Here is a 144,179-nt window from a genome sequence, read left to right as displayed (position 1 = left end):
GTACCACAGGCCCACTGGCCTCCACAACCCTGAGCCAAAGATTTGACTTTTCTAGTGGTCAGAGCTGGCCAGAGTAGTGTTTCTGCAAGTGGAATGGACTGGTTTAAGCTCACTTCATCCTTCATGCACAAGTTAAGAGAAAACAGATAGAATCGAGATGTTACAAGGAACTACCCTGCCAGGGTTTGGTGGGGTGTCCCTCTTTAAATGGTGAGCTGTGTCCAGTCAGACTCCACAGATGCTGCCCAAATCTACAGGAAGAGGACACAACCTGCCCTTATCGACCTTTTCAGTTGGTCTTACAAGCACTTCTGTGAAGAATCAGAGAGGGCAGCTCACCAGGTTGCTCATGGGTGGTTTCCCCCGCTCCTTGGAAAGCCACCCTAGCACAAGACACCAAAATGACACTATGCATATGTCCCTCATGCAGCCATTCAAACTGTGCCTGCCAAGTCCTTTTTCTGAACAGAAAGTGTATCACCCTCTCCATCAGCATGTGTGTTAAACTGATTGTTTCCCTAAGATATAGAGACACATTTGGGATTTTTTGGAAGCTTTTTATCCACTTTTGTTTCTATTCCTCCCCCTTACTCCTATAAAACAAGCCTGCTGGCCTACATTTGCAATGCTGAAGAAGGTGTTACGACATTTCCAATGTTCAATATTTTTGTTGAAACCATCTTGACAAAATAATTTTTAATTAAACACATTTACTATTTCTCATCTCTGTGTGATCCGCCTGATTTCCTAACTCCTCAAAATGACAAAAAACATTTGTCTGTTCCGAGATGCTGGCCCAAAGCCCATCACACCCACAGGCTGTAGTTTTATGATATGAAATGTTTGCCTAATTCTACATACCATGGAATTATAACCTTAGTTTAAGGAAGAAAAAAAAAATTGTTACATAAGCAATCCCACCAGAACATAGAATTAAAGGACAAATTCCAATCTAGGCAACTCAGAGGAGTGGACATGTATTTACTCTCTGAGATTACTTCTTAGCAAGTGCTAAGATACCATAGTGAGAGGTGCTGTTATAAAAAGAAAACACAGATTGCTGGAGCTAGAGCTCAACCTCTCCTGAGAACACCAGAAAATACCTCTGCCTCTGCTTTCTAGTACTTGCTCTTAGCAGGTACCCTGCATAGTATGGGAGCAAAAAAAAAAAAAAAACCAACCCAAAGCTTCACAGTACCTTATTTTGCAAGATGCAAAACATTTCAAGTAGATGTTAAATGACCCCAGCTCTTGATTTCAGTGAAAGCTAAAAGTGCTTTGCTATGCCACCAGGCAAGGCAGGAGAAGGAGGAGGATGTGCTCAGTACTTTCATCAAGAAGCTCTACACATGCCAGCTTTCTTCTCCTACGGATGGGATGAGACACACACAGTATTTCTTGGTGAGTTGTGCGTATTTCTGCAAATCACTTTCATCACGTTGCAGCAATTCCAACAGATAACATGACACTTTTCTCCCCTTTTGCATGACACCTTTCTCCCCTTTCTTTTATAAATCACTCATTTGTGTCTTGTAGGTTTAGGAATATAATCATCGCCCAGTCACGTGGCTCAGTACAACATTATGTTTCTTACATCTAATCTCTAATGCTCAAACACTTCTTGGTATCACTGTATCTACTTTGTATTTCCTGATACCACAAACTGCTCACAAACAATAAATGAACTGTTTCTGTAGCTTTCCTTTCCCCCAAAACTGACATAGCAACTTCATTTTGAATACATCAGTTTTTCCCAAACTTGCATTTTTCAGGGTTGCCACGGTCTGCTTCTCAGCATGCCCTGACATGCTCCTGCCTTGATGATGCTGAGCAGCGCAAGGGCCGGTCTCTTATCACACATCCCCCTCCCCTGGGGAGTCATGGGCCAGGTGCTCCTCTGCCTGATCCACCAGCAGAGCCTGATCCAAGGGCAACACCAAACTCCTGCCCAGGAATGTGCTATGAGAGCTGAATGTCTGCAACTGCTGTTCTCCATGAAGGCACAGGGCCCCATTTATGCTGTTCCCCTTTGCATGGGATAAATAAATGTTTACTGAGGGCGAGAAAGAGCACAGGACTGAACTTGCCTCTGCACAGCCACGGTTACAGCCAGTGAGCTTGTGCACGGGGAGGTGAGAACTGAGATGTGCTCAAGAGGAAGGGCATGGAGCTCAGCCCATCCCCTCTCCCCAAGGGAATGCTGTGACCAAACTGGTCCTGGGCTACTGTGATCTCTTTCCAGCTGGTGCTTATCAATGCCATGAAAAGATGGACAGGCACGCCAGGAGTGCCCCAAGTTCCATATCTCCATGTGTTACAGTCTGTGGAGGTGAGAGACATTGGCCTAAGTTGTCTTGAGCCTGGAGCAGCCTTTTGTCACCTGTATGGTGAGCTGGCTATTGACATATAACACCAAAATACTTCAAAAATACCAAAGGGGGGAAAACACAAGAAGTTTAAGCATCAATCTCCAGGTGACAGTAAAGACTTGCACATTTTTAAGAGAGAAGTAGCTCCTGGTGCTCTGCCCTGAGATGGACATGCTTAAGGGACAACCTATCCTCCATGTTTTCTTTGGGCTGCTTGCAAGCTTCTGTGTTGGCTTCCTGACTCCTCTGACACCCTGAAGCTCCAGCACAGGTCACGAAGTCAACCTGGGCACTACCCTGCCTGGAGCTTGGGCCTTCTTAAATGTGAATGAGCACAGCTGCCACTCAGAGAGGATCCTAAAGTAGAGAAGAGCAGCTGACCACTCAGTGACAAGCACTGTCATGGATCCTGAGTCCATGGGGGTGGCAGCCAACACAGACAGGATGCTTTGGCTTGGGCCCACGTGCTGCCTGTTTTCCAGCCTGTGGTGAGCACAGCTGTGAGTGGGTGGCCCTGCCAGCAGCACCAGCAAGGCGTTACACAGGAAGAGTCCATGAGCCATGCAATAGGATGTACCCTGCTGAAGGAGGAAACATCACTGTCTCAGGGCTTTTCACCTTAGCCAGCCAGTCAGTGGTGGCTGCTTGGCCAGCAAGAAGCCAGGAAAGTGCTGCTTTCCTGATGTTTTCTTTTTATAACAGCACCTCTCGCTGTGGTATCTTAGCACTTGCTGAGAGGTAATCTCAGAGAGTAAATACATGTCCACTCCTCTGTGTTGCCTAGATTTAATTCCATGTTCTGGGGGGATTGCTTACGTAACAATTTTTTTTTTCTTCCTTAAACTAAGGTTATAATTCCATGGTATGTAGAATTAGGCAAACATTTCATATCATAAAACTACAGCCTGTGATGTGATGGAGAAGGGGAAGCCTAAGCATGCAGCCAGCCTGGGGTGAAGACCTGCCCTTGGCAAAGGTGTGCAGGCTAAAGAGAAGCAGATCCAATTTTGCAGGTCTGGTGTCTGCCACTGAGAATGCACTGCAAGAGCAGGCACCTGCATTCTGCCTTATGCAGCAGCTGGCCTGAGGGCTCCTCTCTCTGCTGAGCTACTCCTGGTGCTCCTCTTTGCTCGTGCATAGCTTCCTTCACAAAACTTACCAAGAATACACACAACTTATGCAGCAGGTGACCAACTAATTCCTGAGGACATGTGAATCAGCTCTTAGAAATGGCAGCAACTTCTTTCATTTGTTTCTTTTATCTGCTTGAGTAGCTGAAACAAATTAGCTATGCTGCTGTGTTAAGTCACTGATTAACTGCAAGAGAGTCCATATTTTTGTCATCTGAGGTTTGCAGTCAAAAGTGGTATTGCTAGTTTGATCAACCAGTACAATTTGAAAAGTAGCCAAAGTTTGGGACATATGGTTTCTTTTTTAGGTCTGGAGTGGAAGGAGCAGAACTAATACATTTCTTTCCAATACAAATGAATCAAAGCAGCTTCATCTCTTGTTTTAATCATTATTTTTTGTACCTGATTTTCACATCAAATAAATATCAGAAAAAATCCAACCTACAATGCTTTCAGTTTTCATTAGAAATGGAATAAACATAGTCAAAAGAAACATACACAACCACAGCTCATTTTGCAATGAAGATTATGTACTTGTGACAAAAAAATTCATGTTTCACACTGGAATCTGTTAATGAAAACTCCTTGTTCAAAGAACATGCACTCATAGCCATATTAAAGCCTATTGAACTACCAAAATCTATTGGACTATTGAAATCAGAAGTGATATGTCAATAAGATCCAAATGACCTTTGAACGGCTTCCTTTTAAAAACAAAAGAAAACTTGGGGCTGTTACAGTGAAGTTCCCCCTTTCCTAAACTGATTAACAATAATGATTGCAAACACTCCTTTACAGGCTCTTCTTCATTGCCTTTTGCAAGGAGCAAAGCAAAAGTGGCTGAGAATACTAACTCTACATTCTAAAAGCTCAAGAGATGTGTTACCAGGTAAGCCAGGTTGAACTGTAAGGGCTCCAAGCAGCTCTGGAAGAGGGATCAGAAATGCAATTGATTCTCACCCACTGCTGTAAATTCATTGTTTCTTTCCTGTCAGTCACTGTCAGAGGTAGTGTAGGAGAATGACTGAGAAGCAGATGGCTCCATCTAATAAATTTTGCAGGCTCATTTTTAAACAAGTAAGGCAGTCAGCACTGACAGTGCTTCACAAAAACCCTCCTGCCTGTCCCAATGTCAGCAGCAGCACTGAAAATGGGCTGCATGTCCCCGCTGGTTAGTAGGCTGGTCCTGCCGGGACTGGCAGTAGCCTGTTTCTCAGTTCCCACAGCAGTGGCACAAGTTTCTCTCTCGCTTGCAGACATCTCCTGGGGGTGGGGAGCTGAGTAGAAACCTGGTGGAGGGAAAGAAGTAAGAATATATTCTTATATAAGGAAGACGTTTTTTACAATGATGGTGGTGAAACACTGGAACAGGGTGCCCAGAGAGGTGGTAGGTAGCCCATCCCTGGAAACACTTAAGGCCAGGTTGTACCAGGCTCTGAGCAACCTGATTTGAAATTGTCCTTGCTCATTGAAGGGGGGTTGGACTAGATGACTTTTAGAAGTCTCTTCCAGCCCGAACTATTCTCTCATTCTATGATGCTACGATTCTATGACGCTTCAAAGCATCAGCTTTCACCAATTTTGATGCTCACTGATACAATGGTGTGTAGGATTGTCAAGTCCTCTTTAGTCTGCATAAGCAAGGAGGACTAATTGGTAGATGGTGCTGGTGGTGGTTTTACTATTCTCGGTGGGACTCTTTCACTTCCTCACATCTCCAGCAGCTATTCTCAGCACTGGGTCAGCTTGGCCCAAGCTAAATGCTGAATATGCCTCCAGTAGCTTTTCCAAGCAATGGCACTTTAGCATATATATGCACTCATGTATGCATTATCTGTGTAGGCAAGAATATTAGGCAGGCCCTCTTTGCAGCTGTGCCAAGCACCTTTTCTCTGAGGAGAGTGCAGCAAATCAATTCCCATTGTCGATAGAATCCGGGGTGGGGGGGGGGAAATCGGTCTTCATGGATTCCTGTAAGTGAAATATTTAACATATTCTGAAGCCATAAGTTAGTTTTCTCACATTTCTCCCATTTTGTGAAGAAAGTAGTAGTGCATGCATATTCATGAGTATATGAAATTGATGGGGAATAATTATGCTATTCCGGGTAGTAGTAAAAATGGCTACATTTTAGTCACTTTTAGCCTGAGAACCTCTGTGGAAATAGTTGCTCAAATGTTTAGAAAATAGATTCCTAAAGAATAGAGGATTCCTGAAGTTTCTGTGTGTCACAACAGTCTCCCCTTTACAAAGGTCAGCAGAAAGAGAATTCAATTTTCTAGATATGTTTTATCTTATATTGAATCTAGAATTTACTGTCAATATTATAGATAGTATGCTTAATTATATAATACATCTTACATAAATATAATAGTTTGTATTTTTCTGATAAAACTTGCAGTGAAGCAGGTAAATGATTGTTACATTTCTTTTGCCTCAGGTCAGAAAGTCCCAAGCAGTTCTTTGTTTTGGGCTACTGCAGATGTGTTGCAGTACTCTTGCCAGTATAACAAGGCAGCTGACTTGCAGGACTTCACAGTTACTCATGGGAAAAAGGAAACATTTCAAAGACTTGCTAACTGAGAAAAGTGCTGCAGAGAAAAATCACTTCAAGTATACTTCTTCAGTTCACATTGCAATTATATGAAAATTTTGATTTATATTTAAGCAGTGGCTTCCTGACTAAATCTAAAATTTTCTTGGTTTGGTCTCTGTGTATATTCTGGTATAAAAGCAAACCATTTGGCTGAACATCCTTAAAAAGCTATTTTTGGTATGTATAACTAACCACAACTTGCAAATCTTACTTATCAAAATGCACCTCAGCATTTCAAACATCATTTGAATACCATCAACATATAATCATTTCCAGGTTGCAGAATGCTCTCATGCAATGCTAAAGGCTTTAAACAGAGAAATTTTGCTGTGAAAAACATGGCTATTGGACACCTGATCAAAAAGTTCTCTGATCAAAGACAGAGAGTCCAATTCACTGGCAGACAAAGCAATACTCTTGATACAAATATAGCATCTCATTTGCTTTGTGAAGCCTAGACTAGTGTCATATGTAATGGCTATAGACATAATTAAGGCGAATTATGCACTGCTGTCCAAAGACAGATTTCTAGACCACGTGTTCATTGTTGACCTCTGCTTCTTCAAGCTGCACTTATTTGGGGAAACATCAAGTATCCATTAAAAATGTCCTTTATACCATGCCATTTGTTTCTGAGTTTTCCTGTTAAAGATCAAAGGCAGATGATACCTCCTACCTTCAAATAGGTATGAAATAGATGGCAATTTAGGGACATGGAAAGGGAAGAGACAGAAATTACCTTTCTCAGACTTCATTTTTTGGAACCACTATTATAGTGTCACAGAGGTTGTTTTGTGATAGATACCTCTGTTGATAACTGACTCCCCATGCACTCTTTCCTCACACTGAGGAAGAGAATCTATAACTTCAATGACCAAAAGTGCCTAATATATCCTACATGCCCCAGCACTCTGGAGTTACAGGTATAAGCACTTTCTTACATAAGTCTTCTTTCCTAACTAAAAATATTTCACCACAGATATGAAAATAATATATAATGCAAATCATAATTTTAATAAAATAGCAGTGGGGTTCAAACCCTTCTGTGTTCACATATAACATGTAAAATATGCCTTCGTTTTTGTGGAGAGACAAATAAGATATGCCACTGTATAATCTGCTTTCTTTCAATATACATCTTATGGGCTAAGAGTGCACTTCATTACTGGGTATGGAACAAACCCCAAGGAATTGGAACATTTCTAGCCTTGCCCCAAGCAGAAGGTTCAGAGGTTTTCCTGTTTCTTTTGTGTATTTTTCCTACAGCAGGTACTTGGTCTATGAAAATAGGGCAGAGCATGAAAGCAGGCATGTGGGACTTCTTCCAGATTCAAGAAATTGGGTCTATTGTGATTTCAGCACATGCACAATATTCAGTTATGCTCACAAAAATGTAGATACTCAATCCTGGCTCCAGGAGAAATATGCTTCAAGGTCCTGATCCAGTTTATGGATGTGGGCAATTTTATCCTTGCAGGTGATTCTATTGAAATAAGGGAAACTCCTTTTCTGATGCAGTTTCTAGCAGCTGGAGATGTGCTTTTTGGATTTGGGCCCTCAAATATTATTTGAAACATGTTGTGATGCATTTACTTGTGGTGGGTAACACATTACTCTGCGTGAACTCCCACTGACTTCAAGGAGTCTACCCACAGTGCCGGGACCCACTCAGAAGTCAAAACCCGGCCTCAGGCACAACATATATTAACTCAGCAAAATTCATTTTGAGCTCTGCTTGGGGAAAGCCCTGTGCACGTCTGTGGGTGACGGCCATCAGTGTGCTTGCTGCTGCTTCCTAGCTATTCTTGATGCAGGAGAGAGAGAATTCATTAACTCTTCCTCTGAGGCTACACAAATCACCAAGAGCTCTGGCACAGCATTTCTCACAAGCTGCTATGTGCACTGCTCCCACCTCTCAGGGTTGCAGACTTTGGGGTTCCTATCAGTGTGTCACCCTGCCCCTTTTATGAGCTTTAGTGAAGTTATTTCTGTGCTTTCAGTGTATTTTGGGCTCTGAAATGAGGTGCCAGGGGCAGCACAAATAAGATCCTCACAGCTAAATTTAGGGGAAACTCCACAATACTCTTGATTTTTTTTCTTCTCAGTACTTAATAAAATATCACTTCACTCTAGATGTGTAACAAAATTATAGGATTGCATGTCCCATTTACCAGGATGTCATTCCTAAACATCAAAGGCCTGCAGGACACGGGCTCCCCTTGACTGTTGGGGTCCCTTCCCCCTGCCATGGAGCCCTGGGAGATGGGCCCTGGGGGACAGACACGGGGTTTCCCTGTTCCTGGTCAGCCTTGTTCCCCATGGGTTGTTTTGTGTTCCCCGGTGTGGCCAAGGACCCTCGGGTCCCGTGACTGGAACAGTTCCTCGGCAGAGCCCCGGCCATGCGGCTGGAGAAATAAACATCTCTGAAACATCTATCAAGAATCAGTCCATAGATATTTCCTTTCCTCGGGACTCCTGGTTTGATATATGCCTGTTACAGTAATCCTCGCTGTAACAAACTGGTGGGGGAATGCGGGCACGACACCGATCCCTGAGGAAAATTCTTGAGTAAAAACCTCTCTAGACCTCTCTCTTCTCATCTTGGTTTGGATATTCTCTCTGGACTATGGAAGAATCGTGGGAAATGGGGCTCTCTGAGCCACAGAAAGAAATGTATCTAGAAGTAAAAGGAAATATATATGGACAGATTTGTGGTAGATGTTTCAGAGATGTTTATTTCTCCAGCCGCATGGCCGGGGCTCTGCTCAGGAACTGTCACAGTCACGGGACCCAAGGGTCCTTGGCCACACCAGGGAGCACAAAACAACCAATGGGGAACGAGGCTGAGCAGGAGCAGGGAAACCCTGTGTCTGTCCCCAAGGCCCATCTCCCAGGGCTCCATGGCAGGGGGGGAGCCTCCAACACTTGCCCATTTTGTCCAAAGAGGGTATATGCACAAAAACAGGTAAGAATATCTGTATTAAATTTCAGTGAAATACTAGTGGTTATATAGCTGGTTCACTGCAGAACTTTGAACACTAAACAACAATGTTGTGTTTACAAATGCAGGGACTTCATCCTACTACTTATTTGTCTACTTATGTCAAAGTATAGTCAGGTATTTTTCACATCAGACACTTTCATGATGAAATCACATGATTGTTCAAAACAAGGATAGCAGAAAACAGTCAAAATCTTTCTTTTGGCGAGGCAGGGGAGAAAAGAAAGCATGAGAATAAGACGCTCTTATTGTGTCTTACTCATCTTGGTGAGAAGTAAAAGAGTGCAGTCACTTGCCTAAGATTGAGTTATAAATAATTGTCTCTTTTGGCCTCAAGTAAAACAGACCATATGTCTACACTGCAGCCACCGCAGGTCGCATGAGCAAACCCGAGTTAGGCTTGAGCCCTCTCCCAGGCCTGCCTTGGCAGCAGGGACATCAGTGCAAATTCACCTCTCCACTCAGCCAGCTCCTTTGGCAGCGTCACTGTGGCACCTGTGGTCTAAGCCGTGCCTAAGCCAGCTCATGGCTTTGTCTCCCTGATCTCCAACAAGCTGAAGAAACAGTGAAAACACGAAAAAAAAGGAGGGGGGTGGGAGAAAGGAACAATTAAAGTTACAAAAGTTATGTATTCTCCAGAACAAGTCATGACAGCTGCTCTGCATTAGCCATTGAGCCACAGTTCAGTACGACTCCCTTTGCTTCTCAGGGATCTCAGTCCATTGGTCCAGTCAGCCTTTCCTGCTTCATTTCTCCCTCCAAGCACGGCAGAGCTGGCTGCCCCGCGTGCTCTCCTCCTGCTGATGCAGTGCAGGTCAGATGAAACTTGAGAGGTTTCAGATAGCGACAGCAACAAGGAACTCACAAGGGAGGAGTAAACAGAGCAAGGTTCTGGATGACTCACAGTGGGGTTTCAGCGCTCACCAGGAAACGTGGCCACTGATTACTACGCTTTCATCTGCAGTCTGAGGTGTAGGAGGCACGGACCTCAATATGCATGAGCAAATGGTAGCGTCTGAAGGCTGAACCACTGTAGCTTTAGCATAGTATCCCTCTGTGTTTCATTCCATGGGAAAGGTCCTTTCATTAACTTCCCCCCCTGAAGATACCAGTGGCAGAATAGCCTGGCATCACTTTTGGCACAACTCTGTATCAATTATACCCAGCTCCTCTCTCTTGTCCATCAGTTTCTGGGAGACTCCATGCTACATTTCTGTTGTTTGCCAGACAAAGGAATATATCCATGGAGTAAGTAGGTCTGTCTGTCAGGTGGGTGCAATAACTGCTGCACACCGAACAAAGTAAACACAGTAAAGTATTTCACAGCTATGCCATGCACAGTTACAAGCAGAACCAGATAAATGTTAGGGTTACTCCAACACAGGATTAAGGTGTGGTTTGTCAGAACAAAGCCAAATGAGATTCGTGTTAGCTCCCTCATTCGCATGGCACACACAGTTCCTGACTTCGGTGTATGTATAATTACTGAGAAGTGATTCAGGTGAAGGTTAGATCCTGCACTAAGCGTTTTTCTCCCCCTTCCCCCTAAGTCAGGGAAGTAAATACAGAAATAACTTCACAAGAAAATTTGAGTATTAGGTTTCTATAAAAGAATTTCAAGAAAGTAACAGGTGACTAATATTACTGATGTAACATGAATATAATAGGTGAATTTCAGCAGTAAATCACAATCACCTTACATATGCCTTAGGGTATTAGGACGTGATGCAGAGTTGAGAGCTTAAAAGACCTCTGATCTGTGTTCCAATACAGGGACATGAAAGTAGTGTCTCATAAAAACAAGGGAGGAAAATGAAATAATGCTGGAGTTTTTAAAAAGTTGCTGCATTCTGTCACAAAAAAAAAGAAGAAATGTTCTTATTATATTTCTGATGTAATTATGAGCCTTCAGCTTGAGATCTTGACAGAGTGCTACGGTGCTAAAATCCACACTAAAAAGTTTCCATGGTCATTATTAATAATAATAATAATAATAATAATTTTTATTTTTTTAAAGCAGAGCTTTAAACAAAGGAAAAAAAATCTGGAAGTAGTCACAGGTGAAACAACACACTACTTTCTAGGACACCAGTCCAACTGGTTCCAACTGGATATAAGGAAAAACAAATCATCATGAGGAAAATTAGGCATTAGAGCAGGTTGCCCAGGGTTGTTGTGCAATCTCCATCCTTGGAGACTTTCAAGACACAACTGGATAAAACACTGAGCACCTTGGTCTGATTTCAGAGCTGTCCCTGCTTTGAGCAGGAAGTGGGACTAGAGACATTTTGACCCAAATGTTTTATGTTCAGCTGAGTAGCAGGTGATGATTCTGCTTTGTGGTGAAGTATTTTTTTAACATGTGGAACGAGGTTTTCCTTTCTTATTAAGAAAAATAAAGCCTTCTGAATATTTACATGACAATGGAAGGTGTACGAGTGTTAGCCGCACACATCTGAGCCTTCTGGCTAGGGTGGTGGCTCAAAAGGTGGGAGACCCAACTTCACATCTCTGCTGCATGACTCAGAGCAGAAGTTTGCCCCCTGCACCACTCCAGATGGGTTGCAAATGTCACACCGTTTGAATCCATGTTTGCTTCAGCTTGCTTGTAGACATCCTTGGGATGTTTGTGGTCACCATTAGGTTTTTGGCTCAGCAAGGCAGCATGGTTTGGGGATTAAGTCCTGAGCCCTCTGGAATCCAGCAGTGGTCAAAGGTGGTACAGTGCCTGCTGTGGCTTGGCCCAGCCTCAGACTGCTCTGAATTGTTTGTGCCCCCTCTTTGTTCACAGAGCAGCTCTCTGAGACTGCACAATAGCCCAAGAAAGGTCATATTGCTGATTTTCTCCTTCTCCTTAGCACATGCCTCTCACAGCCTAGTTCTGCAAGGTAGGTACGGGATAACAGGAGATGTCAGCACGCAGATCCCAGACCAGTCTCCTTTGTCACTTTACAGACAGTACACAGATTGCAAAGGAGCCCTAGGGGGACAGAAGTGTTTTCAGCATCTCTGAGAGCCATTGGAGGCTGCCTATGCTGCACAGAACCAAGAGTTCCCAATGGCTAATCCTGCCCCTAAAACTGTCTCCTTCTGTGCCCTCAAGCACAGCATTTCACCTCTCTGTTGCAATTTTTTCATCTGTAAAATTGGGATAATGACATTTTGTTAACTCACAGGACTGCTGTGAACTTTAATTAAGGTAGGTTTTGTAAAATGCTTTAATGAGGGAAAGCACTAAGAACAAGTAGATTATTTAGTTAAGCTGGCTGATGTGGTGCTGCCAGACTTGCCAGAATAACTCAGGATCTGTATGTACACACCGGAGATTGCTATTCTGTACACCTTCAAAACAAGCATTGCAGGGCTTGAGTCTTAGGCAGGCAGGATTCATTTTGGGAGTGCCTCTTCCTAAGCAGACTGGTGTGCAGCACTTACAGAGTGACAGAATGGGTCAGGTTGAAGGGACCACAGTAGGTCATCTGGTCCAACCTCTCTACTCAAGCAGGGTCATCCTGGAGCACATGGCACAGGATTGTGTCCAGATGGCTTTGAGTATCTCCGGTGAGGGAGACTCCACAGCCTCTCTGGACAATCTGTTTCAGTGCTTGGTCACCCACACAGGAAAGAGGTTCTTCCTCATGTTCAGGTGGAACTTGCTCCCAGTTTCTGCCTGTTACCTCTTCTCCTATTGCTCAGCAGCATTGAGAAGAGCCTGGATCCATCCCCATTACACCCTCCCTTCAGATAATTAGAGATATTGATGAAATCCCCTCTTACATTCACTTCCCACCTTCTTTTTATTTTTCAGACAGCAAACATATTTGATTTACCAAGATCCACCTTAAAATGGAGTACAAATCCAGATGGTAGGATAGTCTGCGATACCAAGGCACAGTATCCCTTCTAATCCCCTCTTTCTTTGGATAGAGAAAGCCACAGGTATATACAGATTACAGGTAGGAAACCAAAGAATTTCTGTACTGCAATGGCAGGTATTATAAGGTGACAGAATTGCCTCCAAATGCCTTTTCCTTAGTTTGTGAACAAAAGTTTTGTGATGGAGCTGCTCTGTTTTGCTGCCACCACACAGCCACTCCTCTGCCATGGGCTATAACTTGCATGAGGTGGCTGAGGCAGAGTTTCTTGCAGGGAAGCAAGCAGTGTCTCCACAGTATGCTGCAGGGGGATGGAAGAGATTGCCCTGCCTGCTGTATCCAGCTCTTCACATGCACTCAGACTTCATGTCACTATTTTCTCTATGCTGAATAGCCACACAGCAAGGCTTTGGGCATCTGGCAGCACTCAGAAGAGGGGTGACTATCAGATAAATCCATGCAAACGCAGTGTCTCACAGGTATTTGTCCATCTGGACATTGTCTTTCATTTTGCACCTTACAGCACGCAGCATGTGATGACCCTCATCCTCACATCTTTCTTTCAGTTCCTTTGCTACTTCCTGGGCCAGGAAAGAATTAACTGCTGTGAGCTACACTGAACAATTGAGCAAGTGGACGGACAAAGGCAGCACCATGACAGGCAGGACTGGGACCCAAGCTGTGCTTCTGGTCCCTCAGAGAGCAGGAGTCAGGCACTCAGAGGGACAGTGAGGGGACATCGTGCCTCTCTGTGGGGATCTTTCATTGTCCTTCTACACCTGCAGAGGTAGGTGTCACCACAGCCTTGCCCAAGGAACGTGGCCCTACTCTTCTCCCTCCCTGCTCACATGCTGCCTGGTTGCATCCCTCTCATGAGAAAAGACCAGTCCCTCCAGTCTACTCATCTGGAGCAGTGGTGAGGTCTGGGACTCCGTATTCTTCTCTGAGGAAGATTTAATCTGTCTGGCTCTTAGCACCACCCTGTTGCTCTTTGATCAAAGATTATTTAAGTTATTATTGAAATATTGTGCTCAGACTTCTATTATGGCTGGTATTCACAGAAACAATGCTCCTCACTAGCTGAGCAAATAATGTTGAGCTGTTTGTTTTCGACAGAATTCCACATATTCACTTTATGTTACTTTCACACTGCTGGTCACGAACAATGACACTTGTCCAGGGCTACGAATAATTACTGGGAATCATATTTCAGTGACATTTCCAGCAAGCTTCTATAGTGAAAATTCATTTGCAGCTCTTCCAGCTCCTAGGCCTTTCTTTAGGAATCAGACATATGATTGGCTTTGGGGTTTTGTATTCTGATGAGTGCCGGACTTCCTCACTGTGTTCCCATTCTTTACATTTTAACCATGTTTGCAAAATGTCAAACACATAAATCAGTTTGTCTTTTGTCAGATATGGAAGATTATTGTCTGGAAAGATAAGCAGCCACTAACCTAGTTGAATCCATGCTGTTTGTTTGCTAATTCTACTGTGGACACCTTGGCTCCCAGGTATTCTCAAGTTTAAGCATTAGCAAAATATCTTTTTAATTACAAGATTGTTTAGAGTAGCAGATACAGAGTCAGAGCAATGACCACAGACCAAGACTCATGATTTTAAGTGTTTGATGTTGCTACTCAGTTTAGATACCTGACGTGGCATATATGGACATGTATTTTCAAAGCAGAGTTGCTTAGTCCAACCTGAAAAATCTATACCTATAGCTGATGTGAGCTATAGGTCAAGCTTAAGAAGTTAGTAAATGCTATTGACAATCCTGGAACTTTGCCAAAAAACTTCCTGTCGAGGCTTTTTTTTGTTTTGATTTGGTTTGGTTTTTTCAAGCGCTCCTGAGAATCATAGAATCATGATAGAATCATAGGATGGTTTGGGTTGGAAGGGACCTTAAAGGTCATCTAGATCAATTCCCTGCCGTGGCAGGGACACCTTCCACTACAACAGGTGGTGGCTCAAAGCCCCATCCAACCCAGCCTTGAACACTTTCAGGGATGGGACAGCCTGTTCCCCGTTTTTGTTTGTTTGTTTCCAATAAAGATTTCAGAAAGTTGTTTCCAAGCTATATTTTGGAACAATAAGTGCACTTCAACTGCTGCCCCACTTAACAGAGAGAATTTGGACTTGCTGAAATTCATCATGCATTTGAAAACTGCTATATGGCATATCTAACAATCCAAATTATTGTCTGCTACTCCAATTACGCATTTTAATTAAACTGTGCAAAGTTCAGTGCTGCTGTGAGGTTTTATATCTGCCTCTTGGTTCATTTTATTTTATAATTTTTAGGTGTTATCAGATGACAGAGCTCTTGCTCAGAAAAACAAAGGTGAGGTGTCTGCATATTGGCACACTGAGTGGGTAGCTCTCACACACTCCCGTCACTCTTTCCTGAACAGTCAAGTCAGATAAAATTGCAGATCCTATCATTAGCAAAGGCATCCAGTCCATTCCTCTGCCACTGGTTCACTCCTGGCTGTATATTTACTTCTGTTTCCTTGTGACCGTCACCCAAACTTCAAATCTGCTCAGAATACTCTTATGGGATCTGGGCCCAAACTGATGTGAAAGATTTGTTACATAAACTAGCAAAGCCCAGAAATAGACTGAGGGAGTGCACATGAACTCTGTTAATTCCACCCAGAAAAGGCAAGCTGAAGTGTAATTTAGCTGTAGTTGCTTTGTACTTGACAAAAGACCCCTGCTATTCAACCACACCCTTCACTCCACAACATGTCATCTATTCTCATGCTTCTGGGACAGAAGGAAGAGGAGAATGATAACTCCTCTATGACCAGACACAGGAACCCTTTCTCTTCATATGAGTGACCCACACAATACTCTCTTCTTCCTAAGGAAAGGAAGAGGGGGGCAGAGAACCAACCTTCCTAAGTGGAGAGGTCTGATGAGCTGTTACATCCCAGAGTGCTGCTTTCAGGACCAGCACAAGCTTTCAGCTAGCAACCAACTCTGCTCTGAGACAGCAATCTTTCCTGTTCCCTATGCACAAATAGGGCTGATTCTGAACCAATAAAAAGTGACCAACCATCCCTGTAGGCAAGCAATATCACCATGACTACTCCTCTTCTGCTTGTAGACGGGATATCAGATCTTGCCTACCACTGAAGGATGGAAAAAAAAGCAGTACAACTCATTACAAGCACAGGACTAGGACAGGCACTCATATTTCCTGACACTTCTCAGGACAAAGACTAGTAGAGCTTTAACTCTCATCCATGCTTCTACAACACCACCAGTGAGACAAGAGAAAGAATAGAAAAGCAGTCCTATAATTCTTTATTATACAGAGCTTTACTCTTTTCTTTACCAAGTTCATATTGTCAGATTAATTTATATTATTTTTAATTATTTTAAACATCAATTCTTTAATTTTGAGGTTTTTTCATTTTGAATTATCTTATACCTCCAAAAGTCTCCTCCAAGTCCGTTAGGAAAACTAGAAAGGGCCATTTTCCTGCCGTGATGTGGGATGTTAGACAACCCTGCTACTTGATGGGTGAAGAGCCAGGTTCCATGCTGGCAATGGGCTTCTCATCAACTGCTGATTAAGATTTGTAAAATTATACATTAGCTGATAGCTGAGATCTGTAATTGTGCTATTAACTATGACTGCCAAAGGAGGCAGTAGGAAGATTCCAGCCAGCAGGCCACCACTCTTGCTAGCATGATCATAAGCTCTGTCCTGCATCAGCATTTAGGATGTGCTTTACCTGGGATGGGACTTCAAGGCCACCCACCGCCACCAGCAGCCCAGCCACCCATCTGTCATGATGTATTCCTGCTGTGGAAAGCTGGGTGTTGGTGTAGCACAGGTTGCAGTGTCTGCTTAGTCAGTGGTTTCACTTCATACTAAAGGTTATGTAAGATCTGGAGTGCGGCTATCTCCCTGCTCATCCACCAGCAGAAGCAGCCAGGGAGCACTTCTCACCCTTTCTGATGTGTCCTCTGTATCTCAGAGCTGGAGGCACTACTCCTGCACTGCTCCCAGCTCTCCCAGTTGGCTGGGCAGAACTCCAGTTTGGGATTCAGTTTGGGATTGCAGCTGGGTTTATCTTATCTTATCTGCAGAGGTTTTTGCCTGAAACCAGGCCTGAAGGGTTTTCAGTCCTCACAAGTGAGGGGGATTTTTTTGTCTGACTTTTTACCAGAGGAGGCTATACCGCTCTGGGTTTCATTCTTTTTAGGTAAACAACTCTCTAGTCTGTGTAGATGTGCCTCCAGGCAGGTATAGATACATTTTAGGACCTGAATAAATACCTCAGCTACACATTTGATCTTGGCAAGCAGGGAGTTATGTCACCACGCAGGATGAAGATGGCCCTTGTAACATAGGTAGATGAGAGATAACTTTCCAGAGATACACCTCTGTTCTAACTTATACATGGCACTGTTCCTTTCTGGGCTGTCTGAAGCCTCTAAAGGAATTTCTTTCTATTCAATGTGCTAGAAAAATTCATAGTTTTCACCCTTACGAAAACCCAAAATTTTCATGATTGGGTCAGAGAAAGAATAAAATGCATGCTTAGCCTCTGAGTTTGAGGGAAGGGTGATGAGCATGGCAGTCAGAGAGAGCACATGGTGACACTAGGCATGGCTATGCACAGTTTCATTTCTTCTGTTGCTCCTGGAAAATAAAACAGGATTACCTTTCTCCCCATGCCTAAGCGGGTGTTTCACAGAAAGTGTCTGACTGGCTGAGGGGGCCGGCCACATTCATCCAAAACACGATTTTCTGAGAAGCTGGTCTTTGAAAGAACATGTGCATCAACAAGTAAACACCTTTTCCATCCTATTTTTTTTTTTTTAACCTGAGAGGTGAGTATTCCTCCCACAGTGAAAGAACCCTTGGTAAACTCCTGCTCGGGAGCCCAGCCACTCCTAATATTAGCTTGCGCCATTATGCAAATACAGCACTGGTATTCCCACAGTCTGGGGAGGGACCCAATCCCAGCTTTCCACAGCATCCAACAGCTGCCTACAGCCTGGGCTCTGCCATCACTGAAGACTGCAGCATTTGTCTGTACTTCAGTTCTGACTTGGGTTTTGCCAGCTTCTGTCACTGGATGTACTTGTTGCTGCTCTGTGCTTGAGAGTCTCTCTCTGCTCCAGTTTTCAAATGCAATTAAACATTAATTGCTGAGAATACACAACTTCAGCTGCTAATATTTAAGAGAGATGGCGGTGAAAACAAGATTTCAATCATAATGCTTTATCTCAATGCCTACATGTAAACCTAATCCAGTAACTTTCTGTTTACCTTTCCTGGATAACTGTATAAACCTGCTCAGCAATTTCAAAAGACATTGAAAAACCACAAAACCCTGGGTTTTTTTCATTGTTTAATTTAAACTCCCACCAAAGCCTGAGAAGACATTAGAGCTCCTGACAAAAAGTAAGCAGTCCGTTTCTCCACGCTCAAGAGCTATTCCAGTAGTGCGCTGAAACTCTTTTTCAGTCAGGTCAAATGAACTATATTGACTCCATTTCTCCGCTAAATAGGATCCTAGTCTGGACACAATGGAACTCAAACATTACGGGGTTCCAAGCTGATAGCTGCTAGTGTTTGGCTCAATGGTTCTGGGATAAGTTTCAGGCCCTGGCTAAGATGCTAACATGTTGGTATTCCCCTGTGGAGGACCAGGTTCAGAAGAGTTGAAATCTCTTTTCTTCCCACCTCTCGTTAAAATGCCCCCTCACCTCCTTGGAGCACAGGAGGGGAGCAGTCGGTACCCCTCACCCTATCACTGATCCTCTTGCATCATGCAAGGCAACCTCAATGAACAAATGTTTACAGCCCAGTCTATTCTCCCATTTAATTTTGCTCATCTATGATGGTGAGAATACTTAAATATCCAAACAGAGAATACTTATGGTTGCCTGCCTGTTAGCACAATTTTTTTACGCCTGCCTCTAAAACTGTAAACATTGGAATCAAACATCTGTTGTGCTTTCAGCAGGAAAAGGGATTACAGTGAGGTACAACTACTAACATTTTCTTTATTTCTGGCTCAGACTTTTTTTTTTTAATTGCTAAGAGCTCTAACACAATGATCTTATACACAATATAAAAGAACTTACATTTAAATACTTACATTTAAATAGGCTTACGATTATTTTCACTACATCTTAATAATTTTCACTACATCTTAATAATTTGAATGACACATGCCTTACTCTTTTATGAGCTGCCAGGGTAAAAAAATCCTGTCTAGCCCAGCAAAATTCTCTCTGCATGGCTTCACACCAGTGAACAAGAAAGGAACACTCCACAAATCTCCAGTCTTCACCTAAAGTCGCCCAGTGACTTTTCAGGTCTGCAAGTGGTCCTACTGTCAGGGTGTAAGACAGATATTTTCTGTGCTGCAAATGTTAGAAGAGTTCATACATTCAAACTTGTAAAGGAGTCAGAATCATGCCATTGCTTTTGAAAGAAATCTGCATCCAGTCAACTGAGTTTAGGTGTGGCTGAAGGCATGCCAAAGTATTTTGGGGAAAATAACTATGGGAATTAATGTTCTTATAAAAATGATGCTATGTAAATTTTTTTGTTCATTTCAGGCAGAGCTCTCTGTATCAGTCATGTTCATTTTTAGAGTGACTTGATTTTTAGACAGATTTCTTCTGCACTGTAACTTGGACTACACTTAAGGGAAATAGAGCTAAAGAAAGAAATAGTTGTTTCCATTGCTTCAGCAACATGTTATAATATTGCCAAAGTTATCAAACTTTCTTATGAAAATATAAAAACATTTCTTTATAATTAAATCTTAGCATACATAAAAGGACACTTATAATATTATTAATTTATATATTTTCAAACTTCTCCTGTTCAAGATGTAGTGGCCAGCACTTTGCTGTGTGTTACTATGCAGCCATGTCTTCTGAGCAGAAGCAGCCCTTCATGTTTGTATTTTAGAGGAAACATACCTTTCTGTACACTAACTTTAGAAAGATAAGAAAAATAAAGTTATTTCTCTACATGCTTGGGATTCACTGTGTTTCCTCCTGATAAATTCGCAGGATACAAATTTCCTTCCAGTAATGTAAGGAGGATCTTTCTGATCTGTCTGCATACTCTAGCCAGTCTACATGACTTTACTTTTGGTTTTGGGAAAGGGCTTCTGAAAACCTGCCAGAAGTTCTTCCCAGTGACTTCAACTGGGAAATTGCCATAAGCATGGGAAATTCTCAAGGCAAAGACAATATGAACCCTTTTCTACCTTTCAGCATCACAACCCTTTCTGTGGTCTCTCTCCACCTTACACTGCCATCATCTGACAGAGGATCCTGAGAGACTAAAAATACTGTTAAATAAAAATGTGTTTATGTGACAACAGAAAGAAAACAGGCTCAAAAGAATATGAGAGTGTTCTGATGCCATCACTGCAGGATGGCACAGGAAAGTGTGTGCATGGCACAGTGCCTGGCAATAAAAAGAGGAAAATGCTGGGCAAGAAGCAGTCTCTGTTGACAGTACACGTACATTATTAATATTTGATGGAGGAAGGGAAGGGGGGGAGAATGATTCCAAATAGATTTCCTTTAGCTGGTGCTGTAGTTCTTATGAAATGAAAACCCCACAAACTCAGTAGGAAAGTAGCATGTCAGGAAACTTAAGTGATAAGTAGCTGTTCAGTCACAAAATCTCTAAAATATTTTCCCCTCCAGGTCGTATATTATGAAGAGATATTGCCTTCCAATCCTATGATAGATTTCACTTTTTTTCACTGGGATAAATTTGCATTTGTGTCTGACAATCAATCTTGGAAGCTGAAGTCCATATACACACAAAAGGGGACTGTACACTTCCCCCTAGTTATGCCACACAACAGAAATGAAAAGCCATGCTGTAGGGTGAGAAAGTGATTCAGTCCTTCTACAATTTTCCTCTTTCAAACACCAATGCAGTTTTACTAGTGTGGCAGATTCTTGTTCATTTGGAAGTAATGGTGGTGTTTCATTCTATACTCAGGTTATCAGTCAGCTATAGATAACGTTTTAATTAATATCTATTTTACATCCTAGAATGAGCTGTTTGCTGTTCAGGAAAATGCAGCTTCTAAAAAACAACAGTTACAGAACATTTCTATTTTATGAAACAACTTTGTAATATGTCAACAGTTTGGTTCCACATCCCTCAGGTTTCAGCAAAACCTGTGCTAGATAACGTAAGTTTAGAAATAAAACCTGCATTTTTTTAAAAATTGCTTTTATTTAAACTATTGGCCCCAATGGTTCAGTCTTTCAGTTCTGATTTTCCTTCCTGTTTTCTTGTTACTGGTAGACTCAGGACAAATAAACTGACTCAGCAGCCATGTCAGTGGCTTCACGTTTTTCTTTTTTGCTGCTTTTCCATTTTTGCTGTCTTAGAAATACTTAGTTTTATTGACTCATCTCTTCATTTGTTGACTAGTTTGCCTCCAAGTAATTCCTCCTCTTGAAGTACAGTGCTGTGGCTACCTCCTGCCTCTTGTTCCCTCAAACAGTTCAACAGGTGAAGAGCTGAAATCTCCAAATGAGGAGGGGATCTCCGTTCTGCCGCCAGTGTAACATCCAGGCAGTGGAGTACCCAGAGTATCTGACTTAGGCTTCTTTTAATTGACCAAATCTAATGTGATGCTTGTTCATTATAACCTTCACCTTTTGCTCAGTTGATTTGTAATACATATTGAAGGTTTCCAGCAGTTACTCATAAGTGGTTCGTTGCCCCATCAGACCTATACAAGGTACCATTCAGCACTGCAGTGTCAGTCAAAGGTATTTTTGTTGCAAATTTTAGACCTTATTAATTCATGCACAGCACAAGAAGCCATGGATATCTATTTTCAGTGGAGATATAATTAAAAGATACATAATTACTGTTAGAAAATATTCCTAGCAAACTTTACTCTTTTCGGCTTATAGGTAACATTCTGAGCAGTCTTCTAGGCTCACCAAAGATTAATATCAAAACAGTTCACCAGTGGAAAGATGCTTCAATTTTTCAGCTGAGCATCTGTTATCTTTACAATTTAACAAAGCATTGAAAACGTTTTTCATTAATGCTTTAAACCTTATCATAATTTTGAATATAAATAATATTCAATATTATTTCTATGCATTGAGGTCAGTAAAAACCTGATGAAATTCTCACTAAAGGAAAGAACATCTGATTAAGTCATTGAACCTGCTTATTAGATGGATGGGAGGCATTGCAAAGTGTTCACTCAGCAAGAAACTTTTCTTTCTGTAGATTTTCTAATGGAAAGGTTCTTATTCTCACATGTTTATGAACAAACTTCTCTGGGTATACAAGAACAGCTCTTTGAGTGGACACATTTATTCTGCAATGAGCTACTATTTTATTTATTCTGACAAAAAAAGTAATTTTTTTCTGTATATAAGGATTAACATGAACAGCAATAGCTGCCAAAAGTCATGCCTATGGCAACACTGATATTTAAAATGGAGACGTATTAATTTTTTTCCTTAATCAAGGACTTTTGAAACACTTGGAGAAGAGCAAGGAAAGTCCTGACTACTTATGATCATGTGGTACATTTTTCAGGGATTCATCCACTAGCTCCAGCATCGTGGCCCTATGATTTGCATAACTTTCTGCCTATTCAAACACAGATTTCCATTACAATTGCATAAGAGAGATTCTTAGTATTTTTCTCTGCTATTAAACAGCTGCTGCATTTCAGTGTTGGTGAAATAGTTCTACATCATTTTCCTTTTTTTAAATGAAGTGCTTTGGGATCTCTAGCTGAAACATGGACTAGAAATGCAAGTTATCCTTAGCCACATAACTCAGAATTACCTTTGCATTTTGATCTAAATCTGTATCTGGATATACAAAAATCCTGAAAACCAGAGACATTAGACCTGCTCATATAACTGACACGCTTTTGTGGAAAATAAACAGATAGAACTGCCATCTGCTACATGAGTGCTGTAATCCAATGAATGCTAGTGCTGAAAAGTATCCCCTTTAATGAAATTTTTAGTACAAAAAGTTTAATTTCATTTATATGTTTAGAAAACAAGCCCCAAAAAATTAATATCCGAAAGCTTGAGTGAATGTACGTCATAACTCCTCAAGTTTCTGTTTCCTCCCCAGTTTTATTAACATAGACATTTGGGTTTGCACCAATACTTGCTCTTTGAATCTGTTTATGTAAGTTTCCTCCAAGTAATGACTGTAACAAAACATACCCTGGCAGAAACTTGCAAAATATAAGCCTGTTTAACTTACTCAGTAAAGATAACATTTCTTCAAAACTGCAGAAAAAGAAACTCTAGCTGCATGTAAATTAAATTTAGAACACTCCTTTGCATAGAGTGAAAGTCTGGCAGGCCAGGAAAAATCCATAAATGTGATTGCAGTGACAGAAATTAAAACAAGAAAGAGGTCTCCGATGTCCAGGCAGCACATGCATGCCTCGTGCAGGAGAAGTCTCTTCACAGAACTGTTCGTGGCTTGCTCCCCATCCCCATCACATGGCTGCCTCCATTTCCAAGCTTTCCAAAAGTTTCCAGACAAGATTTGTACAAAACCAAAATGCTGAATGAAAGAGCAAGAATAAAGTGCCTATCAAACTTTTATGTAGTTATTTAGCTACAAGCAGCAACAGGGCTAGCAATTCCCCATCTTGCTGCTACTACACCGATGTCAGTAAGGATTTTGGTAAATGCTCTCCCATTTGCACACTGCTTAGAACCATGGCAAAGCCGTGGGTAAGACTGGTTACTGGCAGAGATTGCTACCAGAACTTCAATACGGGTTAGGAAAAATGGTTTGCCTAGGTCACCACCTTCACCTTTCCTGTGGCAGTAATCAATTCGTGGCTCTTAGTGGACACTGGAGTATTCCATGGGAGGTTGATGTTGCAGTGGAAGGCTATTTTGATAAAGATTTAAAAGTAATGCCCTTAGCTACAATATAGATGAGCACCACGGCAGTTTCTGCTTGTGCCTTTCATTAGAAGCAAGTAGCAGGCACTCTGAGGAGGGACTGCAGGACAGGTGCCAGCAAACCAAACCCCTTCAGGGCCTGGCAATCTGAAAATGGAGAGAGGATGTAAATGGGTGAAACACAGAAATAAAAATCTGAATATAAATGCTAGTTTAAATACTTCTCGAGGCATCCTCAGTACCACAGTTGCTCAAGGTTTTTGTTTCAGGGCTAAAGATAGCTCTGCTGGTAACATGAGACAAAATAACGGTGGGATTGTTTTACTCCGAGAGGCTGGGTACTAAGGAACCAGCTTTATTTCCTCCCACCACCAGCTCCTTCCAAAAGATCCTTTACTGTGAGAATTACCTTGTATTTCTTAACATGAGACTTAATGGGACCTCAGCATCTCTATGGCAGTTCTGTAAATGCAGGACTGCCTCTGGGGTATGGCCATTGGTCTCTATCAGGTATGCTGCTAATGTAAGTCAAGCCTACGTTTATGCATTTTAAAATACCAGACTTCTGTTTCCATGACAGAAGTTGAAAGAGACAAAGGGCTGAAGTCTCACAGCTTCAGAGTAAAAAAGATTTTTAGCACGGCAAAAGACTTGCTCGGTTTTCTACCAGCCCAGTCCCAAGTGATGCAAGACCTCTCTTCCACCCCACTCTCCTTTGCACCAGAATTGCTGTAGCTCCCTCAAGAGACGAGAGTATTTCTGCTGAATTTCCAATTCTTAAGATAATTTGTGCTGCTTGTGGTATGCAAACGAGCTTTATGGGACTGGGATATCTTCACAGTGTTCAAAGCAGTGAAAGAACCTCAAGGTATGCTACATCATTCAGGATATGAAAGAAAATTGAAATTCTGCTCCTAAGGAAGGAAAAAAAAACCGGAAAAAAACCCCTATAATCTGTAGTAAGTGTCTACTTTTGACTGTGAACATTAGCAGGCAAAGATTAGCACCTTTCCACTCTGTTTCTATAAAAGCTCTTTTATGCAGCCATATAGTGCAGAAGGGCTGCAGGTAGATCTCTGCCAAAGACCATGCAGTTCAGTGACGGTCTTGGCTAATGAGACACTTCAAGACCTGATCCAGGGCATTGAAGGAACATGGAAAAGGATGCAGAAGCAGCAGGCAGTTACCTAATACTATCAAGTCTCAATAAAAAATGACAAGCTGAGACATTTTGGCAGTCTTTCTGAATACTTAATAGGACAATGCTTGTGTAAACGGGCCTGGAAGAAAGTTTAAGAGAAATAAATTCACAGCAGAAAAAACCCCAAACCCACACCTTAGAAGCAGCAAATTATTTCAGTTCAAAGCTCCTCAGATCACATCTGACCATAAGGTGACAGAATTAGCCTCACTGATTGTTTCTGTGAGACATGATTCACGTCCAGTATTTTATACGTAGCAATTCAGCAAAAGCGCTCCCACCCGAGCCAGAATACATAGATATTTAACTTTTTGGCAGAGCGGCCGTGAGAGTATTTGTACCTATGGATTTTCTGTGTCAGATAAACAAACCCGTACTCCTTCCTCACAGCTACAGAAGCGAAAGGGAGTAAAACCCCGGGGCGGTCTGGGGGGTTTGCTTTTTCCATGGGACCAAGTTCTCACAGCGGTTTCCTTAAACCACCAGACCGCGCTGATCGCAAAGGCAAATGCGGGAGCATTCCCACGCACCGGGCAGACGTGTCTGTGCACCAGGGATGTAGGCGGCGGCGGGAGAGGCGGTGCGCTGCCCTCCTCCTCCTCCCGGCGGGATCCGCCGCTTCGGCCACCCCCAACACAGGCGAGACCCGTCCTTCTGCCTGCGCCCAGTTCTCCATCCCCCTCGTCTTTTTTATTTCGCAAATAACTTCCCCCATCCCCTCTTCCGCCTGTCCGAAGGGGCGGAAGCGGCAGACGGGCGCGGGGTGGGGACGCGGGGCGGGGGAGCCCCGAAGAGCTCAGCGGGAAGCACGGGCTGCCCGGGGCAGAGAGGCTCCGAGCCCCCGCCGCTACGTTCCCCTCCCCGGCGCGGGGGCGGTGGCGAGGGGCTGCCGTCGCGTAGACACCACCCCAGCGGCCGCGGAGCCGGGGCAGTTTCTGGAAGAGCGGAGCAGAGCGGAGTGGAACGGCTCGGCTCTTCCCCACCTGAGCTGCGGGGCGCTCGCCCCGACCTCCCCCGCAGGTGGCCGCTCGCCTCCCGCCTCAGCAGCTCCCCCTGCCCGTCACGCCGGCCGCGGACCCCGGTGCGCGGCGGCGGGAGGAGCCGCGTCCCGCCCCGCCCCGCCGTGCCGCTGCCGGGCGGCGCTGCAGAGGGCGGAGCGGGCGGCGGGGCGGTGCGGCCGGCGCCCGGCGCGGGCTGGCTCCCGGCGGGCGGCGCTGCTGCGTTGCTCTGGGAGGCGCCGCGGGGCCGGGCGCGGAGCTGCGGGCTCGGGGGTGTGAGCGGCCGGGCAGGGCGCCCCCAGGATGCTGCGGTTCCTGCGCAGGACCTTTGGCCGGCGGTCGATGCAGCGCTACGGGCGAGGAGCCGGGCGAGGAGGACTCGGCGGCGAGGGGGACGAGCGGGACGGGGGGCTGCGAGGAGCGGCCGCCGCCGCCGTCGGCTCGGGAGGTTTCCCCTCCTCGCCGCACCCCGGAGGGGTCGTGCACAGCGCCGGAGTGCCCGTCCACATCCCGGCGGCCGGCGGCAGTAAGCCGGTGCTGCAGTGCCGCGTCCTTCTCCTGGACGGGACCGAAGTCAACGTGGAGCTGCCGGTGAGTAGCGTGCGCTTACCTCCGCCGCCTGCAAAACGGCGCCTGCAGCTACCCTCTCCCCTCCTCCGCATCGTCCCCCCCTCCCTGGCGACGGGCACCTGCGAGTGCCCCCCCCCGGCCGCACAACAGGCGCCGTTCGCCGGGAAAGCCTCGCTAGTTTCGTCCTTCCCTCCGCGGGCGCCCTCGCCGCCGTCCCCGCCTGCATGCACCTGCTGCCAGGTGCGCGGCGCGCCTCCCCGCCATGACCGCCGCCCGCCCCCGTCCTGCCCGCGGGAGCCGTCTGCGCCCTTCTTCCCTCTCCCCGGAGCCAGCGGGGAGGTGGGCACCCGCTCTCCTCCTCGCCTGCGCTGCCGAAAGCAGCCCCTTGCAGCGCTGCCTTCCGCGGCGCCTCTCCCGGGAGGGGCCGTTCCCGCGGTGCGGGCGCTACCTGTGCCTTCCCCGGCTGGTGCGGGGGGCTGCCCGCTGACTCCGCCCGACGGCACCGCCGGCCGTGGGGGGCACCCCGACGTGCTGCCCGGGTGGGAACGGAGCCTCCGCGGGGCAGCGCTGCCTTTGGCCTCGCTGCCCTCCAGCTTGCAGCCCCCAGCCCCGCAGCACCTGTGGCGCCGCGGGGAGAGCGAGGCGCGGCCGGGCTGCCTCCGCCGCGGCGGGGGTCTCCGGGGGGTCGCTGCCTCCTTCTCCTCCTTAGTTCTTGTTTCCCACCGCCCCCGCGGCCGGGGCCGGTTGAAGGGCCCTCCGGGATGCCCAAGGTGCTCTGCCCGTCCTGTGGCACCCGGCTGCGGGGCCGGGGTCAGGGGTAAGCCCCGGCGGCTCCGGGGGTGCAGCCCGACCTGGCCCGTGGGTGCGGGGACCGTGCCGGCGCTGAACTTTCTCCCCTCCCGCCGCTGTGCGGGAGGAATGAGGAAGGGACGGTGCCGGCCTGTGGGGCTGTGCGTGTGTTGTTTGTGCCTGCTCGCTGAGGTTGGGCCGCGTTTGTAGGTGTTTCAGCATCCCTAGAGCCCGTTGTGTCCTTTTCTCTCTCTTAAAGGCAGCTGCACCGTGTGTATCGGCAATTTGCAGTTTTGTTTTTTTCCATTCCTCACAGCTGCTAAATACTCAACACCCATCCTTTTTTGCTGACCTTTTCCCTCCCTCTTGAAACCCAAGTTTCCCATGAAATAGTATGGAAGTTTATCATGTTTGAAAAGCATTTAATCTTCTTTCCATTTCAGCCCAGATAGTCAACAGCCATTAAGCTTGGTCTCAAAAAACAGGTGGGGGAACTTAGTAATAGTGAGTGTAACAACCTGAGAAATTGTGCACTGCTTTAATCTCCAGCAGTATAAAAGAGAGGTTTTTTTGGAGTACCTTTAGACTCTTATTAGGTGCCTTTCATATTAGCTGTCATCTGTATATATTGGCACCATTTCACTAAAACATGGAATTTGGCAACCCTATTGTTTCTGCTTAAAAGAAACAGAAGAGATTGAGTAAGATTCTTACAAGTGAATACAGAAGTATGTGAACGGAGCCACCTAGAGATACTTGCTGCAGCATTATCAGGCCTCCCTTGCCTACAGACTACATCGCACATTTCCAGATATTTGAAATGGTAATGTATTTCCTCTCCTCACATCTTCTTCACAACTTGCTGCACTCCTCCTAGCATCTCAGCACAATCTTTTATAAAGACTTGATGATTGTTATCAGTGTGCTAAGGGTTTACTTATAGAGGTCTGTGTCAATAAGCTTGGTAAATATTTTGTTTAAGGTTATACTCTGATTTATCAAAGGTCAGATTTTTCTCTAGAGCCCGTTTGAGATGGTCTGACGATTTGTAGCATCAGAAAGTGAGGTAATGACACTCTTAGTCCTTGAGTGCTGAAAATGTATGGACATATCTGCTTGACGCAGTAAAGAAGCTGTGGAGCATTCTTGCTTGAACTCACCTCCAAATGAAGCTTAGACTTGCCAGCGTTCTCAGAATGTGAGCTACACATGTGGTGGTTGTAGCTCATTTGTCCAAAGACAGAGTAAGAAGTTGGCGGGTTTTTTTTCACCCAAATCCCTACACTGATGGAGGGCTTTGGAGCATGTAATAGCTGTCAGTGTTTTGAGGATTAAAAACTGTTCTGTTGAATTACATATCTGTTCCTCATGTTTTTCCCCTTTCTTTCACAGAAAGTAACACCCACACTGAGAGTTAGAAAAACTGAAAGAGGCGTTGCACCATTTATAGAAGTTGATCAGTAAAGTTTCTCTGAGCTTTGCAGGTCTAGATTTTATGGGAATAGGGCGTGAAACAGAATGTGCTTTAATACTCAGAAGCTGAGGTTCAGGACTGGTTAAGCTGAATGAATTGAGTAGAATCTCTTAAAAAAAGTGTATGGTGGTTTCTCTCATTTCAGCTCAAATTTTATCAAAAGGAGGGAGTGTGGGCTTCATCATCAGTGAGCAGCTTACTCATGAAGTCAAGTATGGAGATGATTGCAGAGGATTTCACTGTGCTGCTGATTGTGTTTGCAAGCACTTAATTTCAGGAGATACTGACATCTATAAAATGTGCTCTTTTTACTACACGGTGACATTGCACCCCTCTTGCCCTTCTAGTTGGAAAAGGAACTTGTTGATATTAGAGCACAATACTCTTGCAACTACAACTTTTTAGGCTATCTCTAAGACTTCATTTAGAAGTAATTGAAAGGTTTATTGGATTTCAAAGACTACGGGGTTTATTTGCTTGTGTGAAGGAATGACAGAAGAGGCCTGACTGGAGGAAAACTAGCTATATACATAGAAAAAAGGATCAGGGTTTCTCCTTTTTTTTTCCCAGTTATTGTTTCATGGGCTTTTTTAATATTCAAATAAAACTGAAACCCTGAAACTTTTGTTCAAGTTAAATGTATCAGGTTCTGCCACAATGTTTTCTTGTATGGGGGCTGTTGGAAAAAAAAATCCTACATCAGTAAATTGATAAGTATCTTTGCAGTTAATGTTATAATTTGTGCGATAGTGTCTGTATCAGAAAGTACACATCTTGTTAACTCTGGTCAGTTTATGGTGGTAACAGAAGTAGAGATCTGCCCTGATCTCCAAGTTCTTCCTCAGCATGTTCTTCTTTAGGCTGTAGAGCAGTAGTGAACTAGAGTCATCTTTCTTCTTTATTTGTGCTTCCACACCCTCTTTCTTCTGGGGCATTTGCACTTTATTCTTTTTACTGCATGTGCTCTGCCCTTGGGCTACCCCATCTGCTAGCCTTCCCTTCTACGTGCTGTGTACTCTTTCATTTGTAGGTGTTCTCTGGCTTTCACAAACTTGGTTCGTACACAGCTGCCCCCAAACGAATGTCAACATAAGATTATTCTGAGCACTGCAGATACCCCAGGATAAGGGTTTCTGTACTCAGCTTCTTGCATGAAATTTCAAGGATTGCTTAATGATGCTGGCTTTTTTCTTCACTCTTAAGGCAAGAATCACGTACTTTAAAAGTATTCTTTCTAAACAGAATAATGCACTGGATGGCTTTTTAAACCCACAAGCTCCTCAGGGCCCTGTATTGAATGTGAGATGCTATTAAGGCTGGATCTGTTATACAGGAGTGAGTGGCAGTTGACCAGTTCTGTTGCTGTGGGGTGATTTCCCATGGGAAGGGGAACATAAATGGTGTCATTACTTCTTCTTGACCTGACACCACGTGTCTGCACATCTGAAATCCAGTGATGAGAGCTGACACAAGGAGAAAAACACTTCCATTAGAAACCATCCCTCCTCCCTCACACGTAGCTGTCTGTGCATTTCTTTTTACCATTGGGAACCTATTCGGTATCTTCTGTGTTGCACTCTGGCTTACACTGGAGGCTGTTAACAGATCAGAGTTTGCAACTTGGTTGTGTGCAGATGGAAGGCCACTTGCTCACTGTTGCCAAAACAGTCTTGCCTCTGTTTTTCTGGAGGACTCGTGACTCTAATGAAAGAAAAAACTGGTTGTAGGTGATGCTGTGTACTTGCAGAAAGAATGCAAGGAAAGAGCACTGACATTTAGGCAGCAGTGATGGTGCCTGCCAGTTAATACATAGATGGCTCACAGATAAAGCCAAAAAGCCAAATTTTTCTTAACTCCAAGGCATGATTGCTGACATTTCTAAAACTGAGTCTTTGATTTTTAATTAGGTGCATCTTATGAAAGCTAAAAGGGCAGATATGAAAGATGGCTATTCAGTGGGACTGTCCAGAGTAGCAGGAATTAATGTCACTTAATGCCGTTGGAAATGGTATTCTCTAATAAATTGTGGGAGGGCAGGAGGAGAATGAACATGTGTAGAGTGTTCTTGGCTTTCTGTAGTCTTAAGTGGGATAAAAGAAGAAGCAAATGGTAAGCTTCCTCCAGTATGAAAATCCCCATCCTGCAAAGCAGATCTAAGATACCTTACATTTTCTGTGATGTGAATCCACAGCAGTCAACATGTTGTCTGTTATAAATACTTCTTTCTAAAAATCTTCTTGCTCTGATAAATTCCTCTGCTGCTGTGGGCATCATTACAAAGACTTGTGTGATGTATTAGAAAGTATGTAATGTTTAATGATTAAATTAATCAACGAGTCAAATATAACTCTTCAATTCTGTGAATTATTTTCAGATGAATAGCTTTTATATTATTTCTTTGCCTTCCTTTTGGTGTATCTGTTTTAATAATTGTTTTGGCTGCTATGGAAACACTTCAGGATAGGAATAGTAAATGTTCTTCAATACTGTTTTCTAATCTCTGATCTCCTAAGTGTTGTATTCTTTTCTTATTGGGGTAGCATGAACATAGCAAAAATTGCTGTCTAGCCTCTATGCTTACCTCACATATAAATGTTAAATTAACTCTTGTGCAGTCATCTCTGTCTTATAATTATTGATTAGTGTATTTGACTTGATAAAGTTATAAATACCAGGACAGAAGTGCAACTCATTTTTTCCATATCACACATGATTTCCAAATAATGTTTAATGAATATTAACTCTAGAGAAATGCACTAATATGCATGTAGACACTTGGATTCAGGTCATGCCCAGAAGTTTCCTAATGAAGGAGTTGCACACACAGACACCCCCCTTCAATAGATACGTTACATCACATGGGTAATGGGATTTTTAATAAATTCTTTAAAGCTTTTAGCACTTATAAAATTGGTAATATGCCTTCTTTATGCAGAAATTACCTTTCAACAACATAAAATTAGAGTACTTGCTGGAAAATGTTAAAAGCATTTTTGCAACACTGGAAAGGGAAAGGCCTCTCACATTCATGAGTTCCTGTGAGCGCCAGTAATCCCTTTCATAAACTGACCAAGCTCTGTTGGTAGAAGAGGTTGGGTATTTTTGCTCTTTCAGTTCACGTTGAAATGCCTTTTGAGTACCTTACAGCTCTGATTAAGCAGCTGTAGCTAGAACTTAATGTGTTGTCTGCTGGTAATAGCCTTTAATTATGTTATCACCTGTTCCATATGCCTTGATGCATTGCTGCAGTGTACTCTGAAGGTGTGTGAAAGGCATTCACAGTAGAATCACATACAGAATCAGGAACATGCACATCCCCAGAGAGAGAGAAATGAGGTGGGGTCTGCATGCATGACTGCAGCCATGCTTCAGAAATGCACAATATTAGGCTCTTGAGAGAGAAGAGGGAATTTTTGGCCCTTGATGTGCTTGCCAAACATCCCCAATAAATCTGCAGCAGATAACAGATAAAAGACATCACAACAGTACATAGTAGAAAAGGGAGACAATAAGCAGTGTTTTGTTTTGGCATATGTAAGAGAAATTCTGCTTGTGAGTTCCATTAGTTATTAATGAAAACCAATACAATTTTTCAGTGTAATACAGACAGGATGACAGGAGTGCTGCTGCAAAGAGTTGACAACCAGGGAGGGGGAGAAAGGCAGTGATGAGAGTAGTATAATGCAGATACAAAAGTAAGAGCACCTGGTACTAATTCTCTGATGGAGAGCTTATATGTTTGGAGAGATGGGGAGAAGATAAGGTTCTTTCAGAAGCGTTTTTGCAGTGGACTAAAAGACAGCTGTGCTTAGGAGAGTAACCATGTGAAATGTCAGTGTGTCTGGGGCCTCTCGTTTGTTAGCATAAAAATGCATTTCATAGCAGATGTTTGCACTGGGCTTAGCTGTATGATAATGAACACTGGAGAAGCTTTGGAGACCACCATGGATTTGAAGGGAGAGGGTCTATAAGAAGGAAACTTACAGAACAATTTGACAATACAGGAACTTTTTTGTCAACAGTGTACTTCTGATATGTTTTGGGGTTTTGTTCCAGTGGTTGTGTTCTAGCCTAGAGTGCTGGGTGGCAAGCCTGTAGCTTCAGGCTCTTAGTAGGAGTCCTGAAGAGGAAAAAGAACATCTGTAATGTAAAAAGTTCCTATAAGGCAAGAAAAGGAGCAAAGAGATTTTGGAAGTGAGTACATGTCGAAGAGCAAGCTGAGGACGGACTAGTTTTGTTTGGATTGCAGAAGATGGTACAGGAAGAAAAAGGCTGATAAGCTGAAGAGACTAGAAACTATATATAAAGTAAGGGAGGTATTGTTCATCTGTTCCTTTTCTGAAACAGGAAGGGGACAGCTATCTCTACTTCTCTGTACATGCTTTGTCTTCATGCACTTCTTTGTCCTCCTACTTGTAGTGCCTCTGTAAATACCTTTTTTTATGTAACTTTCTCTGAGAGGCTGGCCTTGTTTAGTGTCTCACCTTCTTCAAGCATAAATCTATTTTGGAATTCAGGGCTTCTGTTGTTAAATTCCCAACTGTTTCAACTCACCCTTTTCATCTGCAATCTTGTCCTTGAGCAATTATCTATACTTTTTCTGTGTGGATATCATCTGTATTACTAGCATGATGCCTAATGAAATTTCTTTTTAATAAGAGCAGATTTCTTTTAGTTTTGTGGGTTTTCCTTTACCTGACACTGTTTTCCCAATTTGTAAAAGTAGTTTTATTTTCATCCCAGGAACAGCTAGCTACAGAAGCTGTGAGGGGTCTCTTCTGGGAGGCACTTTAAAGAGCATTAGAGGTCTGCTTCCTTCTGGTTTGGGGCTTGAGCATAGTTGTCTGTCCTATTCCCTCTTACTAGTTTAGAAAATGTCTGTGGTTTTCTGCAACTGTCAGAAATTTGAAGCGCTCCTCAGTCCTGTTCCTTCCCCAGGAAAATTCAATTTCCTGGCTGTGGCCATGAGTCTGTGTCTGGCTCAGCAGCTCATTCAGCCAGCTTGACTCATGTAAGTGTCCTGTCTGCCAGGGCACAAATGGTGCAGGTGAAGACTGCTTGTTGTGAACATTCCTATTTGTAGAGCTGACATTAGGGAAACACTGGGAGCTATCAGTGAAATAATTAATTCAAAGGTTAAACCACCATGCTTTAAGATTGTATGGTTTCACGCAAGACAACAAAAATGGACCTGAAAACTTAAATGATGTGGACAGGAAGTTGAGAGAAGAAGAGAGAACATACGCATCATTGAGTCTGTAGGCTCTTTGCAAAGTAAATGTAAGGATAAGTACAAATAATTTCTTTTCTTGCTAGAAGGATGAACTCAACAGCTGCTAACAGTTTGTATAGTGTTTCTGGGTTAGTATTTTAAATACTTGAGAAACACATAGGGAGGTTTTAGTGCTTGTTTTCCAATGTAGACTATGGTAAATGTTCTTTTATTCTTTCTGCATTAGAAATAAAAGGGTTGGAGGGTAATGAAGTGTTTAGAGTGACCATCTGCTCTTCATTTGACTTACTATTTCCATTTATTTCTGTGCACCAATTTAAATGTGTCCTGGGCCATTAGCTATATTGTGATGAGATTATTTTGAAATATTTGTTGAAGTTCCAGACTCAGACTCTAACTATGAAGCATGAAAAATATTAAGAGTTAATTTATGTTGGCTGTTTGGTTTTGATCTGTACAGATTCAGATTGTTTCCCTTCCTTGTTGTTATGGAACCACAGATAGTTTATCCAAACAAATACCAAATGTTGTCTCTTTTTATTTTTTCTCCCCCTTCTCTTTTTTTCTTTAAATTTACTGACAAACACATTGAATTTATTCTGTATTTCATTATTTTAATATATGTGGTACAGTTTGTATGATAAATAGGCTGGAAATCCTGATAGAAGAGCCAGTTTAATGTTTGTGGAATACTACAAATAACTCTACACAAATATGTGGAGAATATTGGTACTTTCTTTTGAAGAACTTCACTTTATCTGAACATAGTGGTATCAAATATACAGTTAGAAAAGCAGTGTTACCATTTATGGACTGTGACCTCTAATTAAATTATTCTACACTGCAACATTATTTCGAAGGATAGCTTATCTGAGGATTAATTCTTTTGTGGCTGTTTGAAAACAATGCTTTTCACAGTAGTTCTTTGCAGCACTAATAATTGATTGTATTGTTTTTATTGGTATATTATGTGTGTGTGTATATATATATATCTAAAATAAATGTAGACTTGAGAGGATTTTTGTAATTTAGCAGTCTTGACTGGGAAAACACCTGTTTCTTTTTTGACCTCAACTGAGACTAAACAAGGATACTGTTCTTCCCATTTTTAAGTTTTAAATTTCTTATTGCGTACGTTTCACTATGTGAGGTCTTGTAGGTTATGTATTGGATGATAAATAATTTCAGTTGTCTTTGTTAAGCTTTAAAATTATCTCAGGTTGTGAACGAATTCTCACTTTAATTTTGATAAATAATATAAACAGGCTAGCTGCATCACATCTCTCTTGTTGGTATGAGGTCCAAACATTACTTGCTTTAACTGTGCAAGTGAATATTTTCCAAATTTTCTGAGAAAAGAAGCATTTCATTTCTTACGAATTTTTTCCTTCTTCTCCCTTGTTTCTTCACCCAGAATTGGTCAAGGCTGCTTTCTGTCACTTAAATCTTTTTCGTACCTTGTTAGTTGTTCCTGGATCTATGATAATTGTATGATTTTAAATTAAGAGCTTACATTTATGTAAAAAGACCAAACTCAAGACTTCCATTTTTGTAAGCAGGTCTGAATGCGCCAGTATTCTCTGCAATCATTGTGTTGCAACAAAGATCACTATTCAGTAGAGATGCTGATCCTCAGTATGGAGGTTTTATATTCAAGCTACTTACTGAGTAGAAATTCTTCCCGAATAATGAACCTTCCATGAGTGCTTTGCTTTGAGAGATGATGAATGATGAGTCTGTTATCTCTTTGAATTAAGCACATAAGTGAAGAGTGGTGGTATTCTTCAAAGTAGGTCGTATTGCTAGGAAGGGCAGCACCCTGCAAGTGTAAAGTCCAGTGGGCAGTATCCATTTTTCTGTCATGTTTTGGTCTTTGGATGTCGATGTAAATTGGTGGGAATTCAGACATCCTGCTGTAGCTCTGAGGAGGAAAGAGCTGGTTTAACAGTGTAACAATATAACTTCGTTGTGCAAAAGACTTAATTTCTTTTTGTCCCTCTTCCTGCGGTTTCATGTTGCTGGGTTTGATTTAGTTTCTTTTCCTGCTGTTCAGCAATGAAGAGAGGGTGGCAGGAAATGTTCTTCTTTGTGACTGGCATCCCCTTTCCCTGAAGAGGAGCAATTCCAGCCCCACTCCAATGGTCTCAAGTCCACCCACGAGTCTCATCTGCTGAGGCCACGCTGTGAGCTGGGGCTGGGAACACCCGGATGCAGGGTGGCTCCACCTGTACCCTGTGTCTCTCTGGCACAATTAATTCTGCATGCAGCTCTCAGCAGCACATTGGAGTTTTGTTCTTGACTTCTAGTTAATTAGAAGATGTTAATTTTGATGGGTTTTCTTTTTAATGGGGGAACTTGCTTACTAAGACTGCAGAGATCGCCAGTTCCTTTTACAGAGGCCAGTGAAGCCATTAAATGTTGACTGCAGCACTTTTCCTTTTCTCCTTTAAGCTGATTGCTTAAGCTGTTATCAGCCTGTATGTGTGCTCTGTATGTCTCCATTCCCTTCTGCTCATACAATGATATTTCACAGTTGGCTTTTCTCTGTTCAGTGAACGGTATCAAAACTTAAAAAATCAAACCCCTTGTTCTTAGGTGTGAAAATCGGTGAGCCTTTGGAGCATCAAAACTCAGTGTTGCAAACAGTAGGCACTTGGAGAGGAACTTTTCTTTTAATTGATGGAGTTTAGTTCATGAAGGGTGTATAATATATTTTGGGAGGTCAATCTAAGAGGAAATAATCTCAACAAAAATATTTTATATAGTATTCTCAACTTTGGAAAGGGAAACAATATAATGTTATTTACCCATTGCCTTCATGTTTTCCCTTGAATTGTCTGAGCCGTCCCCTCTTTTGTTGATATTACTTACAAATGGTTTTTTTTTCCCCTGTGTTGCATGTTGATGTGTATGTGTTGCATATTATATGTGTTAAAATATATCCTCTAGTACAACTTTTCTGATTTGTCATTTCTGGCTTTAGGAAAAAAGATGTTTACTTTAAAGATGGAAAAAATGAGGAAGGAGTTGGAACATTTATCTGTATATTAGCAAAAAAATAGGCTTAAGTTGATGACTGCATTTCTCAGAAGGGAGTGGGAATAGAAAAATTCAGTGCTGTGAAAAAAAAACAAGTGAGTTTTGTTTTCTGCTATTGAAATTTGCCAGCAGATTTACTCATTTTACAGTTCATGTCCTTAGATTTTGATGTATTTTCACATTAAACACCCAGCATATTTTGGTCCGTGATTTGATCATAAAATGTATTTTGTAAAAAAAAGTTCACCTATTTCAGCAAATTTCAGTTTTGCTTTAACAACATTGTTATGGTTGGGAAAGCAGACCATGATTTCATCCCCCTACATGTTATTGTATTAACTGCTGATAGAATGCTTTCTTCTTGAAGAATTTCATCTCACTTTGACAGAGCAAGACAGATCATCTGATAACATATCCAGTATGATCAGAATCTTGAAAAATTGTCAAACGAAGGAGAAAGATGAGCTCTTTCGTAAATAGAAAATACTGTTCATCCAAATTGTGTTTCACAAAGCAGATTTTTTCCTATAATAGCTGCCAGTTTCTCAGCATTTGTGTAATGCTGGGAGGGGAGAACTTTCCCAGCTGTTTCAGTAAGCTGCATGCTGGAAGCTTTCTAGGAAGAGAAAATAGTCTGAAGAACTTCTATGTGACACCTCTGTGTGAGCTTGCTGTGACTTTCAGGAGCTGTTGAGAAGGGGGCAAGCTTCAGTGCAAGTGCTGGCTTGAAGGATAGTCCTCAAAATGAACTTTGTTTCTTTTGCATTCAGTAAGGCACCTTACTGTTTACTGAAATCAAAAGTTACTTCTTAATTTAAGGCAGATAGAGCTTTTATATAATTCTAAAATCTTCAGTAAGGTGTTTGGAAAAGTTGTTTCTTGCAAGCTGTGGGGTAAACAACTGGTTAGGTTTGTATTTAAAGAATATGAATTCCTCTTTATTGCATATGCAATAACCTCATTAACAAGATAAGGCAGCATTAAATGACTTGTGGGAGCCAGTGAATATAGATCCTGTGAAAAGCCTCAGGCCTGAGGAGCTCTCTCTACAGGCAGCAGCTCTCTGAGCAGCACTGCCTGCTTTACTTGCACAAGTTGTGTATTAGACTCCAAGAGCCTCTATATGGGAAGGAAGTCTTAGAAAACTATGTATTTTCTGTCTGCATTGCAGAGCTGATACAGTGAGGTGGAGGATGAAGTTCTTTTGTTTCTTTTGTCTTGTGCATGATGTGAAAGTGCTCATTGGAAACAAGAAGCAGGTCGTATTTTCTGCTAACTGACCCTGTGTGATCTAGCTGCAGTTTGTGGTGAAAAAATGTCTCTGAAAGCAAAACATGAACTCAGTGCAGTTCCAGAGGCACAAGATGTGGCCACTTCCGAGACTGTTGTCTGCTTTGCTTGGACAGTATCTCCTGTGAAATGCCAAACTTGGGTAATCTCTGCCTCTGCACAGATGGTAGTGGAAGCTCTGAGAGGCGAACCAGGGAGTGGGAGACTGGGTGTAGGGCTAGTGTTCTAGGAGATTCAGGGGGGACCTTACCGCTCTATAACTGCCTGAAAGGAGTAGGGGCTGGTCTCTTCTTCCAGGTAGCAAGCAATAGGATGAGAGTAAATGGCCTCAAGTTGTGCCAGGAGAGGTTTAGATTTGATGTTAAGAAAAACTTCTTTGCTGGAATGGTTGTCAGGCATGTGAATGCGCTGCCTGGGGAAGTGGTGGAATCACCATCCCAGAAAGTGTTCAAAAAATGTGTAGATGTGATGCTTAGATACGTGTCTTAGTGGTGGACCTGGCAGTGTTGAGTTAGTGTTTGGACTCAATCTCAGAAGTCTTTTCCAATCTTAATGACTCTGTGGTTCCACAATGAAAATACATGCTTTGGAATATACTTCTGTTTCTGTCTTGTACATGGACATAACCTGCAGTACTAATAAACTCAGGGTGGTTTTATTGCTGAAGAATAGATTATAAATGCAGAAGTGGCACCATAGACAAGCCTGCAGCTTTGGTGTGAGATCTAAATGAATTTATGGTGTTACTTAAAGTGGCTTTTATATCTCCAAAGCCATTGTGAGGCTGCTGGTTCCTGGTGGCAGTAAGAAGTGGAATTGATGTTTGAGGGAGGTAGGATTTATGATGCACATTTTCCTTTTGTGCTGGAATAGGGAGGGAGACAGTTTTCTTAAGGCCTGACTAAATGAATACAAACACATACTAACAGAACTTCTTGTTTTTCAAGCAATTCTTTTTCAAAGGGAATTATTAGAATGAAATACGTACAAAAAATCACTGATTATTTTTACCTGCTTTTATCTCCACTCCACTCACCCCAAAATACCTGGCTGCTTCACAGCCATTTCTGACTGAGCTACTGTATTTGCTAAGAAATTTTACTTTGGATTAGTGGCCAGATGATGTTCCAGCTGTCTCTGTTCCCATTTTTTCCTCCTTTTAACATCTTTTGTTAAGGCTGTTATGATGATGTTGAATGGAAGTCAGCTGACAATTCTCCTAGATGTAATTTCTTCTATCACTCTTTATATTGGAGAGAGTCATATGGAGGACTCGTAAACAAATAGGTTCCGAACTGTAGATTTGTTTCAGGTCAGAAAGGGTCATTGTGAACACTTAATCTATTCCCCTTCCCTGATCAGTCTCTAGAACTTCTTCCAAGAACATGTTTTAAGCCTGTCACTTTTTTACTGTCAGTGCTCACCTTGGATCTCATTAGTTCATCTGCCTTTAAGAGTCTTTAATGAGAAGCAGTTACTTACTCATGTTGCATGTGAACTTGTCAGCATAATAATCACTCTTTTATTGTATTTGATATTTTTATGGTCCCTGTTATCCCCTGTCTTGGTACTTCAGCAGGAAGGCAACAAAAAGTCATGGAACTATGGGGAAAAATATTCCCCACGTGAAGGTATGCTAAATTCATGCACAAGCCACCTCTTAATCTTGTCTTTGTCTAAGTAGATAAAAACAAAATTTATTTACAGATGCTTTTCAGGCTCAAAAATATTGTTTGTAGCTTTTTTCTGACTTTTGAATAATGTGCAGACATTTGAGCTGGGCACGCAGCAATGTTGTTATAATGGTTTGCTGAATGTTATATGAAATGGCATTGCTTCTTACCTAATGTTCCCTTGTTTAACATTACCCTGAGAGCTCACAGTCCATTGTTTTTCTGTTGTTACACCAATGTTCTTGCAGTGCTGCTGAAAGCCAGGGCACTGTCTTTGACCTAGTGAGTGCAAGTGAAACTCACGTACCTCTCTGTGTGACCTGTGATTTCACTGAGTTCAGCTACATTGTTGATGCAGTTCTGCATCCCCAGGATTTGCAAATCAGTATGTACAACTGGTAAGACCCATCATCTCCTGCTACTGTGCCAGTTTTGTTCAGCAGGAGTAATTTTATTAGTTCCCACCCAGGGAAAACTGGTGAGTGACTGTGAGCAGAACACTTCAGGGTTGCACTGACAGTGCTTCTTGCTGTCTGCTCTCCTCCTTTCCCTTCGTGATTAATTTTTTTAAAAATCTGCCTCTTGTGAACTACACACATCTATTTTAGGAATGCTTATGCTTGCTTCTGTCAGACTCATCAGCTGTGTTTTGAGAGTATGGGTGTTTTGTGGTCAGTTGAATTTGAAACAGTTCTTGGCTTCTCATTCCGTGCTGGTGCTGTAGACAGATACCTGCCCTTTCAGCTGTTTGTGGGGCTGTGCTGAAAGTCAGGTCAGGGATCAGATCCAGGGATGTTTCATTGTTAAAAAAAAAAACCAAAAAACATTCGCAACATTGAATGTCAGAAATTTGTTAAAAGTATGGCATAAGTAAGGGGCCAAGCAGTGGCAGAGGTGGCCAAGATCTGGCAGAGGGCACAGGAGCTCTTTAAGGTGTAAGTTCTGCAACAGTCTGTGTTGTTGAGTTGGGCCTTGAGGCTATTAGGAATGGATTGATTCATGTACTTGGTGCTCTCATAGCTTGGTCATGGGAGTGCTTCTGGTCTGCCCCACCAAAGTAAGACAGATTAGTATGAAGTGGAGAAGAAATAAATGCTCAGCTGCTGCACCTATGTTGTTCAGCAACAGAAATCATGGTAAATAGCTCAAGCCAGATCTGCACCAGCTCATCTGCTCCAAAGCCAGAGATCTTGCAGAAGTTTATCTAAGGGTTCTTATGGCTGTAATAAAATAAAAGTGTAGTTTTATGGAGGAAGAAGTTAGACTTGTTTTATGAGACAATTTTCTTGAGATCATGATGAGTGGTATAATTTATGCTGCTGTTACCTAATTCATTGCTGACTGGACCTAGCTGTCTCTAGTTTTTATTTTCAGAATCTAACAGGGAGCCAGAGTTGATAAGAATACCAAAGCTGATACTGAATTTAGAAAGACACTAGGAATTTTAGAGAAAGTCACCTTTGTCTAGGTTTCACCTGTAGAGTTTCAAATGGAACCAGGGGTGAAAAGGTGGTCTTAGGGTCGTTACTTGATCTGGATATCCTTTGATGGAGTGCATCCCTTATCCCTTTAAGGCTGGCTGCAGGTGAGGTGAAAGGAAATTGTGCTGTTCAGGGAAGATGACTGCTGCATTGAGCAGAGCCTGGATTCCTAATCTGTCAGGGATCCATAAAATTCAAGTGGTCTGAGTTTATTGTAAATCTTTATTTGTAGATATTCCAGAAATGGGTCTTGCTGCTACTACAAATTCAGTAAATCTTGATTGTGAATAAATGTCAATTAAATTTTTTTATCTTTCCATTTCTAATACCTTAATTATTTTTGGTTTAGTCTCTCACTTGGAAAGTAAACTATGAATGAATTTGACTTCATGTTACATTTTCCAAATTAACCTTTTAAGGTTTACTATTAAATTACTGCATTTATGGAAGGAAGCTTTATTTAAGAGCATGATCTAAACCAATGCTTTTTAAGAAGCAGGTGGAAGATTATTTGTCTTGAAAGAACAAATGGATGGCTCTGAATCATGCTGAAAATGTTCCAATGGAAAATATGCTTTTAGCTCCAAATACACAAGTTACATTAGAACAGCAGGTTTCAACTAGAATGACAACTATTTTAAACATTTGAATAAACTTTTTCTGCGTTTTTTTTGGCTTTTTTTTTGGGTTTTTTTTGTTTTTTTTGTTTTGTTTTTTTGGGGTTTTTTGTTTGTTTTTTTTTTTGAGGGGAAAACCACTGAAATAAAGTTTTGCTTCAGGATTTTCTTTCTTGTGGCTAACTAGTTGTGTTCTTCTGATGGCTGGTGGGATAAATCCTGTTTTCAAAATGCTAAAGAAAACAGAATTCCCAGGCCATCTGGTGCTTCTTTGTGTACATGCATGCCTGCATCCATTTACAGTCAGGGCTGTTGTGCTGCAGGGTGAGGGAGATCAACTTGTTCCTGGCCTGGGAAACTTAAAGGATGATGCTGACCAGAGCTGAGAAGTGTTGATTTTAGTGTTCATTGGTGAAGGTTTCCAATTTAATATATGATTTTAAAAAATGATTATTTATTTATTTTAAGGTGCAGGCATTTGCTACTCCTCTTGTGATACTCCCAAAGCATCTTTGGAGGTTTTATACTGTCTGGGTAGTAAGGTGACAGTGTCTGTTATCCCCATCTGGACGGGAGACTTGAGGCTCTGATAAACTGCTGCAGAAAAGATTACCAGAGATTGCCTAAGACATTATTGCCTTTAGCTGTCTCTCTCTGTGACTAAAGGGTGTGCTGAATAACCAGATAGGAGTTTAAACCTGAGACACACTGAGATGCAGTGACTGAGATAAAGGTGTATGTGTGGTGGTGTGCAGGAAATGGTGATCTTTAGCAGAGTCATGGGAGTCTGTGGGCTTGTAGAGTACCAATCTGTTCAACAGCTGCAGCAAGATTGTCCTGTCAGGCTTTTTGGTATGGTTCTGGATTGCTCTTACTGTGCCCACAGTATTCCTCTGTAGGGATTTTTGTCTGCAAAGTCCCTGCAAACTAGTACCATTGTATTTTGGGAGTAAATTTTTGAGTTCTATACTGGCCAAAACAGGATCTGAGATACTGCTGGAGAGAGAAATGGGATTGTTAAAGTCTTGAAACTTAAGACATATTCTGTAGATGGAAAGCCCCTTGACTATGTGAGACTGAGGAAACCAGTTTAGCTGTAGTGCCTTTTTATCTGGACTTTGTTCTAGAAGCAGAATTTCACCTTACACAAATACTGGAAGCTGACTAAAGGTATTGCAGTGTTACAGTACAAAGTTCCTTTTGCTTTGACATTCTTTATTGAGTTGAGGTGACTGTCTTGTGATAACCTTGTAGGGTAGAAGATACGAGCTTTCCTTTTGGAACACCCAATAAGCCTAAATTAAAACCACATCTTTTTGCATGAAAATGGCAGCATAGAATTTGGTTAAGAACAGTGATAAAGCATAGACAAAGCTGATAATTTGCTAAAATATAAATCTGTCTGTGCTACAGCTAATCTAGAGATTATAGGTATTCTAATTATGTATTAGTGACTTGTTACACACTGGAAATCACAGAAAAACAAGTGTTTGTCATGAACTTCTCAAATTGCTGGATAAAATTTGTTTTGAAGTTCCCTCAGCCCAAGTACTTCAGATTAACAGGGTGGAAGAGTGAGATTGGGGAGGCAGTTTCAAATTTATGAAGTTAAGACCTCTGATTTTTTTGAGTCTTTTGTTAAACTTGTCCACTGATTCTGAGAGGGAGAGAAAACCAATTTGCCTGTTAAAAATGTATCAGAATAGAACTTGAGACTTTGAACACATTGCCTGTTAGACTCCTTTTCTTTCTTACTTAAGTTTATGACTTGTCTAAACGCACAAATTACTACTTCACTGTCAGTGTAAAACAAATCAAGACCGGCTGAGTTTAAATGCAATACTCTTAGGCTGTGCATCATCTAAAATGCTCTAATACACTTTCTTTACAAATTTGCCAGTCACAGTGAAATAGGTGTGTTCTTGTAAAGTGGCAGACTTCTGTTAAATTGTTTTCGCTCTTAACTGCTAGATTCATGGTTTTCTTAGTGTTGTCTCTAGTTTGTTTTTTTTTTCCCTGATCAGTACTTAAAAGATGTGGATGTTTTACTCTTCTGATACATAAACATCTAAGAATCTGCCTGGTGATCACTCCAAACTTCATGCTGCTGACACTGAGGACATCTATTTTACCATAATCATCCTTTCCCATCCGATTCAGCTGCGTTGGCCAATATATCAAAGATTGTACATGACTGTGGCTGGTGCTGTAGCTGAATTTTTGTGTTACTATGCCTTTAACTGAAATAACCTGTCTCCCCCAGTGATGGTCCTTCTCAGGTCATTTCTGTGCACTTTGTTTCGTTCTCTGTTCAGGTGTGCCAGGCTCATAGCATATTGTTTTCCTGCCTCATGGACACCATGTGTACTTGCATGAGTGCTGTGGGTCATGAGTTAATAAAGAGGTAATTATCTTCTCACATCTGCATCTTTTGTCTTTAACTTCATCTTTTGTTAGAAGTGTTTCAAGGCTAGAACTTGTTTATTATGATGTGAAGCATGCTTTTGGTACTTGATGACAGTGTGTTGAAGTCTTTACTGCTTGTGTCTTAACTTTATCTAGAATTTTGTTTTTGAGGAGTCTGCCTCCTTCAAAAAGTAAACCAGTGGAGGAAATCTCTTTGCTTTGGAAAGCATACCTGGTGGCTATCATCTGTAAAAGTGTCTGTTAAAAATAAAGGCAGGAGAGTGATGCTGCCAACCTCAGACTGCTAATGTAATTTCAGACAATAAGCAAAGTAGGACTACTGTATTTGTTTTGATTAGGTGAGGACAAATGTTGTGAACTGGCTTCTATGGAGACTTTGCAAAGACAATATTCCTCAGACAGTCAAGTAGTAGAGACCTTTATGATGCTCTGGAGTTTGCTACTTCAGTGGGCAGAATTTAACCTGTGGGAAAAGATTTGACAAGTTGTTTTGCTTAGGCCTTCTAGTGAATAAGACCATGTCTTGTAGCTCAGTAAAAAAATAACAGTAAAAAATTAACAGTAAAACGATGGATTAAACTGGTTTTTATAACCTTAGTGATATTTGGATTTAATTAAATGGAATGTTAAGCATTAACACATGAAAAGATTATTGGCAAAATACTGAAGTTAGAAACTGAAGAGCTTATAGCAATCCATTCAAAGTGCATTTTTCTAAACAATGATGAACTCATATTTTTGTGTTAAAGGAGAAATTGCATTAACTACTGCAAGCCTGTGTAATTTATCATAATTTATTTATAACAGGAAGAAAGAATGTAACAAACCATGCAACTCAGCATAATCATTCTTCTTTTTGACATGCTGAATTTGCATGCTCACGTAACAGTCTTGACAAAAATAATGTGTCTTCAGTTTGCTGCACACTTTTAAGGAAAAAAAAATCAACCTGAAAATTTCAAGTATGGGGTTTTCCCCATCTTTAATAATTTGAAAGCATTTGCTAACTTGCATAGAAATAGATGCAAATATGAGATGCTGTGAGTTGAGAAAGGGCTGGGTTTTTTTTAAATACATAAACACTTGGTAAATTTGAATAAAATGTACTGCATTCCTCAGTGATCTTATGCTCATAGAATGCAGCACCTTGGTGGTTTTGCTCTAATAATGCTAAAGTGCACCTGGTTGTTCAAGAAAACTTCTTTATGTACGCTTTGTGACTATCTAATGATCTTTGTTTTGAGTAACTGTGACTCATCTGGGGATGGGCTGTGGTGACAGACTAAATTCATGACACTTAACAATTTTTGGGTTTTGCTTCCTGAAGCTGTTGTGCTCTTCACATGAATTTTTGATGATTGTTTCCTGACTTCCCATCTTAATTGTATGTTGGTTCACTCTGCTCTTGCTTTGGGCAAAGGAAACTCAAAGTACAGCTCTGGGACCCAAAGATCTACAGAGTGATATAAAACCTAAAAATCAGTAGATAAATTAAGGACTTGGCACCAGTACTTGGCAGAGTGTTGGGAAAACTGCTATCCTGATGTAAAAACAAACGTGAACTTGGGAAGATAAATAATGAGTTTATCAAGAAAATAATAAAAAAAAAAATCTGTTGCCTTTGTTCTTCCAGCATTGAGGATGTACTTTGTTTAGCTTGAGGAGAGAAGTGAAGGAAGAAAGAAGAGGTCTGTGGGTAAAGGCAGACTTGTATTCCTGAAGAAAATGATTCATTGATAGAATAGGGGAAAAAGTGTGTGTTTTTGTTAGGATAATCATCTTCTATGGTCAAGTAGTAGTCAAATGATTTCTGGTTATTACAGAGTTTCTGTTGTAGAGAGCCAAAGGATCTTTTCTTTGTATGAGTTAGGTTGAACTGTCATGCTTGCATTTTTTTTTTCTTAGCATTTTTATGCTGACATAGATTTTAAAATCAGGGTTAACATAAGGTTTCTGGAAACTAATGAGACTAAAGCCTCTGCTGTGGAAGGTGTGGCATAAAGGTTGAGAACCTTGTGTTAATTTAAAATGTCACATGAATAAAAGAGCAGTAGAAGTGAGAGGAAGGGCAAAGGCAGTAAGAATGTGACTTTGTTGCTGGCTGTGTCATGTGCACACCTCAAAGTGCTCCAGATCACAAGCTCACTTTGTTGATAGTCATCACCTCTGCATGTCTGCCAGCATCACAGAATGGAGCAGGACCCCTTGCTTCCTGACTAACTACACTGAATGTGTATGCACTTAGCAAATAACAAATGTAGGCAAGGTGCACATCTGTAATTTACTCCAATCCTAATTCTTCTTGCTTCCTCCCTCCTGTGCTCAATCTTATTTATAGGAATAAATGTTTACAAGCCCTTTGAGCAATTTAAAAGTCTAGCAAAGATAAAGTACAGATTATGTTATTTTGTTGAGAAACTGAGATGACTGTGCCATCTTTCTTCTGAAATTAAGAATTCTGGCAGCCCAAAATGAGCAAGAAGAAAGTATTTAGTAGGGTGCAATATCTGAAAAAGATCATTACTTAAAAAATACAGTTCTCCTAGAGTAATTTGGAAAAGTAGAGGAGCTTATCCAGCAAATACCAATCATTAAATGCTGTTATTTATGTTGTCCATTTAGCATGAGTGCCAATTTTCAGATAAAGGAAGTTGATGGGAACAGATTCAGGTCAACAGAGTTGGTATTATTCCTGATGTCTAAGGGATTATGTTCTTTTGGTTCGTGTTATTAGAAGCTTTTTGCCAGAAAAAAAATGCATGAAAGATGAAATGAATCAACAGTATGAATTCCATTCAGTAGCTAAAACATCCTTGGCCAAAATATTTAGGTATTAAAGTTGAACGCTTCTCTACTATGCACAGGTCTTCCAAAGTAATTAACATGTATATATTGCTACATAGTAATTTAAACAACAGTCATTTAAAAGGCTTCATTAAACCTAAAAAATGCCAGGCTTGAGGAAGCCATGTGTATGTGTGGTTGCTGGAGCGATTTGTCATTTGAATTGAGAATGAAGCCCCTATTGAAAGCAAATGAACTAGGAAAGAAGTGATCCAGCTGTATTGTAAATGAGCCTTAGAAATGAGTATAAGGCCAGTGTTCATTCATACTGAAAAATGTAAGATAGCTGCCTGTGACACTGAAAGGATGTTTAACTGTTGCAGGATGATTTTATTTTCCCTATGGGTGCAATGTAAGGAGGTGGGAGGCGGGGCGGGGGGGAGGGGTGTGGAGAAAAGCACTTAAGGAAAAGTTGTAGTGTGTCCTCTTAATTAAGGGCTCTAAGCAAGCTGATATGGTGACATACTATCAGTCTTGGTACTAAATGTGAGCTGTCTTAGTACTTATTTAAATAGGGGCTTGTGCTGCAAGAGTGCCATTGCTAATGTCAGTGAATTGTAGTAATTTGTAACTGGCTATCTTTGCCTGCATGGATCCTTTTTTTTTCATTATGTACACATTGGGCATACTGAGATTGTATTCTTTTTGTCCAGCAGTGTCATGTATATGGCCTATATATCCTTGCATTTCCCTCCTTGAAGCTGTGTTTCAGGTCCTATTTCATTCTTGTTCTTTGTCCCAGAGAGCCCATTGACTCCACAACACTGTATTCAAAACTCAGGAAGGCACAACTGCATTTTTTTGGACAGAACCAGAGTAAGATGAGTATTTCTCAGTTTATTGTAGTGCCAGCAAGCTGGGACCTGCTTATTCCAGTGCTCCACCCTTGTCAGGAGACAAGTAGGCAGTGCAAACAGCAGTATCTCAATAGGCCTTTCACCTGCCCAGAACAAACACTCATCTGGTAGACACTCTGGCAGATGATATGCAGCCAGCTATGATGAATTAGTCTTTCATAGTTCAGATTTGGTGTAGATCTGTTTTTCTATACAGAAAATACCATGCTTTGAAGCAGGTGTCAAGCTTCAGACCACCTTTTTTTCCTCTGTATTCTCTGTGTTTGCTTCTAAGTATGGTTTGCAGGGTGGGGATTTGAGAAAGCAGAGGGTCAGAGCAAATCCAGCAGTCAACAGCATTTAGATATCCCTCAGATTCACTGTCTCCCATTTGAGAAACTGTTCTTTTTTAAGGTAATAGGACTGGTCCATCATGTGCCAGAAACCTTTTACAAGACTGCATTACTGATAAAAGTAGGTGATTTTTCACCCGAGCCCTTACATTTCATTATTAAAAAAAAAAAAACCAAAAGCTAGTGGTGTGTTTTATGTTAGCCCTAGTTCCTGTGTCTTCAGCAATTTTGCCTTTCCAGTGTTATACCCTATGTCATAAGCCATTTCTGAGTCCTCCTAATGTACTGTCTTCAGATGCTGATTCTTGAAGCTTACCCCCTGAAACAGTTCAGTCTGAATACCTAGGTCAGCCCAGCTCTGTCTGCTTTAGTTAACTTGAGCTAAGGTGCTGCTGTGGTTCTCCTGCCTCCTTTTCCTACTCCAGTTTCTTAGCATGTTGAGTTTTTTCAGTTAAACCAGAATATTAGTTGTACTCATTTTTCCCAAAGTCACTTTTACACCTGGAAGATCTTTAGGTCCATTAGTTTTGTTGGTGGGGAAAAATGAGGACTCTGTTCCTGGTTTGCCCGAGGAAACCTGTAGCTAACAGAGATGCTCTTATCCACTTCAAAAAGAAGTCCTGGAAGCTTCTGTCCGTGTGAAAAAGTATTTGTGTATTGGATGTCTGCAGGGCTGCTGCTTGATCCTGGGTGTTCCTTTCCCAGAAATAATCCAGCAGGAGCCCAGTTCTTTTGTTCTTGTTTAGGTGGCTAAAGGTAGCTAAGACTCAGTTTCTTATCTTGCAGACTTTGAGGATTTACTTTTTGTTGCCCCAAGTTGGATGAGAACAGGCAGAATGTGAGGGAATGAGGTAGCAGATCTTACACAACCTGTGGTTGCTTCGACTCTGTGCAAGCCTTACTTGATTTGCATTCCTCCTCAGCCCCCATTGTTGATGCTGAGATGAGACATTAGCAAGGAAAGTGGGACAGCAGAGCCTGTGCTGACTTTCTATAGAAACTACACACATCTGGTGTTATTGGGAAGTTCTAGAGTCTGTGCTCTGCACAGGTGAGCAGTCTCCATGGACAGTGCCAGTTGCATACACTCTGAGAAGTCTGAGGTGCTTGCCTGGGAGATCTGGAATCCACAGAGATATGTTTTCTTTGTAGAGACCCAGTTACTGAATCACTGAATCATTTAGGTTTGAAAAGACCTTTAAACAGACATAATGCTGCAGAGCTTTTCCTTTGTACAAACTGGGACCATATTCTGGGCTATCCAAGAGCGAAAGAGGGCAGAGCAGGAGCTCAGAACAGAGGAATGTTGCTGGGTACTGAAAGGAAAATGAGGGTTTAATTCCCTTGTCTCCTTCCTGCCTTCTGATAAACATAGAAATTGCAGCTAAATTTCACAATTCTAACCTCTGGTATATGCCTTTTCTTGTCATATTGTAATCTGCTATTGTGTGATAATTAGCTATCCAGAAGATAACAGAAGCACATAATGATTTTTATGCTAATTCTACTGTAGACTTTCTGGTTAACCGTATAGTTACAGTACCTGTATAACATGTCATGAATAATATCTCCTAGGGAGAGGAAGAGAAGAAAATCAGCAGGACTATCCACACAAATTGATGTGTTGGTTGCAGATGTCTTTGCTACCCTGCCTGGTTATCACAAAAGACCTTTGGCAAGAACTTTCATAATTTGCAGTTACCATGCTTGCCTGTGATAGTGAGAAAGGGTTTCAGAACCTGCATATGCCCTTCAGGGTAGATTTTGCTCTTTTTCAAGCTAAGGCACAGATTTCTAGTGGTGTTTTACCTCTTTTGTACTCTGACAAGGCTCCCGTATATTTGCTGTGCACCAGTGCTGTGATCTACTTAAAGGAGCTAATAGTACAAACACTTCGGTCTCTTTTTCCTCTATTGCCATATAAAGACAATTTTGCTGAAAGTGTTCAAAAATGTTTTTGTTTCTTTTTCTTTGAGTGCATGCCTCAGTCTTGTTATGTATTACAGGTATGTATGACTTGTTGTTCAGTTGCTGAATGAAAAGATAGAAGAATTAACATTCCCTTGGAGAGATAATCAGTTTTCTCGGAATAGCTGCTTAAATAAATGAGAGATTGTGTCTTACCCCTTCTTCCCATCAAAAAAAGGCTGAATTAACAGATGTTTTCATAGCAGCCTTTAGGTATTCTGAATCTTAATTTAAACATGAATGAGGCTGGAATGTTGTTTGTTCTTGTGTATGTGTGTATTGCAATTTGAAAAAGACATTTATGCTACAGCTTTTATTAGAGACATCTAAAGTGATTGTTCTCTTTTTCTAGTCTTAAATCACACACGCCAAGAGGGGTTGCTTATTTTTTTACATAACTTTGAAGAAAACTCAAATTTGCTGAATTTGTTGTTGTACTTCTGCTCCAAGATGTTAAGGAGTTACACTCTTAGAATGAAGGACCCTTAATCTTATTCCACAGGAATCTTTACATGTCAGTTGATTTTCTGAATACAGTAAATATTTTCCTAAAAGCTGAAAACACTTTTTAAAAATAAAATAAAAAACCCCAGATTCGTTTGGTTTGGTTTGGTTTTTGCTTTCATATATGAGAGTGGACTGCTGGGACAATTAGGGCCTTAGGAACAATGACATTAAATATGTTTTTCCCAAAAACAAACCATGAGGGCATGGAACACTTTTCTGCCAGTAAAAATGTGAAAATCCCAGCTAGCAAAGAATTTAGAAGTTTCAGTAAGTTAAAGCATTTTGAGTATGTAGAAACCAGCCTAATTGCTTGCAATAAAGTAGCAGTGCTTCAGGTGAAAGCTGAACCCACGTTCCTGGATTATCTGATGTGTATTATCAAGAAGTGTTCCTCATATGTTGGAGAAAATATGAACTCAGTGCTATTAAATAGCCTGGAATAAAGCAAGCTTCTACCAGTCATAGCTTGTTTGTTGCAGAGTGTAATACATAGGAGAAACTTCCGTAGAAAGAATCATTACAAACCATCTCTCCGTCTGAGTTTTGGGTGTTGAAACTGCAGACTGGTAAGAGAGTTTGCTTCCGTACTTGGAAGCAGACAGAAATGCACAGTGACCCAGTGTAAAGAACACTATTACTAGCAATATTTTTGGGAACAAATACAGCTTTTTATAAACTGTGTTTCCAATGAAATTACTTGGACTTTTTGCAGGGTTAATTTAAAGCAGTATCATCCTTTGCCCATTGTTTATGTCTCAAAACTTCCCAGATAGCTGTTTAACAGATTGAAAAAACAAGGGACTGAAGCAATAGCAAAATCTAGGGAAGTCTGCCTCCCAGCACTGAGTTATTTCTGTTGGTTACTGCCTTGATTGTTGTTGGTTTGTTGTTTTTTTTTTTTAATTTATTTGTTCTTCATTTGAACCTGAAGTATAGCTGAAGGTTATGTGCCTTGAAGGGTGGTGCTTCATTTCAGTTGGGTGCACACTCCTTTGGGCTTCCTTGTAAATACAAACCTCTGTGTATGTGTGTTTCTTTTTAATCTTGATGGCATTTGTTTTGTTCTGTTTGATCTTGGCATGCATATATATTAGCCCCTGGTAGAGATGAGTCACATCTGAGACATGGTACATGTGCAGTGCTGTTTATCAAGCAGTAATTTCAGAATTCATTTAAATATATTTCGTTTAGCTTGAAGGTGTGTACGCCTTGAAGAACAGGCTTGACAAGATCTTGAAGTGTAAGTAGTCACAAGGCAAATGTGATCTGTAAGGACTTATATAGTTCTCAGTAGTTGTTGAAATGTTGCAGGGAACAGAAGAAAAATTTGGTAGAAGATGGAAAAATATGGAAGAAAATAGGGAATAGAGAAAGTATAAAATAAGACAGTTGGGAAACAGGTTACTTGAATCAGTCTTGAAAGGAAAGATACAGTCTTACTTTCCCATTCCTGTCCCTTAGCAAAAGCAAATGCCAAGTGCTGCACCAAGGGAGGAACAAATCCAGGCATCAGCAGACGCTGGGTTGGGGGAAAGCTGTTGGAAAGCAGCTTTGCAGAAAAAGGCCCTGGTGGACAACAAGTGGAACCTGAGCCAGCAGTGTGCCCTTGCCACAATGGAGGCAAATGGCATCCTGGACCACACTAGATGGAGCACTGCCAGCAGGTTGAGGGTGCTGATCCTTCCCCTCTGCTCTGCACCAGTGATGCCACACCTGGAGTGCTGGTCCAGTTCTGAGCTCCCCAGTACAAGAGAGCCACAGAGATAACGGAGAGAGCTGAACGAAGGGCTGCTAAGGGGATTAAGAGACTGGAGCATTTCATAGGAGGAAAGCCTGGACAGTTTAGCCTGGGCAAGAGAAGTCTCGTGGGGTGGGTGAGGAGACACACGGATGACACACAGAGCTTACCAGTGTGTTTAACCACCCCTGAAGGGTGAGTGCAAAGACGACAGAGACAGGCTCTCTTCAGTGGCACCCAGTGACAGGACCAGATGCAATGGGCACAAACTGAAACACAGGAGGCTCCATCTGAACATCAGGAAAAGGTTTTTTACTGTGAGAATGACCAAGCACTGGAACCGGTTGTTCAGAAAGGTCATGGAGTCTCCATTCATGGATGGAAAAGTAGTTTGGGCAGTCCAGGACAGAGTTCAGTAGCTAGCCCTGTTTGAGCAGGGTAGGTGGATCAGACCTTCAGAGGTCCCTTCCAGCCCCAACTGTTCTGATTTCCATTTCCAACATGGGCAGTTGTTAAATTAAAGAACAAACTTACTCTGAAGATATTATGGACTTAATACTGCAAAGTCACTTTACACCACAGAAATGCAAGTGATGTTGTTCATTTGCCCTGGATACTGGGGCAGAATCAAGTCTCTTTGGACTGTTTGTCAGTCTTGTTCTCACAAATCAGCAAAGGCAAGCGATCCCACAACATCCTTGGGTCTCTTGCTGCTTTGTTTTAATATTCCAGCTACTAAAACTTTTTTCTAGTCCAAATAAGCTCAGCTGCAAGTTCAAACTTTCCTATTCCATATAGAACACCACTGATTGCTGATCTCTTCATAGAACATTTGGGTGTATTGAAGGAGTGAATATTGAGACTGTTGTGATTCGTCTATTTTCTTAGATGGTAGTATTTCTGAGGCAAACATCACAGCACTCTTGTTTGTTTTGTTTTATATAAGACACTTTTGCTAAAACCATTGTCCTTGCAGTTCTCTCTTGGGTACTTTCTCTTTTTCTGTCAGCAGTTTAAAACATGGTGTCCCAAACTGAGTATGGGGTTCCACTTGTGATTTGTTATTAGCAGGGAGGAACTGTAATTGCTTTCCAGAGACCGCACTGATAACACTCCTAGGAGGATAACACTGCTGCTAGAAATCAGACCTGCTTCTTTGGGCAGCAGTCTCATACTGACTGCATGCACTTTTTAATCCACTGTGAGCACCCCATTCTCCTCTGCTGTACTGCTTCCTTGATTTTATCTTCAGTGTAAGGTATGTTATGTCTAATGGATTTTATTTTTTTTCAATGTTGAAGCCTCTTTTCATTGATGCTTTTTTTACTAGTGCCGCTTTGATTTTTTGCTGTAATCTTTAAAAGAAAATCTTGGTAGAGAATTGTTTATTCTGGACACTTTCACATTAGTTATTTGACCTATGTCTTGATAACGTCTATAAATTTTAAAAGCATACCTGTTCTGTCATTCAAGCCAACAATTAAAACTGCTGGAAAGAATCAGATCCAGGATATAACTTAAAATGTCTGTCTGCTGGTTATTTAGCTGCTGTCTTGTGAGTACAGTTGATCAAGGAGATGAGTCCCCACATCACTGTACTTTAGACTGCATTTCTCTAACTTGTTTATGAGTGTAATTAGGAAAATTTATGTTGAGAACACATTAAAATAGGCTGATACATCACCTGTAGTTTTCCTTTCAATCTTTGGCTTAATTGCTCTGCTGGAATTTAATGGGGAAAGGTTTGCCATTACATAATATCCTCCTCTCAGATAGATCTTCTGTACTTTGACTCTTAAGTGGGAGACCTGGATCCCTGTGGAAATCTTGAAAGTAATATATCCTGTGAAAATACTTGAAATGTCCTTGTCTGAGGGAAAGGAAAAACCAACAAAGTAGTGCAACATCTCGTATGAAATTCTCTTGTGAAGAGAAGCCAAGTATTTTACATTGAAACCTGAAATACTGAGAATTTGCAAAAACAGCACGTTCCAACTATGGAAAGAGGGCAGTCCTCTCCTATTCTGATAGAGGCCACAAGCTGGAGAAAGTAGCACAAGAGTTTTTGGCTTTTTATTTAAGTAGGATTGAAGAAATAGTACATAAATAGGGTCCTAGCTTGTAAAGGCATTTGACTTCATACTATTTGCTATACCATTTTCTAGAGAAATCAACCACCCTCTAAGGTATACTGAGAAAAGACACATGAATTTTAAAAATATTTGTCCAGGACCTTTGTTTTAAGTGAATGTGGTACCTGAATTGTGTATCAGAAGAATTTTTTCTTTGTTTCGTTTTTGGGGTTGTTTTTTTTTCTAATGTGAACTTGCTTGCTAGTAATTAGTAGAGAGATAGAATCCAATAGTGTGGAAGAGCTTACTTAAACTGCTTTCTTGGAGTGGACTATTTTATATTTTGGGAGTTTTTCCCTTTTTATGTGTCTCACTGAGGTGCCACTGTGTTGTTACGAGGATTTATTTTGGATATTGCTCTTTTCCACTTCAGTGGTAACTTTTCTCATATAATGATTGGTTATGAAAGCACCTTTGCTTTTCTGGTACCATATGTTGACAAAAGAAAATAAATAGATGACTTTTCCATTTTAAAAGCAGAAGTTTTTTAAAAAAATGGCATGTGGAAAACTGGCTGGCATTAACAGTGCAAAGCTTTTTTCTGCCTGTAGCCTGCTTGACAGCGGGGCTGTGCAGGTTCATGGTCCTAGAGCAGCCTGCACCTCTGCAAGGAGTAAGGCAGCTGGTATTTTTGAGGCTTGTGCTGCTGAGGTAGAACTGCATGTAGATCCCTCCATTTGTAACAAAGCAGAAAGATTCCTGCCTTGGCCCCTTCAGGACACAAATACAGACACGGTAAAACATTTGCTTCATGGCCTGTCTGAAAATTGAGATACCCTGTCAGTTGTTCAATGTTATTTTGGAATTAGTTATTCCAGCCTTCTGCAGAAGAGGCTGTTTCTTCTTTCCACCAGAAAATGCCATCTACTGCAGAGATCTCTGAGCATTGTCCTGTTGACTGCTGGTCAGTGCAGTATTTTTATTAGCCTTGTCAAAAAGGATCAGGAATTGAAAGAGTGCTCCCCTGTCTCTTCAGGGTGGAGAGATACTGTGGTCTGTGTTCTCATATGTATTGTGCTGCAACATACTGGCTGTTGCTTCTATACTTTTCAAAACAGAAGTACTTTTAAAATGCTGGAAATACCTTCAAATGCCTTCTTCTATCAGTGAATATAGATATTAATTCTGATTTTGTCACAGAAAAACCTTGAAGTATCTTAATGTGGAGAGGTGCTTTCCTTCCCTCTTTGAATTCAGGGGGTTTTTTTTCGTGTCATGTTAAGTTTAGGGGCTGTAATGAAGTGTCACAAGGTGATACTCTGTAAGCTACTGAATCATAAAAGCATGAAGTTATACAACCAATTGGAATTCCAGTGGAAGAAAAAATGGTGTCGTATATAAAGAGGGAAAGTTGCTGTCCAAAGCTTGTATCTTCATAAAAACCTAAACAGAAAAATGCTTAGAACTAGAGAATATTCTTGTTGTTAGAGACCTTTCTAGATGCATTTAATTCATAGTCGTGTCAGTTGTTTCAAGCTCTTACTCAAAGCATAGTCAAAACTGAATTTAAACTTTTTATTTGAATTCAAACTGAGGGTATTGTCTTACCTTGAAAACAGTGATGGACATGCTACAATTTCTCTGGGCAACCTAAGAGAAAAGGTTTTTAGGATATCTAATTGGAACCTTTTCTATTTTGATTTGTGTCTTGTTCTCTTACCATGCAGCTCAGCAGAGAGCCTGGCTCTGTCTTGTCTTTGCAGTTTCCTCTGCTTAGGTATCACGAGGTTGCTCTTCTGTTTTCCAAACTCTTCACTCCTCTGGGCTAAACAATCCCAGCTCCTTCAGCGGTTCTTCATGGAGAAGATGCTGCCCTTGGCAGAACCTACTCCAGTTATCAGTGTCATTCTTGTACGTGTCCCAAAACTGAATGCCTTCTCCCAGATGTGATCCAACAAGCAGCAAGTAAATAGTGAGTTCACTCAGTCTACTTGTAATGCTCCTGTTGCTACAGTCCAGTATGTTTGTTGCCTTCTATGTTACCAGGGCATGCTCCTTCCTGGTTTGCCTTGGAGTCAGGTCCTTTCCAGCTGAGTTTCTCCCAGCTAATCATACCCCAGCCTGTACCAGTGCAGGGGATTAGCCTGTCCCAAGAACAGAACTTTGTATTTGTTTGTATTCAAACATTTGCATGTTTGAATTTCATGAGAAATGTTCCTCTTGGCCCATTCTGCCAGTCTGTCTAGGTTGCCTTGAGTGGCTACCCTGCGCTTGAGTGTGACAAAACCCCTCAGCTCACCATGTTCCAAAACCTCAGTGAGGATGCATTCTAATTTAGGAACTCTACTTGTAACTGCCCTCTAGGTATAGTATGGACTGATAACTACTGCCTTTTGACCCAAATGATGCCGCCAGTGTTTCATCCACCTAGAGTCTAGGTGCGTTAACTACCACAGCAACCCAGGTTCAAGGGTGCTGTCAGATAAGATGTTGAAAATTCTTTAGTCAAGGTGAGCAACTTTGATTGCTCCCTTCTTATTCATAGATTTAGATACTTCATTAACTTGCTTTCAACCATAATCCCCAGTTTTTTTGAGGAGGGCTGCCACTTGGCCCATCAGTGGTTAAATTCAGATTTAACCACTTCATAGTGGTTAATTGTGTTGATCAGGCAGATTTATCCTTGGTAAATGCATGCTAGTGTTTTTCTCCATCATCTGCTTTATGTGCCCTATAGTATTGTGGTTAATGCTTTCTGAAAACAACTAGAGGTCTCCTGCCCATTGTCCTCACAGAGGCTTTCTGCTAAGAAGGCCTCAAAACTTTGGGCAGACGATGTTGGAGGTTCCTAGAAGGTGTAGCAGATTAATTCATAGCAGACAGGGCTAATGCTCTGTTTGACCTATTATACAACAAAGATGAAAGAGTCTGGTGGATCTTGAGTGATCATGAGGGGACTGAGTTCAGGATTGGGAGAAAGCTGGAAAGCTGGGCAGTATAATCAGGCTTGTGGACTGGACTGTGGCTTACCTGAGAATTTGCCAAATTAGAATCTCTGGGGGAGGTGTTTAGTAAAGAACTCAAAAAAGGAAATTTAAAAATCTGAGTGGTTGGACAACTCAAGAAAATACCATCACATTTTTCAGGAATATCAGGACTTGGAACAGAAAAGCCAACTTGACTAAACAAGAGGCTTCTTTATGGACAAAATTACAGAAAAAAAGGACACATAAGTGGAAACATGGACCAGCAACAAGAGTATGAAAGCATTACTCAAGTATTTAAGGATGAAAAATGTAAGGCCAAAGCCCAGCAGAGTTAGGGCTAATGAAGATTACCAGGAAGGGTTTCTACAGGAATACTAGTAGATAAGGGAAAAGTTATGGAAAAAGGCTAATTGTATGCTCATCTGCTAAAAAAGTATGGCAAAACTCTGAAAGTGAAAGCCTAGTCAGCCTTATTTTCATCCCTAGAAGGATCATGGCTTGTTTCCACATAGGTTCAGCTTGTAAATACATGGTGAAGAATTTAATACTTAATCGTGTGCATTTAACAAGAGTGTGCTTACCCAGTCTCGTTGCCTTCTGTGGCAAAAGGGCTCTCTATATGAAAGACAGAACAGTGTCACCTTTTGAGGTTACTAAGATCTTGAATAGTGCCACCAACTGCATTCACATTTAGAGGTCTAAGGAAGTATGGGCTGGATAAGCAAGCTGCTTAATGGGTTGAAAATCAGCTGGACCATTATCAGTACCTCAGCATCCAGCTGGCAGCTGACTGAGTGCAGTATGCCAAGGGTTGGTGCTGGGGTCCATATTTTTCAATATGTAGTGATTTGGATGATGGCATATATTTGCAAATTACACTAAATTAGTGGGAGAGGCTGACATGACATATGGCAAAACATAAATCCCAAGAGATCTTGAGAGACTTAAGGCTTGGGCCATCAAAGCTTCATGAAGTAGAACACAAAGTGTAAAGTTGCACACCTGATGTGTAACAATAGCATGAATCAGTACAGCTGGGAACTTATGGGCCAAGTGGCAGCTCTGCTCAAAAGAACTGGGGATTATGGTTAAAAGCAAGTTAAATATGAACCAGTAGTGTGCCATCATTGTCAATAAATCTGGTACCATGCTACATTAGGAGTATAGCCAGCAGATTATGGGAAATCATTGTTGCTCTGTCCTTGGCACTGAGGATCCTATACTAAGAACATTCCTTTTGGACCCACTAGTAAAGTAAATGTCGGGAAACTGCAGATATGTTTCAGGGGATTATTGTCAGGGTGGTCTGCGTGACCTGCAAGGGGAGCCTGAGGGGAGTGAGCCTTGTGTGGTGGAGAGTAAGCTAATAGCAGTCTGCAACTATCTGAAGGGCAGTTACAAAGATGCTTGTCTTGGTAGTGACAGATGATGTAACAAGACAAAGACCTGTTTTCAGCTTGAGAGGTTTACACTGAACATTATGAAAAATTACTCCACTGGGAAGGTAGTGTAGCACTAATACAGATTATCCAGAGAAGCCATGAGATCTCCACCGATAAAAATTTTCAGGAGCTGGGTGGATGGATATCCATCCATCCATCCGTCCATCCATCCATCCATCCATCCATCCTTATTGTGTTTAAATATGCAAGGCAAGGGATATGTTGAAGCCTCCTGCCCTTTGATAGTTTTACATTATCTCATCTTGATTTTTTTTATTTTTCTTGGGAGTGTGTAGGTATAGATGTGAAATCTCTCTGAATTCAGTGGAGATGCTTTAACATGCCCTGGCAGCAAGTTTTGCAGTTAATGAATGTGCCTCCAGTGTATACGGAGACATACGGGAAAAGAAAGAGCCACAGTTGTGTCCCTTTAAACAAAGATGTGTTGTTCAGCATTGGCACCAGTTGCCTCTTGGGCTTTGCTAAGGGAAACGTGGTAATAGTTCAGGCTTCAAGATTGCAGTCTGGCTTTTCTTCCTTTCGAGGGAGTGGAGTCTAGGCAGAGTTCTACTAGGCAAGTTTTATTGGTTTTTATTTTTATCTGTGCCCTAATGATGAGACACTCCCTACTAGTAATGGAATTCTAATAGACCTTTTGGGAAACCTTTAGTATCCTTATAGGCTTCATTGCTTCCAATCAGCCTCTTGACTGAAATGGGGCTAAGAAAGTGGGATCTTAAGTGTACATAGATACCTTCACATGTGCACCCATGCACACATTTGACTACTTTGGGGAGCTGGGAGTTCCTCGGAAGCAGTTTGCTCTTAAGCTCCTTGTATTTCACTAAATCAACATCTCTTCCACAAGGGCTTTCTCTGTCACTGATGGATGGCAATTCAAGTTCGGCACAGCAGGAAGCAGGAAACTTGAAAGCAGTAGAGAGCTTGTGAATTCTTAGATATGTTTAGTAATCCCTGTCTGTGGCTTCAAGAGTTAGTAAAGACTAGGTGTATTCACACCAGAAGACTGAGTTTGCTCTGTGAGAATAAACATTGACTTGCTGCAGCTTAATATGTTTAATGTGAAATAATCTCTATTCTCACTAGGACAACACTTATTATCCCTTTACCTTCGTCATAGTTGCTACCTAATTGTTACCTTTCAGAAGTAGGATGCCATACCTCTACACTTGATACTGTTGTCTGAAACTGGCAGTAATTTTATAATAATCTTTAAGTCTAACTCTTCTACAATGGGCAGATGTGGTGAACTGGAAGCATAAAATCTGAGTGAGTTGCTCATGAGTTTGTGGGGTTTTTTTGTGTTCATGTGCTGTAGCATGGTAGTGGGTTGTGTGAGAGCTGTGCTTCCTTTCTCCTAATTTGAGGCACTGGCACTTCAGAGTTTGTTGCACAATTTTCTGAAGCTGTTTATCTGGGCAATGTGTTGCTTGGGCAATCCTTTCAGTATAGGCTGTTGATGCAGTGCCTTCTGCCAACTGATTGCCCAATTCTTTTCCCTCCTGTACCTTGATTCTTGCATTGCAGACAGTTTTCTAGTACAATTATTTACACATGCAAGAATTTTGTTGGTTTTGGAAAAATGATTTATAAATATCTTTTCTGCTTAACTTTTCTACTGCCATCCACTCCCCCCTTTGAGGCCTCCAGTTTTGGTTTTTACATTTGTTTTTGTAATTGAAGAAGTTCTTCTTAAGTAGCTTGAACTTAAAATAGCTGTGTTGGGCAAAAAGTAAACAGAATGTCTCCTTACAAGTCTTGTAGCTGTGCAAGGCCTAAAGTGCAAGACCTAAAGTGTCTAGATCATGTTAATGGTGCCCAACCAGGCATAATTAAGGCAGGGTTATGCTGGGCATTGCAGGATCATGGCATCAAGATAAATGTATGGCATTAAACAGGTCTTGTAAGGCTCAGTATGTATACCAGCTAAAAGAGAAAGGTGTTTGTTGTTGTATTAATGCTAGTAATCTCTATGGGTTCCAGGCTAGTAGAAGGTGACTGGCTGGTTTCCTATCTTTTTCCACATTCTCTTCTCAAGGTTGAATTTTTCAATTGCGCCTCATATATTTCAAAATTTACATCTGCTTCTGTGGTTCTTGTTCCCTTCTTTTTCATTTTATTGCTGTCTTCTCTTGGCTCTTCAATGCTGCACGTAGTTGCAGCCTTCACTTCTTTCAGTCCAAGTCTTTCTCCTCTGCTTCACTGCAATGACTTTGATCCTTCCGTTTCTGGATCAGTAGTGTATGAGGTGTTAGACGTGCACTCCTGGTATTGCATGCTTTCTTTGTCAGCTAGCTGATCTGCCTACAATGCTTAACACAGGAAAAAACCCACTCATTTTGTATTAATATTGTAATATTATATGAACAAAATATTACTTGGCTCCACTAACCCCTACCCTGTCTGAAAACATCAAAGTAAGATTGCATCAGTTTATGGAGATGCTGCAAAAAGAATACAGGATCTATATCTGGGCTGCTGTGAAGTACAAAAATACAGATGCCATCTAAAACTGTTGAGAAAGATTAGGATGTGATTTTAGTGCATGATAAAAGTATGGTATGTGATGTCTGTTCCATTACATAGTATTACATGTGCACCACCAGCTTGTTCTGACATGTAAATAAGGCAGTTCTAGTTTCCTTGTGAAGCTTTGTGAACAGTGCAGCATACCTGCTGATATCTCCCAAAGGGAGGAAGATGTTTGCAATTTTTGTAAATCCTCATCTCTAAGTATGATGCAAATGTTACGAGTGAAAGACACCTCTAAGTACATGCTACACTGAGTTCTTATTCATCTTGATGTGTTATGTTCAGAACTATTTGTAGTTGTTTGGGGGGGTTTTTTTAGGGATTTTTTTTTTTATTTCAAGCAATGTCTTTGGTATGCCTTTTAAGCCCATTTTAGTCTTTGCTGAGTCAGTCTCGCTATGCAGTGGAAAATGATAGGTGTTTAACCTAGTTTTTAGTAATAAGACTTAACACCATAAGCAACTTAGCCACAGTAGTTCTAGCACTGCTGTGGTTGCCTTGCAGACCTCCTATTCTGAAGTGGGTGCTCAGCTTACTGAGGTGCAGAAGTTACTCCAGAACAAATTGCTTGTGGCACAACCCCTCCATGAGGGAGGGGGAGTGTCAAGTTACCTGACCACGAAAGCATCCACCTGTAACCAGATGGTAAAAAAGCTGTAACTCATTCCTTCATCCATATATCCCTTCCAGGGTCTTGAAGACAACTGGTGACTCTCTGGAAGATTATGTTTTAAGTATCGACTGTGTTGGATTAAAGCAAATTGGTTAGACATGCATATTTCTGAAAATTGTTGTTTGATCTTGTGTCCTGGGAACCAGATGTATTATGCCAATGAATTTTTTTTTAAATATTTGTTTCAGGTAGTTAGGCTTCCATTTTTCATGCAGTGAAAACTAAGTGGGTGCTTCAGAGGAGAATAACAAAGGTGATTGTTTGAGTTTGACGTCTACCTTGTTATCCTTGTGCTTCAACAAATCTTACAATTTAACACTCACCCTAGATCATGGTTTATCCTGAAAATTCAAAACAACCAGCAACTTTAACAGTGACAAAAACTAGAAGACAACTGGAACATAACTTCAGAAAATGCTTTGCTTCTAAATGCTTCATGTAAACAAAATGGCATTAATTCAGTACGAGTTACACACAACATCAGGAAAGGCTTGTTACCAACAAACTGTCAATCTTACGTCTGTAAATTTGCAGGAAGCTTAAATTAGGGGGTGGGGGAAAGTGGGAACATTTATGACTCACATGGGTTGGGAAATAATAAATCTAAACCCATGTTTACATTTAAAATAACATAAAGCTTTAAAATGTTTCAAACTGCTAAATATTTGTCATATTGTAGTTTGTAAATTCTGTGTCTTCATGATTCACTGGGGAAAATGAATTCACTGGGAATGAGAGAAGAGAGCAGGCTGAAGAAGGATGGTTTCCAACACATGAGATTTCACAGCCCCTGGATGTTGTGAAAATGAAGCTGAAAAGCATTTGGCATTGCTTGCAGGCAGGTGTGTGCTCCCCGCTGACTCCCTGTGGCCCATGGAGTCTTGGCACTTCCCTTTGCATGGAATGTCTGAGCAGAAAGTGCTCTCACATCAAAATAAGCTGTATTTTGTTGGTCGATTGTGTTTGTATCAGTAAATATATTACATATATGAAAGGGTTGTGTTTCAATTCAACGCCCAAAGTTATTCAGTAACGAGGTTGGAATAATTTCCTCTTGTGAAAGTTGGGAGTGGGGAGGGAAGATGAGAGAGACAAAAGAGACAGCCCAGTTCTCAGAGACTGAAAGAGCTTTTATCCCTCATTGAGGACATGAGTTCAGTGGTATTGTCAGTAGAGAGTATTGCCTTTCAGTAACGATGAGTATGGCAGATCTAAGATAGCCTTGTCTCGAGCTAGGACAGCAAGACTCTCTACCCTCCCCCTTAACCCTGGCTATTTTGAATTTCATACTGAAGGCCTAGTAGTCTGCATGTGGTATATGAGAAGCCTACCTACCAAGGTCAAGACAGTGGAGTCTGCAAAATGGGGTAAACTTATGTATTGTATTTGTATGGCAGGGTTTGGTAGCAGGGAGGCTGCAGGGATGGCTTCTGTGAGAAGATGCAGAAGCTGGCCTTATGTCAGATGGAGCCAGTTCCAGCAAGTTCCAAGATGGAGTTGCCACTGGCAGAATCTGAGTTCATCAGCAGTGCTGGAGCACCTCTGTGATAACATATTAAGAAGGTGAAAAAAGCTCTACACAGCAGCTGTGAGAGGAGTGAGAAAAATGTGAAAGAAACAGCCCTGCAGACACCAAGGTCACTGGAGGAGGAGGGCCAGAGCACAGATTCCCCTGCAGTCTGTGGTGAAGAGCAGCTTTGAGGCAGGCTGTCCTCTTGCAGGCCATGGAGACCCATGTTGGAGCAGAGATCCACCTGCAGCCCATGGAGGACCCAAAGCAGGAGAGATGGATGCCCAAAGGAGGCAGTGCCCCTATGGAGAGATGAGCCCATGCTGGAGCAGGCTGGGGGACACACACTGGCACAGTTTGTTCCTGAAAGACTCTGCCGTGTGGAATGATCCCATGCTGGAGCTAGTCCTGAAGAGATGCAGATCATGAGAAGAATGCACCCTGGAGAAGTCAGTGAAGGACTGTATCCCATGGGGTTGGAACCTATCCTGAAACAAGGGAAGGAAGGAGCAATGGAAGAGGAGGAAGGAGCAGTGTAGAGACACTACCTGTTTTCCCCAGTGCCACTCGGTGAGGGAGGAGGGAGAAGAGTCTGGGATGAAGTTAAACCTGGGAAGAAAGTGGGGGGAAAGTGTGTTTAGTTCTGATTTTGTGTCTCACTATCCTGCTGTTACTATTTGGCAGTGAGTTGAATTAATCTTCTCTAAGTTGAGTCTGTTTTGCCTGTCGCAGTAGTGATCTTTCTGCACTTCTCTCAATCTATGGGATGTATGGTCCAGCCTTGTAACACTGTTGTAGCTCTTCCCTGATCTCTGGCTTGTCAGTGTCCTTGTGTACTGCCTTCACACAGCTCACCTGCACACCCCAGCTTGGTGTCCTCCGAAAAGTGATGTGTTCCATCTCTTCCTCCATATGGTAGATGCAGGTGTTGAACAAGATAGGTTCCAGGATAGATCCCTAAGGGAATTTCCCTTACAGCAGGTCTCCAGGTAGTGTTCAAACCACTAATCACTTCCCTTTGAGACCAGTGATCTAGATCTCAATAGTCGACCTATCTACACTGCCATGCCCCACTGTGGATGTGGGGATGTTGTGGGAGACCATGCTGAAAACACAACAATCAGGATAAACAACTTTTGTTGGTCTCGCATCCAAGATTATAAAAAAGGCATAATTAAAGATCTTCAGTGTGCGACTGGTGAGCGAGCATTCATCTTATCACTCTCTTCATCTAAATTGCTTGTTTTCCTCCAACATATGGTATTTGCTATACAGTGAGATGAAAGATGAGTCTTTCTTAATCTACAGACTCTCTGGCTGTATCAACAGTCCTATGTGCTTTGTTGCTCAGCCTGAATAAACTTCATGACATGCTGTCTCTTTCAGAATCAGCGCAGCTGAACAAGTGAGTTGACACTTGTTCTTCCTGCGTCATCGGTGTGGTGTTGTATTTCGTGGCACTTAAAGGCTCCACTAGCTACATATGTATGACTTTGAAGTCATCTGAGTTGTAGGTGTCATCTAAAAGCCACCAGGCAGCAAAGTTGTCTCTGCAGCCAGAGTTTGGTTTGCAGAACTTTGCTCCAGCAGAAGAACCTGAGTTTGCTCTTGGCTCTGTCCAAGTCTGTAAGTCTGGTAGTGAGAAACATTCTTTATATTAATGATCTCTCCAGGACAGCGATGGACTCCCCAACATTGGAACACTTTTAAGACTGACCCTAGAGAGGGGGCTGGGCCATCTTGTCTAGACTGTGCTTTTGCCACGGAAGGTTGGACCAGATGACCCTTGAGGTCCCTTCCAACATGGTATGCTATTGTCTCTATGATTAGTGGTAGGAAAGGGAATTAGAACAGCAAAATATGAGCCTCCAGTGACTTAGTGACTTTTCAGACCATCACAGTGCTTGCTATTAATGTTGGTGGTTTAGGTTCTGTTGGATATTTAGTTGAAGTATTGTGAGTTTGTGGGAGTTCTCTGCTCTTGTGTTCACTTTCATTGTGAAATAAAATTATTCTGAGATGAAGAGACTGTTACCAATTTTTTTTGCTTTATAAATGAAGGTTTTTATTAATGTCTGCAAAGAACTGGTGGTACAGTCTTCGCTGGAGCCATATAAGACTGGTTTCATTTTTAAGCAGTTCATTATCCCTCCAACTAAAACCTGTTCTGTGAAGTGGCTTCATGTTACAGTGACTTTTGGATATGGACTTCGATAGTATGAGTAAGGCCTTATTGACATGTGTTTCCCTGAAATAAAAAAAAATTTAAAGTTTAACTTAAAAATTGAGTTATTATTTTTAGACAACTGAGGTGGTAGTAGTTCAGCCATGTGTGACTGGCCAATTTGGAGTGTTTGGTCTGATCTGTCTTGAGATTCAGACTCTAAGAAAAAAATTTTTGCAAAAGTTGTCAAGCGTAGCAAAACCTCTGTTAAGGTGAAATGCCCAGGTGAAAAGAACCAGCCACAAGGAATGCCCTATTAACCTGTCACAGTAAACTGGGAGTGTCACCAGTTTAATGAGTTCTGCTGAATCTCTGGCAGTCACCGTGGCAATAGCAAAGCTTCCCTATGTTTTTGTGGTGGTCTGAATTAAACATGCAAGCTCCTATTAAGATGTTGTTGATACACAGATATAATAAGCCAGCTGAAATTCTGATGCTGTATTTTTTTTACTTCTTTATGGTGCTTGGGTTTAATTTCCATTATAGTTTTTTTGGATTCTGTTTTATTTCCCTTGACATGCAAATGTCCAGAATCCATTTCATGGCATGGAACAGGCGGGGTAGCCAACCCTCAAAACAAAGGACAAAACTCAAACCTTCATGCAAACTACTAAAAGCTGCAGCTTGCTGCAAATGGATTTCCAAATCAAACCATATGTGGGACAGCTTTCTAACTATTGCTAGTCTGTCTGTACTCTCTGGAATGTATGCACACGTAGCGTGTACCTTTGATCACGTATTTTCATCTGTATTTTTGCCTTAAAATTCCTGAAGCCTGTCTTTTAAAGTACATCCAGAGGAAGCACTGGCACACAACACTCCCTCCAAGTAGGCAGCAAAAACTGCATCATGTAGGGAACCTGATAGGGAAGAAGCCTGACACAGATTAGTGGTTCTTCTTTTCTCTCTTTTTTGAAAACATCACTTTTCCAGAATCTGATGAATAATGTGCTTTTATGCATACTGACTGTGGGGTCAGATGTTTTGTTAATAATCAGTTTTTATCTTCTCAGCCTCTTACCTACAGGATTGGATGATCTGTTGGTTGGCAATAAATAGTAACGAATCATTTTTGGCTAAAACCTAGTCTTTCTGCTCCTCATATTAACACTCAGAACTTCTAAGTTTATTCAGTAAAAACCCCAGACATGAGTCCTTGCTCATCCTTTAGGATGAAGATAAACAGACTGTTGTGCTGCCATGCCTCTTTCAGTACAATAAGGTGGTCATCTGTTCTTCAGATCTGAATATTTATAAGACAGCAAGAAGTTAAATACTATAGCATGATTAGAATTAATCTTCTCATGTAATTCATTTGCAGGAGTAAGAAGACTACAGTGCTAAACTTCATTATAATAAACCTAGGTCTGCTGTTAGTTTTAACTGAGCAGTAGCATCATCTGAGAGATGATTTCTATAAGCTTGAAGTGCTGTTTATTCTAACCCTTTTATAATTATTCTGATGAAGTTGTTTTAATAAAAACCATATGGCTTTTCCTCTTGCATATTCTGTCTTTCTAGAAAGAAATGTAATTTGTAGTGATTGTCTTTAATTGCATATACTTGGCTAATTATGTTTGTGTTGAAAAAGAATTATGTCTTCCTGGCTGTCCACTAAATGAAATATTTTTAGTGGCAAACTTCCCTGGTCTTCCTCTGTTTTTAAATCTGCTGAGTATAAAGCTGCAGTTTAAGAGGTTTTACTGACTTTTCTGAATCTCTGGATTTCTGATTCTCTTCAGAGAGAAGCAAATAATTGGGGTTGATTCTTTGGAGAGGTCCTATCCTATGACTTAGTGTACGAAAGAACAAAGAGTGAAGAGTACTGAAGTCAGTTGGCTGTCTGAATAAATAACTTCAAAAAGAGTTTCTTTGCATTTTTAAATCCACAGAGCTTCTGAGGAAAAGAGCACATTAGAGCTTTGTCCTCAAGTTTCAAACTCCCTTTTTGGTCACTGCTTCTGTTGCACATCTTTGAACTTCTTTCACTGGCTGTAACTGCCAGGGTGATTAATAATAAATATGATTTATATGGAAGATTTAGCACATTATAAGGTAATTAATATAGGTAATTAATGCTAATGTTTGCATGCATGTGGAATTAATTCTGTGCTATGAAAAGTTCCACAAATAGTAAATGTTATTTAAGTTTAAAAAAAGACATAGAAATAATTGACTGTGAGTTTTGTGGGCATAAACAGTGTGCAATTTTATGCTGGAGGAGAGGAGTGGTTCTAAGGGACTTTTTGTTTTATCCAGAGATAAATAAAAGTAAATTCGTGCAGCATACACGATGTGATATTACTAAAGGAATCTGCACCTTTTTGCTGTTACAAGTCAGCAGGTGGTGGTGGGGATTCTGTTCTGGGCACTCAAAAGCGACATTGTGTAAGATACCAGTTCTTAGAGCAGCTGTCCTAGGTTTTACCTACCAGCCACAGCACAGCTTTGTGGCCTCCTCCTTGCCTGGGTAGCAGTGTTAGGAAGCAGCTTTTGGCATACCAGCCCCATGCTAGGCTGTGCTGTGTGGTCCATACGTGAGCATTTGAGTGGGGAGGGGGTTTGAAAGCACTGCTAGCTTGAATTAGTAGTGATGCTTAACTGATATAACTCCCCTCTGTAGCCAGTTCTTTACAAGGCATTCAGCTTCCCTGATGAACCTCTTGGGCAGGAGTCAGGAACAGAACCTGTGACTTGTCTGGCTGGGAGAGCGGGAACCCAGCAGCCTTAATTTATGTCAAGTACAACTACTCGTGTTGGTTGTGCATCTGACTGGCCATTACTGCTGGTCTGAGCTATGTTTATGCTGAAACAAGGTTGCCTGTAGAGCCTTATTGGTAAACTGCTTTATTGGAGACAGTCATAAATGTGTCCTATTTAAAAACAAGTTTAAAAAATTGGAAATAGTTGAGTCAGGCACCCATGCATGTGAATTGTATATGAAGGATGTGTCTATATGGAAAATTCTGTTTGTACAATTGCATCTGTTTAAAACTGTTTCTACTCATGGAGCTTTCAAATGCAGGTGTATAAGAAAGCAAAGCTGTCATTTGAAACCTTGGTACTGTATTAGCATAAGAAAGTGCAGAGTCTTTGCTAAACTCTCCCGGGATTCTCTTCTGGTAGTACTTGCCTCTTTCTGCTTGTTCTTTTGAATGTCAGCTTATGCCAGTGTTCCATGTTATTTCTCAAATACAGTTAAAATTCATGACCTAGAATTTTCTCTAGCTCTCCAGCAAAATGGCACCTCTGTTCCACCGTGATTTGTGCAGGAGGACAATGGGCAAGGGAAGGCTAAAGCATCACATTATGTTGTGTTTGATGGTATCATCTTGTAGAGGTGGCTTCCACTTCAACGCCCATAGTTTAGCTTTATCAAATAATACCTCTGCCTCAGGGAATTCAGAACTGTAAATTATATTTTGAGTGAAATCATGTAGGTTAAGAAGTCTCAGCATAGGTTTTGTTCTCCTCATCCTAGCTACTTCGTGTTTCCTCGGCTTTGTGTTTGAACCTGAGGGGCATGTAATATTTCAAGTGGGTCAGGAGAGGGAGCTGGCATTCTAGGGGTGAAAAAGAATCTTTACATACAAATAACCCTTTTTTTTATTGTGCCTCTGAGTGTATAATTGTGGTGGGGTAACCTGTCTGTGCCTAAAATAACAAGAGTCCAGACAGACTTCCAGAACATAATGTTACAAGTAAGGATTTTTTTTTATTTATTATTTTATTTTTTTTACTGCTTTGTTCTGTGGCTGATGGTAGCTTTTATCAGTTGCCTGAGGATCCCATTTAGAAGTGCTGACAGTGCTTTTCTCCAGGGAAGAGGTCTGTGTTGCCAGTAGTACATATAGGTGATAGGGACAATGAGCAGAACCTCTTCTTCATCTGAGTCCAATAAAATAAAAATGTCACTGCTGGTAATAATGTTGACAATAGTAATTGCACATATAGGGCACCCACCACGGTGGTACCTGCCTGCCCTTCGTGTGACTTTTGGAGAGATTAAAGGCTTTGCAAAGACAGCATGCCCTTCAGATGACTGATGGAAATGTGAAATTGCCCTGCATAAGGGTTTCCCCACTGTAGTGGGTTAGCCTTAGCCATCAGCCAGGCTCCTTCCCAGCCCTCTCATTCAGTCTGCAGGATGGGGAAAGACAATGTGGAGAAAAAATGGATCAAAAAGGCTCATGGGTCAAGATAAAGGTGACTCTTTACCCAACTCAAATACCCTCCTTCGCTCCTGACTTCTGTACCCGCTTCCTACCCTCCACCACCAGTGGTCCGTGGGTCTGCTGTGGAGATGGCTGAAACCAGCTGTGTCCAGCCTGGGACAGCCCCATCTTCTCTGAAAAGACTAAGCAAGTGGTGAAATTATCCCTTACAGCTAACATACGTCTTGAGACACAGTAGTTTCTTGCTCCTTTTTTCAGCAGCAAACCAAACTTCTGAGCCTCTGGGTAGGCTACTATAATCAGTTTTTGAAGGCCTGTACTCTAAAACTCAGGTAGTGAAAGCGCCTGTTTTGGAAACAACTGTGCAAAACCAGCTTTCAGAAAAAGTTAGCGTTGTTCAGATCATTTTATAAATTTTGTTCACTTGTACTTGTCCACTTGAGGAAGAGAGAGAATGTGATTGAGAGGTGGGGAAGGAAGTGGCTGGAAGCAGGGATGTGTGAAGTGGTAAAGGCAAAGGAAACCCTGTACTCACCCTTCAAATCTCACCTGACTTTCCTGGATCCGTTTTATGTTTGTGTTACTGTACATAGGAATCTCTCCAGTGCGTTTCTTGGCATAGGTTTGGACTCTTTAGAAAGGATTGTTTGCATCTAAGGTAATTCCCTCTCTGCTCTATTTTCTGTATATTCTCTCTAATGCTGTGCTACCAATTCAATCTTTGATTCATCTTAATGAGTTTGTACTTTATGAATAATGAAAAATCTTTTCTTCATTCCTATTGCAGAGCTTGAAAATATCATATTATTCTTCCCCTCCCTTAGTTCTTCATGGTTTGGGTTTCTCAGTTTTGTTTGCTTTGTTTTTATTGTTACTTTTTTGTTATTGGGCCATTTTAATTTTTTTTGTTGTTGTTTTATTTTTTATTGACAACTGACTGCCCTTATATAACACGTAGAAAGCGTAAGCTGATGCAAGAGACTTGGCCAATGTCACGCTCTCATGGTAAACGTACTGTGATCTGACTAGAGGTCCAGTGCCATTTGGGTTTATGTAGAGACTTGGTACATATAAAATGTGGTGATCTATTTATTTGTTCTTGCTCAGGCTTCTCTTCCAGTGAACACTGATTCTTCTTGCCAGTAGCTGGTGCAGAGATGAAAGTCTGCCTGCTGTTGAGAAATGCTGCTGTGCAGCAATAGTGAGATTTACTATACCCCCTCTTTGGGGATTTTCTTTTTCTTAATGGCTGTCTACAAATTCTCATTGGCATCTGGGTTGCAGGAACCCAGCTTGGTTGCACTGTCAGCCAATCTGCCCACAGAGAGAATATTCTTAAGTGGTTGTGTGCTTATCTGAGTTTCCCTCTATCCCCTTGATGGGATGTGACTTGTAAGAGTCCTAGTTTTTGAGACTTTTATCATAGGCTTTGAGAGTAATTTGAAGGAAGCAGCTTGGTTTGTTGGTGTGGTTTATTATTTGTGGGAGTTTGGGGATTTTTTTGCTTTGGTGTTTTGTCATTTTTGAGGGGTTCTTTAACTTTGCTTATAAGCCACTTCTGCTCCGGAAATAGCAGTTTTAGTTTGGGGCCTTGACAGAAATGACTGGGAGCAAAATGTTTGTTCCTTCAAGGTTATAATGAGTAAATACCCATGAATAAGGTTCATGGGATCTTTTTGTCTTCTGATGAATGGCTGACGGCTTGGCGATGTGTGTATGCATTTGGCATTTTTTGTTGCTTTGAGTTTTTTTGCAGGGGGAACTTTAGGGAATTTTGGCTCTTGTCTTCAGCTAATTTCTCAAAATTCAAAATTAATTTTGTTCTTCTTCAGATAAAAGTTCACATGCGTCATCACGTGCATTTTCTTCTGGGCACGTTCAGCAATGCTGCTTGTTTCTATGGTCTGTACTACATTTAAACATCATTTACATGCAGTAGCAGGCTCTGAAGCAGTACTGGTGTTATTGCCATGACAAGGTGACGGGTTTAATGGCTATTTGAACAGTGTCACATTTTCAAGTGAGCTTGTAGACAGAACTGAAAATTTAAGTCAGTGGTTGGCTGGTAAGAAAATAACCTGACATCTTCATTTGTAGCTTGAGCAAGTTAGCCAGCCTCATGGAAGTGTGATGTGTTAAGAAATAGCTTGCTTTTCTTCAATTAACACTGATTTTATGAAAAGAAAGTAGTATTTGCATAATTTCAAGCACAAAAAATGCAACTCTTTCCCCACTCTTAGGAATCTGCTCATTAGGCCCCTGGAGGGGAGGGTGGGACAGGCACCAAGGTCATGGCTAGTTTGCAGCATGCCCTCTGCCAGAGTGTCCTCTCTGGATGGCAGTGTGCAAACTGGAATTTCAAAACAAGTGGGTGACTTTGACAATACTACCTACAGCAGCAGTGCTGGCATGGATAACGTGGTTTTCAGGGCAGCTTCTGCAAGCCCAGCCATGGCCTCCAATAAGTCTTTGGTTGAAGCTGTTAGATACCCTTGATTTATAAGAATGCAGAAGAGTTGCATTTTTGTGCTTAAAACTATGGAAGTACTGCTTGCTTTCAGTACATCTGAGTGTGTTTGAGCAACTGAGGGCTTCACTATCCAGAAGAAAGCAAGTTAAAGGACAGATGATAACTGAGCACCAGGAGTCAAGGCTAATTAGAAGCACAGATGGCTTTTATGCATGTTTAGCCTGAAACACTGGGAGATAGCACTGCCAGTGACTGTTAAAAGGCAAAGCGAATTCTCACTGCTAAGCAGTATGGCCAACAGATAAAGCCTGAGGTTTGAAAATGAGCTGTAGGCTTTGTAATTGAGTTAATAACAGTTCAGATGTAAGAGGACTGAGCAGAACATACTGAGCTACTCTGTTTTCAGGAGGTGCCAAGGAGGCGAAATGCTGGTGCCATCAGAGCAGGGCAGTATCAGGCCTGTGGAGGTGGAACTTGCTAGCTACAAATGTGCCTTTAACAATTTACTAGAAGCTCAGACCTGGAGTCAGTGACCATGAGACCGTACCAGCCCACTCTGCAAAAATATTTAACATCTTGCAGAATACATAATCTTATGCTTTCTTTCAAAACAGAAACTAAGTCTGCCCTACCTACTCATTGCTGTTGCTACTCACTATTCAGCTTGGGATGCACCAGCTTTGATTGGAAAGCTAATTGGCTTTGACTTTTCTCTTGGCAATAGCTTATTTTCCTTCGTTTTGGTTGTCATTTTGTCAGTTTGCAGACTATTTCATGTACCTCTTGGCCTATTTGACAGGTTGTTTTCCCAAGCAGTGCTTCAACCATCTCTGAAATCAGTTAATAGTTTGTTTGTAGCCCTGTAGTCTGAGCTCTCTAATATGACTCAAAATTTTCACCCTCTCTGCTTGGGTTCAAGTAACTGCACTTGAGTTTGGGGAAGGTGTGGGCAGAAGCTCTCCAGCTTTGCTTGTATGTACTCTGAGAGTGATCAATGGCATCCTTGCACTGTATCTGCACTAAAATTAGACTTTTCTGGCTTGTATGTCCACTTTTCATGCCCTTTGGCAAAAACCTTTTAAAGAGCTCTGGAACAGCTAAAATCAACACTAATCAGCTTGTTTAGACAGGGCCAGCTGGTGTAAAATGTCCCTGGCTGATAAATTTTCTCTTTCCTTCATGTCTACCAGAAGCACGTTAAAACCTCTTGCCTATTTCCATGTCAAGTCTGGAATAGTTTCTAATTAGAGAAGCTAATCTTTGTTTTGTCATGTTTTAGCTGACAAGAATTTCCACAGATTCCCGGAGACTGGAAACTCTCTAGCAGCCAAAAATGTAGCTTACTTGAAATGTGGGCCATGCAGTTGTCACTGTGGCTGTGCAAGGTGCTTTATACCCATCCCTATTGGAGTCCTTGTAGGATTTGCAGTGAGTCCTCATTTAACATAAGAATTCCCTCTGTGATTCATGATCCCAAGGAAGATGATATGGGGGTTTATTTGAGATGGGCTTTCATGAAACGGAGTGGACAAAACTCGAATAATTGTTAGGTGGAACAGGGATGACTGACATGAGAAACACCTTTTTTTTTTTTTTTTTTGCCTTTCTCTCAGTGATTGCTCATTATCAGGGAGGTTCCCAGTCTGCAAGCATAATTCAGTCTTTGTGCTTCATCAAGTGCCTGCCTCATGCTAATTCAGTTTTACCTTAGGTTGCAGCTGTAGTTTCGTTTGTAAGCTGAGCATTTCATACCCACCCTCCCAGTGCTTGCCTGTGAGGTTTCATGGTGCTCACACAAGTTCTCCTGAGCTCCAAGGAACACTCCACCAGAAACTGGCAGTGCTGTAATTGTTGTTTCAAAACAAAACAAAAAAGCCCCCAAACAAACAAAAACTCACAAACCAAAAAGAAAACCCTACCAAACAGAAAGCAAGGACAAAAAAGCCCCAACAAAAACAATCCAAAAAACCAAGCCAAAACAAGGTTTTGCAACTTTTCTTACATCACTGTTCCCAATTACAGTAACTTCCATACGAACAAAATAGTAACTCTGTATAATAGTATATGCATACTGTTTGTTGCCATGTACTTCATTTTGTGAGATGTAAGTTATGCAGGCCATTCACATCTGATAATTCTGAACCATCTGTCTAGCAAGGTATGACTGTAAAATATTTTTAGTTTATGGTTTGGGCTTTTTAGCTGTATGTATAAGCACAAGTCGAAGGTCTGTAGAGAGAGTGTGATTTATTAAATTCCAGATTATTAGATCTACTATAAAAATTTTATTGTACAAAATCATTCTCTTGTCTTTATGTGGTACCAGATTTTGAAAGGGGAAACTTATTTTTAGCTACTGTTTTGTCTGGAAGGAGGGGAGAAGAAAAAGACAGTGAAAATTAAAAGTTTATTGTAATACAGACATTTTTTGCTTTAGAGACCACTATCGTGGATATGTAATGCCTAAGGAAAAAGCCTTCTATTTTGCCTGTTCCACCCATTTCATTCAGTGCACATTAATTTAGGAGTCCACAGTCTGACCCCCTGGATTGTCAGTCAGTGGTGAGGCTGAATAAAGAACAGGTCATCCTTTACTGTTACTAGAGGAAAGGAATTAGTTGCCTTTATCTCCCCCTGTAGTGCAACATCTCAAAGACAGTTTTTTGTCAGCAGTTTGTTGGCTGCAGCAGCTTTATCATCTAAGTGGTACCAGTTGCTGGGAAAGCTCATTTAGTGACAAGTTAAACGTTACAATCTCCTGTAAGCTGTGTATGTAATGCTGCATTTTATGGTCTAGCCGTGCAGTGCAGAGCTATTCTCCATGTAACACATGTTAAACATTAACTACTGTTTGGGTACAGAAGGTGGAGTGTGCTCTCTCTGGTTTCTATTGGGTGTGTGGCAGTGGAAGGTAAACATATACTGGTAGTTAATGCTATACAGCAAGCAACCATGAGCAGAGTAGGGCATAAAGTGCATTTTTTCCTACATTGGTGAATATTTCATGTTCTGCTGTTTCTCTTTTTATTGCTTTTGAGGGGTTTTCTCCTCCCTCATTTAAGCAGAATCTGTTTAAATTTTGTTGTGCTTTGGTTTGACTTCTTTTAACAAGTGCTGATTTTACTCCATATTAAAAAATATGTTCTGGATACTTTTTGTTCAGTTTATAACGATTACTGTACAAGTAAAGATGATTTCTTAGCAGTGTACTGTTTTAAGAAGCCATTGTACTCTCATCTGCTTTTAACAGAATGTTGAACTTAGGTTAAGAATGTCTATTATCCACCTCTTGCCCCCCTGAAAAAAAGGACACAGTATCTTACAATGATAATTTAATGTTGTTATTAAGCTTTTATGCAGTTTGTTTCAATGGAAGTCCTTCTGTTGCTCTTGAAATTTGTTATGATTCAATTTCTGTGCTTCTGTTTTGTTAGTTAAAAAAACCCCAAAAAATACAATTTAAATAAAATTTGCTACCTATACCTGAACTTTCTTGACCTTCTTGGAAAAACAGAGATGTAACTCGTCATCTTGTCTGTTGCTGAAGACTGATTTTGGACAGCTTAGAACCCTGAACATGAGCTCTGCATGTTATGGTTGATGCTGCCTTTGTGTAGAAGGCCAGACTAAAGGAACTGAATGTTTAACTCTGTCAATTTTGCTGCATTTTGGGGTGAAGTGGAAATGCCTAATATGTTAGGTTTAAAAATAAAAATTTAAAAAAAAATCCTTTAAAGTATAAGAGGGACAACAGTCACAAAAATGGATCCTGATCAGTACTTCGCTGTATAAAGTGTAGCTGTAGCTTCACTCTCTTACTCAGATTTATGGTCATCTCATGTATTTTTGGCCAAGGGGTGTTTTTGCTCAAGAATTTGAAAGCTTTCTTCTCCAAGTAACTCAACAGGATTTGCATGAAAAGTTGGTTTGTTATTGCCTTTTCCTTCTACCCACCTGTAATCTTCAAACTTTGGTTTTCTAGCATTGAAGAATGTGTATCTAAATCCTTTTCTTAGCCTCAAAACGAGTACCCAGGCCAGTGCAGCCTACCTTTAAGACCTGCTAAGTTTTCTACACGTACCTGTAGTCACTAATTGGGGTTTTATTTGTTAGTTTTATTTCCATGCCTGCATGTTTCAGATGGCATGCCAAGTAAGAATGACAGCTTTTTTGGCCCTTTTTTGTTTCTTCATTTAAAGGCCGTAAATATGATGGCAATTGGTAATGTAAATGAAGGATTCTTATAAAATCCCATTAATTTTCTTCACAGTGCTCTTGAAGTATTCAGGCTGTCCAGAATTTATTTTGCAGCTTCAGTGGTGGTATGGCCCTGCATGACTGCAGCTGCTGTTGATAGCCAGCAGATTTCAGGCAGAGTATCAAGCAAGCTTTTCCTGGAGAAATCTGACTTCCTGGGGTATAAAATAATGGCTAAAATAAAGTGAGTTAGGACACTTGTAGGACATAAGCCTTTCTTTTCTCTTGTACATTTTTAGTTATGATGAACTTTGAAAGTTTTCTTTGAGAGTGAAATCTGATCTTGTTGGAATAGCTGCAGACAAGAACAGCATGTCATGCTATATTTCCTGAGGAAAATAAAAAGAAATGTCATGCAATTCTTCAGAATAAATAGAATTGCTATTTCAATATTATTTTCCTTTGTGTATCTCTTCTCACACTTTTGAACTTGAAAAGAAACACACCCAAACAAACTCGTGTTGACCAGCTTAAAAAAAACCAAACCAAAAAACATTTTCTTTTCTGTTACAGAAAAATGCAAAGGGGCAGGAGTTGTTTGACCAGATTGTGTATCATTTGGACCTTGTAGAAACAGATTACTTTGGCCTACAATTCATGGATGCTTCCCAAATTACAGTAAGTATAACTTCAGTTAATTTTTATGTTTTGCAGTAGTTTGTGTTGCCTATTATAAATGTATTGCTGGTGCAGTTCAATGGAGAGATGTCATCATTGGGGGATGTACTGCTGAAACAAGTGATGCCGTGTTTGGTTCTTGCACATAAAGTTACATCCTTTGAATGAGTCCTGTGTCATTTTATATGACATGCACGTGACTTGGTTGCACACGAGTAAAAAAGAAATGCATGTGGGTAAAGAAAAATGTGCTTTATGGTTAGTAGGCTCATGGTAGTCAAAATGTTTTTCAAGCAAGGATTTCTTGTAGCTCTTCTCTCTCTGCTGTTCCATGCACAGATTATGTTGCTGTGTAGATTTAGGTTCATTTGCAATAGCAAAAGGTTTTAGCGAAAATTCTCCTTTTCTCTGTATAAGGACCTCCAGTATTGACAGGTAAAATAAATTAATTTTAAAACCCCCCCATATTTACAGATCCAAATAGATATATTGATAGGATAGGGTTAAAAGACTACAACACTGTGGTTACACTGTATTGCCATATATTTAATCTTTTCTTTTGTCTGTTCACTCTCTGTGAACAGGCAGTTTGGCAAAAACCTGCACTGTGGATAGAGAATATGCAGACTTGGAAAATAAGTGTTTCTTTTAGTGCTCTCTGGTCAATATGTAAATGTTTTTTCCATGATGCAACAGAAGATGTCTTCTCTGGGATAATATAATAAACTAATGGGAAAATGTAGCTACAGTACTGACATCTTGGAAGTGTAGGTTCTAACTTTATCATCCCAGAATTCTCAGCTTTATTCTCTAACAAGCTTAGGTCAAAGGATGGATCAGTGTTCTAGCAGCTGCTTTATCATCTGTGTTTTACCAGTGACTTTAAACAACAAACAGGAATTATAATAACTTGATAACCTATCCAGGAATTATAATGACTTGATATTGGAAGCAGGGAATCTGTGGATTTGGGGAGAAGTGATATTAATCTGTTTTAACATTATCCTGATGTCTAAGTTAATTTAAGTTAGTGTCCCTGGAAACTGATGTTTTGAACTAAGTATGTCCATAAGGGGTTTGGAGTTTTGAGGAAGTTTAGTGTGTATTCCTGATAAAATTTCTATTACATAAATTGTGTGTACTTTTATGATGGACCTGATTATAAGGACACAGTTAATAGAGCAGAGCCTGCTCATAATGGGAAGAACAAATTATATTGTCACTGATTGTCAAATCATCCAACTGGGAATTTGATAGCTAGGAATATTTACTTAGCAAGGAGTTCCATAATGTTTTGAAAGAAGGGAAGCAGAAAGGGAGAGCAAAATATCCTTTCTTAGCAAGAAAGAGGGCAGATCAGAAGCCAAGACTCATTTTCTTTAATGTTTGCAAAACTGAAGGGCTTTTTTGACTGGTAAGAAAGATGAAGCAGATGTGAGCAGCCATGTCTTCTGTGTAGCTCTCTCACTGGTGTTCAGGGTAAAATGTGCCTATACATGCAAGTGTTTTGGCTTGCTTTGTGTGCTATTTCTTTGCTCTGTATCAAGGAGGGAAGTACATGATGCATCTACAATTAGAAGAGGGATAAAGGGCTGTGAACAGCTGTTGGGGGGGCTAAAATAAGCCAACTCTGGTTGCAGAGCTTTGGTGGTAGGCTTGTAGTTTCCTGAATTAAGAGAAGTGTTGAAAGCAGAGTTCTTTACCTTCACTGAAGTGCAAGGCCAAAAGCTCTTACTTGTCTCTTTTTTTTTTGGTCTGGCTCAAGCTGGGCAGCGAGTAGAGCTCAGAGAACTTCAAGGCACAAGCCTTTATCTTGCCCAGCACCCTGTGCCAAAAGATTCCATGCTTTAACAGCCTTCCTTCATCAATTTTGAACTTGTGACCTGCTCTTTTCGCTTGCACAGCAATTAATGCACAGCCTCCATGGGCTTCTGCTTAGTGCCAGCCCCAGCCACACAATGGCAAGTGGGGGACTGGAGATTAAAGTTGTGTAAACCCCTTGAGGCTCTAAGCCTTTGTCTTTAGTATGTATTGTTAAGGGCTGAACAACTTTAAAGGCACCATTATAAATAAGAGAGCACAAAATAGTCTTTGAATAGTGGAGATTGCTTCTGTGTGTGCCAAGGCCAGCAGCTTTTGAGTGCACTGTGTTTCCTGCAGTTCTGTAACTTTGCCAGAGCTGGACAAGCAGTGTTGATAGCTGTGATTTGGAAAACAAAATCACGATTAGAGCTTATCTGCTTTGAAAGAGAAAAAACTTTAATTGTTTGAACAGCTTATTTTTAATACAAAAAAACCCCCCAAAACATAAAAATGTGAAAAGCAAGATGTCAGCAGTAATGCAGAAAATCCTGTAATGCCTGTTCAGTGAACTCTGCATTAGTTTGTATCTTGTGCTCTTTGAACACATCCATCAGAAGAATGTAGAAGGATGCAGAAGGATAGAAGGATGTAGATAATCATCTAATAGTTTATTCTAAAGCAAATATTAGTGTACTGTTGTATTTTAATTACTTGCCATTCAGTCTAGAAGTAGAAATACTCTTAATACAAGAAAATAATTTCTTATTCAGCTGTTACAGAACTTCAACAGAGATGTAGTGCTTGGGGTGAATGAAGAGTGTCACTCTGATGTAGCAGGTCTCTGCAGTGGTTTAGAGAAAATGTAAAGCTTATTGGGTTTTCAGTTACTTCTACTACAGTGCATGTTTCCTAGCAAAGCAGGAGGCCTTGAAAGCTTTAGCTGAGGTTGGGAATAGCAATAATAAAATCTTGGGAGACCATACTACTGAAATTCACTTGCCATGAGGAAATATTTAATTGATCTTTGTAGAAAGTGGTAGTGTGCAATGAATTCTATGGTTGGTTTGGGTACTTGACGTTTATTTTTGGCCATTGGTAGCTAATGTTTATTCATTTTCTGTCCAGGAGTGTCCTTCCTTTGTCTCTTATTCCAAATCATCTTAAGAAAAAGGGGTTCTGTGGGCAATAGCTCCTTGTGAGCTCTGTTTTACAGGGTCTCTCAAGATACAGACATCTCCATTTCTACGTTTGCATTCTTTGTTCCATTTTTCTGTCCTGAGATACCAAAACATGGATACCCTCACAGCTGCTCCTGTGTTTTACAGGAATTCATAACTGAAGGATTTCCCATGTTTATTAGCTTGGAATTTGCTTGCTTCCATCATGATCTTATTTCTGTTCACAAGAACAGTTACAGACTAATTGAGGGGGAAGAATTTTTAAGATAAATCTTTGAAATCCTTTTTTTTCTTTTTCGTTTGTGCAAATGAGTTGCTGTCATCCCTGGGAATGTGTGGAAGCAAAAGAATTAAAATGCCCCTTCTCTCACACGTGTCTCTTTTAGTGATCCTCTAAGTGGTTTACGTCCTTTATGTCTCATCTCTACTGTCACAGAGACCCCTTAGCTTAAAGAAGGTCCGTATGGAACAGCTTTTCCCAGCTGTGCTGTGGAGCCAGTTGAGCCTTTTGAGGGTGATTGCACCCAGTGTATCTGGTACGTGGGGAGGCACTGGATTTACAGTGTGTGACTGATGTGTGAGGACACCCTGTGCCCTCCTGCAGGTGTCCATGGCGGTGGTGGGGACCAGGGTTCCCTGGGCAGATGAGTGCCAGGACCAACCTGCAGTGAGTTGTCCTGGTAAACCATGTTTTCATCTGAACTTCTCAGTATTGACCAGTTTCTAAACTGGATTTTGATGCAAGAGGTGAGAAGACAGTGGAGAGAGGAGATGGAGAAGATTGTGTAGAGGTGAAATAGGCTTTCATGAAAGCAGCTGCTCCAAGTACAGAAACAGGAGGGAAAAAATATGGCCAGAACCATGTTGCCCAGGGTGGGCCTAGCCAGCAGCAGTGTATCGGGATGCACTGATTCTGACACTGAGATCCTCACCTCTATGAAAGGCAGCCTTCTGACCATGTTTTTCTGGGAAGGGCAGGATCCTGTATGTCTCAAAACAGGATTTCAGCAGTGCTGGGGGGCGTGCAGGAAGCAAGCTGAACAACAAAGAATAATATGAGTGCTTTTGTTTCCTCTACACATTGAGAACTAGGCTCCTGGATGTTTCAGCAGGTGTTGGGTCAGGGACTTGTAGGGACTTGTAGGGCCTTGGTGCTTTATGACTGCCTCTGCTCTATCTATCTGAATTTTCTTTTTAAGAGCTCATTGATCAGGTTTTTTCAACTGCTGCTTTTGATATTACTGCTGTGACTTCTTGAGATGCAAGGGATGTGGAAAAATGAGCAGTTCAAACCAGTCAATTAGCATCATAGTGTGATATCTGGGAGTCTTTTTCCTTTTGTACTTCTTAATACTTTTACAAGTGTTCATTTAGCAGAAGAAATTAGGGACAGGCCTTATTGTTCAATATGCTGGATGTGGGGAAGAAGGGAGACTGGTAAATATTTTGATAGTGCCAAGTGCTTCCTTTTCTGCTACTGTTAGAAACATACTATTTCCCCCACTAATAAGCTGTGAAGTTCCTCTGTGACTCAGTTTCCCCTCCCTGAATCTCTCTTGTTCCTCTGGATGATGAGCACTTGGGGTCTGTGCTTGTTGCAGGATATGTCTGTGCATTATGGCCAAGAGTAAAAAATACCAGTCATGGAGGGTCCCAAAAGCTGTAGAACATCCCGTAGCACTCAGTGCTTCAGTTTCTAATAGTGGCAGTGATGGGAATGCCAAGTTCAGTAACTGGACAAAGGCAGTGTGGCTGACTCCACAGCGATGCAGAGCACCTGATGAATGTGGAACACTTCAGCTGTGGCTGTCCAAGGCTGTATTGCAGTCTGTGAACACCTGGTGGAAGACTCCAAAACACTAACAAATTCCAGTCTTTAGCCTTCCAGTAGCACTTGCTGTTTCACGAGGACGTTTTTCTGATACAGACTTGAGAAGCAGCCATACAGGGCAGGTGGTTGTGATGCTTCTGCACCTCTCTCCTGAGTGTAAAGAATTCTCTCCAGGACAGCAAGCAGTTTGTGCTGGTTTCTTTTGTCTTTGTGTGTGGTTGGGACATAAGATGAAGTGGTTTTCTCAGTTTTCTTCCACAGATTTAGTCATGTTTGTTGCTTACTTGTTACAAGTCTCTTCAGTTTATTTTTTAATGTTTGGACACAGGCATCAAAATTAAAAGTAACTTGCTTTTAATTGCTAGAATTGATCTGGAGTGGTATCAGCTTTCATTGTCTGTAAAGTAAATCTAATGAGAAACATACTGGTCAAGGCAAGTTTTTTCATATAATCTTTATATAATTCTGTGGTTTACTTCTGTCACATCAGATCTGTGAATCAAAATATCCTGTGGTTATCACATGTATATGAATTAGGATAGGCAGATGGTCTTGAAGGATGTCCATCTATCTCTCCATTATTCTTGGTTAGTTTATCTGGTCTGCAATTAAACTACATCATTTATCAGGATGCTTCTGAGATGGCTCTGTGCTGACTCAGACTGGGACAGGCCAGACATCTTTACCAGGGCTGGTAAAGAGCCATTAAGGCCTATCAATGCCCTCAGGGTTCTGGAGTTAGCATTCCTGGTCTTGTTCTTCCCAAGATCACAGTCTAGAGCTTTCCTATCACAGCTCTATCTGCCCTTCCGCTGCTGGGCAGCATTGCTTGCATTGCTTGCACCCTGCATTGCCTGCACCGTCTCACTGTATCTGACTTACAGAAGGTGGCAGCCCTTCACAGGGCCAGAGAGAACTTGGCATGGAGACTGCAGAATGGTGTCAGTGGAAGGGGACTGCTGGAGGGCAACTGGTCAGACTTGTTCAGGCCAGAGACAGCTCAGAAAACTGATAAAACTTGGCACCTGGATCAGGTTGGTCCTCGCACCTCCAGCGGTGTTGATGTGTTACTGTACCCCTCTGCCTGGCCCCTGTTCAACAAGATGCTGACAGCAGTATCTGAGGAGGGTCTAAACCAAAATTGACCTACTGAGACTGAAACTCCTGTAGTAAGATCCTGCCAGTAGTTTGTGAGAAGTTGGTCTCATCTGAGCCCAAATGCAAACTGTCCATCTCACTAATCCCATTTTGGTCTTACAATGTGAATGCTGTTTGAGTAGAAGGCACATTCCCTTTTTTTTTTTCTTTCAAGTTGGGTAGGTGAGACTGTAGAGCAGCATCCTGAAAGATGCCTGCAAGTATTCTCTGTTGAAGGGGGTGTGTATATCCAAGCTCCTCATAGCAGCTTCAGTTGTATCTGGTTTCTTGGGGCTTTGTTCAGTCATGTTTGATACCCTCAAGGATGGTGGCTCCACAGTCCTTTTGGGCACCTGTGCTTTGTCTGAGCAGCCTCAGGGTGACAGTCTCTTTGTCTGGCTGGGATTTCTCCCAAGTCTGGCGCCACTCATCCTTCTGCCATGTAATACCTCTGGGAAGTGTGGGTCTTAATCTTCTCTACAGCCTTTCAGTGGGCAGCTGAAGTCACCAGTCAGGTGAGCCTTCATTTTCAAGAGGAGCATAACTTCCTAGGAGAGATCAGAGAAACATGAGAAACAGTAGCTCCTTGCTTTAACTTGTGAACTCTTGGGAGACCATCCTGTTTCTAAGTATATGTTTGTGTACTTCCTGAGTTTCTACATGACCCTGGTTCTCATTTGGTTTTCTGTTGCTAACATCATAATGTTGAAAGATGACCTGCAAAAGAAAAGAGGGCCTTTGCTCCCTTTTAAATCTGTAAATGTAGAGAAATCCCCAAACTGTGGTTTGGTGGGTAGAGTTTTTATTGGCTTGGTTTTTTGGTGATTCCTTCCTCCATGTGATACATACATAGATTTTTAACCTGTCTGCTTTAGAAGGTCGTGTGAGTAATGGCAGGCAGCTTGGTAGGATTCAGCTGCCTAGGAAACCAGAAAGCAAGAACACAGTTGAAGGGATAATTGATTTTTGGTTTTAAAGGTGCCAGCTTTTGTCTAGCACACCTTCTTTTCTGAACTTGATCATTGAGCATGAGTCTCCCTCTTGTACCTTCAGGTACAGCTTGAGAAAGCATTAAACCAATATTTTTCAGAGAGCAAAAGAACTTCCAGTAAAAATGGGCTTCCTCTTACTGATAGCTAAATATGTAAATAAGCATAAGGGAGAACAGTCTATTCAAGATGTTCTCCATGCATTTTAAACTAGCAAAGAAAGCAAACCAAAAAGGGTCCAATGCAATTTTTTTCCTTTTCAGGTCGCCTTTGAAGGCTGTATAAATCAAGACAAGGAATTTTCTTTCTTTTAGGAAGCAAGTAGAGAGGCAGTGGAATTTGCAAAGCTCAGGTGTGTGATGGGATTGTGCCAGCCTGTGGTAATCCTCCTTTCAGTCTTCATTTGGCAGTCACGTGGTCCTTATAAGCTGACTGCCTTAGCAGCTGTAGTTTATCTGCTGTATCTCAACACAAATATCTGTCTTTCCTATGCTGTGTATCTATTTTGAGAAAATATTGGCTGCTACCATTAGGAAATGTTGAGGTACTTATTTTTACCTCTTCAGGTCAGTAAAGTGAGTGATCAGCAGGAGAGCATGCTGAGATAAATACATGCTTCCAGTATTTTAAGAAATTTTTTTTTAATGGTGTCCCAGTCCCATTTTTTTAATGAATCCCAGTCAATGGCTACTGTGTTATGTCGGTTAATACCATAGGAACCATTATTCATTCGGTAGAGCAAAGAAATTTTACTGAGATAAAAGAGGAATAAATGGAAGTTAATCCAGCATTTGACCTTCCAATTTACCTGACAGAATTAAAGGAGGGACCACAGTGGTCTCTACAGCTGATGGTGGGAAGTGGAGAGGGAGGTGCTGAGCTTTCCTCCGTGGTACCCAGTGAAAGGATGCATGGGAATGGTTCAAAGCTGCATCAGGGGAGGTTCAGACTGGACATCAGGAAGCATTTCTTTACCAAGAGGGTTGTCAAACACTGGAACAGACTTCCTGGAGAGGTGATTGATGTCCCAAGCCTGTCAGTGTTTAAGAGATGTTTGTGCAGTGCCTTTAATAACATGAAATGATCAGGCAGTGAGATTAGATGGTCATTGTAGATCTCTTCCAACTGAACTTGTTCTGTTCTAGCATAATCGTAGAATCCTCATTACCTGCAGTTTGATCAGGTTTTTCTTCCCTTACTATGGGTAAAGTAGCTTAGTCACTGTCTTGCTATCATAACAGTCCTAAAGCAATTAATCCCTTTCCTCTTCCTTTTTCTGCACTGATACTTCTGAGTCCAACCAGGAGATGGGGTGGTGTGTGGTTGAAATGAGTGTGGTCAGTCTTGGTCCTACACTGTGAGATCCGTAGCTAAGTTTCTCTGGTGAGTCCAGATCCTGAAATGATGTACAGTTGTTTAGCTGGAGCACAAGATAGGCAGAGCTACAGTCTTAGGTGCTGAGAGAGGAAGGCTCCTCTGGTTTTCTTCAGCTTCCTAGTGAGACTTCAGAATTCATTGCTTTCAATTCCCTCTAACTGAATCAGCAAGCAGTATGTAGCCAAGCCCAAACCTATTTTGGGCTTTAGCTAGAATGCTATGGTTTTTTTCAGCTCAGAGGGACATTTGGAAAGCTGGTGTGGTACACAGTGTGAAGAAGCCCTCTGACATTATCTGAGGCAAAGAAGTGTTAAAATTCAGCCTGATTTTCACAGAAATTGCACAAAATATCTGACTCTAAATTGGTGTTGGTTCATAAATCTGCATGAAAACTTCCAGGCCTGGGAGCTCTGGGCCAATAATACTGTCTGTCCATGCCCTACCTTTGTATTTGTGTTTATGATCCATGTGGTGGCACATCACACACATGATGTGCAGTATGGGGTGGGGGTAAAACAACAGCTCACTGTTGCTTCTGAGGGGGGGTGACTTTAATGCTTTATCTCCTGGAGCAGTCTGCCTCTTCCCGCATAGGGACAGAGAGTGATGATAGTTTCCTGTCTAAGCTGTAGTGTCATTTAATGGTCTGCACAAACAGTTCCTTGTCTTGTTAGGTATTTTTTTAACCATTATTTGAAGTATTTGCACTTGCAAATAATCAGTTTGAAACTTGTGCTTATTTGATCTTTAATGTATCTTAAAGACCACATGCCAAGAAAGGGACTATCAGCTGCTTTTTCATTGGGAATTATTATAGTTTGTGTTGTGCAGTGCTTGTTCCAGAACATGGTATTAACAGGAGTTTCGGTCATGTATTATAGATGGTTTTTACATGAGGATAAACTTTTCTTTTAATGGATTCATTATATTTGTCTTTGAGTGGTGTTTCTTTATCCAAAATAAATACTGAACAGAAAGACATTTTCGTAGCTAGGTATTGGAAGAATAAAAAATTCATCTGCCCTGGAGCTGTGAAAGTAACAGACTTGTATAATTTCAGTTTAGAAAAAAGGCAAAGTTTCAATGTTATTTTTTTCCTTATGAAAGATTTGAGATTTCACAAAGATGTGATTTCACAAAGATGTAATTTTTCATAGGAGAGCAAAGTAGAGACAAAGTAAATTATTTGCAACTCTAAGGAATGTATTTAAATGAGCTGCTGTAATGTTTTATTTTCATTCTGGTAGAGATTTCTCAGATTATAAGAATGGATTTCTTGGCAGCCTCACCTAAGGGAGTCTTGCAAGTCTCCTGCAAATAAAATCACCTTCAGAATCATTGTTCCATTTCTCTTTCTACCTCTTGTGAGATTTATTTACCTTGAGGGTTGTAAGTTGTCAAACTTTTGATCTGTACTCATCTATACCTGTGATAAATTTTTGCCTTGGTTTAGAACAGACTTAATAAATAAATGCCAGTATTACTAGCTAACAAATAATTTTGCACATTTATTTAGCCATGGTAGCATGGTGTTGGTGTAATGATAACTAGTTATTGAGAGATTATCCTTTTACTGAAAATATTCATGCTTTAATAGGAAAGAAGGAAGAGGTTTTTCTTCCCTAAGATTTTGTTTCATAGTATCTAGTTTATAATTTTAATATATATATAAAAAGATAGAAAAACATTTATTTCAAGGAAATCCAAAACTCTTTTATCATGTTTCATGACAGAAGCATTTACATGGAGTTGCTTCAAATCAGATTGCAGCCTTCTGTAGGACATTGAGCAGAGACTGTGCAAGATTTAAGCTAAATTTGTACCAGATTGTGTTTATTGCTGCCTTTCTGTAGATGCAACTTATATTGACAAGAGAGTGCATAAACTTTGCTGGGAGTCATATGTTTCTGTCATCATTGTTGCATCTATTCCAGATCTTTTGCCTTAGTTTAAAAAGGAGGGGTTGGGGCATATATCAGTGTTTCCCAAATGCTTTTAGTGGGGTTAAGTCTCTATCCTTACCTTGAAAAAAACTTGGCTATGGAGCAGTGGAAGGCAGGATGGTACAGGATCTGGAGGGTCTCCATCAAACAGGAGTTAAAAGGAGGCTGAAACTCAGGGGTTTGGGACAAAAGGGTGCTTTCCTTACACACCACTGCTTTGCGGCCTTGGAGTTTGAGGTTTCTTCTCTGGAAGAGTGACTTCCCTGGCAGTACTGATGAATCTATAAATCAGGCTTTCCCATGTGGAAGAAGGGAAGTTGTTTAATGTGCCAATGCACAGACGTTTAGAAAATAAATTTGACAATATTTCCTTATAAGATATTTTTTATCTGTTAAATTTTATTGTAATCAGTTTATGGAGTCAACAAAATCTTGAAATGGAACTGCTTTTAAGTGTGGATTTTCTTTTTTTAGCACTGGTTGGACCATTCAAAATTCATTAAGAAGCAAATAAAAAGTAAGTACTATGTCTCTGCCTGTTTATTTTGTTACTTCCTAAAGAATTTGAACTTCGTGTATTAGAACATGATAGAGAATGTTTAAATATAGCCGTTAGTGGAATAAATATGTCTTAGGAAATAGTTTTTATTTAATGGGTAATTGTCTGACTATATTATGTCTAAATGCAAGTTATTAAGCAGTAGCCCAGCCTTCAGAAGCCCTTGTTGAACACGTGCTGTTTGTCTGAGGCAGAGTAGGTTGCCAGGTAATTTCGGTCTGATCTGTGAAATTAGGTTGCGTGGACACAGATCGCGCTTCCTCTTACTGCTACTGATCCAGAACAGATATCCTGCAATTTTTTTCAGAGAGTGAATGGAAAATACTTCATTGTGTAATGATTAATTTTTAATTTTTTTTTTAATTACTATTTTAGAAGTAAAACCAGCAGAAATACCTGCTGTTTTGTCAAATGTAGTTTTGAAATAGCTGCTGTTTCATCAAAGGTAGTTTTGGATGGAGGGGTTGGGTTGGATTGGGCCACTGAGTCTTCTATGAAAATTGTCTAAGGCAGGGAAGTAGCTCCTGGATTTTTGATAATCTAGTTTTAGGCTTGGGTACAGTAGAGCATTGGCATTAACATGTTTTGTTACAGTACTGCAGCTGGCAACAGTCACGGGCCACTGAAGACATGGCTTCTGTGAGATTAAAATGTGTTTCTCAAGGGAATCGTTGACCCCCTTGCAGGAGCTCACAGAGATGGGTCCTGACTGCTTCAGTGGTGCTTTGCCTTTCTTTTTGATAAGTACCCAAATATCTAGATGATTTTTGTAAATGGTGGAGTTCTTCAAAGGCCTTTAGGATAGTTTGGTGTCACCCCATGGTGTGTGGGTGTCAGCCTGCTAGAATCCATGGTGAAGATAGCTGCTGTGGGTAAGGTTTTTGCTGTTTGGTTTTCTCTCCCTTTTCATCACATCACAGACTGCTTTACCTTAGTGACTAACTGATCTGCAGCTGCACTTTCTGAAATAGATTTGTCCTTTTCTTCTGGAAAATCAGTGATTCTGTAATACCTTCAGCCAGTTTAGTTGCATGCTTTTGTCTGTTTTTAATCTGTGAAGGGCCGGTTTTGAAAAGAATTTGGCCAATCCTGGCTCTGAGGGATGACGAAGAGGGAAGCAATTTTTTGGGTGTTGTAAAGGTCTGTCTCACAACAGGATACTTTCCTTCACCTTGCATTCAGCAGATGCTTTGTGAAGAGTTCCTCTTTAATGATGGTTGTTGCTCACTGCTCTTTTCTCCAAATCATTATCTTGCCTATGCAGACCTCACCAGTGGTGCCTAACTGTGAGCCCAGGGTGCTATAGCCTGACTTACAGGAGCTGTACATGGAGACAGAATTAAAGCTCTAATTATTGAATTTTAGCTGCATGTCATTTAGTAGAAGGATCATTAATAGGCACGTGTTCACTATGTTGATATGGTGTTACAGAAGACCTTAGAAAAGTGTGGAAAAGTAATTTTTCCATCAATTAATACATCTGGAGGCAGTTGTTCAGAAGATGAGGGTTAGGCAGATAAGGATGCATTGGTCACAGTCTCATGGTAGCTGGATAACTTGTTATTATCTGTGTTACATGGAAAGTCAGATATAGCATTCACCTTCTGACGTTAGGAAACACAATTGTTGCAACTCCACAGAATTTGTTAGCTTTCTGTTTTCAGGGGTGTCTTCCAGAGTCTTCTCCAGCACTTTCCACCCTATTTATCTTACCTTTTCTCATTCATGTGTTTGAATTGAAAGCTGATCTGTTGGGTGGTAGGTGTTTTTATTTGGAGTAGTGTTTGTGCCTGGTAAGGAGTATCACCCTCTCCTTCCCTCTTCCTTCCATATCCCCCTGGGCCCAGCAACAGGCAGTGTACCTGGAATTTACTGTCATTCACAGCATGCTGTGGGGCACGCCTCTTTGGACAAAAACGTGTTTGCCAAATAGACTATTGCCTTGGTAAATTTGAATTAATGAGTATCATAAAGTATGGTAATCATCTATTTTTTGGTTTATTGCATGCATTTTTAAATTAAAAAAACATGAAATGTTTTCTCTGAGGAATTTGAAAAATGTAATCAATTTTGGGTTTCTTGGGTTGTGGGGAGGTGTGGAGACTGTTCTGCCTTAGCAGGACTGCAACGAGTATAAACCTTTTTTCCCCATTTAAAATCTGTGCCTGTGCAGTTGGACCTCCGTACACGTTGCATTTTCGAATTAAGTACTACTCGTCAGAACCCAACAACCTTCACGAAGAGTTCACCAGGTAGGAACTATGCATGCCTGATGGCGTAGTTAAGACATCTGAGGCTCATGGGAATACTGTAAACGGGTGATTTGAGCTTTCTTATTATGAGTGGTCATTTTGTCTGCCTTCTTTGGTGTTTTCCTACTGTCAGAGAAACATCATCTTTTTTATTTGCTGCCAGAAAGCATTCAGGGACCTCTCCAAGCGTGTTAGTGTGTAGGAGATGCTGCGTTTTGGTGCTTTGATGTTGGCAAAGAAAGGCAGTGTTGGGTGGGGAGAGTTGCAGCTGGGAGACACCTACCCTTGATACTTGCCATCCTCTCAGAGTGTTTTCCATTATGTCCTGCTAAAATGCCAGTGCCCTGCTTTGTTCCTCCTGCCCTGAGACTTGGGGGTGATTTAATAATGGTACCGAGGCCACAGAACTGTGGGAATGGCCAGCCTGACTTCTTGGTTAACAGCTGATTGAATCACTTCTGCTTCCCCGTGGTTCTCTGTGAAGCAAAAGCCTGCATTGTACAAAGTCACTCTACAAATATCTGGAAGTCTTTTGTTTCCATCTGCTGGGCTGTTTTCTGTGGACCTGTACCTTGCTGGATCCGTAGCACCTTGGTGTGATTCAGAGCATGTTCTGCAAACTGGGAAAGGAGCAGCTGTGGGAAAGGGCTTACTTATCTTTTGTATCTGCTTACTTTGTGTCTTCTTTGTATAGTAGTCATCTATCTTAATGTTATTTTATGTTTTCTTTTGTTCTGTCTCTCACCGTAGGGCACTTTCTGTGTCTTCTAATTTGCTTGGCAATAATCAGTGTACTCCTAATCAGCCTAAGGTGTTTAGAGATGGTTGATTGTTGTAGTTCATATGCATCTGATGTTTACATTATGGCTGCAGGCAAATGATTTGCTGTCTGCTGTGCCAAGCATGGATTTTTCTCACTGCCTGAGACAAGATTAAAGAGCTAATTGTCACCACCTTATGATATAGACATAGGGTCTTTAATATCCGTTATCGATTTAGTCCAGCAGTGATAATTCAATAAAAGGGCATATTCCTATACAATGTATAATTAACTTGTAGAAATCCCTGCCACTTATGTAGCTGCATATAAGATCTTAAGAGAATCCAAAAATCTGGATGATTTATGGACATCTCTAATGAGAAAATGCAGTTAAATTAGTAGGAATAATATGTGTTTTCTGGAAATAGATATAAGTCTTCATATATCAGGGTGCTTGTCTGACAAGTATTACATTTCCCCTGTGGTCAAATTATTGCATTACTGTCTACCACAAGATTTCTTGCTTAATCCTCTGAAGCATATGATCCCAGTCACAGTGAGGTTGTTTCTGAGCTATGTGATCATTGCTGTGATCAAGTAAGACATTTTGTCTGAAAGTATTAACCTCTGATGCCTTGTGATCTAATTGTTGCTGAACAGTGACATTTCAGAAGACTGTTTTAATTAGAAAAATACTTTAGTCGGCTAAATACTCAGTGTTGTGAACAACTTCTTTTGATTATAAGCTTGACAGACGACCACTGTGAAACTGTGTAAGAAAAATAGGGGCACTTTTTTTTTGATTGGGGAAAGTAATTTTGAATTTCAGAATTTTATAATTCTTAAATTTTTAATTCTTATAATTTATGGGGATTTTAAAAGAATCTTTATGCTAGTTGGATCATATTTTCCATGTAGCATGTTGAATACAAAGTGAAGATTAATAACTATATACTCAAAATCATTCCAAGTGGAAGAAAAATCATCATTAACAGTAACTTTGAACTTTCCAGGTAGGGGGTGTTCAAAACTCCTTCTGGAGATCTGCTTTCTAGAAAACTTCAGTTTCTAGTGAAACTACAAACATCACTTTCTCGTAATTAACAGAGTATTGTGAAGTGTCAAAACCCTTCACCCACTCTGGCTTTTTTCAGTTTAAAACCCACAGTTGAAACCCAGGGCATTTTGGAAGACATCTTCTGTCACTTGTATGTGACCTGATTAGTTAGTTTAGTTATAAAAATGACAGAGGAACATGTCTATACTTGTGTGTTGTGGAGAATTTTCTAAGGTATTTTGCTGATTTGGAGTAGCAACAATTGAGGTGCCAGTGTTTGTCGGCCTGCACACAGAAAAGTAACAAGAGTAAGGCATACCCACCAGAGCCACCTGACACTGATAGGAGCACTGCCCAGAGTTTTCTTGCAAATTTAGAAGGGTTCATCTGGGCTGTCAATAAGAACAGGAAGTATACTTGTCAACCCTTTGTCTACGCATGCAAATACCCAGTTTCAATTAGCAAGTCAGGTATTCAAGTATGTGAATCAGAGATGTGACAGAGAGCTAACATGGACGAATCTGATTCTGCTCTAGTGTTATCATGAGAAATCTTAATCTTCCTTTTCATTTCTTTCACTGTCTGATTCCAACTATTTGTCCTTCTCCACGTTCACTGCATATCTTCTGTGATGAAAAACAGTCTTTCTAGCATCCTTTGTAAAGATAGCGGAGGTTTATGTTTGCGTTTACTGGGCTCTCAGGAGTGCTGCATGCTTTCTTCTCTTGAGTCACTCATCTTTGCAAGCCTCACCCCACAGTGTCCAGAGCAGTGCAGAGTTGGCCTGTGCCTTCCTGTCCTTATGACTTCACAAGTTCCTGCATGACTGTGGCACCTGTGCATGCCTCAGAGCCCAGCTCTGAGTGGTGTCAGTGAAGCATGCCTAGAATTGAAGATTAGCAAAGCAACAGCTTAAAATACTACAGCAGTTTGAAGGCTGTAAATTCCTACTTGGCTTATTAAATAAATGTGTGAGCTCTATGGAATTTGGGTTTCTTTTATTCAGAACTTTCCTGCTATTTTTAAGTGACATTTTGGTATGAACCTTTCCTTTTGCCCAATTTGGACATTTTCCATGTTCTGTATTTGTGTTTGAGGAGGCAGCTCTGAAGCCTGTATGCATTTATCTGTGTTTTGTTTCTAGATACTGTAGTTCGATTCCTGCCTGAATTAGGTAAGACCCAAGTTCAGGAGAACATTGGAGTGTCAGTACCATTTAGGTGTATGCTCAGATAGAGCGCATCCTAAACAGCAAAGCTTTGGACAATGTCCTGAGCACAACCAGTGGACAAAAAACATTCTTCTCTTTGATTTTAGTGAAAGCTGTGGGAGCTTTGAAGCTTGCAGGGTGTATCTGTGTGATCCCAAAGCCCCTTTTTTTGTCAAGAGCAAGTTATTAAAATTGCTGTTACTACTCAATGAATTAGGGTATTCTTCCAGCCAGTGGAGCTAGAAGGATGCCACTGTAATTACTTCTGACTTTCTGAATTTTTATTTGTCAGGTACCTGTTTGTATTACAGCTCCGACAAGACATTCTTTCAGGGAAGTAAGTACCTTTTCACACTTGCAGCTGTAATTTAAAGAATTTATAATAGTTAATCTCCCAGTAATTTAAAATTGTAACTTTTAAATCTTTTTAATTCTTTATGCTGTTCATGCACAGACTATAAGCATGATTTACAGTCCCATGTGCATTTTGTTTTTCTTTAGAATACAGACATATGGGACTTTGTGTGTATTGTGACTGTATTACTGACTAATAGAATGGGGAAAGATTTTGATGGACTGACCAGGTGATGGAAATGTTTAAAGAGAGCAAAAACTGTCCTGGGTTTTATGACTGGAAAATGTTAACATGGGCTCACCACATTTTTTCAGTACAGTAGGTGAAATAGAGGATGAGAAATTTGAAGTGCAACACTTTGTTCAGGTTGACTCTGCAAAAATATTTTGTGTGTTTATAGTCTTACCCTGACCCATATTCACACCTGCTCTAATTTTTTTTTAATTACAGAAACAAAAAACCTCAAACCCATATATTCTACAATGCCGTGTTAAAGTAAAAATGGTTCCTTAGTTGATTTAGTGTTTTCTCTGTTAGTTCAAACTTGTTTTATGGTGAAGTGTATCATGTTTAATGCTAATCAGAATGTACCAACTTACGAAATAATAATATACAAGTGAAAATTAATTGTAGATGTTTCATAGCATGAGTAGTTTGTGGCAGTTAATGTTTGTTTTTTGTATCAGGCTGCTTTTTGGCTTTATTGCAAGAGGAATTCACTGACAAGAGATATGATTTTTATAGTTTGGTTTTTTGTTTTGTTTTTAAGACTGAAATGCCCATATGAAACTGCTGTTGAACTAGCAGCTCTGTGTCTCCAAGGTATGCAATCTTTTGAAAGTGGTTTGTCTTAATTTATTAAACTGCTCACCTACTGGTTTCTTTTCCTTTGTTAGTAATGTGTTCTCACTGATTATGTATAAATGCCATTCTTTTACCCAACGAGAAGAGTTTTAGGGAGATCACTTTCTTGACTTACCTCCATTCATAACTTCTGAACTACGTTAGCCAGTGTCAGCACACTTGATACAGGGATGGAGACTCTAAAGCATGGATAGACAAAAGTTTCTTGGAAAACCAGGCCTGCTTGGGCAAGAAGGACCCAAAATAGCTCCCCACTGAGGGAGAAGCTGTGGTGCGTGCACAAGTGTTACCACTTCAGCCTGAAGAGCCAGCTGGCCCTTCACACAGTTTGTGGGAGGTGGGTGCCTGTGAATATGGGCTTCCTGCTGCCTCAACAGTGCCTGGGAGAGGAAGCCTCCACAGCGTGTGGCTCAGGAGATGGGTACAGGGCAGGAGGGAGGGAGTGGCAGGTACTGGAGAGGAGAGAATTATATGGGAAGGTAAGAACTAAGATCACTGCTGTGGCAGGAACAAGGATTTCAATATGTAAAAGCAATTCCAGTACACTGGGTTTCTCATTAGGTTATTGTAGGATGATGTGGAGGTTTTTTTGTTGCTGCAATCATGTTAATACAAATATTTGTTCCATCTCGGGCAGTTTGTTTTGCAGATGGGGAGGAAATTTTTGTGATGAGGCTCAAATCAAGTTCATTTTTTTCTAAAAGAACATGCAGTGAGCTGGACCATTCTAAGCATATCAGCAGCAAAATTAATTGAAAAATTCTCTTCCTGTTTCACTGGTGGTTGGCCATGGCACATGGAGGGCTTAGGCAGAGTCTCTTAGTTTAATATAGCACTGGAAGTCCCTCAGTGGTTCTAGATGGACTTGACAGGAAAAACTGGGAATTCAGTTCCAAGCAGCAACAGGTGTAAATCTGAAGGCAATGGGTTGTTTTGCTGCACCAGTTGGCACAACTGTGATTGCCCGGTGTGCCAAGAACTGCTGCAGGCAGACTTTGTTTGTCTTTCTGAGGTGGAGGAAATACAGAGCCCAGATTTGATTTGTTGCTTACATTTTCACAGATAGAAACTCTGGTAACCTCACATCTGGTCCAAGCAAGGAGGACCAAGCAAAGAATAATAGGTTGATGCCTCAACATTTTGGGTAGTAACTGGCACCTGTGATTACTGTGTAAATGCAATACAGTAGCTGCAAGAAATGCTACAAAATGTTTATGATTTGTCCAGCTATTTACCAAAGCTGATACCCTTTGATTCTGTCTGTGGGAACACACTTTTATACTTTCTTGCTGTCTTCTTTTTTTTTTTTTTCTGGTTTCAGTTTTCCACTATTTTGACATCATTACTGTAAGCTTGTCCAAAATTATTTCATTACTGCAACTAATTCATTCTCTTTGCTGGCATACATAATAATAAGCATTTTTGGTGTAATGTTTGCTATATTTTATTGACACTGGAAATGTAATTAAGCAGAAAAGTGTAAAGAAATGTCCATTATTCCCTCCACAGTGGGTTGCATTTACTCTGTAAAATCCAGTCTTGCTCCTTAGTGTACCTTTCCTAAGAGTGAAGAAAAAGCTATAAATTGCTATTTAGGCACTAGTAGTCTCAGCCCTCTGAAAGAAAAGTCTTTTCTCTTCACAGATCAGCTTTAAATTTCATACTTCTGGGGTTTTTTATCAAGGAAGTTTTTTGTTATAGTAATTTTTGGTTTCCAATAGCAGTTTTCAAGGTTGGTGTTTTGTGTGAATCATCTTTCAAATGTGAAGTGTTAATTTGTTGCCAGTCCCATGAAGGAAATTCTGTAGCAAATAACATTGGTTTGTAGTATGGGGTAATTTGTGAAGCAGATCCATAATATTATGCTTCAAGTAGGGATTATCTGCAGAAAAGTTGTCATCAAACTTGAGTTGTCACTGTTACAGTAAGTTTTTAACTGCCTCGTTAGTGTTGTCTGGTCTTGGTGTTTAACCAGATATACTTTTGAAGCTGTTAATTAGATTGAAAAGGAAAATATTTTCTCAGATCTCCAATTTCCAGTTCTAATCATAATCATAAGACATCTTCATGGGATACTGCAAACTTTTTTCTTCTCTGTATAAAAAAATCAGCCATACATTTGCAAATGAATATATTTTTGGAGTTTTCAAAAACTTTCTAGGAAATATCCTTTTAAAAACGTCCCCCAGGTTATGCAGTTCTTTTTTGAAGAGCACAGATAATGTATATACATGTGCTACGTAACACCTGCCCCACCTCCCACCCCAATAAAGGGCAGAGAAGGGGCATGCCAAAGCATGTCATAAAACCACAAATGAAGAGATGGGTCTTCTGCTGTGCCCTTGCATTGAAAAATATTAGTGCTCATTCAGGGAGTGCAGTTCCACCCCAGCAGTGACAGTGTCCTCACAGAGTCTGTGACAGCCCCTTCTTCCACTGCCCTCCAGCCCTGTGCAGGGAGCTGGCAAGTCTCTTACCGACTCTTACCTTGAAGACTTGTTTCTTAGAGACCAAAATGATAACAGTTTGTTCTCCTGAGAGTGAATAAACAGTGAGTTCAGCTATGGAGAAACAAGGGTGATATTTTTCTCTTGCCTAATACTGCTGCCTTAGCTTCTTGTGTGTCTTTTGTCATACAAGCTCATGATTCTTCTCATCCTTACACATCCTCTTTACAGCACAGTCAGACTTCGTTCCCCACCTCCTCTCTCAGTTAAGTAGTAGAGAAATCTCCCATGTTTTCCCTAGATGGTTGGCAGCACATCAAACTTCAGATCCTTACTTCCCCCCCCCCCCCTTGAAATCCTCCTTGCTAATGTGTTTGCTGTGGCTCCCTCTTGTATACTGGAGACTGGACTGCCAGTAATTCTTAACAATATCTCTGTTAAATAGGCTTTCCAGCTTCGATGAAACAGCCACAGAGCTGAGATATCTGTATGTCCTTTTTGTTAACAGACATAAGAATACTGTAACTCACTATGGAAGATTGCTGTTGAGAGAAAAAAATGTGTGTGAGACAGTAATTAAAAATGAAGACCAGTGAACTCAATCTGTTTAATATCCTCAGATTACTAAATGTTTCAGCAAAGCTCGAGTTCTCAAAACCACCTAGTAGGTGTTATCAGCCAACAGATTGGATTTTGAATGTAACTTCCTATCTACTGATGGATCCTGCTAGGTATTTTTGAAGTCTGGCTGTGAATAAAATTTTTTGCAGCTGTTAAGTGTAAAAGTGCCCTGAAGCCATAAAACTGTGTTCTTCAAGGGATTTAGTTTCCCTCTATGCTTTTCAATTTTTATTTTTATTTTGGTGGTAGTAGTAACAGTAGTAAACAGTTAAGAAATGCGGACTGACAAAGGCCTGATTGGGAATCACATCATATCTCAGGTGACACATGGTATTGCTGAAGAGTGTATTTACCACTGGTGTTTGCTACATAGTCCCGAGGCAGTGATGTTGCAGGCTCTCTGTACAGCTGAGAGGCTTCAGGAGCAGAGCTGTCACAGACACAAAGCTGTTAAGGGCGTCAGTCGCTGAAATGCTCAGCACTTGCATCTCCGGCTGAGCTCAGTGGAGTTGGCAAGTGTTCTGCTCCTAGGAAAAAAAATACCAGAGCCTGAGCATGTAAGTGGAAAGTGACACCTTAATTATGTTAATGTTTCGGCATTTTTTTCCTTCAAAATTACTGAATCTGAATATTACACTACCACTGTGATTTAAAAAAAATCACACACAGCTTTATCGCTAGTTTGATGAGACCAGGTATTCCCTTCATGTTTTGACATGAACAGAAACATAACAAAGCATGCAATAGAATGGGAAGTGTTTTGGAATGAAAAGTATGCAATGAGAGGAAGTTTCAAAGTAAACTCTTCTAAAACAGAAGGTGCATTGATGATTGTTTTTAGTAGAAACTTTACTTCCTATATGTGCTTTAAAATCCAGAGAAGCAGCTTTAGTTAAGCTGGTTCAGTCATAACATTCCTGAATGTCAGAATTCTGTACCACAATCCTACACTGCTCCTGCAAATTCGTTTATCTGACTTCTGCTGTAAAATCTGGTTTGAATTTACTGGGGCCAGGAGTAGGAAGATGGGGTGGTAACTTAAAGCATTGACACAAGTGCATTCTGCAACATGCTTAGAAACTTGCAAACTATCATTATCTTTGTAGGGGTAATGGAATTAAATGTTTCTGGTCATCCCAAGAACTTTATATTTTTAACTTCTCAATTGATTGATTTCAGCTGAGTTGGGAGAGTGTGAGCACCCTGAGCACACACCAGAGCTCGTGTCTGAATTCAGGTTTGCACCAAACCAGACCGAAGCAATGGAATTTGACATTTTTCAGAAATGGAAAGAGTGCAGGTAGAGTATCTGTGTGGGAGTGGGGTCTCTAGCAACAGGTTTGCTTCTCTTCCAAAGTCAAATCCCTTCAACAGGCATGAAGTGGGGATTATGTTTGTCAGTGTAGAAGTATTATTAAAAGGATTTGAGCCCTCTCCTTCTCTAGAAATAGCAAGCAGTAATTTAGTGAAGGTCGGTGGGGTGAGTTTTAATTTTTTATTGGTTTTTCTTTAGATTATTTTTAATAACTTAAGGAGTCAGGTCTTCTTCCTGTTTATGTTGGAAGTAAATCTCTTTCTTTCTCTCCTTCTTTCATTCAAACATAAATTTTGTGTTCAGGATGGTAGCAAACTAATTTCCTGTCATTTGTTAATAAATGTGGTACATTTCAGTGATGCTGTGTTACCTGAACTTTCATCCTTATTGGCAATTTTAGACCTTTTTCCATTTTCAGTCTTCTGATTTATTTTCATTTGGAGGGAAGAGGGTAAAAACATAAGCTAAGCTTGAAATACCATTTAGTGTCATTAAGATTGAGGACACAAAGAAAAGGTTAGGGGAAGGAATTTGAAAGCATTTAAAGTGGACAAAAATCTTTTACCATGAAGTATGAATTTTATTTCATAGGGGAAAGAGCCCAGCGCAGGCTGAATTGTGCTACTTGAACAAAGCTAAATGGCTTGAAATGTATGGTGTAGATATGCATGTAGTTAAGGTAAGATCCATGTGATTTTTTATTTTCAGTGTGAGATCCCTGCCCTGGTGTGGGTCAGTCCCTGAGGGGTGTCCTTGTTTTGGTCTGGATTGCCCTGTGGGCCATGGTCCCTCAGAAATACTTCCCACCTGTAGCACTCCTTCCAAAGGTGCTTCTCCATGCTCCCACAGTGTCCCTTTCCACATGCTTTTTCCTATGTCCCTCAGTTTCTTCCTGTTGTGTCTCCTTCCCCTGGCAGGAGCTCCCTGCTCTTAAACGCGGGTGAGCTGAGGTGTGGGCTCCCCTGAGTACAGTGTTGGTGTGGGTCCATCTCCGTGGATCTCAGAGCCACTTGGAGCAGCGCATGGCCTCCTCCCACAGAGGGCACCCTGCAGCCTCCTGTTGCCAAAATGTGCCACTTGGCACCCAGTACAGATGCGTATTCTTCTGCTCTGTAAAGTTAAAAAAATATGCCAACCTCATTGTTTAGTTTAAGACCTATGGATTTTGCAGTCCTACTGTAGTAAGATTTACACTGCTCATGGTGGATTGATTATTCTCTACTTGCTTGCAGGGAAGAGATGGTTGTGAATATGCTCTTGGACTGACACCAACAGGCATATTGATCTTTGAAGGAGCCAACAAAATAGGCTTATTCTTTTGGTAATCTGCTTTTGTGTTATATTCCTTTTTGTTAAAATGCTTAAATCTTTCTCGTTTGCATAATGGGATCTTGGCTGTATTTTGTAATTTTTAATTGAATCTACAAAGTTTAAAATCTGAAGGTTAAATCTGAAGGTAGATTGGCCTGGTTAGAAGTACCACTCTTAAACGTGAAATAGTTGTTGAAATAAAATTCTTTTAATAGTCTGTTAATCTCGTTCTTTTTGCTTCTTGTGTTTAGGCCTAAAATCACAAAAATGGACTTTAAAAAGAGCAAATTAACGCTCGTGGTTGTAGAAGATGATGAACAGGTAACTTCTTTCCCTTACTTGGGCCTGATCCAACAAAGTGTGGTGTGTGCTCAGGCTGGTAAGAACACAAGGGAAGCTCAGCACACTGTTGGTCCAGGCTGTGTTTCTCCTACCAAGGACAATAACTAATATCATGCATGCCAACTTCCAAAGCTTTTGTTTCTGCATTTAGGGCAGAGAGCAAGAGCACACATTTGTTTTCCGGTTAGACAGTGCCAAAACGTGCAAACACTTGTGGAAGTGTGCAGTGGAGCACCATGCCTTCTTCAGATTGCGAGCCCCAGCAAATAGTAAATCTAGTAGATCCGACTTCATAAGGCTGGGATCACGCTTCAGATTCAGGTATTTAGCGAAGTAACAGCACTGTATTTATCTCTGTACAAAGGAGCAGGTACAGCTTCCAGCAGAAGGCAGTAGTTTACTTTGTTTATTTCTGTATTTTAAGTGGGAGGACAGAATATCAAGCAACACATGGGACAAGATTACGCAGAACTAGTACATTTGAAAGAAGGCCCAGCAAGAGATACCCTTCTCGAAGGCATTCCACTTATAAGGGTAAGTGTTTTCATACATGTGGTCACTGAATCTGTCATGCAGGTGTCCCATTAACTCCTATAAATGTCACATTATAATCAGGATATCTGTTCCACATTATAAAAAGAAAAATATGTCAGATCACCTAAAAAATCAGAATGTACATGGTTTTTTCTTTGCCAGAGTTTGTTGTTCCCGTCTTCTGTTTTTATCTACAATTAATTCTTCCACCCCCACTTATGGAGGAGGTACCTATGGTTTCTTTTGTTGCTCTATTGAGGAGGAAGGAAGAGTTGCAGAAAACCCAATAAGGGGAAGCATGTAATGTTTTTTTGAAGAATTGCTAGTGTCCTGTGGAGTGGAACAGTGTCCAAAAGCCTCACTGACTTGCTTATCTAGCCAGACAATTTTAGGGTTATTGAGCAGTCTCATTATGCAGTTGTTGCTGCTTTCCTGACTGTAATGATATGTTATTCACCTATCCACACTCTGACCTTAACTAACTTGCCCTGGGAATTGAGATGTACTGAATTTAAATGGAATGACAAGGAATTGATTTCCCTTGTGGTTTTGTAATTTGTCCTTAAAAACTTGAGCTGAGATTTTTGTTCCATGTAGAAAAGCCTAGGAAGGAACACTGCAAGACAATCCCCTTCAAATTTTGTATGGCTTGAGCCTGCAGGTATAGTTGCCATAGGGAGCAGGGTGAGCTGACATGCCCTTAGAATGTCTTTGCACTCGTTTGCATTCCCAGAATATAAACCACAGCTCCATGAACACAGTTCCTTGTGGTATTATAGGGACATTTTTATTTCTCATTTACAGTGGGGGGAGAAAGGGTATCAAGCATGCATGCTTTCTAGAGGTTGTAACTCTTTCCCCTGGTTCTTTCCTTAGTACATGGACGGAGCCTGTTTAACTGAAATGCAAATCTATTAAATTTGTGAGATGCTGTTATGTGAGACATGAGAGTCAACTATATAGTGTGGGTTATTTTATTATTATTATTAAAGAATGAATTCTTTACATTTGATTCCTACCATAACAGGATCTGACAGACATGCATGGCATGCCCTGTGTCTCAGTGCTTCTGTACTTATGTCTGTGAGATGGAGGGAGATGAGAGAAAGCATGGCTTCTGCTTAATTGTATTATTCTCTGTCCACTGCAGCCAGTCAGAACTTTTCATACCCAGGTGATCTCCCTCTAGAGAGCTCAACAGCATGTTTGTTAAGTTAATGCAAAAACTCCCTGTAGATTATTATCTTTCATGCATCTTTTGGCCATTAAGGCCTGTACCTAAATGCAGCTCACAAGGGTGGGATTCTCTCCTAGCTCTGTTGCTTTTGAGACTTTTGCAGTGTCTCATTAACTCTGTGCATTCAGCAGGCACTTGGATTTTCACTGTATCACTGAGAAGCTTTTCAGTGCTCTTGAAACACGCACTGTCATAAAAAAGAGACAATACATCCCAGTTACTCAGCTGCCTTCTTCGCCATTCTTTCCAGCCTGTCCAAAGCACAGGCCAAGACCTTGTTGCTCAAGATTACTCAGTGCCTCCAAGGATTCCCAACTAATGGGCTGCTTTGGCTGCCATTGTTCCCTGTAATAAGACACAGGCCATTACCAGCTTTGTGAATACTCTGGTTTCAGTACGATATTGAAAATTTCTGCAAGGTGTAGTTTCTGATTTCCAAGGGACTCAATGGTACTGACATGGTACTACAGTAAGGTAAGAAAAGAAGTGGTCTGGTTATGCAGAACATCCTCTGCCAAAAGTCCTTTTGTGGCATTTGGGAAGAATATGCTTGTCTGCTGTCATCTCTGAAGGGCTTTAACTCTTGCAGGACCAGAGGGAGGTTTGTGTCTGCCCTGTACTTTGACATGCACAGGATTGTTAGAAAGCACTGGGCTGCACTTGAAATTCAGACACTTTTGTGCAAATATGACTGTGTGAGGATTCACTTTAGCCATAGTGTAACACCCCAATAACAAGAACTGCAAAATGGCTGATATTTCACTTGTCTTAAGGTTTTGTGTTTGTTTCTTTTTAAGCAAACAATCCTGTGAAAGCAGCACAACTGTGGTAAGTGACTGCCCAAGTTCTCTCTACCTCTCAGTTGCTGTTCTTGGGCTAAAAGGATTCTGAAGACAATCTGAATTAGGATTTGTAGAAACAGATTCTCTGGTGTGGGATGAATTGCTTTGGCATGTCTCATTATGCATCACCAGATTCTTCTTGGGGAATGCCTGTTTCTATTGTTTAATCTATTTGTTTTTATTCTTTTTATATTTGAAGTCAGACTAAAGTAAAACATACTTCTTTTTTGCTCACTGCTATTATGCTAGTTTATCAAGCATAATTTGTTCCTGTTTTTTAAATGTAAGGTGAAGAAAAAATTTTTACACCCCTCTTTTATGTGTTAACTGCTGTGGTGTATATCTTGAATAAAATAATGATGTCCTTAAGAATATGAATTTTACTTCTCTCTTGTACGTGCCTGAACTAAAAAACATTGTGACATAGATGTATTGATTACATAAAAGCAATTTTTTTTCTCTCTTAGTGCTAAAAATACTCCTGAAGTCCATAACTACCAGGTAAGAGCATAACAGTTACAGAGGAAAATGTTGCCATTTTTGTATTTAGTGGTAAATATTTTTGCTCTTTATAATTTGTACAGCTGGTTTGCTCCCCTTTCCTTACTCTGGGGTGAGATTTTCTGATGTGTCAGAAATAAACAGCACCAGATTGGGGTTAAGGAGAAAGTGGAGGGACTCTTTTCTCTTTTTCCCCCTGTTCTTGGATGCTCTGCAAGCTGTGCTCACTCTATTTGCCATCTTCTTTCCCTTCCCTTTCCTTTCTGTGAAAGTTAAAGCCTTTGGGACTGTGAATGTGATGGGCCCCAGGAGACTGCTCTATGAGCAAGCTTTTGTCTAGAGCAGCCTCTCACATTGGATGATCGTGACAATTTCAAAGTTGCAATTATCTCCCTCATCACAACACTTACAGAGTTCATTGCTGGTCAAATGCTTGTTTTTTTATGCACTCCAGGGAAAACATTACCTGGTTTCCATCTGTGCTACTTGACAGTTAGTGGTACTGAGAAAGCAAGCTTCCAAACTCTGTATGTGCATGAGAACTTAGTCTTAGCACTTTTTATTAAAACTCTAACTAGTGGTTTTGTTTTACTGTTTCTCTTCAAGATCTTGTGGCTATGTGAGGGAAGTGCTGTCACCAAAGACAGGTGACCTTCTGAAGCCTGCTGTTATAACAGTAACCTTTCTTACTCTCCACCTTTGATCAAAGTTGACTTTTTTTTTATGTGCCAGGTTGTCTGTCAAACAGGAGAGCAATTTTCTTTGCCTTTTCCCATGAGTGTGTCCTAATGAGTAGGCTCATCACCAAGAGGCTTCACGTATGTGCTCAATGACATGGGAGAAGGTCTGAAGCAGTAGGATTTCTAGGGTACAGTGGGAACATATTCCTCATGACCCCAGGAAAATAAAAGGTTAAAGTTAATAGGGAGCTTTTATGTGTTTTCTTTAACCAGGTTCAATGTTTTCATTTGCAGCCACAGTATCATCCTAATATTCATCCTGCTCAGCCCCACTGGCATCCACACACACCTGTGAATGTAAGGTAAGCAATCTTCGCTTTGTGAAAAAAAGATGATTACTTCTTTCTTTATCTGACTTGGTATGAAGCTTTGGTGGCCGTATTGGGCAATTCTCTGCACAGAAAAAGCAAAGGGAAGTAAGAACTATGGGATATAGGGACAGTATTAAATAACTTCTGTTTAAATTTTGCTTTGGAATATGAATTTTTTTTTCTATTTGATTTCTAATTCAAAATTTGAAATACAGTGTTAGTGATTTCCTGTAGGGAGTATGTTGGATAGAGAGATGCTCAGTAGCTTCCCTAAATCTCATTGCAAATTGATCGGTATTTGTTTGCATTTAATTTCCTAAGACAAAGAGGAAACTCATTTTAGTGTAAAATTAAGTTATTAATGTCAGAGTCTTGCAGTGGAGCACTGTTTTCATCTTTTGCAGAAATATATATGGAAAAATGACAAATACATGGAACAATTTATCAAGCACTTTACAGATAATTAGTAGAATTATAACACTGAGTTTTTGAGAACTGTTTCACAGAAATATTCCTGCAAGGGCTGTTGTGCTATCTTTTTACATTCTTTTTTGTTTGTAGCTAGTGATGAGAGACATTGAGTGAAAAGAAATTTTGGAAAAAATTCAGTCCCATTAAAACCAGCTTGTGGAATGCACGGTAGAGGCATGCACCTGCTGGTAGATACATGTATATATGTGTACACATGATAAAAAGCAGCCACTTTTTTATCCTAATAAAAAGTAACCTTTTTAGATGACTCAGTCTTTTAGAGAAATAATTACCATCTTCAGGAAAAAATACCAATACCCTAATCTTTGTTTCGCCTTATCTAACATTTATATTCTTACATTACAATTGGTAGACTTTTAGTGTGGGCAGGCTTTGGGGATGAGGCTGAGCTTAAAATGAATGAAAAGACAATTTGGTCTGAGTTTGAGTCTGAAAATGCAGGAAAAAGGCAAGTATCTTTAATATTAGAAATACTAGGTAGAGAAGCAGACATAGGCATTGTCGTCTCAAAATTCCTTGCACGCAGCAGTAAAGCAGATACTAAATTTATGCTAGAAGCAGAAGACTTGAAGTTGGGTAATGAACTTTGCCTGTATTTCAGGCTCAGGAGTCTTCCTGATTTTAGGGTTTGCTTATCCAGTTTATTATGAGTGCTTTAAAATGTACAATTTCACATTATGAAAGAGTGGCTGCCAAGAGAGCTTAATGATTTTATAAATCATTTGAGGTTTTGCTGAAATTTTTCTAAGGATTCCATCACTTACGATACCAGTCTGTGACATTTTAAAGCCAAATAGTTCACCCTGGAGCAGAATGATATTGAAATAAGCACAATAATGTATTGTAGTGTGTGTAGACAAGCTCCCCCTCCAGCCCCTCCACTGCCTGGGCAAAGACTAAGGTCAGTGAAATATGAACAATGGCTTTTTTTATAGCAAGGCTTGTAAGGCTAAAAAAAAAAAAAAAAAAAAAAAGCCATACTTAAAAGCTCAGTCATAAAGCTTGGTAGAAAAGGTGCTCAGAATTTTTGTGCCATTCAGGTAGAAGCATTTAAATGTGCGGTTAAAGTGGAAGTTTCAAGTTATTCTAACTTGGAGTCAAAGTGAAAGAATTGGACATTTAAGGTCTTGGATAGCTTGATTTGAAAAAGCCTAATCCATTCAACTGTGAATTTGAGATCGCAGCTAGAGGTGCATAAAATTCTTTCTGCTGGGCATGAAAGTCTAGAATGGGCATGGGCTGAAATGACCTATGCAATACATGATATATAGATAGATAGATAGAGCTTTTGTTGAATAATTTGTGAAATACTATTTGGAATTGTCTCAGTTTTCTTCAGTTGTCTGTCTTCAGTTTTCTAGTAAAATTCTTTCAGTGAAATTTCTTGCAGATTCTTTCAGTGAAATTGTTTGCAGTTAGCTTAATATTTAACCTGTTAATTCCAATTAACAGTTGTCATTATATAACTTAAGAGTATATCCACAAAAAGGTAAAATCTAAACCTTGCCTATGTTTCTGCTACTATAAAAAAACTTACCAGAATCATAGAATGTCTTGGGTTGGAAGAGACCTTTAAGATCATCTGGTTCCAACCCCCTGCCATGGGCAGGGACACCTTCCACTAGACCAGGTGACCCAAAGCCCCATCCAACCTGGCTTTGAACACTTCCAGGGATGGAGCATCCACAGCTTCTCTGTGCAACCCGTTTCAGTGCCTCACCACCCTCACAGAAAAGAATTTCTTCCGTATATATAATAATTGCAGCTTCAATTTGGTAATAAGGTAATGTTCAATATTGTGGTTTCCTACATAGTGTTCAAAATTGTTGTTTCATTTATTCCCCTCTCCGCTGCAATGATTCAGGGGACACTGTAGGAATGGTTGAAGTTAATATCTCTAAGCAGCAATAAGTAATGAACAAGTAAGGAAAAAGGTATTTTCCTTGTAGTACTTCAAGTCTCAAAGAATTACCTGTACTAACTGTAGACTGGGGGTGTTCTTAAGAAAATGCAACTGTGTAAATTACAGGCTGCTTTAGTGTTAATTAACTGCACCAGTGCCAAAGGAATGGCAGCAGCTACAGAAGAGCAATTTTCATTCACAATAGGATTGCCTTTCTTAACCCCTTGCACTTTAAGGATGTACTTTCATGAGCTCAATGTTTTGCATGATATGTTCTATTTTACTTGTTTGTTGTACAAATTTAGTTTTCCTGTAGCCTCCTCCTCCCTCCCCACCACCCCTCTGGGATTCCAGAGCATTGATGCACTACGCTTGTCTAGAACATTGAAAACAGAGAGGGTTTTTAATGACTGAGCTCTGGTTGAAAGGCTTTTGAAATCAGCTAAAAGATTCACAGTTGTTTCAGTGGCTTCTGCGTCGGAGCTGTAGGTCTGTCCCCATTTCCTTCCCGCGCTGTAGCTCCGTGTGCATGCTTAGCACTTGCGGGGTGAGCTCGTGTTACTGTGTAGCACTCCTAAGTTGACTTCCATTCCTCACTAACCAATAACTGTGCAAATGGTGCAGGCCACCCTATCACGATGACAGGCCCTATTGGAAACCCCCCACAAGTGGAGAGGACAGCAATTTACGGTATATCCAGGAACAGAACCAGAAGAATTTAGGAGGAGTCCAAAGCATGGTGTACCAAGATAAACTCATGACGACACTCTGAAAAAGAGCCATCTTCATTTCACCTGCCATCTTAGACATCATTGCATTCCATGGTCCTTGTCTGTCTGCAGTATGTTCAAAGTGTATTGTGCATAAAGTGTGTGTCTTCGTATGTACATCCATCCTTGTTTAATGTTCGTGGACATTCTTGGGAAAAGTGTTTTCCATATCTTTGTAAAAAAAAAAAAATTTTGAAAAACCTTTTTCAATTCTGGTAAGAATTTTCAGTGCCCCGAGACCAGAAATTTTCTGGGGATTTACATTCTACCCAAGTTTCAAGTCTGTGACCCTCTGCCTGCTGTTGAAGATCAGACATTTGTGCCTTAGTTATTTTTATTACCTTGTTTATTTGGAGTCAAATTAATAGATGAAGTTTAAGAACCTTGTTTTTTAGTTGGCATACAAATAGGAGATTGCAGGGAGGAAAAAACAGTATTCATACTGGCAATCAAATTGGCTTGTGGGCCACCAACAAAGGGAGCCTACTGAGGCAGTCATAGGTTTGGATGTCATTTGTTTCTAGTTTTTGTGTTCTGCAGAAAAAAATAGAGGTGCTTACCTAACTTTGACAACAAGTATAGGGAAAGAACACTGTAATAAATTTCACAGAGTATGTATTTTTTTTTTTTTTTTTTACTTACTAATTATATTGATAGCATTCCCCAAAACCATACCTGCTGCTATAAAGGCAAGAATGTTAAAAATTAATCCTTGCTAAAGGGTGCTGCTGTCATCTTATTTTTAATGTGATTATGGAAATGAACTTGCTAATTACATGAAACTACCTACTGATAACTTTTCTCTGAGTGGGTTCAAAAACACAGCATATAATCAGTACATTAAAAAAAGGGGACATTCCAGTGGAATAGCTCTATTTTTTTAAAGTTAGATATTTGCAAAGTTGAATGTATATTTTACAGACCTAGGACTTTGAATGAGACTGGCTGGTATTTTGATCACTTGCAGACTTTTTTGTTATCTTTAAACCAAAAATCACAGTGCCATCTTCACTCGTGCATTTGTTAGGCCTTACATTTGTGGTCTCTCTGAAGTTGTTGGAATGAATGAATCTTCATTTGGAATGTTTTCAAAATGAAGTAGTTTTTAACTTGATTTTGATAAATACACATTTCTAAATGGCTATAATGAATTTTTTCAGAGCAAATTTGGTAGTTTATAACTTTTTGTGAAATACATTTGTTTACAAATGCTATCTTTTATTATTTGTTTTGATCTTTCCTGTATGTGCTAAGTACAAATAAAAAATGTCAACCTTGTTGATCTGGTTATGATGCATTATTTCTTTTTGAAAGATTTTGGGGGACTGTGTATATATATGCTTGTACCTGATTTCCCCCGTAGTTACTAATGCTGTGGTGGATCGAAGTTTCCAGTACAATCTGTAGAGAGGGGAAGACAATAAAGCAATTGTGCACTGAGATGTTAAAATGCCAGAGTAAATCTAAGGTGTGTAATCACAGAAGCTGACTTTGGTTTCCCCAGACCAGTCATCCTCTATTTCAGCAACATTTTATTTAAGAAAGGAAGAAAGAGAAACTTTGTTGGAGCCACTGGAACAAAAGTCTAGTTTAGCTGCTGCTCTGGAAGCATTCTTGAGGAGGGTTTTTTGAATACTCGCATTGGTGCTTTATTATTTACACACCTACATTCATAATACAGTATCTTTCTTGTCATACAACCTTGTCAGCTTCCCTGTGGTTTGTTGCCAGTGTTCCACCTCATCCTGTGTTGTTATATGTGGTTTGGTTTGTTGCTGAAGGGGCACTGAAGGAGGGATCCATTCCCTGACAGACTGCAAGAAAAGACAGCACAAGGCCTAACTGGGTCCTGTACGTGTTAAAATGCCTCAGGCACATTGGTGAAGAACAACCTGTGGGCCTTGTGTGTTCTGCAGTTCGTGTGTGTCGCCTCGAGGGAAGCACTTATCATTCTGCTTCTCTGGAGAAGGAGCCCACACCTTCTGCACTCCCTTTTCACTTGCTCATCCCTCATCCTCCCTGCTGTCTGCAGAAATCTGAACCAGCCAAGTCACGGAGCGATCAGCTAGGTAAGAAGGCATCAATGTCTCTGTCCTTCCTTCCTTCCTATAGGCATAGTTGACTTCTTGTAGCAAATGGGCTAGGATGCACTTGTGAAGAGGGAACGTATCTACCTGTGTCCTCTCTGACCCCAGCACTGCTGTGACCTGTGCAGCTTACATCACCTGAACAAAGGTGGATATGGGTGGTCTCTGTCTGGACAGGGTTGTATAAAAGAGTTGCTTTAAAGATAAAAAAGCACATTGGGATTTTTTTTTCCTAAAAGTAGCACAGACGTAACCCACAACAGTTTGTTTTTAACAAGTAATACAGGTCTTGTGATGCTAAGATTACAATTTTTTGTTGAAGCAACACAAAACACTGCATCTGAAACCAGATTACATTAGGGAAGGGAGAGAGAAGAAAAGTGGAAAATGTTTGGTTAAGTCTGTTGTTACACATAGCAGCAAGTTTTGTTTAAACTATTGGGAAAGCTCTGGCAATATAAATCAATACTACATCTTAAATTTGTACTGCTATAGGAATCCTCTGGTAGTTTATAGGCACAAACTCAATATAGGAACTTGATGGCCCTGGTATGTGAGTGTCTATACACTCCTGTGGTACTTTAACTAGGAGCTCCTCATGAGGAAATGCACCGTTTTTACCAAAGATCATGTTACAGAGTCATTCTAAGTCAACACATTTTAAATGTGTTCTAAATATACACAGGGAAGTTTGGGTTTTTTTCTAAAAACCTTTTGAAAGTTGCCTAAAGGAGGTACCACCTTCTTAATCCAAATGAAACATGTTCTCAGGGGTACCCATTGAACTGCATGTGCAAACTTTCTCCACCCTGCTCTGAAGTGTGTTCATTGTGTGAAACCTTCTTTTTACAAGTCCAGCATACACTTGGAAACTTCTGTAATCTGATTACAGGTGATAAACACTATCCTTGCATCAGCCTGGGGGGGATGGAGGGGAAGTGTGAGTATAGTGATAGGCAGTGGAGAAATTACACTCATCTAAAGTCCAGCATGGAATTGCTTCTTCCATGTGCTGGAGAATTAATTGATACAACCTGGCCGCGGGTATCTTTTGATCATCTCTCTGCACCCTTCCTCCTGTGTTTAATAAAGCTGGAAACCAGTTCTTCCCTGGCAGGGCTCAAGCCTGGCTCTGCACTCTGTGTAGTTGGATTTGGAGGGGGATTACCTTATAATAACTGTAATCCTATGTCCTCTCCCCCAGGAACTGCTGGGGGAATTGAAAAGCTGGTGACACTGTGACACCACATCTGTAACACCAGCTGAAATATATCACTTTTCAGCCCCAGCCAGGCCCTGCCATGCAAACGAATGACTAATATTGAATACTGAAATATGATACCTGAAATACAATACTGAAAGTGTTGTCATTTTCAATATATTGTTTTAGTGTGGGCTTTTTCTTCAAACTTTCATTTTCAGCTATTTTTCTCTAGCTGATGTGAGTCACAGGCAAAGTGAACAAAGGGATCAGGTTTTATAATGCATTTCTAAAGCTGGCAGTCAGGGGTTTGTATGCTTGAAGGAAAGAATTAAGTCCTTCTGGATGCATTTATCGTTGAACTCATATGCAAACTGACCAAGAGGAGGATTTTTTTCTCATGCTGTGGATGGCAACAAAGCATATATTATGGCCTGGTGATGTAAACTGTGATTTTCTATTCCACTGGATGAGCGCTGCAGAAGATGTCTCTTCAACCTGCAAGAGAAAGAGTGTCAGAGCAAGTAATTTTGAAAATGGAACTTCAGGTGCTGGCAAGGAATGAGCAGGGGAACATCAAAGGCAGCAGGGGAAAGATGAAACCGAGTATATCACCTCCTTCTCAGGCATCAAAGTTGGCGAGATAGGGCTCTCTGAGAGAGAGAAGAAAGACAGTTCAGCACTGCAATCAACTCTTTCAGAGGAGGAATCTTTTCAGTTTGTGTATCAAGCAGGCAGGCTTCTTCTACCTGTCTCAAAGGAGAGAAGTTTTGATGCACATCCATCTAACCTGACACGCCAGATCTCTGGAAAGACTGTTGGCAATGAGTGGTTTTCCTATTACTCTGCAGCAGAGAACCAAGGAAAACAGCCCTGTATGGGGAATGCTGTCATTGCAGCTTTCCTAATAGCAGCTAAAGAGACTGCTGGAGCCAGAGATGCTACAGACCAGTATTAATGGACATAAATTAGGAAATGTGTTTTTTTTTAGTTGACCTCAGCCTCTGTGTGTTGTGCTTTGAAAGGGCACTGATCTGCCAGGACCCTGGCTTCTTTGTTAAGATAGAAGTTTCATGTGCTAGCCATGAAACCTCGAGAACCAGCTTGCACTAACTCTCTGCACCATACCCAAACTTGTGCTACATTGTGAGGATGGAGATTTTGAACTGTTTCAGAATAAATACTTTTGCCTACATTACAGTCAAACTGCACATGCTTGGAAATTCACAGTACTTTTCTGCTCCCACGTTTCAGTGTCAAAGAGCCTGCAGGAAAATCAGTCCTCCTTCCTCAGCAGGCACGTAGAAAGATGCAGCTTTTGGTAAAAAACAATCCTGTTCAAATCAGATCAGAAAAAAACATGTAAAGAGGTGGGCCATACTTTTCTGTCTGCCTCCTGCAGTACATGGCAAAGCAGTGTGTGGTGATCACGAAGACCTTGTTTGGCTTCCCTTGTTTTCTACATACTGATGAACCTTGAAGTGACTGGCCAAAGTTTCCATTCCTCAGTGTACATGCTGTTGCTCTTGTTGCCACTGAATCACCAAAATAACCCACAACAAACAAACAAAAAAAAACCCCAACAGATAATTCAGTTGGAGTTCTTCCATTGATATGAATCATTTCCAGTAATAAAGCTGCAGACTAAATGCTGCTCTCAAGCACTTAGTAATGACTGTTTCATGACTGTACTTTAAAGCAAAACAACTTTCTAAGAGCCTATTTCACAAGTGTTAATCTGAATTTAATTGTAAAGTTCACGTCAGGCCTCCCCGTGCACTGTCCCCTGCAGATATGAGTATCTTGCTACAGAAAATACAAGCATGTCAGTAATAACTTGTGTATTGCTTTTAATTTCTGCATGTGATATACTTGGTTTTGAACAGGAAGAAAAGATTTTTTTTTTTTTTTAAAAATCTCTATCTTCCATCCAGCTTTCCTAAAGATGGTGATTTTTTTCCCCTTCAGTTAGAATCTTGGCAGACTTGGCACACAGATTGGTGGAGATAAGAAGTTCCACCAGCCTGATCCAATGTTACTACTTTGTTATGTGGTTTTTGCATAACAGCTTTCTAATGACTGTGGGATGCTCCTTTGGGTTTGGTGGCACCAGGTCTTCCGTGATCTGTTGCCTGTATCTCTTCAGGAGAAATCTAGTCGCTAACAGAAGAAGCAGTCATGATGACTGCCTCAATCATCACACCCTCTCAGAACTGAGGAATCTGCCAGTTTAAAACTAAGACAAATGTTGAGGTGAGGCTATGGGAACCAGTGGAAGTGCCCCTAGGGTTGTGTTTTCAAATTGCCACCACAATTATATTTCTACCATGAATGTACTATCTTTTGAATTTGTAATGTGCTTGATTTTTTTTCTTTTCCATTTTCATCTTCCTCTTTCTTTTCCTCTTCCCTTTCCTCTTCCTTTTCCTTTCATAGCACTAGTAGTATGACCTTTAAAACAATCAAGCAGCAAAATCTGCAGCTCATCATATGAAAGATGGTGTTTTGAATTACACAAGAGCAGATGTTTCATACAGGAACAGTTTTGAAAATCTGTAGTTCCTGGCTTACCAATGTCTTATGTTGATGGATTATAAAAAACACTATTTCTTTTTTTTTTTTTTTTTAACGAAGGCAATGAAAAACATCTTCTACTTTCCGAGTGACAACAAAAATGAAAGAAGTAGCCACACCTAATTAGAAGTAGGAAGTACTGATCTAATGCAATTAAACTCCGGATAAGAAGCTAATTATTTATAAGTTACTTTTTCCTCCCTAAATCCATAATATTCTGTGCTGGAGTTATAATCACAGTAGTTTACCTGCCGTTACCAATTTCTGCAATTTTGTCTTCCTTAGAGAAGTAGAAATACAAATCATTAATGAATCTCCAGTGCTCTCTAAATTGTGTAATTGCATAGTAATGAACTCAGTACCTAAACAGATGACAGAGTGGCTGTTTTTTTTCATCTCCAGGGCCCAAGGCCCTGAAGATTAAGGCCTTGATGGCAAGCAGCAGAGCCAGCATCATGGTGCCTCCAAGCTGAGTCTTTCTCATCAGTAGGAATACAGAAGTCAAACAGAAAGGAAGAGCTCAGAAAAAAATGGGCCAGGGAGACAAAAAGCTCAAGTAGAGGGTTTAGGAGAAGCAGAGGTTTACAGTGTTATGTGCAAAAGAAAGGAACTAGAAAATGAAAAGCAGTGGATTCTGCTAGAAACTCTGAGAATGGAGAGGAGGAATAAAAGAGGCAAGGAAGCTTTGTGATTTCAGTGTCTGTGTCTTCAGCACCTGGGGCTCTCTGAATCAGCAGCAAGGCTAATTTGAAGCAAACTTCAAGGAACTTGAATGTAAAATTGGATGCTGCTTCTGTATCAAAATTTTGAGCCCAGGAGGCCTTTGTTTGTTACTATTCATTTTCAGTTTCAATGGTTGCATTTAATGTGTGTGTCTCATTCTCAATTTCTGACTTAAAAAAAAAAAAATCTGTGAAAATGGCTTTAAAGGTAAAATGAACAGTTTCCTGCTGTAAGTCAGATGAGTTGCCCAAGTATTGAAGTGAGAACCTGCCCAGAGATAGGGCAGAGGTTGAAAGTTTGTAATTAAGAGAGCCCTTGCTGTGCTAAGTGATTGATTTTGTACTACTTTTACCTGTTAGTACTGTCTTTTAAAAGGGCAAAAATCTATAACCTATAAAGAAGTCATTTGTGTGGCAATGGAGTGGGTCGTGTTCACACTGGCCTTTAAAGTTATGGCAAATTACTGAAAATTCAGCTTTCAGAATCAGAATAATTTAGAAGCATGAAAATTACACAGTTTGATTAATTTCTTTTAAAACAAGGTTTTTTTCCCAAGGAATTTCATCTTAGTAAGGACAGAGACAGGAGATTTTTTAAGATGGGAACATATTGTTAAGGGAAGCCAAATCCCATGTATTGGCTTCAAGGCTAAACGGATTACACCTTTCTAATCTGCTAGATGCAAGGCTGCCGTAATTCCTGGCTTCACGGCCCAGGATGAGATGCTGAGCCTTCGTTCCAGAGATGTAAATGCTCACAGAGCACCAACTCTGGAGGCAACCTTGCCAAGCACAGGAGCTGAAGGGCATCACCTTGAGCAGCACCTGCATACACAAACAGCAGCTCACAAATGTGGAGCAGCACACAGAGCTCCATCCTCGATGCATACACCTCCACAGAAAACAGGACTGCAATTGAGGAGATGCCCTGGACTGTGGTGATCGGAGCTTGACCAGCCAAGCTGACTGACCAGCAGTTTGCTTAGGTGGGGCTGGTCACTTTTCTCACCTTTCTCACGTGCATCCTGATGCACATGAGTCCTCCTCTTGCCTTTCTCTTGTCTCCTTGCAGTTACTCCTGCTTTTTCCCTGCATTGCTCCCGGTTTTGCTAAATCCATACTCAAATTTCCCAAGGCTATCTCTGTAGTTTGGGCCTTACAGAGTTACTGATACAGTTTCCTAGACAGTGCTGATCTTGTCACATTGTTCTCACCCAAGAGACCCTGATACTCCCCCTTTAGAGCTCTGTGATGTTCGGCCATTGCTCATGGAGCCCTACCATAAGTACCTGTGAATTCCAGCAATCCTCTGGACAGGCTTTATAACATTTTTAGCTGCTTCTGCCTTCATCTTTTATGTCCAGCAACAACTTCTGTCACATCCTGTGATTTCTCATGTTCTTCTCTCTTAACTAAGCCTCAGGCCTGTGCCTGCTTCTCTCTGCAACCTTTGGCAGCAATGTGATACTAAGCACAGTAGAGATGAGACAGGAATGTGCTTAGCTCACAGGACCTGAGTTATTTAATGGGTTAGGTGGTGGGAAAAGCTGTACCAATTTCAAATGGCTAGCAATCCAAGATTAGCTGCAGGCTGCTTCAGAGGCTTCAGTTCCTTGCTTGTTTTGCTCCTGTTTTAACCTGAGCTAGCTTGCTTAGATTAGGCACCCCAAGCTGTTTTATTTCCTAAGGACAGGAATACATTGCCTCTGTCTGAAAGGGGAAGGCAGCAGACTTGAGGGAGGATCTTGTTGGTCTTAGAAAATTTTATGTCTGCTTTTCAGAGTTTTCTCATCTACAAGGACATCTGGGACAATGAATTTTTTTGACAGGTGATTAAATATCATTAGCTATTGTTACTGTTAATTAAAACCATTTGTAAATGAAAAAAACCAAGCTTAGTTCCTCAGTGGGCATATTTTGCATGACAGTTTTGCAAGACAGTATTTTTTTAATGATCTTTATGCAGATAGGGTGGAATCTATGAGGACAATGTCTTTATCGGGTCAAGATTTGTTCCTTGGTATTTTATTAGAACATGCTTTGCTGCGGGCTTTATTCTTCTTTTGGAGAATTCCAGATTACTCTTGCTTCAAAACTTAGTTCAGCATCTTGTATCCTACTGGCTTCTGACACCATTTCTTAATGTATTTTTTCCCCATTATCTTTTTCTCTTTAGTTACAAGGTTGTCTGGGAAAAGGCTGCTGGCTGCCTGCTCTGCTTTCTGAGGTGTCCCTAGGATTGGATGGGGACTGTGGATCATCCCTGGCAGCAGGGAAAGATTTCTGCAACACAGTTTTCCATGCCTTCCCTGAAGGAAGCAAATGGGCCAACTGTGTTTTCCTGATGTCAGAGCTGAGCATGGAAGTGTAACCATACTGTTAGCTTTAGTTACACTTCACACAGCTCAGGAAGCCAATTCTGGCCAGCAAAGAGATTTTGGTTACATGGTGCAGGAAAAAAAACCGACATAGGTTTGGTTTTAGTGATCCCAGTTTTCCTTTACTTAGGAATACTCATTGCTTTTACATGTCCCAGTCCTTGGCTGCAAAATAAAAGTTCACCCTTTCTCTGTTATTGCAGTCATCCTGCTGTGGTCTGTGTTCCCTTCTCATGTAATGCTGGGTCAAGTCTTCTGCTTCAGTCCAATAGTCCTGGCCATTAAGTGATACTCACACGTACTGCCTTCTTCCTATCCCCTCATTTCCTCTTCTTTCCTCTTCACAGGGACATTTTCAGAGAATATAAAATTCCTTCTCTCTCTGTGCCACTTGCCATGCTTTAGCGAAACAAGTGGTATGTGAGATTCTAATTAATGGATTAATGGAAGTTTGGCTAAAAGTTCATTGTGGTTTATTTGGTTTGTTGGGGTTTTTTTAACTGCTTTTGAAGCATGGGCAGGGAATTAACCTAAAGTCTACCCTCCTTCCTCCCAATAAAGGGAGATAATAAACCCAAAAATGAATGTTTGGCTTAGCACGGCTATTAAGTCTCCTCTCCCCAGCTGCCACACTGAAGTGTCACACTCAATGGCTGCTTTCATTACATACACATTAATACACATATGGTAACAGGCACTGCAGCACTTCCCCTGGCTGCCATTTGGGAGCATGTCTGAAGCCCATTTTGATGCTGGAGAAGGTATTGTAGTGATATGGCAATGGGTGATACATCTCCCAGCACATTCAGTACAAAGCCAGCAGTGTGAATCTTTGCTGCCAAAACCTGTGCAAATCACCACCAGGCTTGTTCTGAGCTACAGATGGGGGAGGATCAAGAGTGGTTGTGAAGATGTTTGTGGAAAGTTTGAGGACTTTTAAATACTGGGAAATTGCAGTGGTTTGGTGCAGGAGGAATGTTCAAAGCAAATAGAGGTGGCTGTGGTAATTGTTGAAGGTTACTTATCACAACCATACCTAGAAGCCTGGGATTTTTTTAAAGCACTGTTCAACTATTGTAGGGAAGGTCTAAACTCTTAGAGTCATCTGTGAGGCATGATTGTTTGAGCCTGCTTTCTGCTATTGCCCCTCCAGCCTCCCCATGGAGAGGAGACAAGAAAGCCCCACCATTTGCTCTCCAAGTGTAACTTCAGACAGGTGGGAGATGCCTAGAGGAAGAGTGGGGAAAGAGGGGCATGGTCAGGGTGCAGGAGTAAGCCTGCCCTGGGACACAGGTGCAAGATGTTTCTGCAGGGCTACACAGTTGTGTTCTACATGAGACTGAGGATGGAAGCTGGGAGGATGGCATGGAAAGGCAATTACGTTTTTTACAAAACCCCTTGTCACTCACCAAAAATGGGAGTCCTTTCATACCAGGCCTGTAATGGATGAGAGAAAAGTCCTGATCAGGTATTGATCTTAGCACATCAGAAAGATTAGGGTGCAGCTCAGGAGGAATGTTTGTGCTAGGTAGGAATAATATGCCTCACAGCTGAGGTTGTGGGGCTGGAAACCTGGCCAGTTTAGGAAAGGATCTGATGTTCTTGAGGATCATAAGTTAAATATGAATTAACAATCCTAATATATAGAAAAAGATGTCATGTTCCAGTGTATAAACAGGAGTAGATCCTGTAGGACATGGGAGACAACCCTTCCTCTTCCAGGCCTCAGCTGGAGCGGGTTGTCCAGTTCTGAACACCACATGTTGAAGCAGAGCAGGGGGCAGTTGGGTGGACAGGCATGGCAAGATGTTTCAGAGCTGTAGGGAATGTGTGACCCATGAGGGGCAACTGAGGAATTCAGAGCTCTTCAGACTCTGAGGGGAGATGTAAAGGGCCATTTTCAAAAACGCAGGCTTCTGTAGACAGAAATAACCTTCTCACTGTGTCCGTGATGGATGGGAGAAGAAATAGTGGCTTAAATTGCAGTAAAGGAGACAGAATAAACAAAGAAATAAGTGTAGGCATGCTGAGATGCTGAAATCGATTGTACAGCAGGGTCATGGAGTTTCTGCTAGTGAAGGTGTTGGAGGTTCAGTTCAGGTAACACAGGCCTGTTGGTTTTGAAGGCTTTCAAAGACTTTTCTGTTCCCCATTTTCCTATGTCCTCTTAACACTGTTGTGTGTGTGAATTGTACGCTAGAGACATGGTTTGATGTCCAGTAGGTGACTGGAGCACATGAAATCTAAGAATGTCTACTGAAAATAGCTTTTTGGGTAAACTGTGAGGAGCGTAAAACTGAGACAGAGGACTAGTAACGTAAATAAAAATTTTAAAATAGGAAAAAAAATTAGTAGATACACATTATTTGCCTTTTTCCTCAGTGTGCTGCCTTTTTGGTCAGAAGGAGGTAATTAATGTGAATTTGAGGCTAAAGGCAGTACTAACCTTCTTGTGAACACTGAGTGGCTTTTTTGAAGGTTCAACTTCCAGAAACTAATCCTCGGGAGTGCTTTTTCCTGAGTGAGGGACAAAGAAGAAAGAAATGTTTGCTTCCTTTGCACAATTGCCTGTACAGCCCTGCCTCATTTTCCTTGAAGGACAGGAGGTGTCTGTATAGGAAACAGCTGGAGTTTGCTGAGAAAGCCACACAGGTAAATAACAGCAGAGAAAGAGGAAACCTGCAGGACAGCCAACTGATGATTAAAAAATAAACCAAAGGTATGATATTGGCATACATAGGGTAGCCAGAAGGCAGGTGCAAGAGAAAGGATGAAAATTGCTACCTGTCCACATAATGCACATAGTCTGAGAGCATTACTTGATATCTGAGGAGCAAGTATGAATTCCTGGAGGTCAGGAGTATGAATACATTTGGAGATGGTCAAAAATTGGTTCACTGAAAGTAGTGATTTATTTACATCAATGGATTGGGAAGGATACATGAGCATGTTTTCCATTCAGGTAAGCCAGATAGAAGCAAGCAATAGAAAGCAAAGTTAGTGACAAAAGGATGCATTGAGTGGAAAAGTGTTGAGTCTCTATATTTAGGACAGTGTAAGAACACAAAAGTGAAAAACAGGTGTGATATGAGGTAATAAAAATGCCACCTTGTAGAAACTGCAGTCCAATGTGCCCCTAAAATATATACGAGAGAGTACACAGAAAAGGAATTTGGACTACATGGTATTTTTGTTTGGGTACTGTCAGCTTTTCTAGTTGGCAGGCTCTGGGGCTGCTGCAAGACCTGTTGTTTCTGATCGTTCAGTAACTCCTCTGTAGTGAGGGTATCCGTGCAAATGCCCAACCACACATGCACTGGAAGTGCAACAGTTGGCTGACCCTGAGATGAGTTTGCCTCGACATCTGTCAGGTGCTGTCAGCTCTGGAAGAGTGCAGACGACCACGTGCTTTTACATGGGCCAGCAGCTTGGGATTTCACATCAGAGTGCTCTGCCTCGGTAGTGACACCCTGTCTGGAGCTTTGTGACCTGCTGTCCTCAAGGACTTCAGTGCATAGTTGAACATCAGCTTTGCTGGGCTAGCTCATTATTTCTTTGATGTAATGGTCTCCCTGCCTTTTACATTTTACATTTTACTCTCCTCTCTGGACAGTCAAGAAATACATCTAGAGAATTTGGTGCACATTTGCCCTCATACCAAAGGGCAATTCAGTTGTCTCATTCAGTTGCTTAGCTTATTTCCATTTCAGCATGGAAGATACCTTGGGCCCATAGCAGTATGAGGAGTCAGTGTAAGGATTTGGTGTGATCTTTTGAAAAGACCAACTGAAAATCTTCTAAACCAGGCTGCCAGTGGGTGAAATGAAAGAAACTCCCAAGCACATAGGTTTTGTGTCTTGAAAAAAATTGAATCAGATGGAAAAAAAAAGATGTGCTGAGGCTCCAGCCCCAAACTGATCTTATTTCCCATCAGGGTTTTAACCATGTGAACAAAACCACCTATCCTCTCAGTCAAAAACTGTCACACCAATCCAAGGCCCTTGAAGGGAAAGTGCAGGAGAGCTGCTACAATTAGTGTGCAATCTCATTAGCCTCATTCACCATTTTCCCCCTGTAGGCACTTGCTTGATTTGATTATAGAAGTAAAGATATAGTGTAGTTTGAAAAGACAGACCAGTCCTGGATTATCTGAGCTCACGAAAGCTGTCCCCTGTGGATCAGACACCTATTTGTATTGTTTCCTTAAGGTAGAAAACACATCAGAAGTGCCTTTATTGGCAGTGGTTGCTACATGCTGGAAACCTGCCGAGATTAATATACACAACATTCCCCTCCCTGCCTTCTGCTTTCAAAAAGTAACCAGCATAAAAATATTATTCAATTAGTACCCAGTCAGAAACCTCATGTTGTCTGAAGTTGTTACTCAGAAGACAGTGGTTATTAGTGAAGTACCAAGCTGTGTGTTTCAGTATAACTTTGGAAATGATACAGATGTGTTTATTTGCAGATGTCTGGTTAATTTTGCTTTGAATCACTAAGTAATCTGCAGAGAACATATGTAGCAAGTATCTTAGGTATAATTTATTCATTGTTCCTTTAATTATTCTGTTTGCCTTCATTTCATATTGTCAGGTTTTCAGCTGCTGTTAGTAACAAAAGAAAACTGAAAACCCATGCATCTGAAGATATAATTTCTTTAGCATATTTCAAATAGGCAGGGGATTCATCTTTAGTTGAAATGAATTGATGTACTGCAACTACTGTCTAATGCACTACTATAGAATAAGTTAAAACCTTATAAAAATTTTAAGCACTCCTCTGAGGAAAGCACATTCAAGTCCTTTGCAGCATTTATGTAGAGTTATCTCAATCTTTTTTGGTGGCTGGAATAGAGAGAAAATAGCATTTCTAGAAATTCATCATTATTTCAAACAATAAACTGAAACAGCATCAGTTATAGCTAATGAAGAAAAGCAGCAGTGTCATTTGTTACCTCTGAGTTAGAGATGATGAATTAAAATGTCAATGTGTCCCCATTTGCCATATATTGTAGACTGATGATAGTTAATCTCCTAACTAAACACATGCAAAAAAACCCCACCAAAACCCAAGCTAGTTATACCAGCGCAGGTACAATTCCTTTTTGGCCAAGTGTTATTTTGCATATTGTTACCTGTAAAATGTTTTATTTCTCCATTTTTTCCCCAAGTCAGAATTTTTTCATATACCTGTTTTTCACCATAAGTTTAGAGACCTGAACCTTCTCAGGAATGTAGTGTTACTCTGAGACTGTTCCTTGGTCTCTGTTCTTTGGACAATTTCACTTTAAAGGAGTTACTCTTTTCTGCCTGATGACTTTCCTATCCCAGCAAAGATTCTAGCAGAGATTGTGTAGTGTGTAAAATCAAAAATAATTCTGATCTTAAAGTCATACCAACAAGCAGAGGCATTCTTTTTCTTCACAGTGATAGAAAACTCTAAAGATTTGGGATATACCTCATTAAAATTTTTATTTACAAAAAAGCTGTGCATTTTTTCCCAAGAAAGTTTTCACTCTGTCTCTCCAAAAGTACAACTGGTGCTACTGTTTACTGCTCTAATTTGAACTGAATTTATTTTGTAGCTATCCCTTGAACAACAGCGATCTGCACCCGTTCAACATTGAGGAGAATGGTGGCACTCCATATACCACAAAAATGGCTGCAAGGCACCACCACCATCATCGGCATCACCACCACCACGCTAATTATGGTGCCCTTGCTCCTGAGACAAAGGACATTGTTTCTGCAGTTCCAAATCCAACCAGTAAGTCCACTGCAGTGATTGTCATTTCAGTAACTGTGCTGCTTGCAGGTTTGCCTCTGGCAAGGAGGCAAAGGAAAGAAAAATAGTGTGCATTTCAGTTTTCCTCCTTGAAAAATGTGCTTCCTGTTATTATTTGCTAGCTTTGTCGCATGTGCAAATGAGACAAGATTTGCAATTTCCTGGCTTTGCTACAGGGTTGTGGGATTTGGTGTTAGATGGGTGTTCCACAGCTGAACAAATACCCCATTAGTCTCAGAATCTGTCTCCCTAACCACTTGGCACAGTCTATTTTTCGTTGTTACTCTTCGTATAGTTTCGCAAACCTACCCTCATCTGCTATTGCCTTTTGCTGATCTGCCCAGCTGGACTTCAGCCCTCATTGTTTGGATCTTGTTTTCATCTGGGCACAGGCAGCAGAAATTTTGGAGCACTGGACATACAGCATCTTGCTTTTAGTTTGGGTAATGGGAGCAATTACAAGATTTACCTACCAAGACTGGAATATGCTTGCTTTCTCAGTGGAGAAATTCTTGGCTTGTAGAAAGCAAAGAGGGGAGAATCCCGTCCACTCCTGATGCAGTCTTGGGGAGTTTGGGTGGAAGTTTCTGCTGCTGAATGTGTACAGGTATTTTTAAGGGGATGGAGCTTGGCTAAGTATTTATAGGTTTACATAGGAGCTAGAAGAGAAACATCCCTGTCATTGAGCAGTCCTACTTCCTGCTCTCCAGATTTACAATCTCTGCACTCTGCAGTGTGTCAGATGCTGAAGCTGTGAAAGAATGTCAGATGATGGGCAAAACAAGATCTGATATATTATATTCTTTGTCTCTAGGAAACGATGAGTTTTTCCCTTGCCCAGTTTCTGCCTTCATAACTGTAAATCACTCTGAGATAGCTATCCATTATGGAAACTTTCACCCAGGTCAGTTAATCTGTCAATTTTCAAATTCCTGAAACCAGGGTCTTGGACTGTACTGGGTGACCTTGACTGTAGGCTGTCTCACCTCAGCAGTATTTCACAGGCACCTACCTGGACAAGCGCTTTAATCAGACTTTGTTTCAGTAGCTCAGAAACACTTTCTTTAATTTTCTTTCCCAAGAGATTTGAGATAGTTTTTCGGAGAGAAGCTAAAGAAATAAAATGCAAGGCATTGTAGACATTTAGGGAAGGAATCCTAAGCAGCAATGTGACTTGCTTGCTGGGACTTTTAATGAAGCCACTCCCTTAGGAGCGACCTCCAGAAGATGTGTTGTTTTCCACTGACTGTACACTGCACTCCAGCCTACATTCATGCTGGGAAGCACATGGGGCTGACATGGAGCGTGGCCACCCCCTGCCTGGCACAGCCATATAGGCTCAGAGCAGGCCGCTGGACGCTCCTGTGCCACTGGCAGGTCTTTGCATCTGGGCCCTGCTCTGCAGCCGCCGGCACCATCGAGGAGGGGCGTGCAGCCCGTGCTGCTGTGGGGCTGCTGGCAGCTCACCCGGCCCGGGGCTCCTGGCAGCTCACCCGGCCCGGGGCTGCTGGCAGCTCACCCGGCCCGGGGCTCCTGGCAGCTCACCCGGCCCGGGGCTGCTGGCAGCTCACCCGGCCCGGGGCTCCTGGCAGCTCACCCGGCCCTGGGGCTGCTGGCAGCTCACCCGGCCCGGGGCTCCTGGCAGCTCACCCGGCCCGGGGCTCCTGGCAGCTCACCCGGCCCTGGGGCTGCTGGCAGCTCACCCGGCCCGGGGCTCCTGGCAGCTCACCCGGCCCGGGGCTCCTGGCAGCTCACCCGGCCCGGGGCTGCTGGGCCTCGGCCGCTCGGTCGCAGGGCCGCCCTGGATGCCGGCTGGGCACGGGTGGTGGGCGATGCTGTCAAGGCTGTGCTGGAACACCTCGCTCGGCTGTCAGCCTGGCATGGTGGGAGGCGGTGACCTTTCTGGGGGGTGTGCCAGCCCGTATTTTCCTTTCCTAAATGAGAGTTGAAGCATGTCCGGAAATTCATTCAGAGCCAGCTATGCTGCTGCTGAATGTCCCGACCCAGAGGGCACTGCTGGCCCTGCTTCCCCCATCCCCTCCTCGGGGCTCCCCCCATGCAGCCCACAACTCCATGTCAGACTGCCGGGGCCCCAGCTTCAGCCCCAGCAGTGCTGCTGGACTCTGGCTCCCCACAGCCCTGCCATGGGCCCACCTGCAGGACAGGAGGTAATAAAAGAAACAGCAAAACCACACAGCATAGGGCGTTTATTCCAGCACTCTGTCTCCTCTCAGGTCCCACAGCTTTCCTGCTTCTCCTTACTGCAGAAATAACTTTAGAAAAAGCCTAGAAGAGCACAAGGGCAAACATCAGGAGCAGTTCTCTTTGTGCCCAGTGAGTGTTACCTGTGAGATGAAACTGGGGCCCAGGGGGCTCCATGTCCTCCCCCAGGCAAGGGAAGGGTGAGCCCTCTCCCCCAAAACCTCTCCCTGCTGGTGGGGAGCAGCCTCTCTGGCCTGTCTGGCAGCTGCCATGCTCTGGAGGGGACTTCAGCAGCCGAGGTGTGTATGGCACCTGTTCCTGGAGACAATTTACCTTTCTCTTCACTTTGTTTGCTGAAAGCTGGTCCACACTAACTATTTGATGCAGGAGAAGATAATCAGTGCTGGTTCCTGCCCAATGCTAGCAGCACCAAATGCCAATTCCCAGTTTCTCTAAAGGAGTGGAAAGGGATGGGACACCTTGGAGGGGAGGCTGTTGTGCAGCCATGCTGACTGCTCCCAGCTGGGCTTTTTAGGCAACTGTGCATGCCTTGTGCTGAGTGTCTTAATGCTACCGTGCTGCCCCGCTGCAACCTATCGCTGATCCCCTGTGGCACCTGTGCATCCGGGTGGAGGTGCAAAGCTGATTTCCCTTAAGAAACCAATCCATGGTTACATCTGGCATGTTTATGCTGTGAGAACAGTGGTGGTCTGGGCAGGAGCACTTCCCTTAAAACAGAATCAGACTTACTCATTTGCAGCTTGGGGTGACAGGTCTAAGTGCCTTTTCAAGGTTGGTGCGCAGGGGACTTGGTTTGGTTTGTTTTTAATGGTTTCATTAAAATGCTGCTCAGGCTATTTCAGCTGCAAGAAAACTCTTGTAGAGAGCCTGTGGGAAAGGTTGGCAGTGCATGTACTGAAATGGTTAGGAGCATGCTGGCCATTGGCTGGTTATCAGGGACAGCACACATGGCGCAGTGGGTGGGACAAGAAAAAATCAGGCAGAGCAGAGACACTATCAGCAGTCTGCCTCAGGAACGTGAGGACATGGGGGACTGATGTCTGGCTCCAGGCTGTGTGGAAAGGCCAGTGCTGGGAAAGTGTTTCTAGGAAGTAAGTGGTCACTAAACTGGGGACACTCTCAGGAAAGAGGGTGCTTGTGACCAAAATATCTCAAGTGGAAATGCCTGAAGAGCAAAAAGGTCTCATGGGGGGAATATGCTATCGTAGCAGAAACTTCCTCATAAGGCTGACAGAGGTGACACCAGCACTCCACCTACCTTGTGCTTTTCCATGGGACCACAGGTGTTTTGTGACTTGTTCCAGTTGCTATGGACTGGAGTCATCACTGAGCTCTGAGATGGTTTTAAATTCATCTAAAGTGGAACATGGAGTGACCCACTGATATGTACCCACCATCAGGCTGAGAGAGGGAGAAAGCATCTGCCTTTCTTCCACTCACATCTATTCTGAGAAATGCCAAAATTCCAGTGCAGTTAGCAGGACATGGGAATGAGAGAGACAAACAACAGTATGCCCAGCCAAGGTTCCCTTTAAACACCTGTGAATGTTTCCCAGCAAACACAGCCCAGGACTTTGTTACAGAAACAAACAGACAACAAACCCAGGCCAGACCTGCCTGATTTTTCACATTCCAAGTAATTTGTCTACTTCAATTACTGGAGGAAGTGAAATCCAGTGAAACAAATCTGACGAGTGTGTTTATGAAGGCAGCTCAGCAGAAGATGTTTTCCTGTGCTCAGCCTGATTACTGTACTCGCAATGCTACTCTTCGCCTCAAAGCTAAAATATACACATCACATCTTGTGGTGCAGCACATCTTCCCCCAGCATATTCCAGAGCCCCAGTCCCACTGTATGCAACAGCAGCTGGCCTTACAGGGACGAGAGGGTGGGCCTCTTGCTGAGCCTAACTGGCATGGCAACATCGTGCGTGGATTACCAGGTGCACACGAGCAGATTCACCGGCAGCAGCTGGGGCTATCACTGAGAGCAGATGCCAGCATGGACGCAGTGCAGCTCACAGAATTTTTATGACAGAAAATGAGGAATGGGAAGAGGGGACCCAGGTTGTTTCTTGAACTCTGGGCTGAGCTTGCAGGTTATCACTTCTAAAGAAGGCATCCTTTATTCCTGAACCGCTTGCTGCAAAAGACCTTGCATAACCCTGAGCAGGGAATGGTCTAACACAGACTGAGTTTCAGGCTGAAAACAGCACTTTGAAAAAGCACAGTGCTGCCAGATCCTTTCTTGGAATGAAAGCCTGGGTTTGCCAAGACTTAATGCTGACTCAGGAAACGTATGCCTTTTGTAGGACTTCAGGTTTTTGCCTTTTCTTTTGTTTGAGATTGAGTTAAAAGGCTAGACTGGCCTGCTTGTCTTCCAGAGCTCTCCCTTTAAAAAAAGCCCAATCCCCCCCACCTTAAAAATCAGTCTGAAATAATAGCAAAGTTGAGTAATTTAAATAAGGCACTTTCCCCCTTTCATTTTCTTTCTTAGGAGGAAAATAGAATGACTGTGTTTCTTCAGAAAAAAACCAAAACCCTATCATCATGTCTTACTTTATGGCTGTGGTAATTTATTCCCAGAGTATCAGGCAGTTTCACAGTCTCATATCCACAGAAACAGCTGTGATGTGAGAAATGCTGAACTCTGGCAACACTAACTTGTGCTGAAAGACCACCAAGAGGAGGTCAATGCTGATATTGTAACCCTTTCTAGGACATTATTACCTCAGGGTGTGATAATGTTTCTCTAAAGCCAAAACCAGCTTTTTGCTTATATCCCTATAAGCTGGTTTTAGCAATTTTTCTCTAGTCAGCAAAGCCCTTAATGTATATTTAAACAGCTGTAGAATTAGATCTTGAGTGAGTAATATTTAATATTCTTAGGACAGCTTAAGAACCTGTTCCAAACCAAACTGCAGTCAGTGCAAGGTTTTTATTGATTTCAGTAGGCTTTGAATCAGACTCCAGAGAACTGGATTGTTCCCAACTGTTATTATCTAGAATCCATGGCAAAAAGAAGTACAGGAGGACACAGAGATTAGTAAAATCATCACATGATGAGTACTTGCAAATATGCATATATATGCCACACTATCCCCAAGATGCTGACAGAAACCTTTCAGGACTATCGTAAGAAGTATTTTTCCTTGTCTTTCTGTGTCAGTGGCTTGCTCAAAATCTCTGTTGACAAAGCACAACAAATTCCTGACAACAGTCTTAAAGAGGCTGGCATATAAATAAAGATGTCTGAGAGAAGCCAAAAGCTATACTCTGATCTCTTTACACATCACATGTTTTGAGAGTGGCACCTTGGCTGCATAAATAATCCCTCTGGTGTCAACTAAGTTTTAGAATATAGATGGGCTAGAGGCGGGGGGGAGGTAAGGAGAGAAATATCTAGCCCAAAGCTGGCAAAAGCTCTGCTGAAATGAAAGGGTGGGTGAGAAGGAGGAGGGGGAGGAATTGTTTGCTAAATAGAAAAAGGCAAAATGACCTGAAAGGCATAATTATGAAACATTTTAGAGGGTCTTACAGAGAAGATGCTTTGCCGACCGCTGTCTCTTCAAATGCAGTTGAGTGTCTTGCTCTGCAGTTCTTCTGTAGCCTCCCTTCAGACTGTGTTTTTTTCTTTCTTTCTTTTGGGCGTCCTTTTAGAACTGAGCTCAGGACTTCCCCTTCTTTATGATGAAACTTCTCATCTGAAGAAAATAGAAACGGAGAGTGTGAAGGTAGTTGGACCATGGCCAGCCCTGCACGTCAGCATGAACAAGGTATAGCATATACATATATACTTTTACATATATACGCCGGAGCACCCTTGTAACTTCATATTCAAAATCTGCAGCTTTTTCACCTCCAAATCAACATTCATCTTCAACTGGCTTGCTTTTTAATCACCTCTCTCCATCTCCTTATGGGACTGGGATTTGGTTTGTAGATTTAGCATTTCAATCAGCTTTGGCTTTTAAAATTTCAGAAGCTACTGCAACAATGTTATGATATAGTTTTAGTTTAGTTGTGAAGAGTTAGTCATCTAGACAGCCCAGAGCTGTAAAAAAATAACACTTTAAGTGATAAAAAAAAAAAAAAAATCTTGTTTTTCTACATGAGGCATCCGTGTTATGCCATAAACTCCCCCTGGCATCTGATGTTAGTGGGTGTTTTATGAGACAGTTTTTGCAGGGGTGGCCAATCAGCCATGTCCTGCTGTTTCTGCCAGAGATCAGAGATCAGCGATCAGCAAGTTGGCGGCTCCTTGTATCCCTGTGAGGTAAAATCCACTGTCCCTGAGCTGTGGGATTCCTTGGTCTGAATCTGGATAGGGCCACAGGGCCACAGGTTTGCAACCACATAGGTCCTGAGCTGGTCTCTGTGAAGTCAATGAGAGCATTGCCACTGTCTTCAAAAGTGGTGGGTCGGGGCCTCCAGTGACTCTGTACAGACCTGTTAAAAGAAAAGTGGTGTTTTGAGAGTTTTTTGCCAGCTCAAGGGAGAACTCAACTAAATTACTTTACCTTGGTTTTACAAACAGCCTTTTATAATTGATATTACTTTTATAAGCATTAGGGAAATTAAAATCCAAGGGGACATGATCAACTGAACCAAAATAAAAGCATAAAGGCACTGTATAGCTATACAGCAGAATCTTTCTCTTCTCTGGACGAGAGATTAGGGGAGATGGAAGTTAAGGCTGAAAATCAGTGAGCCAGGTGTTTCTAATGAGAAAATTAAATATTGGAATTTTTTTTTCAGCATTACAGTTAATTGAGTTTATTCCATAATGCAGTGAATTTTCTGTCATGAAGATTTCCTTGAACCATGTTCAGTGTTTGTAGGATTGTGGTGTAGTTCAAATATGGACTGCAGTCCTTATGCCTTATTAATGTAGTCATGAAGTAATGACCTGTGTCATGATTTCTGGAGACTTCTCAATAAACAGAGGAAGCTGGAATATTTTAGATTTAGATTTTTTCTCCCAAATCTATTTGGTTTTCACCTGTGAGCAGTTGTTATTTTGTCTGGCTCAAGCAGGAATTAAAAAGATAAATCATTAAGTCAACAAACTGGGGTAAAATGGGAAAGAAGTCACCTTTTATTCCTGTGAACATTTCTCAAGTTCATCTTCTAGAAATACCCTCAACTGGTAATAGGTACAGCTTTTTATAGGCAAAGCTTGTTAAGCACTGACATAGTTTGCCAGAGGAGAATTCTCCATCTCAGGCTCATCCGTTGAATACCCAGGTCTTGCGAGAGGACTTGTGTAGTTCAGATGTGATTACTGATACTGTATCTGAACCCCAGCAGAGAACATTCACTCACATGCAACGTCCAGAAACGCTTTAAAGACTGTCCTACACTATTGATCTTGCTGAAAGCTCAGTTTGGCATATTTAAAGGGGCAAAGTGATGAAGTGTAAGGACTCTCTCCACATTGACCACAGTGCACAATTGGGTAAACCAATCTGACCTGTGTTGCACAAAAGATTTGAAGATGTGATCTCAATGGTACCCCCTGTGATTTCAAAATGAGTAGATTTATGGTCTGTCTTCTTTCTTAAACGGAAAGCTTAAAATGCTATGGTCCTATATTCCACCATACTGTGCAAGTAATCCAAATAACATCCCTGCAACTTCTGCCTGATCTCTGATCTTCTCGCTCGTTCATATTCGCTGCAAGTCTGTGGAGGGAGGACTCAGCTCTTCTATAATTAATGGTTTTCTTTGGCTTGCCCTGGCAGCTCTAGAATCTTGTCCACAGTCAGATGGATTATTTATTTAAGGACTAATTATCAGAACCCAGTATCATAACAAGTCAGTGTTTCACAATAAATGCAGCTGCACAGTAAATGCAGCCTGTGTCTGCTGTGATGAGTCTGCCATCAGTCAAAGTTTAGCTGATGAAAAAGTCTTGTAATGAGCACCAAGAGCTGCTAAATGCTTCTGTTTCTGGCAGAAGCTCAGCAAAAGGCAAGGCTAGAGACAAGGACTGTCTAATGACAACCCTCCCCTGGCAGGCATAGAGGGTTTGGGTTTAAGAACTGGGCAGTATTCCCATGAACAGTGGTTACCATGTGAATGTGAAAGAGGCCAGTCCCTCAAAATTTATTACAATTACTGTTTTTAGCAATCTGAAAATTGTACATACTCTTGAAACAGGCCCAGAGTCACCACTGGAAAGCACTTCAGTGATCGTTACAGGCTATGGATTGTGACCAACAAACCATTCTGAAGTTCTTTTGGCCCTTCGCTTGTGGTTTCTTATTCAAGCACAATTTTCTGACCTAGATCCTGGTAAAATGCGTATACAGAACTCACAAAGCTAAAACAAACAAACCACAGGTCTTTGAGCTCTGAGCAGAGCCTGGATTTGCCTCAGCAGATAGCTTCTCTAGTGCAAGAGAGGGACATGCTGTAAATATCGGGCTAACCCTGGGCTGAAACGCTGTAGAGCACTGCCCAGCACAAAGGCAACAAGGCAGGTTAGATCACATTGAACAACCCCAAACTGTGACAAGTATTTTTAACTGAGAGTGGGCCCTCCTTTGGTTATGGTAGTTAACTAGCTACTCAGTCCAGCAGCAGATTTTAATGAGTGTTCAATGTGTCTACTTTCTGGCAAAAAAATGAAGTGTTAACTCCTCGCCTGCACCACTCCACTGATTTCTGGTCTACTAAGTGTCTTTTATTGCCTAGTCTTGCATCCTCCAAAATATTATGCTTAAATAAAACCAGTGAAGCATTTACAAAGCTGTTTTATTTTACTCTATTTCTGATTAAAAAAAACCCCAACCATTTCAACATCTGTTGTGGAGTCCCAGTTTTCACTCCCTCCCTTCCTGTTGCTAAGTGTTATTTTTTTCAAGCAAAATGCTTTCAGGCTGGAATTTGTCAGGCTTAATAATCGACCCATAGGAGAATTAGCAAGAAATTGGGTAAATTAGATTCTGCAGTTAATTAATTTGATTGTCTGCTACAGCAAACTTCATCTCATGGGAATGATGAATGGATGTGTCCAACCTCTTTTCCAGAGCTGTTTGGTATGGTGTATGTGTCTGTTCACCTACTGAATGATGAAAGTCTGTTTCACCTTCTGTTTCATGCCCTTTGGTGCTAGCAGACTCCTTAATCTCCAGGACACACAAGCCTAAGTGTTGTAGCTGTGAATGTATTTCTGATTCTCTTCTTGGAAGCCTTTCATTAGAAAAATATGTTTCCCCATCCCCCGTTGCTTTGTGTGTGTGTGTGTGTGTGTGTGTGCATGTGCATGTGTGTGTGTGTATAATATAAAGCCAAGAATGTATTGTTAGCATTTCTGAAATCTTGGGACTCTAGTAATTATTAGCACAGGTGTAATTATTGCATAAAAAGAAAGAATAATAATACATTTCAAATTTCTACCTCTTTTCCTGGTGTCATGCTCACCCTTTCACCTATACTCGTGGGTCCTAAGATTGGTGATTTTGTTCTGGTGGGGTCAGAGGGGGAATTATGATGGTCATAGAATCACAGAATCAATTAGGTTGGAAAAGACCTTTCAGACCATCGTGTCCAACTGCTAACCCAGCAATGCCAAGTCACTAAACAATGTCTCTCACTGCCACATCTACACGTCTTTTAAATACCTCCAGGGATGGTAACTCAACCACTTCCCTGGGCAGCCTCCAGTCGTGTTCATGTTTTCTTCTTTCTCCTCGCTCTACAGTATACTTTGGGTCCTTCTGTATGTTTTCAATTAAGCTTTTACTTCTTGCTCTTTCTTCATTGATCTACATCTTCACATTACACCCAAATTTACTGTATATGCTGGCTTTTACATATATATGCTAATTTATTATGTCTTCGCTCTCTTCATTGCCCCTAAACCAAATTCTGCCCAGGTTCAGGACTGCACTTTAACTGGCCATTGGTGAGTTGCTTATAGCCATGGGTCCCCAGTGCCAGCCTGTGCCTTTTGCACTATCACTCCATGTCAGCGCTCCTCTGCAGCATGTCCTGTCTCTTCCCTTCTCAAGGCCCCTGTTTTCATATCAGCCCTACATCGCTTTAAACTACATATTTGTGTTAGAGTCATAAATACCTTATTCTGCAAAGAATACTGGTGCTATTGTTTTCTGTATACAATTATTGCTGCTACAGCTAAACTTGGTAGAACAAAGCTGCAGGCAGATTGAGAAAGGTTCAGACAGAGCCAGCCTGATGAGCCTTAATGTCTTTGCAAACTCTGCTCAAAACTTATGGCCTTTTGCCACCAGGGCAAGAATATGTTATCAGGCTGCCCAGTTACATAGATTGTCTGCTTCCAAATGATACCACCTGCAAAAAATCTGTGGAACTAGCTGCTCCCTGCATGGCAGCAATGCCTAAAGCCACTGGGGTTCCAAAAATCATTTGTAGTTTAAGAAAACCCACAAAACGAACTCACCTTGTTGATGTACCTGAGACTCTTCTGTGTGATACATGGGTCAGAGGGTGTATCTCAGGAAACATGGCTACCATGGTCCTGTAAGACTGTCATGAAGCTAGCAATGACAGAGGTAGGATTTAATAATATTGAGCAATAGGATTTTATAAAATAAGTTTGATACCAAGAATTAAAGAGGTTTACTCCGAGGATATAAGCATAACAAGATGTATTGGGAGTTGTATCTTTCATTAGACCAACTAATAGCTAACCTGAGGAAAATGTTCTGTGTCTGACAGCTTAATGGCGGGTTGGTTTGTTTGTTTTTTCAATTGCACTTTTTTTCTAATAAAGAAGATGCAGTTTTTGCTTGTAAACATTGCCTCAAATAAGAATAGCACATTATTGTATAGGTCTTATCATTGTGGTATCTGTTTGTAATTGGTGTTAGCTATCCCATGGAAAAAAGGCAATACATTTCCCGATGAAAAAGGGGCAAAAGAGTCTGTAGATTTCCATGCCCATTTGCAGATGTAGTTGAGTCCCAGGAAACCTCACATAGCTAATGTGCTTTCAGAACCTATATATTTGTGTTGTCTTTGTTAAAATTTTACCTCCCACTACTAGCAATGGCTAGCAACAAAAATAGACCCACGTTCCTAAAGAAAATATCATTCTATTCTTCAGTTATCTCTAGTCAAATACATGTTTTAAACATGCTGTTTGGCTAAGAAAAGGCTATCAGTAAATTCACAGAGGCACAAGATCATGAATCTTGGTCTTGGTACAAAGTTTGATGTGGAACAAGGCATCAACCTTTTAAAGCAGAGCATAGAAATGCTATGTACAGGAGTGGTATTGCTGTGTTTCACGCAACTATTTTTGTATTCTCTATGTGTATTTAATATTCACTTAGCTTTGCAAACCAAAGTCAATGTCATCATTATCTAACACTCTACAAATCTGCCTTCAGTTCTAGTATCAGCAAATGTAATTGAATTTAAAGTAAATGTTTGGGAGGAGAAAAGCAAATGTAAGACCTCAATTACAAAAAAAAAAAAAAAAAAGTCTCTAGTTTTATACGTGTATATATCTGAGCTTCTTTGACTTTTTCCATTTAAATGCAATTCTCTAGTGTTCTCCTATGAAAAACTAAAATTCTGCATTAGTGGTGAAACAATGTGAACACATTGCTGTTATTGAGATCAGCAGAATTGGACATGGAAAACTGGAGTGTTATCAGGTATCCTAATGGGTTTTTTCTTAATTTCTAAACCTTCTAGGATGAGTTTAAATTGCAATTCTAAGCAAGAAGATTATCTCTTTCAAGTGCCAATTTGACTCTAAGACTTTCACTTGAAAGGGGCATCTAAGATTCTTTTGGATTGTGTAATAAAAAATGATAAAATAGGAAGTTTCATTAACATCATGCCACATTTAGCATTCTAATCACTTCCAAATAGAACACTCTGAGTTTATCAATGAAAAAAATGTTAATAGCTGCCAGCCTGGCTCAACAGATGAACACCTAGCTGCTGTCTTTGTGCTGTGAGCAGTGAGGATTCTGGAAATGTAGAATTTATTTATTATACAGCAAAATACAGCTTTCATTCTTGTAGCAATAGTATGTGGCGATTCCTAAAGGAGACAGGTTTTAGATCTTTGATTTTCTTATAAACTAGTGAAATGAACCACGGAAGATTCTACACGTGCTTTTGTAGCCATGAAATATTTTATTTTCTTTTGCATTCTTGATGACAGTTATGCTTTAGGAGTTAAATTGGGGGATGAACGAGCTATATGTAAAAATTAGTGACATGAAGGAAAAATAAGAACTTATATAGGTGCTTAGAGGTGCTAATAGTCTGCAATAGGGAGGTACTGCTTTATTCTGTGATTAGAGTTTACTTTTCATCTGGATGCTCAGTGCCACTGACTCTGTGTGTAACAGTCTCAGCGAATCAGCTGTGGGAGGGCAGAATTCAGCAATGATTCAGGATGTGCTGCTCTGTGGCAAAAAAGGCTGTCACTGCCAAGGCAGGCTGGCAAAGAGGCCTTTGGCATATGTTCAGAAGCTAAAGGAGGCCTGGGTCAGGCCGAGCACTCCCAAGCCCCATGTGTGCTTTGTGTGCAGTCAGCATCTCCACTGGGGCAGGGGGACGTGGTGGCCTTTGGCTGCTGGCTCAGCAGCTGGTGAGCAGGACGAGGCCAAGCAACAGTTGCAGCCATGTCTGCTCTTCATGTGTGACCAGTCACTAAAGATGCTGCTGCTCCTGTTGCAGTGCAAGCAAAACAAATTTTGCTTGCTTGAAGGTGAAACCCTTAAAGTGTGACCCAAACGAGGCCTAAAGCAGAGCTGAATACCCAGGAATGGCTTCTGGGAAGTGTGCGCTCTCTAGCAGCAGCTTCCTCTTTCAACCAGGTCAGCCACCATCACCATTTGGGCCTCTCAAGAATCTCCATGTGAGACTTGCACATCAGATATCACACTGGGATCTCCATTAAATGAAGTCATCTGCACAATACCGAATATAGCAGGATATTTAGATCTTTTGAGGGTTCCCAGCTAAAGAGCAGCCCTGGGAGCTTTTATCTTCCTCTTCATCAATGTGGGAAAATTGGGCAGTGGAGGAAGAACAATAGGACTGAAAAATGTCTATATCCATCTGAATAACAGGGGGATGGGACTTGGGAACATTTCAGGTTATGAAACAAGCTTGTCTCCTAAACAAGCCTTCGTTGTCTTGATATAGCAAGTAAAATACAGTTGTTTAATCTTGCTTGACTGAAATGTTATTTAATTGGTAAACAGTGTTAAATCAAAGGTGGGATTTTGCATGGCCTTTAGAAATGCCACTGCTTAGTGTGTTGTTTCTTCTGCTGTTAGAAATCAATACACATAGAAGTTGACAGTAAAAACAGCCTTTTTAAAATGTGTAGTATTTCACTTTGTCTACCGAGAATATTGGTGAAGTAAATATTGTGGTTTCTTAGCAAATAATTTTGTCCTTTTGATTATCTGCACTTCTCAGCTTCATGAGTATCCCAGAAAAGACACCTATGGCAATCAAATATTTCATGTTTGGATTTCCCGTCCTTTTTTTTTTTTTTTAATATACTTGCTGAACTACTATTACATTCAAGACTGAATAGATGACTACAGTTCCATAAGTTGCTCCATCTAGACACTGTCACTTTTCATTTTATGTATTTTCTTTTTCCCTGAGGAGGAGACTGGGAAGAATGGGAAGTCCAAAAATATCTTCCTCATAAAAAAGTAAATGTAGCTTGACAAATAAACATATAAGAATTATTAGAAATTTGCCAGAGAAAAAAAATCTCATGATGAGCAGTCCTTTAACAGACAGTTGTTCAAAATCATACCTGGCAGCTATGGCATTTTGGATGCAGAAGGCTGCTAGGCCAACTTTGCTTACACATAAATATCTTGCAGTCTCAACAGCGTTCTGCTAAGGTCTGGCTCTTTCCCTCCCCAGTGTTTACTGAACAGTTTCCTCAGGCAACACAATTGCTTTTGTGACTTGCTCCACTTGCAGAAAGAGTCCCCCGAATTTTGATATTCCCATTTGTGATTGCTCGAGGACCTGAGAAAACAGTCAGTAAGACTGTAGTTACCATCAGCCAGTGGGATGTTGTGGGGGAGGGCAGAAGGAAGGATAAAGGAGACAGATTTTGAAGTTAAGGGGCTAATCATATGGTAGTTTCAGTGGCAAAAAAATGATTGGTTCTGTCTTGAAATGCTTGACAGAGGTGAGCCTCAAGGATCACTGGACCTGGTGTACTGATGCCTTGTACCTGTTTGGGCTGAAATCTGAATGACAGCATTACATATCTGTTCTCTCTGGGTGTATACAACCACTCACCCTTCTCAGCCGTGAGAGCAGAAAATGAATGCACAATCTAGGCTGTTACTCATCTGTAATTCAAGGCTCACTTCCAGGAAGAATAGGGAAGTTTGCAATGGCTGTTATGCCATGGCCCAATTATTCTCTAAAAATATGTAACACATTGCAGTTGGATTGTTTAAGAGTTCATGTTTACAATCGTGGTCTCATTCATGCCCTCTTTGTTGACATATTAGTATTACATTGTCTTTCTTTTTGTTTTCCTTTTCTGCTTGGGAAGTTTATTAATGTGGCATTTCTGCTGTATATAGTTTGTTCAAGGCACAAAACCTTTAGGTCATGTTTGAACAGGACACTAAACTACCTGTCCTGAGGCCAAAATTTCTGATTCGGATCGCTGCGTAGGTAAAGGATTGACATCAAGTGGAAACAGCATCAGCAATGTTTAAACTCTCTTGATTTTTATTTTCTTTCTGATGAAGGAGATTTTGCTTAGCTTGTAATTAAGTGGAGATTCCTTCACATTTCTCTGGCTAAATTTGCAAAGCTTTGCATTTTAAGGGTGGTGTAAAAAGCCAGTGGTCACTATAGTTTTGCTGTTTGCTCTTCTGCCTGCTGTGGGATATTTTGAGACAGTGTTTTGCTTCCTCAGAGTGATCACAGGTTTGAACAACCACTCCAGGGCCTGGCTGGGCTTTTTTAATGTATCTTCATTCCACATCATTTTCTTGCTTCTATTACTCAGGCTTCCCTGGGGCTATTCTTGTCTTGAACATAATGACTTGATACTTGAACAGTATCAAGTCATAAAATATTTTGAAAACTTCTAAGATGTATCTATCAGGGTATGAATATGGAAGTTTTAGCCAGTATTGCTGAATCAAGTTATTGCAAGTAAAAATTGAACCTTTGATCATTTTATGAACTTATCTTTCTAATATATGTCACTGCTTTTTTTATTAAATACAGGCTGAAGACAAGAAGGTATCGGAAAAGACTCTTCATGCCCCTGTGTCACCTTCATCCGTACCTGACCATTTGAAGTGCAACATCCTCAAAGCTCAAGTGGAAGCTGCTTTTAGAGTAGGTGCCCAGGTAATCTGTGCTTAATACTCTGCTTTTTTCGTTTTGGCATAGCTTTCACCAGTTTTCCAAAATCACATTGTTCCTGAGGAAGCACCTTATTTTTAGTCAAGTGTGCACATTGACATAGCGTTCTCTAGCTGCTCTGCAGTTTCTTCAGGTAACTCAAAATGATTGATATGGTGGAAGTAGGAAATTTATCCTAACTGACGTGATTAATACATCCGAGAGAGGCTGAGAAAATAGGAAAGATGGCCTCAGGAAATCTGTTTTGTCACTGTAGCTTTTACTTACTTTGTAGCTGAGAAGGAGTAACCTCTGGAGTTTTCTGAGGCTACCCACTACTCATGGACACTGTGGTTAAGACTATTCCAGTGATAATATCAGTATATCCAGATTCAACCTATATTTCAGGGGATTAGCTTTACATATCTGAGTGTGAAATATAGCTAATCTTTTGTTTTCCTACTTGTTCATGTGCTTTTAACTAAATTTTAAGCTTCTATTTTCACTGCTTGGTTAGTGTTTACATTAGATACATCCTGTTTCAAAAACACTCTTTTAATGATGCCATGCAACTGAAAACTGATGCTAAAATAGAATGACTGTAAAAAAAATTGTTTTCCCAATCAGAGGTAAATCTATTGAAACCTGAAGTGTGTTATTGTTTTCAAGTGCAATTTGTGGACAAAAGATAATGCCATCAGAACCAAAAAATAAAGCCAAATACAATGTTTTAGGAACAAATATAGAGGTAGAAAGATTGCTATAATTCTTATCCCCAGTTCCTGTGGTATTCTTGAGCACACTATTCTCTTTGAACACAAATTATGTTGGTATTTCCATTGTTTTGTTTCTTTTCACAATAACATACCAGGCCAACTTGCCCTGCAAATGACTTTGTTACCAATCAGCTTTGTGTATTTGTTGTTCCCTGGCAGATCTTTCATTTGAGAGCTAGATTACATCTGGTCTAGCTAGATCTAAGGAAGTATCAAAATTTGGTTATTCTGACTGCCCTAGATTTCAATAGCAGAAACCGTAAATCTGGCAGCATAAGGAGGAAGGAGTTTTTGGGTGTTTTTTTTCTTTTAGTTTTTGCTTAAAGCAGTTCTCTCACCTCTCTGAATTCTGTGTTACATCAACTGTGTTTTATGTAGCATATATCTCCGCTTGGGTTTACCCTCTGTTTTTCCTGTGTGCCTTTTCTACAGGATGTCATGGTATACTTCTCATATTTGTTCTTTCTCCTGAATATGCTTAATAGTGATGTTTGACTGGATAGTTAGAGGATGGAAGCAGTGTGTGCTGCTGCATTCAGAATACAACATTATTAAGGCAAGATAGGAAATGTGCTTAATGTATGCATCTCTCAATTGACCTGCCCTGCCTTAATTTTTCCATCTGAGGCTGTCCAAGGGAAGCCATCCTAGGTTGCTTTTTCTTCCATAACCATATTCTTTAGCTGCTGCTGTGTCATAAGTAACTTTCAGAGCAAACTGAGCATTCCTCTCTTCCTTCTTGCCTGTGTTGTTTTTCACAAGGCTCTAAAAGTCAGATTGGATTAAGTAGATGTCTGTAGACTTGGCTTCAATGAGAAAAATCCTATTGTTTCGGGGGAAGGAAAGTAAAGAAGACTGTTGCAGTGTAGCATACATCATGGAAAAATAACTGCTTACAGTTCAGATTGAAATCTCTGAAGATTTCAGTGTCGGCAAAGTATGGTTTAAAATTTATAACCAGTAAATTAGGAAGTCACCTTAATCTTAGAAATCCTCATTCAACTGCCTGCTTAGCTACAAAATTGCCTGTGTAACTAGAGATGAGTTCTTCTGCACTTGATTTCCCCTCCTGTCAATTATGAAAGATTACCCTTCTCAGATACATTGCAAAAATAAGCAGGCAGAGACCAGGCAATGATCAGCTGTTACAGTAAGAAGCTATGGCAACACAAGCACTGAAAAGGGTAGGAAAAGTGTTCATGGTGAAGGAATCAGTAGAAACACAACATCTATCATCTAGAAGACGGGAGAAGGGAAGGCAGCTACAGGATGACCCGATAAACCAGCATATCAAATACTATAAAATCACCCAGTTATCTTCTCTACCTGCCCCCAGTCCCCCAAATAACTAGCTGAATACCAGTAGATAAGCCATTTCCCAGTGCCAGTTCAGTCATCTTCTGGGGAAAGTGGGCTGGGATGGAATTACCCTGCTGAGAGACACGGAAGCCTTTTGAGGGAGCAGAGAAGGAATAGTTTTCTTCATGGAAGACAACTATTTAACTCAATGTATTCCCCGAGGGCTGTGATCCTGCCCCTCTTTGACCCCATCTGACATATCTTGCTGCTCAGTATATCTGGAGGACTAATGATGTTATCCTCTGCCCAATTCTGTCTTTTGATGCCAGTTCTATATTACATCCCCGAGAAGTCTTGCCTTCTGGCCTTACTTGTAACACTCCAATTTCTCATCTCTTCTTTTTTGTACTGTCATATTTCAATTTACTAGGCAGCCAGAGCAAGAAATATATCTAGGTTCTGAAAGGCACAGCGTATATTCCTCAAGCTGTAAAGCAAGGCAGCCTTGCTTTTCCTCGTGTAGAGCACAGTTATTCCCATAATTTGTGATAGCACAAAAAAATAAGAAGAAGCAGAAAAAATAAAAGAGGATTTGCTCCTCCAATCTGTAAAAGGAGAAAGAAAGAAACAGTCTGTCTTATGCACATGGTATTTGAAAGGAAATGTTCTTCTAAGGGCCCCAAAAATCTGTGGTCTAACTCATCCTTTTTGAAACTTCATCGACCATCTTCATTTTATGGTTAGGTTTAAAAGCATGAGAAAAATATTGGTGCACTATAGGATCGCATCCAAAATTAACAAACTGTTGCTTGAAATATTTGTAACAGCTCTCCCTTCAAGCAGTAGGAATATTTTCAATACCATATGCTACTAACATCAGGATGTGACAAGTTTATGAAAGCACCTCCTGCATGTAGTAGAAGAAGAAGCTGTTCCTTGTTAATTCGGAGAATGGAGTAAATGTTTGCAAATGGAAAATGCAAGCTGGGACAGAAATTTTCTGTAGTTTTCTTTTTTTTTTTTTTTTTATGGCAGCTAGGCACCAACACAAGAGAGCGCCTTAGAAACAAATTATTCCAGTTCTTATGATTTACAGAATGAAACCAGGGGAAATGATGCTAGACATTTGGAAATATATTCTGGAATATTGTGTCTGTGCTGCTTCATTTCAGAATTGTGCTGAAGAGCTGTTTATTACATTCCTAGGGGACAATACATCTCCCATAGTTATAGCCCTGACTTAAGGGACTGAAAATTTGTAAGGTTATGGTGCTGATCACTTTGTCCTTCTTGTGTTTTAGAGTTATAGAGCAGCAGAAAACTAACATGAGTGAGGGTTGTTTTTTTTTATTTGGTGAAGATGGGAATATTTATGTGCCACTCATTTAAAGGTAGAATCAAGCTGCAGTGTGCATGGGGATGCTGGAAGCTAGATCTAGGAGCTGACTGCCATGGACAAGGGAGGTGAGAAACGCGAGGAACCCACACATAGCTGTGGGAACCTGTGGTTTGCACAGGACATGCCATACAGTTACCTGTAGGGCAAGAGCAAATGAGTAATGTTTCACAACACACCTCTCAAACTGTGCCACAGGGATCTGCCACCTTTTAGCTGACAGACTACATGTCAGAGTTCCCACATAATTAAGCTCCAGGGGAGCCCTAAACACTGTGAAGCAACTGACATATCTTTTTTTTTTTTTTTTTTTGCATATATTCCAGACTCTTCATTTGAGAGGGAGTGGTATAAAGCAGCAGTAAGGAGCTGTCAGAATACAAAAGACCAGCTCTCCCTGGTATTTAAAACCCCTTTGCAGCTTGCATGAGTCAGTGCTGATATGCTGTGATTGAGCAGAAATGACTTGTTATTATCACAAAGAGTCCCTTTTGCCAAACAGTTCAAGGCCCAAGTGATGAAAGAAAGATACTTGCAGCTTTCACTTGCTATTTATATCCAGTTTGGCTTCGGACAAATCCCAATTATCCTTAAAATTAAGCACAGGCTCCTGACCAAATGTACAGCTATCTCAGCAGGGCTTTTTATTTTGGCAGGCAGCGTGTGCTGTGTTCTAGTAGTTTGTCATCCACAAGTGGTGTCTGTATTCTGCACCTGTTACCCAGGCTTTCCTAAATCCTTGGGTTGATGTGTGTCTAGCAGGTTAGCACAGGGAAGGATCCGGTTTCTCACAGATTTCTACTACAGCTGATTTTTGCATCACTCGCATCTTCCCCTTGTCTGCCGACAAGGGAAGGCCAAGCTCATTCTGCAGGTACATTTTTGCAGTGCGGTTTATGGAAGACAAATAGAGGTGACATTACTACTGAGCTGTTCTTCACCGAACATTATGGGTTGTTTGCTGAGAAAAAAAGTGGTGAGAAAAGGTGGTTTGGAGATGCAGGGGTCCTTACAAAGAGCATAAAAAATCCCATTTGTTTCTCCTTTTTCAACCCCAATGGAAACTGTTGGCCAGGGAGAGGTATCTTCAGTCAGCCAGGTTTAGGTTCCCCAGCCATTGATTCCCCTGCCTTGATTCTCAGTAAACAAAGGGATATTTAGACTGAACAAAGGGACATTCAGTCCTCTAACTCCTTTCACACACTAACTTTCTTGACAAGCCTATACACATGTAAATTTTTAGGCCATGTACATAGCCATCTCTCTTTTTCCTCCCTGTCCTAGAAACAAGTACAGGCCCAGTATCATGTCGTTTTGCCTTAAGTATTGCAAATATGTGAGTAAGAGCAGGTTGCCTGTGCTGTCTAGAGTTGCCTTGAGGAAAGGACTGGACCATGGTACAGAAAATACCTCAGGTCATGCAGGATACAGTGTCATCCTGTGCTCTCTACACAGATGCAAGCCATGGCTGCAGTGTAAATGAGCCTGGGGTCTATGAATTATTTATGGTAGAAAAGGTGCATAAGTGAGGTGATCCACAGTGCTAGTCTGTCGTAGCTACATTTTTGACGATTCTTTGTCTTTTTTAGTGTTCTGCCTCCTTTAAGGAAAGATTCCAGTGTAAGGACTTGTCATCTTCAAACTCCAGATGCTTTTGCCATGTATTTCTAGAAAAAATCCACTGTCTTTATGTAAGCTGGGTCTTTGGAGCTTTATTCACTTAAGGAGATCTGGATTCAAACCCTAATCAGGTCATGAATGAAAGTAGAGT

General features: G+C 41.1%; 1 protein-coding gene across 1 annotated transcript; it reads left to right on the top strand.

Annotated features, from left to right (window-relative positions):
- Positions 1-26,408: 26,408 nt before the first annotated feature.
- EPB41L4B (erythrocyte membrane protein band 4.1 like 4B) lies at positions 26,409-108,608 on the top strand (the record flags this gene model as incomplete). Its single annotated transcript, XM_082278283.1, has 16 exons — positions 26,409-26,696; positions 77,821-77,925; positions 88,658-88,700; positions 90,916-90,994; positions 94,314-94,358; positions 95,146-95,198; positions 99,488-99,608; positions 100,215-100,302; positions 100,856-100,944; positions 101,186-101,255; positions 101,428-101,597; positions 101,701-101,810; positions 103,845-103,875; positions 104,357-104,390; positions 105,365-105,432; positions 108,461-108,608. The coding sequence occupies 16 exons, from the start codon at positions 26,409-26,411 to the stop codon at positions 108,606-108,608; spliced, it is 1,542 nt and encodes a 513-aa protein (XP_082134409.1).
- Between the last annotated feature and the right edge of the window lie 35,571 nt (positions 108,609-144,179).

This window comes from Coloeus monedula, assembly GCF_965178545.1.
Source record: "Coloeus monedula genome assembly, chromosome: 1".
NCBI lineage: Eukaryota > Metazoa > Chordata > Aves > Passeriformes > Corvidae > Coloeus > Coloeus monedula.
This window is presented reverse-complemented; position numbering and strand designations above follow the sequence as displayed.